We start from the raw sequence: 129,089 nt of genomic DNA on the forward strand, positions 1-129,089 counted from the left end.
GGTTTGTGAGATAAACGGGTGACATGTAAATTTGGATCAAGGGACACTGGTAAGAAGTTGCTACGTGTGGCAACGAGTCACGTGATCCGGATAAGGACTCGTGATATAATGTCAGTATCCTAGCTTCACCAATATGCTGGATGAATTAAACTTAATAATTACTTGGCTAACATAATCATTCATCGCATCGCATTAGATTAGAATGTGACGAAACAGGCGTTGAAGTCGCATGTTGAGGAAGTGTTGTCATTTGCGAAGCAGGTGGTCGGAGCCACGTGTGAGGGAATGTTGTTTGGGAAGGGCATGCATCATGTCATATCTTCATATGCACATTTAACAAGAGTATTTAAGATTTATTTGATTTCTTGTTTATCATTAACTACGCTGATTGTGTCGATAGCATGTGTAACTTAGAATTAATGGAACCACTGAGTTATCTACTCACTCCCACCTGGGACGGTGTTTTAAAATACCAATAAGTCATATTATTGATGCAGGTTTTATCGAGGCCTCCGGCGGGTAGGCTTAGATCGGTTTGCGCCACCATCATTATGTTTTGAAAGATTTGGAATAAACTGAAAACTTTATACTTTGACCATCTTGGGTATGTATATTGTGTCTTGTATAATCCTCATTAGGGCAGACACCACTTTTCAATTGTACTTTGACTATTTGCCCTATATTTATTAATTTTCTTTATCTCTGCCTCGTTTTGGTTCCGCTAAATTGAATTGTGCAACTTTGATTATTCGTGTGTGGACTTAATGTGGATTAGAATGAAGACGCATGTGCATTTTATTAAGTTAACACCTGAAAACTCAGGATCGGAGTTTATGTACTCGGGTGCCGATTTTCGAGGCGTTACACCAGTTATCCTTAAAATCGAGCACAAATGCCCAGAACATGTCTTCTAACACTTGATTCAATGTCTCTATTTGCTCATGGACTAAGGATGGAAAGTAGTACTAACCTTCAAATCTACACCCATCACTTCTTGAATTCGGATCCAGAAGATGAATGTGAACCGAGCATCTCTATCTGACACGATCTCTAATGGAATGCCATGTAATCATATTATTTCCTTGATATATATCTTGGTCAAGTCATCCACGGAATTCGACATGTGGATCAATAGGAAATGAGATGACTTTGTTAGCGTATTAACAATTACTCAAATCAACTCATATCCTTTCTTTGTCTTTGGTAGCTTGGAGATGAAATCCATCGATATGTAATCCCATTTCCACTCAGTTATGGGCATAGGTTGTAAGAGACTCGGGGGTCTACGAATCTCAGCTTTAACTTGCTGACAAGTGAGACACTGAGACACATAGTCAACAATCTAGTTCTTCATGTTATCCCTCCAATAGTTGTGCATCATATCCCGGTATATTTTGGTGCTTCCCGGATGCATCGCTAACTTAGAGTTATAAGCGACGTCGAGAACTTCATTTCTCAACTCATAGGGGTTCGGAACACACGAGCGGCCGCGAAATCGTAAGCCACCATCAGTGCCAATCCTCCACTTTGAATCCTCATCATCGCCCACTATTTCCCTCATTCTCATCAATAGCCCGTCCCTATCTTGAGCTTCAATAATCCTACCATTTGTGGCTGGCTGAAGGTGAAGATGCACTATGCTCTTAAGGCCAATCCATAGCTCAAGTGGACCACACCGGAGGAAATATTAGGAATTGGAAGTCTACAGTTGAAAACTTCCTAAGGCCATAGAAAGCTCTGATCAAGCTAAAATTTGTGTTATCCCTCAGTTTATGTCTGCGTGGCCTTATGAACAAGTTAGATGGCAAAGATACCTCGTGGTTGGCCCTAAGAAGGTTTCCATTGTAGTTCTCGTTCAATCCCCATTACTTTCCATGGTGTGGTCTAATTGAGCTTTGGATGTGCTTCATTTTTGTGCTCATAGTCTAAACTTATCTGAAAAAATTGATGGACAATATGGATCTACTATATAATTCAGGGTAGGCCCAAAGAGGTTCCATAGGCTAAAAGTTGTATTGTATAGTACGCAATCTATTTGGAGAGAGAAAATCTACATGTTTTGTGAGCTTGTTTCATTAACAATGAGTATACTGATTAGAAGTAAAGACTTAGGGATTTCTTGTGCCTTTAACACAGACGATCTCACTCAGATCAATTTTTTTCAATAGACTAAATTTGTTAAAAATAAAAATATCAAATAAATCTGATCAAAGTATTTTCAAAATTATTATAAGAATTTTTTAAAAAAGATAAAAGTCCTAAATCTTATAATAGAGAGATATAAGAATAAAAATTACCAAAAACAATATATATTTTTTAATTTTAAAAATATTGACATAAATGTTTGCTTTTTTTTTTTTTTTTTTAAAGAAATGAATTAAACCCGGAGAAATTTACCACTGTACGACCCATTTATGGCCCATTTACCCGCTTAAGCCCACTCCTTTTTACCTCACCAGAATAATCCCCAACTGTACGGGACGACTTGCCAAAGGTCGAAAATGCCCTCTGTTTTTACCTTCAAGTGGATCGGCTGGTGCTCGCTCCTCGAACTCTGAGTTGTATGGACGGTTCAAAAGAGATCAACGTTACATGGGCCCCACAGTTATGTATTTATTATATCCACAACGTTCATCCATATTTCGAGATCATTTCGGAGCATTATCCAAAAAAAAAAATCATATCCAAAGATCAACTAGACCACACCATAACATTTATTTTCCATCCAATATATTCATAAGGTCACAAAGACCTGGATGAGGAGGAAAAACAAATTTCATAATGATCCCAAACTTCTGTAACCCCTAAAAGGCTTTCAATGGTAGATGTTCAATTCCTCACTGCCTTTTACAGTGTGGTCCACTTGATAGTTAGATTTGTCTTATTTTTCATCTCAAGCCTTAATATGAGCTTGCCAAATAGATGGACGGTTTGAATATAACACAGACCTCATGATGGGACCCACAGAAGTAACGAAGATTCCACAGCCAAAAAAAAAGCCCAGACTGCCGCGGCACTACCGCAGATACAGCGGCAGTGCCGCGCCAATCTGGCAGATTTTTTTTATTTTTTTAATTATTTTTTTACAAGGAGAAATTTTTCCCCCTTACATTTTTCTCTAATACATAATTATGTAAATATGTATATATAAGTATATAAAAATATTTTTCTATCTTTTAATTCATTTCTTTATCTATTTATTTAACAAGCATATCTCCTAAACTAAAATGAGTTACTTAAAGTACCACATATGATTTTGGGGTAGGAGAAGCTAATTTAGCCAACCAACATAGTTATTTTCCAAGATTTCATTGGGTCGATGGTCGAAAATCCATTTCATTCACTTCGCGGTCAATTTCAATCAATTCGCGGTCAATTTCATTCACTTCACGGTCAATTTCAATCAGTTCGCAGTAAATTTCATTAACTTCGCGATCAATTCCATGCATTTCGTGGTGAATTCCGATGAATTCCCTTCACTTCACGGTCAATTCCTTGCATTTCGAGGTTAATTCCCTTCACTTCATGGTCAATTTCATGCATTTCACGGTCAATCCCAGCAATTCCCCATCACTTCACGGTCAATTCCGTGCATTTCACGGTCAATTCCCTTCATTTCACGGTCAATTCCATGTATTTCACGGTTAATACTGGTGATTCCACTTCACTTCACGGTCAATTCCATGCATTTCACAGTCAATTCCCTTTAGTTCACGGTCAATTCAATGCATTTCATGGTCAATTCCCTTCACTTCACGGTCAATTCCATGCATTTCATGGTCAATTCTGGCGATTCCCCTTCACTTCATGGTCAATCACCGGAATTGAAGGGAATTGACCGTGAAATGCATTGAATTGACCGTGAAGTGAAAGGGAATCGCCGAGATTGACCATGAAATGAATGGAAATGACCGTGAAGTGAAGGGAATCGACCGTGAAATGCACGGAATTGACCGTGAAGTGAAGGGAATTGACTGTGAAATGCATTGAATTGACCGTGAAGTGAAAGAGAATCGCCAAGATTGACCATGAAATGAATGGAAATGACTGTGAAGTGAAGGGGATTGACCGTGAAATGAATGGAAATGACCATGAAGTGAAGGGGATTGACCGTGAAATGAATTGAATTGACCGTGAAGTGAAGGGGAATCTCTGGAATTGACCATGAAATGCATGAAATTGACTGTGCAATGAAGGGAATTAACCGTGAAATGAATGGAAATGACCGTGAAGTGAAGGGGATTAACCGTGAAATGCATTGAATTGACCATGAAGTAAAGGGGAATCGCCAGAATTGATCGTGAAATGCATGAAAGTGACCATGAAATGAAGGGAATTAACCGTGAAATGCATGGAATTGACTGTGAAGTGAAGGGAATTGATCGTGGAATGCATTGACCGTGAAGTAAAGGAGAATCGCCAGAATTGACCGTGAAATGCATGGAATTGACCGTGAAGTGAAGGGAATTGATCGTGAAATAAAGTGAAATCACCGGTATTGACTATGAAATGTATGGAACTGACCGTGAAATGAAGGGAATTGACCGTGAATTGCACAGAATTGACCATGAAGTGAAGGGAATTGACGGTGAAATGCATTGAATTGACCGTGAAGTAAAGGGGAATCGCCAGAATGGACCGTGAAATGCATGAAATTGACCGTGAAATGATGGGGGTTAACCGTGAAATGCACGGAATTGACTGTGAAGTGAAGGGAATTGACTGTGAAATGCATTTAATTGACCATGAAGGGAAGGGGAATCGCCGGGATTGACCGTGAAATGCATGGAATTGACCGTGAAATGAAGGGAATTGACCGTGAAATGCACGGAATTGACCATGAAGTAAAGGGAATTGACCGTGAAATGCATGGAATTGACCGTGAAGAGAAGGGGAATCATCGGGATTGACCATGAAATGCATGAAATTGACCTTGAAGAGAAGGGGAATCGTTGGGATTGACCGTGAAATGCATGGAATTGGTGGTGAAATGAAGGGAATTGACCGTGAAATGCACAGAATTGACCGTGAAATTCATGGAATTGACCATGAAGAGAAGGGGAATCGTCAGGATTGATCGTGAAATGTATGGAATTGACCGTGAAATGAAGGGAATTGACCGTGAAATGAATTGAATTGACCATGAAGTGAAAGGGAATCGTCAGGATTGACCATGAAATGAATGGAAATGACCATGAAGTGAAGGGAATCGACCGTGAAATGCACGAAATTGACCATGAAGTGAAGGGAATTGACCGTCAATTCGATTCATTTGACGGTCAATTCCAGTGATTCCGCTTCACTTCACGGTCATTTCTATTCATTTCACGGTCAATTCCCTTTACTTCACGGTCATTTCCATGCATTTCACGATCAATTCCCTTCACTTTGCGGTCATTTCCATGCATTTCATGGTCAATTCCCTTCACTTCACGGTCATTTTCATGCATTTCACGGTCAATTCTGGTGATTCCACTTCACTTCACAATCATTTCCATTCATTTCACAGACAATTCCCTTCACTTCACGGTCATTTCCATGCATTTCACGATCAATTCCCTTCACTTCACGGTCAATTTCGTGCATTTCACGGTCAATTCCCTTCATTTCACGGTCAATTCTGGTGATTCTGCTTCACTTCACGGTCATTTTCATTCATTTCATGGTCAATTCCCTTCACCTCACGGTCATTTTCATGCATTTCATGGTCAATTCCAGTGATTCCACTTCACTTCACAGTCATTTTCATTCATTTCATGAACAATTCTCTTCACTTCACGGTCATTTCCATGCATTTCACGGTCAATTCCCTTCACTTCACGGTCAATTCCGTGCGTTTCACGGTCAATTCCCTTCATTTCATGGTCAATTCCATGCATTTCACGGTCAATTCCCTTCGGGCCTGTTTAGCCGAGTGGATTGGAAGGGATTGGATGGTATTGGAAGGGATCAGAAGTTAAATCGCCATAATTAACCGTGAAATGCATGGAAATGACCGTGAAGTGAAGGGAATTGACCGTGAAATGCATGGAATTGACCATGAAGTGAAGGAAATTGACCGTGAAATGTATTGAATTGACCGTGAAGTGAAGAGGAATCACTGGAATTGACCTTGAAATGCATGGAATTGACCATGAAATGAAGGGAGTTGACTGTGAAATACAGAGAATTGACCGTGAAGTGAAGTGGAATTGCCGAAATTGACCGTGAAATGCATGAAAATGACCGTGAATTGAAGGGAATTGACCATGAAATGCATGGAATTGACCGTAAAATGAAGGGAATTGACAGTGAAATACATAGAATTGACCTCGAAGTGAAGCGGAATCGCCGGAATTGACCGTGAAATGCATGGAAATGACCGTGAAGTGAAGGGAATTGACCGTGAAATGCATGGAATTGACCGTGAAGTGAAAGGAATTAACCGTGAAATACATGGAATTGACTGTGAAGTGAAGCGGAATCGCCGGGATTGACCGTGAAATGCATGGAATTGATCGGAAGTAAATGAAATGAATGAAATTGACTGCGAACCAATTGAAATTGATCGTGAAGTGAATGAAATGGATTTTTGACCATCGACATGATGGAATCTTGAAAAATAAACAGGTTGGCTGGCTAAAGTAGCTTCTCCTACCCCAAAATCATATAGGGTACATCAAGTAACTAATTTTGGTTCAAAAGATATTCTTGTTAAATGAATAAAGAAAGAAATGAAAAAAAAGAGAGAAATTTTTTTTATATGCTTATATATACATATTTATATAAATATGTATTAGAGAAAAATGTACTCAGAATAAAGTTATCCATGTAAAAAAAAAAGTGCACAGGTGGATGTGGGGCCCACCAAAATCATGAACATTGAGTGTCAGGCCCATTCAAAATTATGTGGGGCCCACGATGGGACCCACCCAATTTTTTTAAAAAAACCGGGTGGCACTACTGCACAGACGTCTAGAGGTTGGCGGCATTATCTAATTTTATTTCAACGGCTACGGTTATGGCTACGGTTGTAATCCGTAGCTATAGGTGCCCCAGCTTCCGACCACCAGCCGATCCGCTGAAGGAAAAAGTAGGGATATTTTCGACCTTTGGCAATTCGTCCGTACAGCCAGGGCTTATTCTTGTCAGGTGAAAAGGAATGGGCTTTTGCGGGTAAATGGGTCGTACGGTGGTAAATTTCTCTGAAACTCGGCTGATTGACCCTGAAGCAGCGTTACCTAAAAATCCATAGGTGGGAGGACCACGTTTGTACAGTGTATTTGCATTCGTACATGTCAGGTGCAACATTGATGAATCATAACCTTAAGCGAAAATTGCCAATCGCTCATCAAATCCTGTTAGTTCGCATCGTTTTGATGAAAAAGACTAGTAAAAGGAGAATACCTTCTATATTGTAGCCAAAGTGTAATTTGTACACGCATGTATTCATAAACTGTCTACTTACCATAGGTCAAAGTCAAATCCAACCGTTCAAATTGTGGTATTTTATTAGATCGACCATTAAAAAAATTTCGTGCAGATCTCAGGTAGACGATTAAGATGAAAAGTATGAAAATGTCCAATTTAAAAATTTTGTCCACAAATCCAATATCTTAAATTTTTTATCACTATAACTTAAGTGAGTATGTTCTATATAAATTGGTATCCACAACAAGGACGGTTTAATTCGTGTTGAATGTGTGCCACGTGTACAATTAGTTAGTGCACGAGTACGGATACCAACATTCTCCGCTTGAGTACGACGTAACTACTACATTTATAAGACGCGGACTCTCTGTGCCCCGGGCACAGCAAGTTCGTGTAGTCGAAAGCTGTGTGGGGCCCACATAAATGCCCGTGATATATCCACTCCGTTCAATAGTTTTAAAATATCACAATAAGACAGACAGAAAACTCCTGTGAGCTATACAAACATCCGTGATTGAAAGCTTTGTAGGGTACCACAGAAGTTGTGTATCAGGATGAAATTTTTTCCTACAGTTTATATGATTGTAAATAACCTAATGAACGGTTTGGACAGAATACAAACATATTGGTCTCCAGGAAAGTTTCAACGGTGGACGTTTCCGTTCCCACGTTTTCCTGTCGAGTGGTCCACGTGATTTTTGGATCTAACTTATTTTTAGTTCCTTGACTTACTGTCATATTGGAAAACTGATGGACAGAATGGATTTGTCACGTGAATCTATGTGGGCCCCACACAGCTTCCGACCACATCAACTTCCTGCACGGGGCATATGCAGTCCGCGTCTCATTTGCATTTCGTTCTTTGTGGTCCTGATTTTTTATTTTTTATCATCATTTGGGGAGTATTATGATACTCTGTCAGCGTATCACACTTGATACACAGGCGCCTATAATTTCTACGGTTGGGCATGCAATGGCTCAAACTAAATCGACTAATTTGTGGAAACCACCGTCTCTAACTCCCAATCTCGAAAATATATTTCTTGAGCAGTCCTAACCTTTGATTTTCATACGCTTATTTGTTGAAATAAGACCGTTGGATGTTTTCATTTTTAACCGTCCAGGCAAGACAGTTTAATTTGAATACTTGTATGCCACACGCAAATTTTAAATAATTTCTAGGTGACTGTGTATCAGCCGTCAAATCCCGCCCGAGTATCAATGTTTTCTCACCTCTAATTTTTAAGTTTTAAAGAGAAATACTTTAATTAATGTCTAAGGCTCCTTATTTGACCTGGTGGAGACGTACACCCCATAGGAAAATGACCCGAGTCGAAGCATGCATGGTTGCATTACTGGGACCACATGCGGTGATAGTCTATGATTTGAAGCGTCTACGTTCACAACCACATGTTATGATGGTTCCATAATTTGAATAATCCATGTTAATGGTATTAAAAAACCATGGCCTAATAATCAATAGTCAGTTGTGATCCTGACCATAGAATTTTTTATTTAAATGCAACCACTAAAAATTTCTTTTTTTATGATTTAAATTAATCTACAGATAATGATGGTCCGGATCTCTCTCTTTTATTGTGATTCAAAATCAGAATACTTTATATATAAAAAAAAAACTTTTTCAAAGACAAGAGTCCCACGTGTAATAAAGGTATTAATAGCCTATTAATCCATTGTACACATGGCATGCCGATGATGCTAAAAATAATTAAAATATCAAGTGCATCATTAAGATTACATCAATAAAATGATATGAACAATCGAAGTATTATCCACATAAGTCAATGGTTAGAATAGTTAGCGAATCACTTATTTGTGACCTTGTGGCGTGCTCTAGGCTCAAATATTCAATATGTTTTGGCCAAAGTATATATCTTAATGTGTCCTAAGGCGAGGGAATTCTACACTGGCCTCACTCTTGAAAAAAAATAAAATAATAATCCCGTTGATATTGGGAGAAGATAGTTTGTACACATCTACTAAAAATTAGTTTATTAGGATGTACCTAAATCACATAAAACTATCCAATATATTGAAAATAATTTGCACAAATAAAATTTACTCTTAAACACTGTTTTGTATATGTGATTAATGATAATTTTTTCTATGTAAACTTTACTTTTAACTGAGCAGCCTACCTAAACCTTCAAAACTTTACTTTCCATTTTTAAATTTTAGATTATTTTTGGGACGAAAATACCATTGCTATACCAAAAATCCATATTCGTGTCTTCGTATTTCTTCCCGAAATCGTCTCGTCTATTTGTATTTCTTCCTTAAATTATCTTTTTATTTTTTTTCATTAAATCTCCACTTCGTTTTCTTCATTGATTCAAACCTATTACCTTGAAGAAAGATTTGATTCGAGATTTTAAGAGGGATTTGAAGAGATAGAAGGGAAAAAATATAATTTCTTCGTCCAAAAAGCCACAAATTATAAGTATAATTGTTTCAAAGAAATTTCACATCGATGAATTTTCACATGTACTGGGTCAATATTTACCTACTCGATGAATTTTCACATGTATTCGGTCAATATTCACATGTACTTAGTTAATATTCACTAGCATTTGGCAAATTTTCATATACTCGATCAATTTTCATCAGTACTCGATCAATTTTTACTTGTACTCGGTTAATATTCACCTGTAGTCGGTTAATTTTCACCCGTACTTGGTCGATTTTCACATGTACTCTGTTAATCTTCACATATACTCAGTGAATTTTCACTTGTATTCGATAAAATTTTACCCGTACTCGGTGAATTTTCACCCGTACTCAGTTAATGTTCACTCGTACTCAGTGAATTTTTGCTTGTACTTGGTTAATTTTCACATGTACTCAGTGATTTTTTGCATGTACTCGGTCAATTTTTGCATGCATTCGGTCAAATTTCACATGTATTCGATCAAATTTTACCTGTACTCCGTGAATTTACACTTGTACTTGGTAAATTTTCACATGTAGCCAGTAAATTTTCACCTCTATTTTGTCAATTTTCACATGTACTTGGTGAATTTTCATTTGTACTTGGTGAAATTTCACATGTACTCGGTCAATTTTCCTTGGTAAATTTTCACCTGTATTTGGTCAGTTTTTGCATGTACTCGGTCAATTTTCACTTATAATCGGTGAATTTGCACATGTACTTGGTAAATTTTCACTTCTACTTGGTGAAATTTCACACGTACTTTGTCAATTCCTCTGTACCTGATCAATTTCACTGATAAAGTGATATTCAAGAGGAACTTGGTTAATTTCACTATGAAAAAACACATTTATTATTCATTCTTACCTCCCACGGCCATTGTTCTAGTGAAACATGAGTTCGAGAAGAAAAAAAAAGAGCGCCATGAAGTGAAATACGATTTCAAAATGGAAAACCCTTATGAACAAAACTTGAAAGATTTCAAATTTATTAACGCGATCAATTTGAAGCAACAAGCATAATCTTGAAAAATATTACAGATGTAAAATGACAATAATTGGAGATTTAACTCAATATTTTAGGAAAAAATGAAGAGAAAAAGATGAGTTTTTGGGTATAGCCGAGTGAAAGGAATATAATCCAAAAACTAAGGATATTTTCATTAAAAAAATTAATTCGTACAGCATAAGTCTAGAAATGAAAAGTAAATTTTTGGAAGTCTAGTTAAGCTGGTTGGTTAAGAGTGAATGTCATCGAGTAAAATTTCTCCAAATTAATGGACAATTAGTTGACGGTGGATATTTATGGTTCAAATTCAATAAACAAATGCTAAATTGATTTGATTTTGTATTATGTCTGTAAATAATACTTTTTTGTCGCAATTTGGACCGTTTAATTTATTAGATGGAATCTACCCTGGAATCAGTGAGCGCACGTGTACGAACGACCGAACTGTTGGAGTATCATCTCCCTGTTTTTGACATGCCCTGGATACAATGCAGAAATTCTCACCTGTAACTGCTTGACCTACTCGCCGTTCCTTTATAAACATTTAAGAGATCCGGACCGTTCATCAACAGGGTAATAGTATCGGTGTGTCCCACCCCAAAAATCACATGGGTTGGAAGATCGTATCCGATGGGTTTTAGCAATGAAACGTACAATATTTTTTCAACCTCTTTCCAGCCGTTCATTTGCTTAATCAAGTTACGCCAGTCTGGATTGTCTAACGGTAATGATTTCTGGGCCTGGGAAAATCTATGGTGGGACCAACATATGGCAGTTATAAGCCAGTTGTACGGTGTGGTAGTGAGTAGGTGGGAAGCGGATTGACTGGTGTACTTTACACCAGCCATATAGCTGCTGTAGTACGTGTCGTGCGAGCACTGACGTCCCTCGAACTCCAAGTTGTACGAACGGTTCAAAGGAGTTCAAAGTTACGTGGCTCCCAAAGTGATGTATTTATTATATCTACACGGTTCATCTATTTCTAGATATCATTTTAGAGCATATCCAAAAAATGAATCATATCAAAAGATCATTTGGACCACACCACAAATAGCAGTGGAGATAAAAATTTTCACCATTAAACAATTTATAGGGCCCACCATAGTGTTTATTTTACATCCAATCTATTCATAAGGTCAAAAATACCTGAATTAATAGGAGAAACAAATTTCATATTGATCCAAAACTTATGTGACCCTAAAAAGGGTTTCAATGGTAGACGTACAATCCCCGACTGGTTTTTTCAGTGTGGTCTACTTGATGGTTAGATCTGTCTTATTTTTCGTCTCAAACCTTAAGAAGACCTCGAAAAATGGATGGACGGTTTGTATATAATACATACCTCATGTTCAGACCCAAAGAATTTGCTGACTTCAATACACCAGCTATATAGCTGGTGTGAAGTAAACCAGCCAATCCGCTTCCGAGTAGGTGGAGGTGGTGTAGGTGGAATCGAAACGTGCAACAACCTTCTTCGAGCATTTATTGCGAATATCTCTTGAGGAGGAATAAATCGGAAACGGATTGGCTACTCCCCTGACACCAGCCAATGGCTGGTGGTCGGTGCTCTGTGGGGCCCTCCATGATGTATGTGCTTCATCCACTCCGTCCATCTATTTTTACATATAATTTTACGGTACAGACCAAAAATGAGATATATCCCAATCTCAATTGGACGACATGACAGGAAAAAGTATTGAATGAGTTCTGACCATTAAAAACATTTTGGGGGCCATAAAAGTTTTGGATCAAGCTGATTTTTTTTTTTTCCCTTCATCTGGGCCTGTGTAACCTAATCAACAGATTGGATGTCAAATAAACAGTACAGTAGGCCTTAATAGGATTTTAATGGTGGATATCCAATCTCTATTGTTTTCATGTGGTGTGGTTCACCTGAGACGTATATGCCTCTCATTTTGGGATAAGCCCTAAAATGATCTTTAAAATTGAATTAACAGAATGGATGAAACACATACATCATAGTGGGGTCCACAGCACACCGACCACTAGCCCCAGGGCTGGTGTCAGGGGGAGTAGCCAATCCACTCCCGAATAAATCACGTTTCGTTTAAAATGATAGAACTGTCTTTATCATAATATGATAGAACCACCTTTGATTGATCTACGTGGAACGGTATAAAGTGAATCAGAACCGTCCAATTAGTGGGCCCTTTCTTAGATGCCCCATATTGTTAAAATAAAAGAATACAAAAAATCTTATACATCCTTTGGCCCACGTTTCTCTACTGAATATCAACCGTTGATACATTTTTTTACCGTTTATTCGGAGGAATAGGAGGATACGTTTTTGAGAAAGTTTCAACAGTGGGTCATGCATGGTGGGGTCCACAAGGTGTAGGTCTTGATCCATAATCTACCTGTCACATGGATGGTGCAAGGTGTCTATATCAGATGGAGATGACTCTTTCATATCATATCCTTTTCTTCCATCCTTCAAGAATCAATCACAACCGTATACGTACCTGTGATACGGTTGTGGAAACTGGATTGCGTACTGAGTTGCTCAGTACGCTCTTATCGCACTGAGTAAACTCAGTTGGGCCCACCTTGAATGTATGTGGTCTATCGTATGAGCTTGATCCAAAACTTCCGTGGCCCCTAAGAAATTTTCAATAGTAGAAGTTGAATTCAACTGTTTCCTGTGGTGTGGTCCATTTGAATAATAAATATGCTTCATTTTTGGGCTTAAGCAATAAAATTATCTGATTAAATGGATGGACGGAACGGATAAGACACAAAGATCATGGTGGACCTCACGGGGTTTACTCAGTACGCTAAGCGTAGTGAGTTACTCACCACGCAATCCGCTTCCGTTGGGACACGGATTAGGTGCCACACCCGCCTGTCTCCGGCTCGGACCAGGCTGGGCCTATGAGGGTCCCACCGTGACCGTCTATCCTTTTGCCATATCATTTTTAGGATATATACCCAAAAATTGAGTCAGATCCAAGGTTCGAGTGAACCGCACCACAGGAAGCAGTGTTTTTTTTTTTGGGTTAGCTTGTTAGTACACACTCCATGTTAGCCACCCCCACAGGAAGCAGATGTGTTAATGACAAGAGGAAAAGTAGTGATTGAATCTCCACCATTAAAAACTTCATCTGGGCCACTGGAATGTTTATTTGCCATCCAACCTGTTGATAAGGTCACAAATATTTAGATGAAGAGACCACACAAATATCAACTTGATCCAAAACTTTTGTGGCTCATGAGAAGTTTTTAATGGTCGATTAACATTGTTTCCTATATTATGGTCCACCTGGGATTTGGATCTACTTTATTTTTTGGATCATGCCCTAAAATAAGCTTTCAATACAGATGGACGATGTAGATGTAGTCACATATGTCACATTAGACCCCAGAGTAAGGTGTCCCACTCACCTTGGTAGTCTCACTAGAGATGGGCACGAGACGACTCGATTTGACTAACTCGACTCGTCCGACTCGTTTAGATTCGGCTCAACCCCAGCCGAATGGGTGAGTCGGTCCGAACTATGTAGGCTTTGCCCAATCTGAACTCAAACCGAGTCGAGTTCAAGTTACCTAGTAACTTGACCCGACTCGACCCGAAACTCCAGTTAGACCTGACTTGATCCGAAACCTGACTCGACTCGGGTTTGGTTATATATATATATATAAAACTTAATTTCTATCATCCTTAACCTTACTCTGACCCGATCCTAAAATATCTCCCTCCTTCCCTTCCTTGTCTTCCAAGCCCGGCCTCTCTTCCTCCCTCCCTCATCCTCTTCATCTTCTAAGCCAGACAACCATCCACCACCATCACCCTCCTCCTCTCCTCCTTTCTCTCCTCTCCACGCTCTCGGTCTCTGCCTCCCTCATCTCTCAATCTGACTCGGCACCAACTCGACCCGACCCGGTACTTCTGACTGGATCGGACTTGGTTTGTATCAGTCTAGGCTAGATCAGACTTGGATTGAATCAGGCATGCTGGATACAGTATCGAGTCAGATTGATTTCAGGTCAGGCCCATTTCAAAACCAGATCGAGTCAACTCAGCCCTAACTCGGTCTGACTCGGCTCGATGCCCAGCTCTAGGTGTCACCTAATCCGCTCCCCCAATCCACATGGTGAGGGCCATCGATTACCTGTTACCGGTTCCAATCGCCATGCTTGAGCCACTTATATCGTGGAGAGCGGGATGGGCCCAACAATTTTTATGGTGGGGGAGCTATTCATCCTTTTCAATCTTATTACATCTTCAAAATCGAGTGGCGCGTATTTAAAATCAAAGGAACGGATGAGATATTCCCGGGCATCCCCCAGTCTATATTAGTGAACCCAAATTCAGTAATCCAAACCATTGAGCTGACGGGACCCACAGTAAATGGACCATGTCGCAAAATTTTCCTTGACGGGACTATTCCTTGTTTGGTTAAAGCAAAGAATGAAAGAATAGTCCCGCATTCAAGGACTAGACGGTCGTCATCTTTTAATCTATGAGATATTTTGGGCATTCCCCATCCTAATTAGTTCCACAAGACCATCGGTTTGGAGGGAGCGGATTAGCTGTTACCCGGGTAACAGCTTAGTGGGTGTTATCCTAACCGTGTGGGGCCGACCTTAGTATATTTTTTGTATATCCACGCCGTTTATCTGTTTTTCCATCTCAGTTTTGGGTGTAATACCAAACCTTAAGAAGATACAAATCTCAGGTGGACCACACCACTAGAAACAGTGATTAATGACTATTAAAAACTTTTTTTGGGCCACAAATGCAGGGACACCTATTGCAGGGTGAACCCAACACTACGTAGCTACGTGGTGTAGGGACTCCATGGGCCCCACCGTGATGCATGTGTTTTATCCACGCCATCCATGGCATGAGCCCAAAATTAAAGCATATACCAAGCTTCAGATCAGGAGAGAATTTTCTTTCATTCCTCCTTTCACACATTTGAATGTACATGTGCTGGTGGCCAGCTATCAAGTCTGCATGCTCCCACCCTACCGTGAGGCGTGTGTGTGTGTGTGGGCCTTCTCGCTCTCTAATTTGTTAGAATTGGTTACGAAAAGACAACATGCAAAAGTATCAACATTCCACGAAGATCACAATGACAACCTAAACTAACGGCCTGTTTAGGAACTAGTATTTGAGGGCATTGGAATTCCACGCATAGTTATAAGACTTACATTTGATTAACTAAATTAGCTTTTATATTCCAAATTAGTGTGTGTGTATATGTGTGTGTGTGTATATATATGATATTTGATAGAATGGTTGTAATAAGCCCATTAAAATATATACTTTGCTAAAAAAATCAGAAAATTCTAAGCTTGGGGTGGGCCACAAGTGCAAGGATAAAAAACAAATGACTCACTAGTGTTTTTAACTATATATTTAGATGTCTAATGTTTGGATAATTCAGATCATTCTATTGATATGATTTTATTGTCGTGGTCAATGAATTGTTTTAAGTATCATCAACGTGCTATGTGTCTAGTGAATCAGTAGGCTAATGATACCTTTGTTACATGTGTAACTCTCTGCTTTTAAAAAGAGAAATAGGGTACTTTGGAATACTTGGAGTGACTTAAAAACACAAGCTTTTTTTTTTTTTTTAAGTGAATTTAAAATTACCCCAATTCCATTTACTTGCAAATTTAGTGGCACCAAACAAAAAAAAAGCAGTTATTTGGATTTGAAAAACACTTATTTATCATCAAATCAAAGTGCGAAACAAGATGTAAAGAATGTTTTAGTCATTAGTTTATGTGTTTGTGGAAATTGGTTATATTTTGACATACCTACAAGCTTCAAACCGCCCATGCATTGTGTCATTGAGCCAAAATACAATGGTCCAGGTATCAACTTATAGCTTATTTCAATGGACCACCATAGTTTTTGTAGCTGTTCTTCCAACACATTCACAACATCAGTAACACTTATATGTAGAAAATGATTTTGATCTTCTTCTTTTCTTTTTTTTTCATGTCATCCAAACAAGCCAAAAGTCCTATTTGGGTGTCACTTAAAAATGAGTTCATCTTATTTTAATTATTTGTTATTATGAAATAGCAATCATAATTGTATTTTTTGTAATGGTTAAAAATAACCTTGATAACCAACAATTATAAACTTTAATACATAACTAGAATTAACTAAAATGAAATGAACTCATTTCTAAGTGGCACCCAAACAGACGCTTTGTAACGTCCATGAATTTCATGTGTTAGAAGGGTACATTAATTCTAATGTTAAGAGTATGAAAAGGGGTTAAAATGTATCTTGGTGATTAATACACAAAACAAACCATTTAGCCACACAACAATGACATTCTTGGTTGTGGGAGAGGTTGAAGGATTGATTCTTGCTGTGTTATAAATAACTTTTTGCAAAATTTTAAAATTTATTTAAATTTTAATTTTAAATTCAAAACAAAAATGAGCTCATTCCATTGGAATTTTTCCTAATATGGAGCTCTCTTCTCTTCTTAAGGAGAGATCAAGGGAATTCTCTAGCAACCTATCTAAGAGAACACTGAAGGAAGAGAAATTGTAGAGAGAAAAAGTGGGGAGGACTATGGAGAAAAGCCCTAAATTGATAGGTTCCATGACCTTTTTTTAATTAATTTATTATTATTTTTTATTTTTTACACACGCACACACACCACCACACACTCATGCCATGGTGGGATTTCACCACCTATGGGTACTCGAACCCTCAACCAGGTGTTGAAACTCGTAAGAGTCTACCACCGGAGTAAGAGTAAGGACCCGATAGGTTCCATGACTTTCTTTATTAATATTTTTTATGCATGAAGGACATTTTTGCCAGATCTATGCAATGAACGGGATGTATCGGCCACACATTCATTACATCGTTCAATCTGATGCATACGATGAAAAGACCCTATTCTTATGCAAATCTCTTTGTCGTAGAGATTGGAGTGGGGTCATCTTGATGTATTAATTCTGATCCGTACGGGTCATATGATTCCTAGGATCAAAACATGTTAGGACCCCGATTTTCAGGTCGATCTAACCATTAGATGGGCCACATCGATGAAATTAAATCATATATATATATATATATATTAATTTATACATTATATTCTATATTGGATCATCGGACGCATCAGATCTGATCTATATCATCTATATTGGTTCTGGGATTGAACCACAGAGATATTCAGAACATTAGATCGATCTGATTGTCTTATGGGCCATATTAATCAACGAAAATGTTATTATCAAAACACATCATGAGAAGAATATGGATCATGGATGGTCCAGATCTGAACGATTTATTAGCTATTCCCTAAATTAATTTCGTGAAAGCCAATTGATGGTTTGGATCTGATTTATAGGAGTGATCAACCCTTAAATCCAAAAAAATAAAGAAAACCCCAAAATCTTGAGTTGGATCATTAATATCGAGTCGAAACCAGTGAATTTCGATCAATCGATGATTTGTGTCGATTCGATCAACAAAGGAAAAAAGTGTCTAAAGACTAAAGGTTGTAATTCGGAAATTCTTCGATTTGATTGAAGGATCAATCGAGGAACAGGTCATCGATGCAAGTTAATTCGATCAACTAGCTACTGTACACTTCTGTTAATTTACAACTCAAAATCTGATCTCCTTAAATTGTTAAATTATAAGTTTCAATGTATTAAACAAGCTTAGATCATCCTAATGAGGTTGAAATGCTTAAGCCACTTTGACTTAATCAAGTGGGCCCCACATTGAGGACTAATGATCACAAACCCTGTGTTAAGGGTAAGATTTAAAGGAATCCAATTTGGATATATGTAATCCTTTATATGGACCCTAAACTGAAACTTGATCGATTAAATGTTGGCCGCCCATGTGAACTTACTTAAGCAGAAGTATGATTTGATTATACAATGTAATTAGGGGAAATCGTAAGTGGATTGAATCGGGGTAACATTTTGGAATCATCACCACCAAATTACAGGTGATTGATCCCAACATATTTTCTCTCCATTAGAATTAAGATAGATTTGATGTCATTGATATGTGTGATGTGTTATTGTTGATCTAAGTTGAATTCATGATTAATGAATGTTGATTTGAATTGTTACCATTGAGAATCTGCCTTGTATTGAGTCGTTATATCGTTGAATTCATGAAATCAGTATTGCTTATCATATGAAGAGATCTAAGTGCCAAAATTGTTTAGGTTGGTGCATTGATGATTAAGTATTCATCATTTGCATAACACATCTTATGTTGATTGCTGTAGGCCTGCTCTAAATGATATTGCAAGCACACTTGGAGTCGAGTTCTTTGGGGACCATCCCTAAATGCCTACAATATGTAGAAGCCTGCCCGAGGGGTGGATGCGGGCCTTGCCCATGCTTACCCAATATGGTAGAAGCCTACCAAGCATAAATGCGGGTTGATGGTTTTTCAACCCAAGCAAGTGGATGGTTTTCCCGCTTGATGCATCATGTGCATCATTCATGATTGCATTACACGACATCCTTGCATCCATACTCATTCAAGCATTTCTGCACTTTGTTGGTTAACCTATATTCTGTTGTGTTGTACTATTTTAATTTTCAACGTGCAGGAACCTGTAAACACCCCACCCTGAGCCGATAAGCTTATTTAGTTTGAACCAATGGATGGTTTGCTAGAACCCTAATCCTAAGCACTAACCCCAAACGTCTAAACCCTAGGAAACCTAATCCAACCCTAAACTTGACCCAATTCATCCTAGTCAATCCAGTCGACCTAGTCCTAGACCATAGGATCCTAAAACCCTAAAGCCTTGAGTAAACTTGACAAGTCAACTTGCTGAGTCGAATCATCAGGTTAGTCTATTGTGGACATTGGGATCTTGAGTCGAAATCGACTCAAGGCCCCTTTCTCCACGGGTTGCCTTTTTCGAGGGCTTTGCACTGTGATGATTATGTTTAATCAAAGTCATCACTAGCCATTTTCTTCATCTCTACAGTTGGTTAAACCTTATAGAAACATTAAGGTAGAGATTCGAAGATTTCTTGCCCTAAGATGACTATTTGATTTTACAATCAAAGATTCTAAGGGACCGCGATTATAGAAGGGGCAATGTGTTAGGCGCTGACTTTACCCATACAGATGTATGATCTCTACTTCACAAGATTTGATTGTTATTGAGGGCTATGATTCAATTCTCATGTATGAATGTATGCAATGCTTATGACAAAATATGAAATAATTGGCAGGTTTTCTATTGGGGCATGGTCTGATTAAATCGGCAAGCCTCAGAGCATACTTCCTAGCCAATTTAATGAAAAGTACGTTGAATGATGAGATGAGTGTTATGCTATGAAAATGTTATAGCTAGATGAAGCTTGACTGAAAACAGTTGGCTGGATGGATGGTAGTGTCACAAGGGTTATGGTGAGAGGGTTGGATCAAGACTTGGTGGCTCGAGCAGATTTAGACTTGGCTGAATGTAACGCCCCGAAAATCGGGGGTCGAGCAAAGCTTAATTCCCGAGTTCCAACACATCACTTATGCAATATAGATAATGATGTTTAAATGTTGTCTATATTAGTGCATTAAACATGAGTGGGATTACACTAAATAGCATATCATACTCTAGAATTAAGATAATTAAGCAAGCGAAAGATTGGGATAGATATAGAAAATATATATGTGTTTCACAACCTCTAGAGTATGAACGTGCTACCAGGCTGAATATATGTACATACTTTGCTTCAAGTTATACAAAATGACAAAATGTGAATGTTCCACTAATCCACTATCCCTATAACCCTGGTGACGCAGCTCTAAGTCTACACAGACCCGCCTGAGAGCTGAACGTAGGAGAACTCTTCCTGTTCATCAAAGAAGTATGGCTTCGTCACATAAGCCTCATCACAACCTGTATCTAAATCAGAGTCTGGTTGGTGTTTTAAAACACCGTCCCAGAGTGGGAGTGAGTGATCAACTTAGTGGTACTATAAGGCAAAGGTTAATATGTTATCAATTCAGTCAAGCAGTAATGATAAGGCAATACAACAAACATTTCCTAACTATTCTGGTTAATGTAGGAATGATATGCGTAATGATGCATGCCCTCGCTTGCACTCCTTCAGCGACATCATCTCACGATCGCGCATGAAAAACTCCCTAAACGTGCGCTTCCTCGTTAAAGCACATGCAATGCGGTGCATGAACGTGTTACCCAAGTAATTTATTAGTTTTATTCATACAAAAGGTTCAGGAAGCTAAGATACGTCTTTTTATATCATTTACCCAAACAATGATCCATTTACGGTCGTCAATCCTAGTTAATCACATACGATAGGGAAGTTATAGGGCATCACCCCTAATGAAAAACTGTGGATATATAAGTTCACGAGTTTACACTCAAGGTCATTACGGAGAGGCTCGTCACCTCAGCGTAAGCCTAATTTATACTCAAGGTCACTACGGGAGGCCCGTCACCTAAACGTAGGCCGATAGCTCGAAGACAGTGTCTCATACACCACCATATTCAGCTCATGAGTTTGGGTTGCTCACTGGTCACTACGGGGAGGCTCGTCACCCCAGCGTAGGCCAACAGCTCGACCACAGTGTCCCATACACCACCATGTCCGGCTCATGAGTTTTAGCGGATCTTAATACCATGGTTAAACGGGCTTTACATTAGTAAGTGACACCTTATATTCAAGCAGTAGCGTCCATACATGGTAAACACACGATAGGCCAATCGGGTTATTTGACAAGTGCGATTGGTACGAGAACACGTTGAATTGATCGACATGGAACGCATAAGCACTCCACATGGCCTAACCACTGTCGATAATCAGCGTACAACTCAATTTCATCGAACATATCTAATGTAGCGAACCTAGTTCAGCCACTCCATCGGGAACCGTTACCAAGTGCCTGGACTACGTATTAGTCCCAATCATACTCAAATGTAAGAGGAAATCACATATGTTAGTCATAACAGCATTTAACGAACAATTCAAGCATAATTCCCATTTGAGCATTTTATTAAACACATTGGACAAGTTATTATACATATGCATTTCATCCATAAATCACATAGCAGTAATTTACATTATATGAAAGAAACTACAAATATGGATAAGGTAGTTAAGACTCCCATCTCAATACCCTTGTTGGAAGTGATTTATCAAATAATTTCTCATTCAGACATTTTATCAAACACTTAGACTACATAATACTATATACATAAACTAAATTAGTTATAGCACGTATTATGGTAAATCCTTTCATAAAGGAGTTGTCATACACATAACAGACATGTATTCTAGATTAATAGTCATGGCAAGTATAAATCATAATTTCACTTTCATTCAAACATTTCAAGAAACACATGGCATGCATTTTATATTCACATAGTTCACACACATGCATAGTTTATCGAATACATCGTAACTAAGATCATATTGCAGCAATCAAGTCAGACATAAATCATTGCTGACATTGAAAGCCTTGAAAACCATAACCTAAACGTTTATAGTCCGTACCTTTCATTGGTTTGCTCGTTACGAACTCGGTTCGTACACTACGTCCCCGTCTACAACACAACGGCTACCTAAATCACGAAATAAGTTAGCTATTTGGTCGATTCCTCTATTTAGATTCCTAAAACGATATTAGGGTTAGAAATTTTCACCTAAATCGGAGTTGGAATGACCCATATAGCTAGATTTAGAGGCGATTTAGTGCGTGTAGTCGTAAGAGAGGAACACCGCCTTGATCTCCCAAACTCTCACTTTTCTCCTCACACTTTTCTCATCTTTTCTCTCTTCTCGCACCTAGGGTTTGAGCAAATTCGTACGAGAGAGGGGTGAGGTGGTTTAAGGGTCTTATATAGGCTTAGAAGTGATGTCAATGGTCACAGGGCCATGATATACTTAGGTTATAGCCAAAAGGCGTCTGTTTTGGGCAAACGGAGCTCATCTGGAGGTCCATTATCTGTTTATGTCATAGAGTAAGTTCCCTAATAATGGATCTAGGCCAGGTTATAATTTCAGCCTGGTCGTATTAGTGGATCGACCGTGGAGGACGTGTATCAGTTTAACGGTCGTCGTCACTCGATCAGGGCCACAAGTATATCGATATGTGCAGGAAAATTTTCCTGATCCATGAGTAAAGTTTGGTTAGAAACTGACGATTTGAAGTCTTCAATTTCGCTTGCAAGCGAACGGTCCAATTCACTTAAGTTTTGGTTCATTTTTTAAAAATATTCGCGTTTCTCATACACGTAGCTCAAGGCTCAAGTTGTGCACTTCTGGATACTATTTGGGCTCGATTCTCGCGATGCTTGTCAAGCCCAGTAAGGCAGTCATAACCTTATAGTTTCGTGGTCATCGGACTTTCGACGCGTGGTCCAGGTCCAATATGGAGTTTCAATGTGCTCCCGAGAGCAACTGGGTTTTGGGATTTCTCCTAGGTTCTAAAGTAATGTTGAGTTAGCGATTTTAATGGTTTTGGGTCTTACAGTTTGTATAGATAGTGATTCAAGATAATACACCGATTAATTTAGTTTATTACTTAATTAATTTTCATCTAATTTCTAAAGGATTCGGTCATTAAGGATTTTTGCCTAAGGTGGTATTTGGGTCTTTGTACAGATTTTTCCAAGACGTTACAATGAACTTAACTAGACCGGGGCTGGACTCTTTCCTCTAACACTTTCCCTCCTTGGTGGAAGGGGTGGAGTGGGTAGGCTAAGACTTATAAGGGTCGTTGTGCCCTCGGCGAAGCGAGCAGGATCTTCCACAGCTGTGGAGGGAAGGTCAGAGCCTTGTGTTAAGGGGCTCATAGTTTAGCAGTTGGTTTCGGTTGCTGCGGGTAAGGGAGCTCGAGACGCCCCTCCTTCTGCAATTCCTCCTTAGCCAGTGGCTTTGGAGGTAGTAGATTTGGAACCTTCCTCAGTTCAGGAGGTTCCCCCTGCCGGGGAGCTCTAACCCCCTATAGCTTAAGTTCAGGTCGAGGAGGGTGGTACCTCGGGCCAAAAAGCTGGCGAGGCTGAGGGGTCGGGTCCTCTGCCCCCAAGTTATTATATGAATAGTCTCGTCTCATGGACAACTCGACATGTCCCAGAGGGGGAGATCACGTCCCTGATCAATACTCACCCGATGACCCTTCTGGCCGGTTTGGCTGCAACTTTCTATAAGGTAAGCCTCCTACCCTTAGCTTGGTGTGTCTGTTTTCAAACCATTGTTTTCTTCTAATAGGTCATATCTCTTATTTCAGATAATTCCTGCTCTCCTGTCCGTCTGCCGATCGATCAGGCGAGTGGCTGAGGAGTGTGAACAAGTAGAGGTGTCGCTCTAGGCCAAGATCACCGAGATCGAGACCCTCAAATGGGCTCTAGAGAAATCTGGGGAGGAGCAAGCAGCTCTGAAGATTCAGTTGGATGAAGACTAACGGAAGGAAACCTTGGCATGCGGCCGAGCTAGAGGGGGTGCGGTCGCGCCTCTCCTGGTCCGAAAGAGAGCGGATTGAGGCGAAAGCCAAGGCCACAAGGTTGGAAGCTAAGCTAGCCGAGGTGAGGACCAGTTCAGCAGCCAAGTTGGCTGAGATTGAGGCTTCCATCCTGTCTATCCAGACAGTAGTGATGGAGCAATTCAATGCCTCGAAGGATCAAGCTAACGAGGTAGAGATATACTATAGCCTTAGCTATGAAAAATGCCTTAAAGACATCAATGAAAGATTCCCCAAGCTCGACCTGGGTGGCTTGGATGAAGGAGCTTTTGAAGACCCGACCCATAATGACATTGAGGCCAAGCAGCCTCCCTAAGTATACTAACCTCGCCATCCCTTTCATACTTATAAAAATTTTTACTTTTGCTTTTTGTAAATTTTTTATCTATTGATGAAAAGTCTTTTTGGCCATGACTTGTTTTGCAATATCAAAGCCCAACATCAAGCCCAATCAGAGTACAATGCAAAATCTCAATGCAACATCCTTCACAACAGAGCCTCCACACGAGTAAGGGAGGCGACTTGGTGAACGAGTAGTCCCATGGGCGGACCAGCGATAACCTGGTTACCACCAGTCATGTGACACTCCCCCTCTTTGGGCTGGCATCCCTCAAGTATGTGTAATTTTCCTTTGACAACCTCTAAGTGTGCGGCCAGTGTGTATTTACCCCAATGTCCATCTCCTTTTTTAAAATTACCATTTTACCACCTCATCCAACCCATGAGATAATGCCATATGGCAATCTAAAATCCAAATCATCCAATCATATTTTTCCCTTGGACTTTGCAAGAATTATAAGAAAATCGGGTTTGGGGGCTATTTATAACCCCTCCCATTCTCATTTCAAGCATTTAGTACATCCCTTCTCATTTAGAAGCCTCCTCATCCCTTAGGGCCTTAGCCATCTAACCATCCCTCCACAAAGGAGAGAGAGAGAGAGAGAGAGAGAGAGACAGAGAGAGAGAGAGAGAGAGAGAATCCATCCCCAGCCTAGCCCAGCCTAGCCAGGGTCTAAGTCTCCTGAGTCACCTAAGTCCTAATTCGAGCTACTCGACTTACCTTTGCGATACTACTGTCCATCCAACCATTCAAACTTCGATTAACTACATCTAATTCTGAGCATTAATGTTATGCAATACTCATTCCCTTCTCAACCCCCTGCTCCTTAAATACACCATCACTGCAATGCATTTCATCATTTTCTCGTATCTAATTGGTGGGCTTATGGTCTGCGACTTGCTGATACAATTGGAGCCTACCCACCAGAAACCCAACTAGTTAGCCATTATTTTGTCCTAAGCATCAACACAACATCGAACATCCAACACATCACATTTCCACATACATTGCACTTAATACTTAGTTTATGCGGCTTGCCGATATAATTGGACCCTACCTATTGGAAATTTAGACTGATTAGCCATCGTCACCATTACATTCATTATATCTTTTTTTTTTTTGTAAGAATTAATCCTATTCCTCAGAAATTAGTTGAATCTTGTGAAGTAGAGATCGTACGTTTGTACATGTAAAGTGGGTGTCTGACACCTTCCCTATTTGTAATTGCGGTCCCTTACTTAGAATCTCTAGAACGCAAACTCAAGAATCATCTTAGAGCGAAGGATTTTCAAATTTTCAGTTCTAAGCGTTTCTACGGGGTTTAACCGACTGTAGATTCGAAGTAATTGGTTAGTAGCAACTTTGGTTAAACGTACTACTCCTAATCATCCTCCGAAAGCCCTCGAGGGGGAGGCACCCCATGGAAAATGAGTCGACCCCACTCGGGATCCAACGTCCACAGAACCATGCTGGGTTCTCTTTGTAGGCCTAGCCAACTTATATTTGTTGATGATTAAATGTACAGATGTGATCGAGGTTGAATCGTTGACATAAGAACATGAGAATGCTGCCAAACTAGTGGATGATCCATATGAAAAATGACCATATTTAAATGAAGATAAACTTGTAGCATTAGTATAGCTAGACTGACTAGTTAGAACATGTGTTACTCAAGGCATTAGTCTCTGTTCAAAATAATTGTTTACCTAGAGTTTGGTATTGTGGATGTTCTTAGATTACTTAGTTGGATATGAACTATATGGTGGTTATGGATAATAATTATTAATAAGGTCCCAAGTGGATAGACCTAGTCGAATTAATGAATTGCATTTTATGGATGAGTTTTGTTGTTTGTGATGATTGAAGATGTATGTTTGTGAATGTTGTATATGCGTGGATAGAAGTTTTAAATGTTGTGTGTGAATGATGGATTTGAAATGAAACTTAGAGTACATATAAATCAGTGCCTATGATTAATAGTATAATTCATTGGTTTAAATACACTCAGTGTACAAGTCATGTACTGTAACTTAGGTTTGAGTGTGCACACTTACACTATATATTTGAATCTTGGGATGTAGCACTCTTAGTAAAGGCCCATTTGAATACCACCAAGTAAACTACTTTTTCTATTTACAACAGTAAGTAAGTTGTTGGAAATAATGTGCTAAAAATAATAAATAATATTTGAAATAATAAAAATATGAATAATAAAAATAAAGTAAGAAAAGATGACTTATTTATTTGAGTTGTGGTGTGAGTAAGTCGCTCGGCTTGAAACCAAATCTACCCACCTTGGACCCTATCCCAAGCGCAACAAGAATCTTAGACAGTTGGTTGTCAAGATACAACAAGATACAACGACTATTACCCAGTCTCAACGGTGCATTCATTGTACACGGGCTCGAATCAGCACGCAGAACTTAATCAAAGTGAGTTAATTCGGCAGCAAACTCAGTTGGCAAAACAATACTAAACATTAAAAAAATAAAAATAAAAAAAATAGAGAAAGAAATCATTGGTGTAAATTAATAAATTTGAAAAAAGGAGTAGGTATATATAATATATAGACTATTATTAGGTGCTTAAAATTTCAAATGAGTTAGGTCCATTGGATTTGAACTCAACTGGTGTGACCACCCAAACAAACGCATCATTGGTTTGAAAATCTTTGGTTTGAAAATTCGTGCAAAACTGACATGTGCGAATGTTTTTGTGGAGTGTAGAACAAAAAACCGTTAGTGCAAGTGTACTCTAATTCCACACATAAACCTATACTGGCCTGGTGTAAGCTCACGCACACATCACACGAATACAGCTCGGCTCTGAGCATGCATTGTAAAGAGATGGTCCAACCCAAATGACATTTCTTCCTTGGCGGCTCAAGTCTTACATAAGGCACATCTCTTATATACATGATATTTCTTTAATTTTTTAACTATGCGAAATAAGAGAACTACACTGAAAATAAAAACACTTAAAAAAAATATGGAGATTTTTTTTTGAATTTTGAAATAAAATTATTTTAAAATTCTTTTTAAAATACAACATAAGGATTTACGATGAGTAAGTTTAGTTTATAATAAATTATAAGTAGTTTTTTTTATTATTTAAAGTTACTTAATCACTTCTATTAATAAGTAGAAATCAAGATAAGCTGCTTAAAGGCATACATGGCTTATTTTAAGTAACTTACGGTCCAAATGCCCCCAGGTAATTTATTTGTCATTTTTCTTCTCTTTACCTTGCATGCGAGTTTTCTCACCACAAATCCCAATAGGTACATGTTTCACTAGATATGGACCATTGATTAACCGTCTTTGTGGAGGCCACTTATCTAATGGTTAGGATTTTGTTTGTCATGAATATCTTTGGAGAATGGTTTATCCACATGTGGCCCATTCATTTAATGGTATGGATCACCTAAAGATGGGCCCACTTGTGCAAACTAAAGGCTCAAAGATAGTGTACATACCATGGGGATGAGGACCATGTAATACGCGCGTGATAAAGGTGTTGAATTCATCATCCTGGATCAGGTATGGTGAACCTCTTCTTCATCAGATGCTTCTAGAAGATCAAGATAAGAGGAGCTAATGTGATTGGGGTCCAAAATCTAGATAAGGTGGGCCATATCTTCCACTTCATGCTTGTCTTTACATGTTGTGGTCCACGGGCAGAAGTTTGGTTTCCACGTGTTGTTTCGTGGCTATTTTGGTGGAGAAATGCTGAGTGCACCCTCTCGAGTATACTTTTAGAGCACATGTAGATATAAGGAGGACCTGTGTGAGATCTGAACCGTTCATCAAAAAATGCAGGCAGATCTAGCCATCAGGTAGTCCGCAAGTGGGCGTAGAACGTATGGAAGGAACCATACATGGCAAGAATCATCCCTATGAAACACTCAGGTGGGACTTAATGTTGTGGCCCACCTAAATTTTTCGATGGATTGAATTTCGGTGTGTCCCTACAACTTGATGGGGCCCACTTGAGGAATTGGTTGGATGAGATGTACACAACACGATAGACCCTACATTTAGAAGTTTTATGGTGGGTATCCCTCTTCCTAATGTGGCCCATTGCGCCCACCGACCTTGGGATCTAGGCCGAACATTTGGGGGGTGGATATAATGGATGGGTTTAGATGGCACCCAAACGTGACGGTGGGCCCCACACAGCTCGAGTTTATGGTAATCACCGTACTTTCCAAATCGTATACGATCGAGATTAACTGATGTGCGGCTCAGATCACGTGCACGTGTTCAAAGTTCTCACGTGCGAGGCGAGCACACGCTCATTCAGTGTTCCTCATTTTCGTGAACGTAATAACTAGGGTTCATCTAGCATACATCTCCCCATGGGGCCCATGCGCAGAGATGGTTGGAACGCAGATTGTGTCCAACCCCGGCGAACTCCAGCTAGGAACGGGCAGGAGCTTTGAGTGGCCACCGTGAAGTATGGATTTTATCCACACCGTCCATGTATTTTTCTGTATCATTTGAGGTTATAAGACCAAAATTTAGGCGGATATAAGGCTCAGATGGACCACACTATAGGAAGAAGAGATGATAATGATTCTCACCGTTGAAACTTTTCAAGGGCCTAACGTGATGTTTATATTCCATCCAAACTATTCATAAACTTAAATATACCTGGATGAAGAGAAAACACAAATATCACCTCGATCCAAAACTTCTGTGGCCCCCAATAAGTTTTCAACGGTTAGAGTTTAATCCCCATTGTGTGTCCACACGTCATTTATGTGGCTCATTTTTGGTATTATGTCCTATAATGGTACGGAAAAAAGGATGGACGGTGTGGATGAAATCCATACATCACAGTGGCCACTCAAAGCTCCTGCCCGTTCCCAGCTGGAAACGGGCGGGGGTAGGACGCAATCCGCGTCCGATGGACAGATGATCAGAGCGTTCCATATTCTGAGCGCTATGGTGGAAGGGTCATAATACTCCAAACCCTCGACGAACGGGAACTCGGATTATAAAATATTTCTAACGGTGCATATTCAACTTCACAACAGCCATCTTTCACCATGACTATTGAAACCTGGCTCATCTGAAAAAATACGGTTCCATCATCCTAACCCGTCTAAGCAACACATGGCGCATGTTTATGGAAGAACGGTGCCATTAAAATAGATCATCCAACGGTTGACATTGAATACATATGTGGGCCCAATCTACCACTTGTCTGGCAGATTCGATACTGACAACGTCAGTAGCCAAATCTCTACTGATGTGACGTGACCAAGCTCTGTGGACTCATCATGATGCATGTGTTGTATCCATGCCGTCCAACCATTTGCGGAGATTGTTTTAGGGCATGAGAAAAAGAATGAGATAGATCTCAAGTTCAAGTGGACCCACCACAGAAAACCGTGGGATCAGTCACACCCACTGTTGAAACCTTTATAGGGCCCATCATGATATATTTTTAAATCCAACCTATTCATAAGTTAACATAGAGATAGCTGAAGTGAAATATATATATATATATATAAAAGCTTCATCGGAAACTTCTGTGGCCCTTAATAAGTTTTTAACGGTGGATGTCACTTACCCACTGTTTTCTATGGTGGGGTCCACTTAAACTTTAGATCTATCTCATTATTTTTCTCATGCCATAAAACGATATCTCAAAATGGGTGGACGGTATGGATACAACACATGCATCATGGTGGGGTCGACAGAGCTTGGTGACGTCACTTCAGTAGCAATTTGGCTACTGACCTTGTCAGTATCTAATCCAAAAGGACCATTTGCCACGGACGCGGAAGCTACCGACGGGTTGCGTTGCGAGACTCGCTGCTGAAGTGACGTCACCAACTTCTGTGGGCCCCATCATGATGTATGTTTTATATCTACACCGTCCATACATTTTTAGAGATCATTTCAGTTCATGATAATAAGAATGAGGTAGATCCAAGGCTGGAGTGGACCCCACCACAGAAAACAGTGGAGAGAGTGACGGCCACTGTTGAAACCTTATGAAAGTCCAACATGATGTTTATTTGAGATCCAACCTGTTAATATGTTAAATCAGACATGAAAGAAGGTAAAACACAAATATCAGCTTGATCGAAAACTTTTGTGGCCCTTAGAACTTTTTAATGGTGCGCGTCACTCTTCGCACTGTTTTCTGTGGTGGGATCCACTGCAGACTTGTATCTGCATCATTCTTTGTATCATGCCATAGAATGATCTCTCAAAATGTATGGACGGTGTGGATACAAAACATACATCATGGTGGGGCCCACAGAAGTTGGTGACGTAACTTCGGCAGCGAGTCTCGCTACTCAACCTGTCAGTAGGCCATACCATAGAAAACACTGTCTAGCCATTGATAAATGTAAAAATAAAAAGTCTCACTAGGCTGAATCACGTATAAAATACGATATCCTTAAAGCATGATTCGCCCCCTTATCAACTGCTGATGGGTTACAGGCAAATTGCTTCCAAGATAAGACAAGCCTTATCTAGATCCAGCGTGCAACAATCACGATAGGTCCACTGTAGAACAAATTTAACGCAGTAGATTTATTCTTGTAGACTTAGATGATGGAGATGATAAGTATTCTAAAATGAAGCTATGGATTGTTCTGATTTAATGAGAGAGATGGTGTGTTGAGATGATGAAATCGGTGGAATGGTCCGGTTTATATACGCACCAGGTGTGGTATTTGTTGTGTGGTATTGATGGTTTATGTCCGAAAAACATTTCTCGCCGTTGTCCATTAATCCCAGGCGTTTCCTGGTCATTAGATCTGTAGATCGGACCGTTGGATCATCTGGCCCGTCCGTTTTTGGACCATTGTGGCTTTTAAGGTAGCCATCCGTTTAAGAAATTTGGATGTTTGGATTTAAGATCCGATCGTTCTTAGTCACCTATAAAACCCAGGCTCATTTCCAACATTTCAGATCCACACCGCCTTAAGGCTCTGACCAAACCCATCGCATCGCGATCGCACCGAGGTCGCACCATCTCGCGCCGGTTCGCGTAAGGTCGCGAGGGAGCGACCACTCTGCGACACGATGCGCACGTGCGAAGTACAAAGTGCGCCATCTAGCGCCACTACAGCCACACTGCCACACTGCCTCACTGCCCACGCCCGTGCCCCAGCCCGTGCGTGCGTGCGTGTGTTCCAGTGCTTCGCACTGGAACACGCAACCCGTGTTTCATCTCCTCCAAAAAGCTCCAAGTAAGAATACCCTTCTCAACATCTCATATAAACCACAAAACTATTCTTTGCATTTTCGATGTGGGACAAAGCACACACACCGCACTTTTTAATTAAAAAATTCAAAAAAGTATTTTGGCGGGAAAATCTTAAAATTTTGAAAATTTTAAATTTTTATTTTTTATTATTTTTAAAACCACTAATTTTCAACAATCCCCTACTGGTTTTTTAAAATAATGAAAACTCTGCCAGAATAATAACAGTTATTATGCATAAAGAAAGATATCTTGCGATTTGAATCTTTCCTTAGTGTAAGTATTTTAAAGTTATTTCGAAATTTCTAGTTGTCGCAACATTGAACCAGTTATTTCTATATGATATAACCAAAAATACCACACACATAATAGCTCCTGCGTTACGTGTTCCTTCATAATCTCGCTTAGCACTTTTAATGACCTTGTGTTTATCCTATTTCATGAACGATCACGAGATAACTCTAACTCTCATGAGAAGCGACACCACTTCTATGTTCACATAGGTAAATCCTTTCAATGTTTCCGTTAAAACACTTGTCTTGTTTGACTGAGCTTCATTAAAAGTTTAATACTTATCCTTCTTTTATAACGGCCAGCACTATCATCCTAGATGAGGTTATTTAATTTTATTTAGTACTGAAACTTTTCAGTTATTAGTGAATTGTTGTTACCCATTAAACCCAATATTTAGAGATTTTCTAATTTAAGATTGAGTTTCTTTCACTGGTGAAACTTTAAGTAAAGAGTTTCAACCCCATCCCTTTAGATGTTGTCCTTACTACCTCTCTCGTTAGAGGTTTAGTAAAAGGATCAGCCAAGTTATTACTTAACTTTACATATGAGATCGTAATGATTCCATCTTGAATCAATTGTCTCACATAGTCATGTCGCAAACTTATGTATCTGAACTTTTCATTATAGGTACCGCTATGGCCTCGCTAGAGTGGCTTCACTATCACAATGAAGTGAAACAGCCGGTATAGGCTTCGCATAAAATGAGATTTCTAAAAGAAGATCCCTTAACCACTCAGCCTCTTTGCCTGTAGCAGCTAAAGCTATGAACTCAGATTCCATAGTTGAGTGCGTTATGCAAGTTTGTTTCTTAGATCCCCAAGATACAGCTGCACCTCCTAGGGTGAATATCCACCCTGTAGTGGACTTGTTGTCCCCTGCACTCGATATCCAACTTGCATCGGTATATCCTTCCAACACTGCTGAAAATTCTGAGTAAAATAACCCTAGTTCTTTGGTTTCTTTAAGATAACCTAGAACTCTACTAATTGCTTTCCAGTGTTCAACACTTGGATTACTTGTAAACCTACTTAGTTTACTCACAGCGTATGCTATATCCGGTCTTGTGCATTGCATCGCATACATAAGACTACCTATAGCACTAGCATACTCTAGTTGTGCAACTGCTCTTCCACTGTTTTCTTTTAACTTGATACTTGGATCAAACGGGGTCTTTGCCTCTTTAATTTTCAAGTGATTAAACTTGTTTATTATTTTCTCAATATAATGAGACTGGCATAATATGAAACCCCCACTATGTTTTTTAACTTTGATACCTAATATGGTATCCACTTGTCCAAGATCCTTCATTTTAAAGCCTGAAGAGAGAAATTTTTTGGTTTCATTACACCTTCCATTTTATTACTGATTATTAACATATTATCTACATACAAGCATATGTTTACAACATAATCATTACATACTTTTTAATATATGCATTTATCAACAATATTATGTTCAAAATCATAAGACAGAACTTTAGAATCAAATTTATTATGCCACTGCTTTGGTGCTTGTTTTAATCCATACAAAGAATTAATAAGTCTACACACTTTTCTTTTATTTCCTTGTAGAACAAACCCTTCTAGTTGCTCCATGTAAACCTCCTCATTGAGATCACTATTCAGGAATGCTGTCTTCACGTCCATGTGATGGATATGAAGATGATGTATGGATGTTAGGGTGAATAAGATCATAATCGATGTTATTCGAGCTACTGGTGAATAAGTGTCAAAATAATCGATTCCTTCTTTCTGTTGAAAACCCTTAGCAACTAATCTTACCTTAAAGGTTTGAATTGTACTATTTGTGTGATATTTTTTCTTAAATACCCACTTACAACTTATTGGTTTAGAACCTGGAGGTAGATCTACCAATTCTCATGTTTAGTTAGATATTATGGAATCCATTTCATCATTCATGGCTTCTTTCCTAAAAGCGAAGTCTCTTGAAGACATAGCTTCACTAAAGGTTTTAGGTTCATCTTCTATAGTGAAAACCATAGGTATTTTCCTAATCACCTTCTCTCTATTACCCTCAACTAGATAAAGAGAGAATCGCTGAGAGTCTATTTGATCAGGATCAAGACTCTTTTCTACTCTTGCTCTTTGCCTCCTACGAGGTTCACTAGAAGTTTTCTCTTCTATTTGTGTTTCTTTTATAGTTTCATTATGAGATTGAATCTTAGCATTTTTTTCTCCGTGAATACAAAATTCTTAAAGAACTCTACATCTCTAAAATATATGATTACATTGGAGTCTAAGTCTAGAAGTCTATAGGCCTTATTATGTTGTGCATATCCTACAAGGACACACTTGATAGCTCTTGGTCCTAATTTAGTTCTTTTAGATTTTGGTGTTCTACAATATGCAAGACACCCCCACACTCTAAGATGCCCTATGTTTAGTTTTCTTCCTTTCCATATTTCCTATGAAGAGGTCTTGGTTTTCTTAGATGGAATTTAGTTTAAAACTTGACATGCAGCTAACGGTGCTTCTCCCCATAGGTTTAATGACAATTGTGCTTGTATTAGCATTGAGTTGACCATTTCTACTAATATCCCATTTTTTCTCTCTGCTACACCATTTTTGTTGTGGTGTATAAGGTGTTGTGCACTGATGTATTATGTCGTGTTCTTCACAATAGTTAGAAAATTCATTAGAGAAATATTCTCCTCCTCGGTCACTACGAAGGATTTTAATATTTTTATCTAATTGATTTTCTACTTCAACTTTATAGATCTTGAATGCATTAAATGCTTCATCTTTCAATTTTAACAGATATATATATATATATATATATATATATATATATATATATATATATATATATATATATATATATACATATCTCGAACAATCATCTATAAATGTTATAAAGTACCTTTTACCTCCACGGGTAAGAACGCCATTTAGTTCACATATGTCAGTATGCACTAGGTCTAATATTTGAGATGATCTCTCAACGCTAGGGAATGGTTTCTTGATTATTTTAGACCGTATGCATACTTCACATTTATCTTTGTCACTATCATTGTATGATATTAGGCCGTTCTTAGCCATGAGTTTTATGGTACTGTAGCCAATATGGGCTAGTCTACCATGCTATAGCGTTACAGACTCAATCATGTAAGTAGAAGAATTCTTTTCATTTAAAGAGAGTTTGGTCATTCCATTACAAGCATATCCCTTACTCACAAAGTTCTCATTCTTAAACAAAATCAACTTGCCTAATTCAAACACAACCCTAATCCCAAGTTTGCTTAAGAGATCCCCTGAGACAAGATTCCTCCTTATGTCTGGGACATGTAGTACGTTGGTCAGGATTACTTTCTTTCCAAAGGTAAAGAGTAATTTCACGGTTCCTTTTCCTACAACTTTCGACCATCCTTCATTTCCCATTTGAACCTCTTGACCATTGGTCTCATCTTCATAATTTTGAAGGCAGATTGATTGTTACAAACATAGATTGTGACACCTGTATCATACCACCAACCAGGAATTTTCTCTTGAACTAGGTTCACTTATGTGACCATAGCTACGATTTCATCGTCTACTGCATTAGCCTCTTTCTTAGGCTTTTTACGGTCCCTACAGACTCGGATGAAATGTTCAGTCTTGCTGTAGACATAGCAAGCTCCCTCAGGTTTGCCATTTTTCTTCTTTTGGGTTTTCTTGAATTTTCCATGATCTTTGTTAGGTTTAAGGGAATCAGCTTTCTTATATGTATTATTTTAGGATGGCCATTCTACTGCGTTCACCTTGGATGAGGATGCACCATTAGCATCATCCTTTTTGTCTCCATTATTGTGCCTTTTTCAATATGAAAATGCTTGGATTTGTTATAGGGTGAACTCTTCGGATTTATGCGGTAATTTCTTCCTGTAGTCTTTCCGGCTCGGAGGCAACTTTGTGATTATAGCTCCGACTGGAAGGATTCGGGAAGATCGATTTTTATGGCTTTTATTTTATTTACAATAAGTGCAGTTCTTGGATTTGGGCAAGCGGTAGATTGTCGACCATCGTGAAGTCAAAATACTTGACAATTAGAAATTTCTGTGTACCCTTCCTCTTCAGCCTTGTATTTGTATTCCAATGCGTTCCATATTTCTTTTGTCGATGTGGTCCCCATGTACAAATCATACAATCGATCGAGAGAGCATTGAGGATGTGGCCATGACAATTCATCTTCTTGTCACTTGATCCTAGCAACAATCTATTCTGGAGTGTCGTTGTTGCAGAGGCTGGAGAGTCGGGTCCAGGATATAGAAGATCTTCAGAGCGGTCGGCATAAGCTTGTCCTGCCATCTAGTGAAATTTGAACCATCGAATCGGTCCAATCGGATCAGATCCTGGTTCATCGGTTTGATTGATGCAACACTTTCGGTGTCCATAATCACGCTTTAAGATTGTTAGAAAAGTTTCTTTTGGATACACAGAAAATTTTTTGAAAAAATAAAGATTATCACTATGAATCACGTATAAAATACGCCGTCCTTAAAGCGTGATTCGCCCCTTATCAATTGCTAATGGGTTACAGCGAATTGCTTCCAAGATAAGACAAGCCTTATCTCGATCCAGTGCAGCAATCACGATAAGTCCACTATGGAACAATTTAACGCAGTAGATTTATTAGACTTAGACGATGGAGATGATAATAGTATTCTAAAATGAAGCTATGAACTGTATCCGATTTGATGGGAGAGATGGTGTATTGAGATGATGAAATCGGATTGGAATGGTCCACTTTATATAGGCCTCAAGTTTAGACCCGTTGTTGTGTGGTATTTAATGGTCCAAGAATGTTTGAAAAATGTTTTAGCCGTTGTCCATTAATCCCGGACGTTTCCGGTCTAGATCTGTAGATCTGATCGTTGGATCATCCTGGCCCGTCCGTTTTGGACCGTTGTAGCTTTTAAGGTAGCCATCCGTTTAAGAAACGGTTGGACGTTTCGGATTTAAATCCGACCGTTCGCAGCCACCTATAAAACCCAGGCTCATTTCTAACATTTCAAGATCCACACCGCCCTAAGGATCTGACCAGACCTCGCACCGTCTCGCGCCGGTTCGTGTAAGGTCACGAGGAGCGACCACTCTGCGACATGATGCGCACGTGCAAAGTGCGCCATCTAGCGCCACACTGCCTCACCCACGCCCACGCCCATGCCCATGCCCGAGCTCAGCGCGTGTGCGTGCGTGCGTGTGTTCCAATGCTACGCTTCGGAACACGCAACCCGTGTTTTATCTCTTCCAAAAAATCTCCAAGTAAGAATACCCTTCTCAACATCTCATATAAACTACAAAACTTTTCTCTGTGTTTCCAATGTGGGACAAAGCACACACACCGCACTTTTTAATTTAAAAAATTCAAAAAGATGGTGGGCCCCACAGAAGTTGGTGACGTAACTTCGGCAGCGAGTCTCGCTACTCAACCTGTCAGTATCTAATCCGCGTCCGCACGCGCTTTTCTGTTAAAAAACCAAAAAGTGCAGGGACAATATGGTAATTTCAATTCTAGATTTTGGTGGCTGCAATGTTCGTCCGGCCAGCTGGATTAATTGGTGGCATTTTGGTAAAATTCCACCATATCAGTGGCTTCTAATCCAGCGTGAAGGAATCAAGGAATCTGCGACCGTTGATTCGAGGGTCGCTCGAACGGTTGGTGGGTTTGCCTTTGACGGGTTGCCAACGGTCCGTCGCCCGTCCAACGACTAGCCCATGCCCCACTCTCAAGCAACTGACAAATCTCTGCCGTTGGTCTATGCAAGCCATACATTGACTGGAGTTTGTCTAACACAATGTTTCTTCAACGGGGTAGGTAAGACTTCCATGCCCTTGTGGACCCGAAAGGTATCTTTCCGTAGATTCCCTCCATCACGGTGGGCCCCACCATTTGGACGGTCTATTTTGACAGGGGATTTATTTATTTGATACTCCGGCAGAGCGTGACAGTTGATACGCAGGCACTTGGAAATTGTATGCTTGGCATGAAATAGCGCAGGTTAAACCGTCCAAGTTGTGGGACACGACGCATGTAATTCATCTTTCTAATTTCATATGGATCGAACAATCCTAGCCTCTGAGTCTTGGACACTTGTTTTGTAAATTTGACCGTTGAATTTCTTTCTTTTCAATAGTCTGATAGATGTCTTCCAATCGGCTAACCAGGCAATCAGATTGGTGGAAATTTTGGTTTATCCATTTAAACTGGGGGGCACAATTTGTGTGGAGTTGCACTCATGCCACGTGTGCAATTTCTTGGTGCCTGCGTATCAACCATTACACTGTCAGAGTATAAAAGTTCCTCTCGTTTATCGCTTACATGTATGCAGCGTGGATGAGTTGCAACCATTAGAACATAGAATGTTTCAATGATAGTTCACCTCATTTTTCAAATGGTTACGACTGATTTAATGTACACATGACATACGTGTCAGAGATCTGGACCATCCAAAATGTCGCCCTCATTGTGGATGGAGCATGATCTCAAGATCATGATTAGTAGAAAGATTTTAACCTTTTAATCTTGCTCATTGAATTTCGACAACTATACTGTATATTTTGGCCGTCCATTTAATAGCCCATCATACGGATTGTTTGGAGTGTTACGTCGGTCCATGCTACGGTCCGTCTTCGATTAGAACAGTCTAGATAGGCGTTTGTATATGTACGGTGGATCAGTCACCACCATTTACAAAGTGGTTATGAATCATTACGGTAATCCGTCAATGAGGGATCGAGCATTCTGCTGACGCGGATTGCGTCCTACCCCCGCCCGGATGGTAATCCGTCCGGGCAGGGCACTGTGGGGTCCATCGTAATGTAATTATTTTATCCATTCCGTTCATCGTTTTTCTAAGATCATTTTAAATTATATTATAGAAATTAGGTAGCTAAAGCTCTTAACTGAACCACAAAGCGGGGATTGAACGTCCACCATTAAAAACTTCTAGGGAGCTAGAGAAGTTTTGGATCAAGATAATATTTGTTTTTTCACTTCATCCACGTATACATAACCTTATTAATAGGTTGTATGGTAAAAAAAAAAAAAAAAATCAGGTTGGCCCTTAGAAAGACTTCAACGGTGGATTCCATTATCACTTTATCTTCCTTTGGTGTGGTCCACTAGAGCTGTTTACATGACTAAATTTTATTAAGATACCTTAAAATGATCTGAGAAAAGCGATGAATGGCTTGGATAAAACACTTACATAACGATGAGCCCCACAGAGCCCTGCCCGCCCGGATTACCGGGGGTAGGACGCAATCCGCGTCCAGCATTCTGCCTGTGGCACGTTTACAGGAGGGGAAACGAAAAGGCTAATCGCTAGAATAGGACGAAACCTACTCTCTTCGCACATGCCAATCGAACACACGTATATCAGATCTTGGCCGTTTATCAGGTGGTCACGTTGGTGATAAAGCTTTTAACCCATGATCGGGCCAGTTCATCATTAGGTGGGCCACACAGTAAGAAAAAGTTCAAAAGAATTAACGAATGGCGCACATTTGACCTACCCATATGGTCCACCTGATGGCTAGACCAGCCTTATTTTTGGGCCATCTTACGTTTACAGTGGGGCCCACCTGAAGAACAACTTGCATCCCGCCATGCTTGCCATTGTGGCGAGTAGGATTTGAGATCATACTCTCGCGAGTAGCATTTAGCAGGTCTCGTGATAGTGAGTATTCATCTACCACGCCACCACGGATGGTTAATCATGTCCCCACATTCTCCACCATCCGTTAAGAGGATCTAAACCCAGATGTAGTCTTGAACCATCCATTTATAAGCCAGTCAGGATTGATTCTAGCATTCCAAAGCGCGGTCATTGGAATGAACGGTGCTGATCTCACATATTTTCTTGGCGAATATGGTCCCCTTACTACTTTTCATTTTTACCGTCCGTTACTAATCCACACCAATCGACCCGGTGGCATCATACTTTCGGTGGAATTTTGGATTACAACCCATCTGATGTGTGCCCCATTGTTTGGGTGGTTTGGATTTGAGGTATCCGCCACGTGTACAGTAGAGAGCCTCATTTGTCGGCGCTTATTAGGTGCGGCCCCAGCCTCACCCAAGGCGGTGCAGACCTTATCGTGGGGCCCACCTTAATTTGTTTATTATATATCTACGCCGTCCATCCGTTTTAACAGATCATTTTATGCATGATCATAAAAATGAAACCGATCCAAATCTCAGGTGGACCATACCGTTGGAATCAGTGGTGATCGACCATTAAAATCTTCTTGTGGGTCAACAAAGTTTTGGATCAAGCTTATATTTGTTTAATCCCTTCATCTAGGAGTTTTTGACCTTATCAACAGGTTGGATGTAAAATAAACATTATGGAAACATTGCGGTGGGCCTTAGGAATGTTTTGATGGTGGAGAATTCAATCACCACCTTTTCCCATATTATTGTCCATCTGAGATTTGGATCTGCTTCATTTCTGGCGTCCTACCCTAAAATGTTCAGAAAAAACGTACGGACGGCATGGATGTAGAATACATACATCAAGGTGGGCCCCAGGGGTAGGGCTGCACTGTCTTTCGTAAGGCCGTGGACGCACCTAATCCTCTCCTCATCTGTATCCCTACTAGAATACATTGCAGACATATCATATATAATAATATTAATGAAAAGTTCACGTGTTGACAGTTGCCACACGTGACGAAATACACAAAAAAGCAAATGGGGGTTACTCCACTTTCAAAACAGACCAAAATCTGACTTGAAAAAGTCATTGATTATTATAATCAAAATTCCAGGGGGTTGGGAGAATGGCAGCTGTTTTACAAATAAAATATCTTAGCCATTGGATACGGAACCATTGATACCCGCGAACCCAACGCGGTTTTAACCAGGTAAGAAGCTGATTCGGGTTCAAATCTTCCTTCATCCAGTTAATGATTGGGTCCATCAACCTACACTTGGTTAAAATTTCATCATGTTGGATCAAGTTCATTATAATTGAAGAATTGAGTTTAATTAATTTTAAGAAATTTTATAAAAAATTACCTGCTTAATATAAAATATATATTTTAATACATTTTTCAAAATGGTTTTCAATAAGCTATCTAATTAAATTAAGTAATTATCAACAAAGTACCTTATATTACATTTCTTAGAGTAAATTAGGGCCTATGGAGGTATGAGCAAAGGGGTTGGGGCTCGGGTGGCCCCACTGTGATGTTTATGTGAAATCCACTTCAACTGTGTTTTGCCACATGTTAGGCATAGGCTCCAAAACCAGCGTTATCCACTTTTCAACATGTTTTCTTGGTGTTGCCTACTTGAATCATGAAGAGCCTAATTTTTGGCTCCATCCTCAAATTTTAGCATGGGATTTAATGGTTGGAGTGGGTTTTATATAATCATCACGGTGAGACTTATAAAAATCAAGAGTAGATGTCTCTCTCTTAAATATGTCCTTTGACATAGATCACTTGAATCACAAGTTAGCTTAATTTTTTGTCCCTAGCCTAATGTAGGACTATCTGTCTAATAGTGGGAGCAATGTTTGTAATATCAGTATCGTTACATGTATAATTGTAAAAGGATACAAAAACATGTATCATTATCGCCAATACACAAAATTGTATTGCTGACGGAGGGAAACATAAGGGAAACGTGGGAAAATTGATAGAATTTCTCAATGAAATTTTATAAAATGCTAAAATACATATATGTGTATATTTAAAAATTGAATAATTATAAAATAATGCACATATAATAAGTTCCTCTTTAACAAGGGCTTAAAAGCATGTAATGCTGACTCTAAGGGTACATTAAGAAAATATGAAAAAATTAATTGTATTTTTCAATGATACTTTAGAGATGCTAAAATACATATATTTGCATATTTAAGAATCAAATAATAAATAAAAATATATTTTTACATATTTAGAAATTAAATAATAAGTTTTCCTTTAATAGGAGCTTAAAAACATGTATCATTAACTTAAGGAAACATTATGGAAACTAAGGGGAAATGGTGGATAAATCCATCCATCCATTTAACCATCCATCCATGCACATACATACATACAAACACACATGCATAATTTATCCATCTAGCTATTTATGCATGCATGCATATATGCATATAATGATAAATATACACACACATGCATGATTCATCCATTCATCCATTCATACATGCATGCATACATATATATCATCCATTCAACCATCAATCCATGCATACATACATATATCCATCTATCCATCCATCAATCCATGCATATTTAAATATACATACATACATACATACAAATATGTATTCATCATACAACTATGCATATAAAAAAAAAATTTGAAATGTATTTTTTTAAAAGAAATAAAATTTTAGTAATATTGGAACATTGATAATGTTATAAAATTATTGCCAATACATTAGCCATACAAACAAAACCTAAATTTACAGATTCTAAAATATTGGCAATACTAAGCAGAATTTCCAATACAATATCACCAATACTCGGAACAATGGGTGGGAATAGATTTCAAATACACATCACTATGGACACCTTAAAAAAATCAAGGGTGGCTCTCTCACATCTTTTCTCAGATTTCAGCTGATGTATTAAGACAATTTTAGAAATGTCGAACCTTGATTTTTGGTAGAGCCCACTGTGATGTGTATGCAAGATCCTCTCTGACCATTAGATGTGTAACGCCCGTGAAAACATTGAATTTGAGAGAGAGATTTCGTATATCATATCTATATCTACTATCTTATCCCGTATCTTACCTCATATCTTATCTATATCTTATCTATATCCGTAATCCTTCTCCCTTTTTATATCTCTAACTCTCTCAAATGAGTTTTCTTCTTTTAAGGAGGCAGTCGTAAGAGAAGTTATACTCCAACTTAGATATTAACATAAAAAGGCATCTTACGTACAACTAAGAAAGGAAGAGAGAGAAAATTTTGAAAAGCTTAAATCCAATAAGTTCATTGTCATTCTTTCATTACTTTTTATGCATTTAATGTAATTTGATTGATCGATACAATTAACGGTGTGGATCAACCACACATTCATTGCATTGATTTGTGGGTAGATACAATATAAAGACGATGAAAGGCTAAGATTCCATGCAAAGTTTTTTACTTCAGATATCGAATTGTGTGCATCTGATCGAATCAGATTAGATTTGTACGGATCATACAATCCGTAAGGCCAAAATATACAAGGGTCCTAACTTCCAAATTAATCTGACCATTGCATGGGCCACACTAGTCAAATCTAGAAGTATTTATTAAAGAAAGCTTAGATTTCTACGTAAGTGTTTCTATCGCTTGGCGTAGAAGGTCGAGATGGGTCATCGATATTGTAACACTCTGAAAATCAGGGGTCGTGCATACACTCGACTCTCAAGTTCCCGAGTATCACTTATAACTGATTTTCATTAATATGTGTTTAATCAGGTTTAAATGCGCAACCTGAAATTTCCTGGAACATGAAGCACAACTACACAAGTCTACTAAAATGAAAGAGATCTAGTATATATACAGGTCCAAAAATATAAACGGGTCGCACAAGGCGTTGCCCAACAAAACTACAAAAAGAATAATATGTCCAAAAAGAATAAAGCTGAGCCCACTGCTCAGCGATTCAGATCCCGCCTATCAAGCCAATGGAGAGCCGCCCATCAGCTGGAAGTAAGACAGCTCATCCTCCTCGTCAAGGCTCGCACCGTCAGGCTCCTCGAACTTATCGCTACCTGCAACTATTGAAGAGTCTGGTTGGTGTTTTAAAACACCATCCTAGAGTGGGAGTGAGTGGTCAACTCAGTGGGTGCTATTAGTCTTAAGTTGTAACAAGCATCAGTTATAATATGAATTTAATGAAAAACAATCAATCATAAACACCTAACTAATCTTATTAATGCGCATGCATGACGGATGATATGATGCATGCCCTCGCCACAACTTTTCCTCGAGCGACTCCATTTAACGATCACGTATGACCAACACTCTCTCAGAGTGACCTCGACTGCCGAGTCGCCACCCTAACTAGTGCGATGCAATGTGGTCGTGTTAGTCGAGTTCTTAGTTAAGTCCATTCATCCAGTAAGTTGGAAAATCTGATACACCCCATGTATCAATGCCCTGAGCTGGTGGCGAGGTCAAGGCCCCCTAACGTGTGAGGCCGAGACCCTACGGTTCTTGATCCCGTCGGGTTTCTCATCCCCGACTTCAAGCACATATGGAGTGCCGAGAGAAAGGGATCGCTCGCGGTTACTACGGGGAGGCGCGGCACCCCAGCGTAGGCCGAAAGCTCAGACACAGTGTCCCATTTCACCATGCCCGGCTCACGAGACGGTGGACTAGTTTCAATTTGATTATCAATGGGCTACAACGGTTGTAGAGTGTTCCAAGTTCCATACATATGTGAGCAAACATAGTTAACAATCAAGGTTGGTTAGTAAATAGGTTAGACCACACGAGTCAGGTAAGCACGTGACAGACGACATCGGGTACAAGCGACTCATATAGTTTAACTACTATTGCCCGCACGCCCTCGCCCAAATCTATGAGTTTAGCCTCAGGATAGTCCTACCAGTGGGACCACCTTCACTTCCTCATATTCCTGACCAACCCAAAGGTTTGGATGGTGATCCATAACATGCCAACTATCAATGTATTAACTAGCATAAACAACATCATGTTCTCATTTTTCTCAACATACAATTCTAATTTTTCCTGGCAAGCAAAGCTAACAATATCACGAACAATGTGTGTGTGTGTGTGGTGTGGGTTGGTGAGGAAGTTAAGCACTTCCTACATCCCTTAGAACCAAAATGCACAAGAATCAATGAATCATACATGTTATAGGGTACATCATATGAGGAATCAAATAAGACATGGACATATATTCAACCATTGTAGCAAATCATGTGAGAGGCAAGAATAACATCATGTGAGAACTAAACAAACATACCATTTCGTGCAATTTCAAACTAAACATACAATTCCTATGTTTTTTTTAGAATTTTCAAATACATCATTCAAGCAATCAAAATCATTAGGCTCATAGTCTAGTTGGTGCTAGACCACTTAAGGATAATAGTCTGCACCTATAGTTTGTTGAGATCTTAGAAATGACCTAGAAATGCTGAACTCAGAGTCGATTTGCCGGAATCTTGAGGAAGCGCATTTGCATGTTAGAATCTCATGCAAAACCTCCCTCAACATGAGGGGTTCCAAAAAAAATGAGAGATTTATTACCCAATCGGTGGAGAGGGGTTCTCCCGGTTGTGGATGATAGATTTTCTTGAGGGAGAGGTAGGGTTTTACAAGATGTGACTCCCTTGAGCCCCACTTTGATATATGGCCCACATTCACTCTCCCTTCCTCTCTTCTTCCTTTCTTCTTTCTCCCTTTTCTCTCTCTTCTCTCTTTCCTTACCTAGGGCAAATTCGTATGGGGAGAGGGGGTGCCCAAATGAGGCCCTTTTATAGTGCCAGATTTGGTGTAAATGGCCCCAATGGCTAGGCTTTTACTATACTAGCCCTATGGGAGGGTCTTTCTAACCTCTAGGGCCCACTATGGGCCATACATGTTGATATACACCGTAAGATAGTTAGCCCTAATGATGATCTACTTATGGACATGATTGGCCCGCCATTTGGATACGCCGATCGACAAATATGATTAGAAGTCTGTTCAACGGTCACCGATGGTCGATTGGGGCCGTGACTATACGAATATGAGTAGGGAAATATCCTTATTCTACGTATGAAGTTTGGTCGCAAACCGACGGTCCGGAACTCTTAACTTCGCATAAGAGTGGATGACCCAATTCACTTAAGTTTCAGATTCTTCCTTTAGGGTATTTGCACTTCTCATGTATTTATCCTTTGGCTCAAGTTTAGCAGTTCTGGACAATACGTAGGTCCGACTCCCTCGATGGACATCAAGCCCAGTAAGATGGACATTATTCTATAGTTTTGGGACTAGTGGCCCACCAACGAGCGGTCTAGAGTTTGTTCGGAAAATCGGGACATTTCTGGAATGAATTAGGTATTGAAATTTCTCGTGGGCGATGATTAAGGTTTGAATTAACTATTTTCATAGTGAGGCCTATTTATAGCTAGTGAAAGTGGAGATTTGGTCATGTTTACTCTAAACTGTCGGTTTTAGGCTAAAAGAGTAACGGGATTGATTTGGTCTATTATTCAAGATCCGGGCCTTAACTGACTCTGCCCCGGTTAGATCTTTATTTTAGTCATGCTTGTTTTGATTAGTTAGTAAAGGGTCGGTTAGATTTAGGCCCTATATGAGTAAATCATGGGGCTAAACTTAATGTTCACATAACCGGGTGGATTCGGTGGTTTCTTACGGTTGATTAATCGGACTTGTGTGGTTCTTTACTAGTACCACCCCTGTATAAACTAACATTGAGTGTTAATTGTCATTTAAGTGATATTATAAGTTAATTTATAAAAGAAATTTTTAGGATTTTTAGGAATCCAAAACAGTGAGAATCCAGGATGTTACAGGCATATGTGTGGTTAAATTCACATAATTCATTTAATATGTAGATGCAAAATATGCTAAGACCTCAAGAATCTGAATAATCCAATCATCCGGTGGGCCACCTCGATCAATCATTTGCCATTCAATTTCAGAATCTAAATGTAAATAAGCATATAGATGATTTAGATTAGTAAATCTATGGGTTTTCTCTTATGTTTTACCAAGGAGTGGGCAATGATGGGTGTATATCTATCGATAGTTGTTTGAATAGAATTTTCAAAAATATGAATTTTGATGATTGAATTTAATGAACATATTATTTCAAATATTTGGTTATTTAGGGTTTGGCCACTTAGGATGTTAATCAAAGTCAGGCCCCACTGTGTAATATAACCAGATGAATAACAATGTAGTGAATATAATTGATAGAATTTCTTAATTTAAATCAATCTGATTATCTTGTTGATTCTTCACTGGTAGAAGCAGGTGAGTAATCCCGTTGTGTCTCATGTTCATTGAAATTAAAATAAATTGTTTATGATGGTTTGATTGATTGATGTACTGATTGGAGTGTTTTGTTACAATATTGTTAATTCAACTATTGTGATCTATGCTACGGTAAATCACATGCTAATCTGTACTAAATTACATAAATTATATGATAATTGTACGTTGAATTTACATGTGAATCTTATAATCAAGATAAATAACTATGATAGTTATGAAATGATACATTCATACATCATCCATCATACAAACATATTGCGTTGCTGATCCTAGGGGCCCTTCTTGGAAGAAATGTTGATCGTGGTAGAAAGTTACCATATGCGGGCTACACCCAAGCCTATCGAAAGGTGGAAGCCTACCCAACGGGTAGATGCGGGTTGACGATCTCCAACCCAAGTAGATAGACGATCATCCTATTTGATGCATTTATACATCATTTGCATCCATATCATTGTGTATACTCTGTTTCTACTATATCTTAATTTCAATAAGCATGAACCGTACTGTGTTTTCTCACTAAGCCTGACAAACTTACATTTTTATTGATGAAAAAACTGTACAGATGAGCAATTAGCTAATTAGTTGGCGCTGGAATAAGAAATTATGACTAAACTGGTGCATGACACACATGAGACGTGGGCTTATCTATCAAAAGAGGAACAGACCGCATTTAGATTGTTTTTAATTATTTAATTAGAATTTTATTTGTTAGGATAATATGATTCATATACAATGAATGATGATATTAGTTGTAAGATTTTAATCATTTAATTAATTTTATTTAATTGAATTGTTATAAGTGTGTAGCAAATATTCATTGGTAAGCTGTATTGACTGATGAATGATACCTAATTTATGCTGATTAAATGTTTATGGATGTTGAGAATGGATGAATGTTGATACTTAAATCATTTTTTGTGTGAATGATTGTAAATGAACATAATTAGAATGTAAAATGAATATTATTTTGGCTTTGAATAATCGTATAATGGAATGAGTTAAGTTTACAATGTACGAGTTACGACTCGAAATTTATGTTTGAGGGTGCACACTTTGTATTCGAATTTTGGGGCGTAACAAGATGTGTAATAATACTACATTAAGCCTTAAGGACAAAAATTCATGTTGGCATCTGATTCAGGTGATCCACACAAAAGGAATTAGTTGGGAAAGATGTCTACCTTTGCTTTTTATAGGGCCCACTATGATGATTATATGAAATCCACTTCAACCATTAGATATCACCCCAAAATTTAGGCTTGAGGCCTAAAAATAAGGCTTGGGAAACACTGAGGGAAATAGTTTAAAGGGTGAACGTGGCCCTATACACTATCCATTCATGTAGTCTGCTGAAATCACTGACAGGGCTGATTTTTGGTCCATGAGACTAAGACTTAGTGATACACCTAGTGGTCAAGGTGAATTTCATATAAACATCATGATGGGGTTCACCCTGGTCCTTGACACATTTCCTGGCACCACCAATCCTAACTTTCATTAATGGAAGGAACTACAATGATAATTACATAAATTAATTCGAATAATTTATTGAAAACCTTTTACGAGAAAGGTGTCTGAATGTAAATTCTATATTAAATAGGTAGCTTTTTCTTCAGTAAAATTCTCTTAATTTTAATATATATGTTACATATATATTGATTATTCTAACAACAAATGAGGTTTTCTAAGCCAGATGCATGCAAGATCACCAGCTTACACGCCATGCATGTGTCAAAGTGGCACATGTGTATGATCGAACCCTACATCTGGTGTGCCTGACCATCCTTGACCATGTACATGCTCCTACTATTTCTGAGCCCAACTCAAAACCTAGATCCAAAGACCCAATGGGTAACCTGATTAGACCCCGAACATAAAAAGACAATAATCTCGGAGAAAATTACAACTGTAGACCCCACCTTTTATCCAGCGTCTTTTACGAAGGATCCAAAACTTACCTTCCCAACTTATACCTTGCACGTACGGACAAAGCATTTGAGGACAAAAATACGCTTGCTTAGGCTACCTATGGCTACGGTTATAAACTGTAGCTATAGGTCTGTAGAAACGAAAAATCACTTTGAAAAAGCAGGGGTATTTTCATCCTCAAATACTCTATCCGTACGTGCAAGTCTAAGTTGGGAAGGTAAGCTTTGGATCCTTCATAAAAGACGCTGGATAAAAGGTGGGGCCTACATTGGTAATTTTCTCATAATCTGGCAAGACCAGAACCCAGTTAGCTCAAGCGTGGGCACCACAGGGCCAAGCCATCATACATGGACCTTAATCTGGCAAAACCGGAACTGCTGATTGTTTATCCAAAGCATGGACCATTGAGCTTGGTTGAGGACGATGGGTTTATGCAATGCCAGGCATCAAGGACATTTTTTCTTAAAAATTGGAAAGCTCTCTCTTATTCCTATGAATGCCTGGTTTTGTTGGCTTTTCACTTATCCATATTAGGTATGTATTAATACACTCAACTTTGGTATGCATCAATACACTTGAGTACACTACTTCCAATGGGCTACGAGTGCACCATCCATTTTTAAAGCATCTCAATGTGGATGCCTTGTGCACCAAAAACTCCTCAAATTGGAAGATCATATCCAGTACATCTGTGGCCCACCCAAACATTCATTGCTTGTATCATTCAAGACAATGTATCAGTCACTACTTGACTGAATCGCTTGTTTAATCCAAGAGAATATCCGTTGCTTTTTTAAATGGCTATGATAATACGAACATGATGCTGTTTGAGGCCATGTGGGTTGTGCGCGTTACAAAAAATAAATAAATTTCCAGTGTAACGCTATCATCCGGTGGTCCAACATGATCATAGGTGGACCACAGGGGCTCATCTATAAATTAGCAACATAGTCAAGATCAGTCTCTTTAAAATATAAAGCAAACCCACATTTGCGAGTTAAATCCATTAAGAATTCCTCCTGCCTTATTACAGTGAATCCCATGTGGGGCAACCCAATTGGGCCCACCATGATAAACAAAGACCGTTTAAGAGAAAGTACAATGGATTTTAGATAACCCAAAATAACCATAACTAGATAATCACAACCAATAAGGGCATGCAAAAGTAGCATCCCTTGTATGGCTACGGGTTTGAATGGCTGCGATCTCATGAATAGGTAACGCCGAGGCCACGGGCAATCCAGGCATACCCATTCTATCAGACCCGGCGATCTCGACTGTTGGGCCCACCATGCTGTATGTGAGGAATCCACCATGTCCATCTGTATTGCCAGCTCATGTTAGGATATTAGCCCAAAAATGAGGTAGATGCAAAACACAAGTGGGCCAAACAGCAGGAAAAAGTGCCCATACTGTTGAAACCATCCCAAGGTCCGCCGTGATGTTCATGCCATCCAAACCGTTTGTAAGGTCATTCCCACTGGGATGAATTGAACACAAATATTAGCCCCTCAAAACTTTACTGGCCCCATCAATGTTTCAACAGTGGGCATTCAATTCTCTCGGCATTACCTGTTTTGCGGCCCACTTTAATTTTGGATCTGCCTCATTTCTGGGATCATGTCATAACATTAGCTGGCAAAATGGATGGACCGGGTGGATTCCTCACAGGCATCACAGTGGGCCCCACCTAGCTTCCGACCACAGGAACTTCATGCGGTAATCCACATCCCATTCAATCCAAATGTAGGTTTGCACAGTAATACTGAATCACAGCACCCTTTTGGATACAGAGTGGGAAGATGAAAACTCTAGCCCCAACAGTGCTTGGTAATATACTCAACTGGACCCACCTTTCCATGATCAAGGCTGTTCAAATACAAGCCCATCATGGCTGGGAGCGATTTTGTAACCTGCCAGAAGATCTTAACCACAGCATGGAACTTCCCCATTGATGGAGGACCAACAAGAAACTGCTCATTTCTAGGCCACCAATCAGGCACTTGGATACTGCAATGGAGGAGGTTTCTATAGGAGAGGCCCATAAATGTTTGGTCCACCAGATAAACAATAAGGAAAAACTCATTCTGCACGTCCATCAGCTATCTCAACAGTTTTAGATAATTAAAAGGGGTGTCAACATCCTCACAGGTCAATCACTTCCTATTCCCATCCAAAAGCATCATTGACAGTGAGAAATCTAAATAAATACACCAAATTGGAATCCCTTTGTTTTTTGTTTTTTTTTCCTTCTCTGTTTTTTTTCTTAAACCTCTGAATCATACGCAAGTGTTTTCTTGCTTTTAAATAACAAATGATCTTTTATCCCTGTAAGCTGCAACTGGCAAAAACGAGTTATTGTCTATAAGAATCTCATCACCCCAAACTCCCGAGGCAGCCTGCTCCCTGCAATTTTCATTCAGATGTATGAGCCACGTTTGGCTGCTCTTAAATGATTACATTCTATAGATTTGCTGATCATGCGTGCCAAATGTGAGCTGCTCATCAGGCGGGCCACACCATGTCGATCACATGGCACAAAAAGTAGGCTGGCACAGTCATGAGTCATCAGGTAGCTGGTGGCCCCTCATATATGTTGAATATTGACTGTTGACCCCCTTTCTTTCAGCATCCAATTTTTATACATGGTATCCACCTGATAAGGGAATCCAGGCAAGTCATCCACACTGAGGCCCACCTGATAAGCGGCTCCAATGTCCCACATGTTGGTCCATACACCTACAGTTAGTGGAAATGACATCTTTCAGTGCTTACCTGCCAACGAACTGTGATCTGAGTGGCCAGAAGGAACTCTACAAGAAGGCTTCAATGCTAAGTTCGACAAAGGAGCATGGATCAGGAATATCAAATTTAGTCAAGACCTGAAATCCATATCAGCATAACTGTGTTAGGCTCCTACCAACTTTCTAATCTTAATAGCACAATTCTAGAGTCAGGAAAACAAGATATTGTTTAAACTCATTCAGGTCCCTTTGGACACAACTCCCAAAAGGGGCTTCCTACAAAAAGGGTTTCCTGCAACTTCTGTATCGAGAAAATCACCCAACTCACCAATAAATGATCCAATTGGTTTTCAGCAAGTGAGCTTTTTAGTGCCTATTTTGACAAGTGGAGTATTAGATGGGGTGTGTGAAAGTGCATCCAACCACAAAGATGAACTTCCATTTTTCTAAAAATGGCCTTTAGGCATGGAATGCGCCTTTTGAGGGTGCTCATGGGATGATGTTTGTCACTCGAGCATTCTACCGATTTAGTTTAAGCATGGGATTGTCACTATGTCATGGCTCAAGATCGCTATCATCTGTCATCCCACTGGGGCCCACATGCTAAGATGGTCTGATGATTTGAACTGTCCATGTTCTCTTTACCATAAGTAAGCCATGGACCAACAATCATGCTTCCACGAAGATCCTGACATTTGATTTTTGGAGTTGAATCTAAGCCATTGAAAATTTTCTTTTCGATGTTTGATATTCATCTCACAATGATGATCAGAATCATCCATCCACAGCAAGTTTCTTAAGGAGGCCTGCATAGCATAACACCCAGAAAATGGGCGGTTTCGATCATCTGACCATCTCTGCATGTGAACCCCAAACATGCTGGTCATCCTCAGTTGCAACAGAGACCAAACTAACTCAAGGTGAAATGATAGAGTACGTGGTGCAAAACAAGGTTAGCAACACCAAATCCTACAATGGCATTGTAATGGTTGGGAACTACGGTGAAAAGAAAGGGAAAGCAAACAACTACCACAAACCAAAATCATCATTTCATTCCTAGGTCATAATATTTTTACCTCATTATTTATACTTGTATAAATTACTCATATGCCAAAGGTTTGAGCTTTCAATGCAACCAATGTGTTCCTAGATTTCTTACTTCTTCTTTCTTTTTTTTTCAAAAATCCATCTGGTATATTCATGTACCAAAAATTTCCAGAAGTGGATTCGGGCAGACCCACAATCTGGGCCCGCCTATCCTAGATTTCTTACTTGCAAAGCAAGGAAGAGATGCTTCATTTCACACATTAGAGTTAACAAACAACCAAAACACTACTAATAGAGAATGAACAAGAAAAAAAAAAGAGAGAAAAAAAAGTAGGCATACAATGCAAATGGACAATTGACACTTTAAATTGGCAAAGAAAAAAATAAGAAAAAAAGAAGAAGAAAACAAGTATATAAAAGAAGCTTGAAACTCTATCATGCAAGCACCTTCCTTCCTCAACCACAACCTAAAGAGCGGATTCCATTCATATTGAAAGAAAACATCCAGAGTTTGAAAGAGGTCCTGAAAGTGCATGGAACAGCATTCTCAGAGTTCCCTGCCACTATCATTGGCCTGAGATGGAGTCTTTGAAGTGGCTAAATGAACCTTACTAGCATTAATTTTGCTTTGAGGTCCTGTTTCTTCGGAAGGAATGCTTCTGAAACTTAACTTCATAAACTCCCTAACACTATCTAGAAATTCACTGGAATGCTTTTGAGACTTAGCTTGATAAACTCCCGAACACTATCTAGAGATTACTCACTCACTACCATGGGGATAAACCAAGGAATGTACTTAATCATGGCATGATATTGTAACAAACACACCTAATTAGACTCATTTAGTCACAAACCACGGTCATTAATGTAGTCTTTTTGCACCCTCTTCCACCAGTTCAAGTAACATTTTAGAATCATGACTTAAGAATGCTTTGCAAGAGATCAGAATGATCATCTGCAGTTATCAAAACAGGCACCTGCACTCAATTGATGTCAGAATACCCAGAAACTGCCTGCAGTGTCCAAGAATGTCAGTAGTAGGAAGTCACTTATTCCAGGAGTTTTGACTACCTTTTCTCACTGGCAATTGTAAGGATTGGAACAAAGTTGCAGTATCCACCTATTCGCTAATTATGGTCACAGATTGTTGTGAAGACATTTCACCAAGTAGCATTTTTGCAGTGGGCATATGCAATCAAGACATTTTAATGGCTATGAGGTAAGTTGGTTTCTAACTAGAAGGAAACATTTGGAAGAAGTGTAAACCACTCAATGTTGTTCTCTTCAGATTCGAGGGACTGAAAATATCATCATCGAAAGGGACAACAGGCAATGATCATAAACTAAAAGACAGACTAACAATCGGTTATTCAGCATCCGGATCTTGATAATCATCACACTCGGAGAACAATTTAATCTATGAACTTAACATCTTTTTTAAAAGAATCCAATTTAGGAACATAATCTTATAATGAAACCCAATATTTCAGAAATGATATTACATAAATGAGGCAGCATGAATTATGAAAGTTCCATAATGGTTGATGTCACATTTTCACTTAGTATCGAGCTAAATGTACTATGATTACTTCTTTTTTATTTTTTAAGAACATATGAACTATGATATACAGAACAGAAGTAATCAATCATCAAAACATCGCATCTCAGCATTCCTAAATGATTCCATTACCTCTGGGTGAACAATGCCGAAGGTGCCAATCTGCTTTCCTTTGAAAATGATGCTAGCTTGTCTACCCGGAAAAAACTCAGGTTCCTTCAACAGATGTTAAGATGACCAAGTATCACATGATTAAAATGCTGAAGGTAAAACACCTGCAAAATGCTTGACTGCAAAATCCTATAAAAATATGCATCAGTGAATATAATCGCAAATGCTTACGTGTGATGGCCTTATATAATAACCCGTACTGTCTCCAACTGGAACAAAAGGTATTCCCACAACTTCCATGATTCTGTCCACCAACCCATGAATTACCTGCAAAATCAACATTCAACTGCTAAGAATGGGAAGCTTTTAGTCCAAGCTCTCTCAAAGATTTTTCCTTCTTGATGCCACAATAACAGCTTTTCCAATGTTGTAAAATGGTCAGATACAGACCAATTAATGTTTATAGACTAAGATACAAAGCCAATAATCTCCATGCTAGAGGGATGAAACATGGTCAAAGACTTACAAACACAAATCCTATTAATGACGGTCATGTGGCCATCACCATCACCATCATTGATGATGATGGCTAACAATAAAGATCATGTGATCATAATCATGAGCGGCTAACACTGAAGATAACATGCCATATTGTAGAAGAAAATGTCTAACATGATCAACCTTGTCCAATGAGTACCACAGCTTCCAGTTCTGATCGTCATGGTCACATTTTTGCACTCAAATCTCTCCAGGGGGAAAAAAAAAAAAAGGTTACAACCATCCCCAACAGACAGAAGAAGATAATACTAGTTAGAAAACACAAAAGTTCAGCTAAATGATACAAACATGGTTTCTTATCCACCTCTAATTCACACCCAACATATTATGAGTGGTGAAACACAAAAATCTTACCCAACTGGGGTGAACTGACCATTTTACTAGTCATATATATATATATATATAGAGAGAGAGAGAGAGAGAGAGAGAGAGAGAGAGAGAGAGGAATGCTCACCTGCGCACCCTTGTGCACATATCATGGGCACAAAATCTGAACGGTCCACGAGATGTGGCACCCCTTGAAACTCTATGGGTCCAATTTTCAGCCTAATCCAAAACTCTAGTGGGCCATAGCAAAGGGAAATGCAAATTCCATGGCTCACCAGAGTTTTGTATCAGGCTGAAAGTTGGGCTTGTGAGGTTTCAAGGGGTGCCACATCACGTGGACCATTCAGATTTTGTGCATAGGTTCGCGGGTGCATTAGTGCGCTAGTGAGCATCTCTCTCTCTCTCTCTCTCTCTCTCTCTCTCTCTCTCTCTCTCTCTCTCTCTCTCTCTCTCTCTCTCTCTCTCTCTCTCTCTCTCTCTCTCTCTCTCTCTCTCTCTCTCTCTCTCTCTCTCTCTCTCTCTCTCTCTCTCTATATATATATATATATATATATCTGTGTGTGTGAAGGTTTGAATTAAAATCATCAGCTCATTACGGAACAAGGTTTATTGCTTTCATTTCTATTGAAAGGACCCTACCCTACACATGGTGACTGAAAGAATTAAAAGGAACCATGATATAAAATAAAATAATGGTTCTCGTTCACTACATTATTAAATATGTGCATAGAATTGTATGCATGCACCTACAGTAACATGACGAACGTTTTTATATGATATGAAAAATTAGAACAGTTTTTAATAAAAATAAACAAGTTATAGTCATATTAAGAATATATCCCATACTTTGCAGTAATCTTGGTCCTATGGATTTTAATTTCTATTCTCTCTTTATTTTATTGTTAAAAATTTTAAATTTATTGACTAATGAGATGCTAGTCCCTTTTCTTTGGCTCTCTAAATCTGAGTCGTCCAGAATACAAGTGGTTGTGTGCACAAATAGACAACACTGGCCAACACATTGCAGTCATAATGCTTAACTGATGGGGCCATGCTCCAAGTTCTATCCATTCCACATAAGTGAATCTTCATCTACTGCGATATCCACACTTGCAAGCAAATCCTCATCTACTGCAATATCCACACTTGCAAGCTACTTATAAGCAATATACGAACCAAGAAAAGGTTAGAACTGAGAAGCTCTACTAGCTTCCACACCCAACATGGTCCACTGCAAACCCCACTGCAATACTGCCAAGAATGTAAGTAGGACAATCACTTGGGTCTAACCAGTGTTCAAGTTGTCGTTATCGCTACAAGTTTTGCTGGCCGGAGATAAAGATATAATATCGTTATCGCCGATAACCAGAAATGCAGGGAAAAATTGGGAAACAGGGAGAAAATGGTGGAATTTTTCAATGAAACTTCATGACATGCCTAAATACACATATTTACATATTTTGGAATGAAAAAATTGCAAAAAGAATGCATTAAATAAGAAGTTTCCATTTAATGGGGGCCAAAAGGCATGCGTTATCATAAGAAATCACTCAAATAGTAACTAAAATGAGTTTATATAATATAAATGCAAGCTTATAACAATTAAGACATGCAAAAGTAAATGAATTAAAAAAAAAAAATACACATTTCTGGCCACATTTCATCCCCACATAGAATGACGAGTTGGCTCGTAATCATTGTCTGGATCCCGTGGCAGTTGAGAGTAGTACTGTTGCCCTACATGTTGGGCCCACCATGAATGTGCGTGAATGTGCGTGGGTTATCCACGCCGTCCATCCGTTTTTTCAGCTCATTTTAATGGTTGTTTCGAAATTTGAAGCATGTCCAAAGCTCAAGTGGACCACACCACATGAAACAATGGTAATAATGATTTCCACAGTTGAAACCTTGGTAGGGCCTACAGTGATGTTTATTTGTCATTCAACCCGTTCATAAGATCACAAAGACATGGATGAAGGAAAAACACAAATAACAGATTGATCCAGAATTTCTTTGGCCTCATGGAATTTTAGACAGTATAATTTCAATTCACACTGTTTCCCGTGGTGAGGTCCACTTGAGATTTGGATATACTTAGTTTTTGGGCTAAAGCCCTCAAATTATCTGTGAAAATGGATGGACGGAGTGGATAAAATATGTAAATCACGGTGGACCCCACATGATTTACTCAGTACGCGACACATATGTACCCGAGTCCGTAGGGACGCGGATTTGCTATGATGGGTTAAGCAGCAAGACTTGCAACCGAAGTGACGTCGAGCGGTTATGTGGCCCCGCCATAGTTTATGTTTCGTATCCACAACGTCCAACCATTTGAAGATATCATTTTAGTGCACGAGACAAAGAATGAGTCAGATCCAAATCTCTAATGAACCACACCACATGAAAACAATAATGATTGGACATCCACCGTTAAAATCCTCCAAAGGCCCACTGTATTGTTTATTTGATATCCAATCTGTATGATTAGGTCATACGGACCTAGATGAGGGGAAAAATCAAATATTAGCCTGATCGAATACTTTTATAGGCCCTAAAAGGTTTTTAATGGTCTACGTTCATTCAACACTATTTCCTGTAATGTGGTCCACTTGAGATTGGGATATACCTCATTTTTGGTCTCATACTCTAAAATGGTCTCGAAAAATAGATGGACGGTGAGGATACAACACATACATCATGGTGGGCCCCACGAATTGTTTAACGGTGAAAATCATTATCTCCGCTGCTATTTGTGGTGTGGTCCAGATGATCTTTGGATATGATTCATTTTCTGGAAAATAATCTCTAAAAATAGATGAACGGTGTAAATATAATAAATATATCATTGTGGGGCCCATGTAACTTTAATCTCATTTGAACCATTCGTACAACTCGGAGCTCGAGGAGCGTCAGTGCTTGTCTTATTGTGTGGTACACCAGCCAATCCACTTCCCTTTTTTGATAAACCGGCAACGACAATGGCAATTTCGATGATTTTTCCGTTAAAACTCCCAAAAATCTCTCCCCAAATTCAGATTTTTTTCAAATCCCAAATTAAATCCCCGTAAGCCTAGGTAGAAATCTAGTTTCCTTTCAAAGCAATTCTATTAGAAGGAAAAAGGGGGTTTTAGGTGTTTCGTTCTTGTGAAAGATCCGGCGCTGTTGACCACGATTGGCCAACCAAATCTAGCCAAAGGCCACTCCTTGAGATAAATCTTGAATAAAAAGGTAAGAGAGCTTCTTCTTCTTCTTCTTCTTCTTTTCTATATTTTTTTTCCGAATAAGAGGGTCGTCGCCGAAAACATGGCATTTGTTTTGCCTATTTTATCGAAATCTACAGGGTAGTTGGCTGATTTGGCCAGTGATCCAAAAATCTCGCTGATAATATCGAAAATATCGACGACATCCAGAAGAGAAACGAAATATTGGGGTTTCGGTATCGTAGGTCTAGCGACACCGATAATATCGGCAATATTATCGATTTCTCGCCGATAGCTCAAACACTGGGTCTAACTAACCCATCAAAGTAAGATGACTCGTGTCCTCCTAACACATTCTGACACTTAAAGATAAGGTAACATGAAAAGCTCAAAGTTGAAAAGAATGATAAATCCAATATTACCTAAATCACAAAACTTCTACGTTTTCCATTATGAATCATGGGTCATTTGCGATCCAGATCGCTACTTTTACCCATCCGAAATGGTGGTTCTATACTCCCTAGTGTAGATTAACATGACATGTACCTTGATTCATGCAACAACAGGCACATATATGATATTACGCATGAGGGACCTATAATAGTGATATTCCATATTTCATACATTAAGAGTACAAAATCATTTTATATATTACATATTCCATCCCTCTCAAAAAACCCTTTGGTGCAATGACCCTAAGGTGAGAATAGGGGAATCATGGTTTGGAGTGAGATTCCATATTCAAGATTATGAAAATTAAAAGTGCCTATTTTCTTAGTAATGCAATGACCAGTGGACATTTCAAGTTGCCGAGATTTTTTACGCCCATCATCCTCCAAATGTCTCAAATTGTAAGGGAAGAGGGAAGCATTCACATTCCCCCAATCTAGACAACCCAAAAAACTATTTAAGCAATTAATTACAAGGAAAGCCTATTTCCAAAGGGCTAAGCATTTCCCAAAAACTCAAGCAATTGAACTTCCTAGGTCACCGTCAGAGATTAAAGGACCAGAGGAGTGTTCCTAAAAGAGATGCAACCCTCTTTAACTGCCAAGATCTCCAGAGAACTTTCATCACTAATCCCCGCTAGGCCTGATAATGTCAACTTGACCTCCCCAAAGGGGTCACAAATCACCCTGTTCCTTACCAAAGAGCCTCTGTCAACATCAAACCTTCCATTGTCGTGGAGGATGGATCCACGATATAGGCCTTTTAAGGCTCACCATACCAACTGATATAACTTCGGCCCAATGATTTCATAGGTCGACAATCCTCAGCCCTTTGAATTCTTCAGTTGGAATAGACAAAGTGACAAACTCAAACAAAGAAACTTGATGTGCTCGGCCAAGTACCGGGAACTGAGAAGACCTAACACAACCACCACAAATTCTACTATTCCTTTCCTTCCATATACCTTGCATATTTGTCATTTGTTAAGTTTTTAATACATTTAATGTTTTGTAGTTTTGAGATATTTGTTCAAGTCACTTTTTTGGAAGGATAATGAGTTTATTTTATTAAAAGGCTGCTTAGACAACAAAGAATACAAAAAAAGAAAAGAAAAGAAAAAAAAAACAGAGAGAATATCTTCGAAAAAGCGTTCCAACGTTATAGCCCAAGCAATAGATGAAACATCAAGAACATTGATATGTTAAATTCAACGTGTTCCATATCCATTACGATACACCCGTAAAGGTTGATACATGTAAGCAATGGCCATGACCGTTACGCGATCTAGGGGTGACATGGGTTAATTGGTTTTTTGGGACCGTATCGGCCGTTACGGTAGTCGTAAAGGCCGTTACAAGGCATAATGACTGTCACCCCCATAACGGTAAAAAAAATTTCACTTTTCTATTTAAATTCATTTTTCTCCTCATTGATTCACTTTTTTCATTCCAAAAATTCTTCTATATCATTTTACAACAAATCTCGACCACTCTTACTATAGTTTTTAAGATTAAAACCGTAGATTAAAGTGATTTGGGAGAAGCACCGACGGCTCTTTTTTCAAAAAATTGAAAAAGTAGTATTTGTGCCTTCTTTTTTCTTTTCCTTTTTTCCCCCCCTCTAATTTCTAGTTATAGAGCTTGATTGTGATGTGTACACATTAGAGACATAATCATGTTTAGAAATCCACTAGACAACCTACTACAACACTCTTACCAATGAGTGGACCGTTACACTACCACAAACATGTTCAAAATGAAAAATGAATACATATTTGTAATACTTACATTTTCTAGATTTTTTTTTCAGAATTTTTTCAGGAAAAGAAAGATTTCAATCGTTACAGGGGTCGTAACCATCGTTATGCCCCCATATTGGCCATTATGGCTGATACCCGTATCGATAATGGTGGTTACCGTCAATGTTTCAAATATCGGTATCGTGTTACATATCACATCGTTGGGATACAGATACGTATCGGTTATCGCATGGGATATATCCTTTGTATTGGGGAATTTATTGCACTTTTTGGGAAACATGGGGAAAATGGTTGAATTTTTTATGAAACTTCAGGGATTGTTAGAAAAGACCTTAATACACACTTTTAAATCATAACATCTCAAAAAAGAAGTGCGCATAATAGGTTTCCTTTATATAGGGTCCTAAGCTATGCGTTGTCTGACTAGACTAATGCAACTATATTCAAACTGAATGCATAACATGTAGAGTGTATGTGATGATCATTTCATCAAACACTCCTAAATACTTCGAAATTAGTGTCAATTGAGAGCTGGTTAAGGGGAATTTTTGAAAAAAAAAATTATTTTAATAATTTTTAATTAAAAATAATTTTTATTTTCAAAAAATTGACAAGAACTTAACAAAGCAGTAGATCAGCCCTCACGAAAGCTTGATTTCATGTTTGGAGTGCAACATTGCAAGCAATTGAATAGAAATTAGAAAAATATTGAATTTTTCCCAATTTTCCTCAAATTTGACCACCTACACTGAAATTTCGAAATTAGAACGTATGTGATGATCATTTCATCAAATACTCCTAAATACTTCAAAATTAGTCTCAATTGGCAACTAGTTGAAGAAAATTTTTGAAAAAACAAATGGAGAACAAGAAGAACCAATGGATATCATTGAAATCAAAGCTCCAACTCCATGATTTTTCATGCAAAACAAAAAGAATTTATAACCATTTGACACTGATTTAACATAATTTCAACAGAAAAAAAGGGATCGGAAATTGAAAATGCTCACCGGATCGAACATGTGGGATATATCGACACTACCTGTGCGTTTCGTATCGCACAAGTGGTATACAAGATATATCGTGGGATATATCGGCCAATATTGTCGATATTTAAAACATTGGTGACCGTTACAACCACCGTTACTAATAAGTATACCTTGGTTTAATCCCATATATCCATTCTATAACATCCCTCTCATATTTCCACGCTACTTCCCATGGACCCTGTTTATTAAGGAAGCATCGCCTATTATGTTCCCCCAAAATGTTCAATAGTACTGCAAGCATGATCAATCACAAGAATCTAGCCACTCCTTAGCAAGTATGACACCATGCCACATCCATAGCAATATGACCACTGATTGTGGTATCGCCCAGTTGACACCAAAGATCTTTAGAAACGTGATTCACACTTGACGCGCAAAGGAGCAATGTGTGAATAAATGATCAATCAATTCTGCCTCGCTCATGCATAGAAGACAAATATTGGGGAGAATCATGGGCCTTTTCTGAAGATTGTCTAAACGAAAGATTGTTCGAGTCACCTACTTTGAGACTACTTAGTTATGGGATATTCTATTTGTATCGGATTTCCTATTTTTACTAGGATTAGAGTCATCAAAAGTATATATATATATATATATATATATATATATATATATATAACATTCTTGTCAAATGCGATCGCATATGCCATGATAGCATATGCGATCCTGGCAAGTATGTCATGGCATACTTTTATATGCGACCAATATGTGATCGCATATGCAAGTATGAGATTGCATATTTCCTAATAGCCCGAGTGGAAGCGATTTTTATTTTTAATTTTTTCAATTTGGGAACTTTTGCCTATAAATAGACACTCATATCCCCTCCATTTTCACTATTCTTTACTCCAAAGCTCTAAATCTCTCTCTCTCTCTCTTACACGTCTTTCTCTCTTACTCTAATCTCCTTACAATTATTTCAAGTATGTTTATTTTTTGTATTTTATAAGTTGTGCTTACTTTTTGTAAATTAAGTTGTAAGTTATAACTTGTAAGTTGTTTCAAGTTATCCATTTATCAGTAAAATTTCTTTGTTCGAAATTTATAATAATTAGTTCTCTTTTAATGTAGCTTGTTGATTGTTTTCTTAAAATTTATATAATATAATATATGTAATTAAATATATAACTTAATGAAACACTCAAACTATAATGAAATAAGTAAAATAACCCAATCCAATCATGTGTACTAATTAGGCAAGTTTTTCCTTCTTCTTTTTTTTTTATAGGATTTTTTCAATTTTTTTTTTACTTTTTTCAAATTATTATTATTATTATATATATATATATATATTTATATATGCCATGGCATATGCAATTGTACGATCGCATATGCGATTTGACATCATTGATATATAGTAGTTTTAATACATGAGAAGTTGGATTATTTGAATAGAAGTCAGTTTTTTGGCAGCTGAGCGATTTTCTCCTGCATCAACCCTCTATTCTTAGAATTGTTCAACTAAGTATCACACAAAAAATTCTGAAGTAATGCCTGCCAATAAGTCTTCATGCTTCAATCAAGTAAAGCTTCTACACTAGGAGTGGAAGTTGTACCTCAAATCCAGACTTAGAATTGCAGTACAATGCTGCAAGTTGGCGACGATTTGTTGCACCAACATCTTTATTTTCATCCAACACCACTACATCACCCACTTCAAATATCTGTAGACAAGAAGTAAATGTATGAGATGCAACAAATGCACATCTACTACTTGGAATGGCAAGTATACTTATTCATCATCAGGGGAAAACAAAATAGATTACAGCATATGACAAATCAATGATGAATCAGCACAACTAAAGGAAATACACCTTTGAAGCAAACATGGCAAAGATGTCATTAGGCTAAAAATCTCATAGAAAAAATGAGTGCATAAAACATCAGGCTGTATAAATACAGACAAAGTCTGAATGAGGTTCCACCCATAGGCCAGGTTTCTCCTGTTGGGACTTGGGAATCTTCTAACAACCTTCTCTTAAACAGTATAGTTCATTTTACCCATCAAATTAAAAGATAAACATTTTAATCAAAGCATGAATACAGTACCAATAAAGTCATTAACTGCTGAAAGAAAAAGATAATTCAACGCAAGCAATAAACATGCAGGTGCAAAAATACAAGAGGTCCGGCCAAGAAAGTATTATATGTCAACTTCATTGCACATATGGCGCAAAATAATAATTTTCTATGAAGTTACTGCCCTATACAATGGCTTTCTGGGAAAGAAAAATGGGCTGCTGGTTTTTCTTGTTTCTTGGCAGATTACATTCCCAATCTTGCTCATTTTGCTTCTTCAGTATTCCTTTGTTTACAAGCATATTGTGTATTTTGCTCCATAAAACCTTGGACATCCCACTCATACACAGATAAGCACTTACACTTAGACATCTTTGGTGTTCCTTTGTTAAAGAGCATATTCCACTCTTAGGGCATGTTTGGATACAATGAATCTAAGGTGTGAATATGGAAATTGTAATGATTATGGAATGATTATTTCCATCTTTACTCTAGAAACAAGGACTCCAAAATTATGGCTCCTATTTAGATACAAGTGGAAATCTTAGTTCTAATAGATAAAGAGTTCCTCGTATTTGGAGAGAGAGAGAGAGAGAGAGAGAGAGAGAGAGAGAGAGATTTTATTTGTGTGTGCCTATGTGCATGTGTACCCTTTTGCATATCCATGACGAATACCATTCTATGCTCCTTTATTAGTTATAAAGTAAGTCTTAGCCCCTTTTGGGAACTAGCACTGGAGACAAACACCAGAGACTGTTGCCCTAAATCTCCCTCTCCTCTTCTTCCCTTTTCCCTACCTCTTCTTTCTTCTTTTCACCTTTCCTTCTCTTGTACTTGGTAGTAGAGCCTCCTCATAGTAGAAAGGAGGAGCTTTCTCCCCAGAACCACTGTTGATGTCAGCACACCCGTATAACCAATGTAGTCAAAATCATTATTGTATCGCAAATCATATCTCAATTCATATGTTTTTTTTCTGACACACACACACACACACACACACACATATATATATATCGACAAACACACTTAGTGAAATGCTCACCTAGAAACCAGTTCTCACGGGAACTCGTGAGCACTTTTTGATAAATGATGTAAGACCAAAATCTAAACAGTCCACATGATGCAACACCCCATGAAACCCCCAAGGCCCAACTTTCAGCCTAATCCAAAACTTTGGTGGGCCATGGCAAAAAGAAACAGTTACCTCCCTTGATTGCATCTCTCTTCGCTATGGCCCACCAGAGTTTTGGATCTGGCTGAAAGTTGGGCCCTAGAGGTTTCATAGGGTGCCAAAGGTGTGCACTTGTGCTCGCCTAAGAAGGTGGGTAGGTGAGCATCTTGTGCTCACCTAAGAAGGTGGGTAGGTGAGCATCACACACACACACACACACACACACACACACACACACACACTTATTTTAGATCTCGCGGGAGTGGAACTACATCAACTCTTGAATATTTGAAGCTTTGGTGGTTTTTTTTTTTTTTTTTTTAAGCAATGAACTGAAAATCCATAAAGAGGCGAACAAACAACAAGGAAAGCAAAAGAGAAACAAAAGGGGCAAAACTGCTAAGATAGCAGAAAGCACCAAACTCCTAAAAAAGAAGATCAACACTATTCAAATCCTTTACATTGACAGCCCATTCTAAAACCATCTTTTTAGCCCTAGCCCCCACTGCTTTAGCAGTAGACGATCTGTCATTGAAGCATCTTTCGTTTCTTTCTTTCCAGACCGCCCACCAAATCGCCAGAATAATCATACGCCAGATCTTCAATTTGTTTTTTCCAAGCTTGACCCCGTTCCACACCATCAACATCTCCACGGCGGACTCCGAAACACACCAGGAGAGAGAAAAGAGCTCACAGAAATGAGAGAAGATAGAAGAAATAAAGGAGCAGTGAACCAGCAAATGGTTCACTGATTCTACCTGACACATGCAACACAGGCAAATGTTGACAATCTACATGCCTCTCTTGGCCAGATTATCAATAGTTAGAATTCTATTCCGAGCCACTAACCACCCGAAACATCTGAACTTAGGAGGAGCGTGATATTTCCAAACAAAAGGAGTCTCATCACACGGAGACGTGTCCGCAGAGTAAGAGCGGCATAGAGGGACCTGACAAAGAACGCCTCGGACTTCTTAAGCAGCCACTCAATACAGTCAGGCTGCGAGGAAATGATCTTGGATCTGGAGATGTAATCGTGCAGCGCCATGTATTCCTCCACCTCACCATCATAAAGGTTTCTTATGCAAGTTATGTCCCAAACAAAGTGGGCGGAGGTGAAGTAGCCACATCTATTAATGAGGATGTCTCTGTCAGGAGAGAGCCGATAGATTTGCGGAAAAGAGAATTTGAGAGGCTTTTCCCCAAGCCATAGATCTTCCCAGAGTAGCTGAACCATTGCCCAACACATTTCTGCTGTTAGCAATGACGGGATTTTTGGCCTTAAGGATACCTTTCCAGATGTCGGAAGCCTTGTAATACGAACTATCTTTAGGCCACCAATTCCCATGAGAAGCACCGTACTTGCCTTTAACTATCAAAGTCCAGAGTGCATCCTTTTCCGACGCAAATCGCCAAGCCCATTTACCCAACAGAGCGGAATTCATTAACTTCAGAATCTTCACATTCGCACCTCCCTCGCTGAAAACTTTGCACACTTGAGTCCTTTCAAGCAGATGAAATTTACTCTGATTTTCTTTACCAAACCATAGGAACTCCCTTCAAGTTTTTTCCGTAGTCTTAAGCACCGACCCCGGACATTTGAATAACGACATGAAATAGAGGGGGAGACTGGATAGAGCTGCTTTGGTCAGCGTCAACCGACCACCCAAAGATAGATACCGGCATTTCTAGGAAGCCAGGTATTTTTGAAATTTACTGGTGACCCTATCCCACATGCTCTTCGGCGGGGATCCCACTGATAGGGGCAGACCAACAAAATAAGTTGGGAAGGACTCGATGCGACAACCGAGCATGGAAGAAAAATTCTGGAGAGACTTCTGCGGGACATTAACTCCAAGAAGCTTCGATTTGTTCAAAATTCTGGATAGATACTGCTACTCTGTCAATGAAGGAAATGCTGCTTGGAGCATCACTTGTAGATGCAATATAAACGAATGGGAAGTCGGCGAGTACTCGGAGCTGCTTCAGTTCATCCACGGTTTGAGCCCATCCCGTTCTAAAGCCGACTCCATTTTTTGGAATTTGGAAAAATCCAGCTTATTCTCAGTCCGCTCCTTGTACAATTACCTCCTTATCAGCAAGACAGAATCAGACAATCGTATCCCCCATTTTTGCTGGAAGAATCCTGTGCCCCCTAAGTTATCGGCCTTTGGGTGGCTCGTTAGCAAAAGAAAAATCCTAATTGTTGACAACCTCAGGAAAAGAGGGATGGTTATTCCAAACATATGCCTATGCTGCATGTGGGATGAGGAAACCGTAAACCACCTGCTGCTTCACTGGCCTTTCATTTCAGATATTTGGTAGGATTTCCTCTCCAGGTTCAACATTAGCTGGTGTTTTCCTAATTCGGTCGACCACCTGCTTCTCGCTTGGCACGGGGTCGCATTTGGCAAGTCCACTACTAGACTTTGGAGGATGGCTGTCCTGGCGATCTGGTGGTCCGTTTGGGAAGAAAGGAATGGAAGATGCTTTAGAGATTCTTCCAACTTTACTCGGGTGGTTTCGTCCAGGGCCAAGCGCAGTTTGATTGAATGGGCCTCCTATGATGATAAGCTTAAAGATTGTGACATGATGTTCTTGGGATTTTAGCCTTTCTCCTTTCTCTCCTTGTTTTCCTTTTCTTTTTCTTACCCTTTTTCTGTTTTGCTGCTGTCTGCTCTCTCAGCAGGCTTGTTTGTTTTTTCTCTGTTTTTTTCTTTTAGCCTTTAATGAATTTGCATTATCTTTCAAAAAAATAAAAATAAAAAATTGACTGTAGTCTTGGTCATGGCAACGTGTATAGTGATGATAAGTTGCGTTATACTCATTGTGGCTGTCCTCACCATACTAGAGCATCACGTTGGGAATTAGTCGATCCTTCTACAAAGCCTATACAGCCACTACAAAACTCTCTAAGAGGGTGAGAGCAAAGTCCGGTGGTCTGATGTCTCAAGGGGTACCATTAAGTCTCCAAGAAAATAAATTGTACACCTGCATCACTGCCTGACCATTCTTGAAGGGTCATCCTCTTCCCATCAGCCCAGCTCTCACCAGCCACAGATATTTGCATCCGCCCACTTAGTATCTACATCTTCAATGAGTCCGGCCAGGATCAATGTTTTTGGCGCCTCAAATCACATGACAAACAAAGTCTCAGTTTCATACCTATTTCCCTGGGCCAACATCGAATAATAGAGTCAAAATTACTGATGGTTCCTACACTCGTGTTGAAGGGATGGGAACCATCCATATCCTTGTCCTTTGTTCTTCATGTGTCACAATTGTCTACGAACTTACTGTCAATCAGTCATCTCACCAAGTCCATTAACTGTAGTATGTAACTTCTTCCCTTCTTTTTTGTGTTTTTTCAGGACCTAGCAACTGGACAGAGGATTGGGGGTGCCATGAATGAGACGACCTTTATCTTCTTTGACCACCGAATAATGGTAGATGAGATCAGCTTTCTAGTCTTCCAGCAGAGAAGGGTCAAGCACGGATAGGCATCATGTATTGGCATTGTCATCTTGGACATGCCAACAAGTAGTTTGAGAGTATTGCTTCCTTTTACGTTCAAGTCTAAGGGTGATAGTGTGTTATTATATGAAACTTGCCAAATTACCAACATTTTTTTAGAGATAACAAAATAATTAATCTTCTTTGACCGTCAAATAATGTTAGATGAGATCAGCTTTCTAGACTTCTAGTAGAGAAGGGTCAAGCAAGGATAGGCATCATGTATTGGCAATGTTTTAAATATCAACGATATCAGCCAATATATCCCACAATATATCTTGTATCCCACTTGTGCAATACGAAACGCACAGGCAATGTTTTAAATATCTTTATCGCGTAATGTATCACACCCTTGGGATATGGATACATATCAGTTATCACATGAGATATATCGTTTGTATCAGGTAATGTATCGTTGTTGTTGGGAAACATGGGAACAATGGAAAATTGGTCGAATTTTTCAATGAAAGTTAAGAGATTATTGAAAAAGACATCAATACACACTTAGAAATCAAAACATTACCAAAAAAAAAAGTGCACATAATATGGGTTTCCTTTGTATGGGGTCCTAAAATATGCACTTTCTAACAAAACTGATGCAAGTACATTCAAAGTTTATTCATATAATTTATAAACGTAAGAAGACATGTATAGAAACATAAGAAATGCATTCAAAAGCAAAAGAAGAATCACTAGATCGGGTTACATACATGTTTAATTTTGTGTTTGGATACAAAGATTGCAATTGATTTATGAGAAATTGAAATTTTTTTATTTTTCTCAATTTTCTGCAACTTGACCCATCTCCCCTAAATCTTGAAATTGAAGTTCCAAATCCATGATTTTTCATGGAAAATATGAAGAATTATAAATTTGCAACCATTTGACACTAGTTTAATGTGATTTACAATAAAAACATGGATCGAAAATTGAAAATGCTCACCGATCCAACTTGTTGATAAGGTCACGTAGACCTGGATGAAAGGATAAAAAAGCAAATATCAACTTGTTCAAAACATTGTGCACAGGTAGTGCCGATATATCCCACATGTTCGATCTAGTGAGCATTTTCAATTTTCGATCTCTTTTTTTTTCTTTTTTGTTGAAATTATGTTAAATTAGTGTCAAATGGTTACAAATCCATTGGTTCTTCATGTTTTGCATGAAAAATCATGGAGTTGAAGCCTTGATTTCGATATCCATTGGTTCTTCATGTTCTCCACATCTTTTATTCTTTTTTCTTTTTGAAATTTCCCTTCATAAGCTGTTAATTGAGATTAATTTTGAAGTATTTAGGAGTATTTGATGAAATGATCATCACATACACTCTCAATGTTATGCATTCAATTTGAATATGGTTGCATTAGTTCAGTTAGACAGTGCATAGCTTAGGATCCTAATTAAAGGAAACCTATTATGTGCACTTCTTGTTTGAGATGTTATGATTTAAAGGTGTGTGTTAAAATCTTTTTTAACAATCCTTGAAGTTCCATTGAAAAATTCAACCATTTTCCCAATGTTTCCCAAAAAGTGCGATAAAATTCCCGATACAAATGATATATCCCATGCGATAACCAATGTGTATATGTATCCCAAGAATGTGATACATTATGCGATGCCGATAGTTCGAACACTGGTTACAGGCAATGTTTTAAATATCGTTATCGCATAAAGCATCGCGTGGGATATATCGGTTGTATCGCGTAATGTATCGCTTTTGTTGGGAAACATGGGAACATTGGGAAATTGGTCGAAATTTTGAATGAAACTTCAGGGATTGTTGAAGAAGACATCAATACACAGAAATCAAAACATTACAAAAAAAAAAAGTACACATAATAGGGGTTTCCTTTGTATTGGATCCCAATATATGTGCTTTCCAATTGAACTGATGCAAGTATATTCAAAGTCTATTCGTATAATTTATAAATGTAAGAAGACAAGTATGGAAACACAAGCAATATATTCAAAAGTAAAAGAAGAATCACTACATCAGGTTATATACATATTTAAATTTGTGTTTGGATACAAATATTGCAATTGATTTGTGAGAAATTGACAAATTTTGATTTTTCTCGATTTACCGCAACTTGACCAATCTCCCACAAATCTCGAAATCGAAGTTCCAAATCCATGATTTTTTATGGAAAACATGAAGAATCATATATTCGTAACCATTTGACACTGGTTTAACATGCTTTACAACAAAAACATGGATCGAAAATTGAAAATGCTCACTGGATCAAATAGGTGGAATATATCAGTACTACCCGTGCGTTTCATATCGCACAGGTGGGATACTGGATATATTGGTTGATATCGTTGATATTTATAACACTGCCTGTAACAGCCATTACAACCCCCGTAACGGCCCCATAACAGCCCGTTATGGGGCCAATATAGGTTTTTCAGGGTTTTTTACAATAAAAATAAAAGAGACCCTAACGGCCGTTACGGGGCTGTAACGTCCATTACAACCTATATCGTAAAGGTAACAGTGGTGGCTGTTACAACCACCGTTACTATTACGGAATACCTTGGTATGTGAGCTTCTCTAGTTGAAGGCCTAGCTAATAGAGTTTGTCTTCTCTAGAGTTTGTCTTCTCTAATGACGCCTCATTGTGACAACTTAACACCGTTCACATCTCTTCTAATCCGGTCTGTCATGAATGTGCCAAGCATCTTGAGGTTGATTGCCACTCCAACCAATAAAAAAGTGGCCTCAAAGGAAGTTTCCATGTCATATCAGAAATCAAATGATCAGCTTGCTGATTTTTTAACTAAGGGAACCGGTTGTCATCAACTACACCACGTGCTACAAGTTGGGCATAATATTCGTGCTCCACCTTGAGGTGGAGTGTGGAGAGAGGCATTTTATTTGTGTATACATGTGTGTATGTATATCCATGAGTACTATTTTATGCTTCTTTATTAGTTATAAAGTGTTAACGCCTTTTGGGAACTAACACCTACAACTATTGCCTTAAATCTCCCTCTCCTCACCTCATCTTCTTCCCTTATCTTCTCCTCCTCCCTTTCTTTCTTCTTCTTCTTTCATCTTTTCTCCTTTCCATATTTTACTGAATCTTGTACCAGGGTGGATAAGTGTAATGATTATTTCATGAAATCTTGAGTTTTTCTGCTATCCAATCAGCCTCAACTGTCTTGTCAGAGGAAAAAAATTTCCTTTTATAAGTCATAACAAATTCCAACCTCTTCCTTTAATCCCCTACAATAAAGATCCTCCACATCTTTCTACAACCAAGCCAATCCTAACTCATAACGAATTCCAACCTCTTTGACCAAGAAATCAAATAATTAACTTCTACTTGTGCTAACTTACTAACCAGGATAACTTAGAAACCAGTTCTTACTAAATGACTAAGAAACCTACTCATTAATCCTGGAACCTTATAGAATTCAGAATTCTATAAACTTCTAGAAATTTCCACAACTCCAAACCATACCATTTGGAAATTTTCCCGACGACACATCTAGCCCAATATGGCTTTAGGTGATTGGTGCTGGTCCTTTCACCAGCCACATCACCACCCAAGGGCAAAACACACTTACCCTACTTTCAATTGCAATTCCTTTTTGCCATGGGCCCTCGTACAATTTGATGTGGAGCCCACATTTGCAGAATTACCAGAATAAACAGTGGGTCCTAAAAGTAAAAAGTAGCCTTGGTCAGCCAATTTGACAAAAACATTGGCATGATTATTACGAGTTCTCAACTCAATTCAAGCAAATAGCACAAACCAGATGGATGGCTCCATGAAATTTTGATAAAAACAATCAAGGATAACTATAAAGATAAGCAACCTCATGGATGACAACTCAATACAGACCTGGCTAAATAACGATCACTGAGCATGGGGGTGCAAATATTTAAATCTAATTTTAAAAAATGCACCATTGATGAGAAGTGTTTCAGATATTTGGAATGAAAACATAGAAACAAAGAGATCAGAAAACCATGTGAAGAACATTCTACAAGAGAATAGGACATGTATACCTTCAAAGGTTTTGGATGGTCCTTATTGTGTCCCACTGTTTTCAAAATGCCTGGCATGATACTAGATCGAACTACCTACAAAAATCCCAGGTTCTTGTCAAGATATCATACCCTATATATATATATATATATATATATATATATATATATAGATAACAAAACAGAAAAAAAAAAAAACTAGGAATGAAATAATCATGAAGCCAGAATCAAATAAATTTAAAATAGGAACATGCTATCATTAGAGTGCAATTAACCTAACTAAATTCTCTCAGGGCATGTTTGGATTGCGGTATTCAATGGTATTGTAATGCATTATAGCCATCATTACATTAATAGTATTTGTTTACACTAGTATTTCAGTGGGTTATTCAGTGATCAAATACAAATGTATTAGGATAAAAGAATTTGAATTTGTAATCATTACAAATATACAATACATTACACGAGAAATCTCATATACAAAAATGGGTTTAAGTGTATTCTCATGCGTGAAGGGCGAAAATAACTAAATACTCAATGGTGGAGAATCCATCCTGATTTTTCAACGGTTTCACAAGATGACAATAAACAAATCGCGGATTGCCTAGACCCACTAGGATGGTCATGAAAAATTTTCAAGTACTCAAGAATATAGGACATCAACTCTCCAATGACCTACCTGGGCTGTTATATCCATTGCATTTTTTCCCCCAGGGCCCAAAAGAGATTTTATAGGCAATCCCTATAATCCATTAATTCATTTAAGTTTCCAATGACAATTGATAACAAAGCACATGGAAAAGTGGGTCATTGGAGACTATTTTCTAACCATATTTCCAAAATTTTCGACAATTTCAATTTGGCAATTTCATATATTTCCATTCATGAGGTGATTGCAAACGTAGTTATGGTCATTTGGTTTAGAGCTATGAAGAATAGCAATTGTTATTAGGTCATACTTGTATATAACCAAGCAATGAGAGAAAATGGGGCACATTTGATAATGCTCAAGGTAAGAATATAGATTATTAACATTGGACAATGTCCAAGGAAAAAAGACATTATTTTAAGCAATGACTCTTCAAAGATTTAGTACACGGCCCTATAACAATCAAAACCAAGAAACCAATAGGAAAAACGACTATTATTACCCATCTTGGACAATAACTTCCTTGAAGGCTCATCTAAGAATTAGCTACAACAGAATGATGCAAGAGAACATTCTCAGTGGAAAGGTTTTCATGTAAAAACACCGAAAACAACTTCTATTCAATACTTGACCCCAAATAGCTCAAACAAGACTATGATAGTTATGGTTAACTAAATTCTATTCAATCATTAAAAACCCTAAATCCTATTCAGTATTAAAAAACTCAGATGCAATCCTAAAGAACTAAAGGTTGTAGAAATCCTAATCTAATTAGGACGGTAAACCAAGAAAGAAACTTCCTTAAAACAATTAACCAATGTCAAAATTTCCCAGTGACCTAGGAAAAAATCTCAAAAAGTACAGGAAGAGGGGAGTTAAGCTAGGTGGAAGAGAGAGTTAAGAACCCAACTGTCCTCTACATAAGTAATTTCGATGATAAAAGTGTCATCAAGCTTTCCAGTGACTTTTTCCATTGGTACCATTGAAAACGGTTTAGAGAGACAAAACTCTCTGATTGTGTCAGCAGCAATATTGAGACTGAAGGAAAATTGAATTCCATTACCAAAATAATGATCTTTATTGAAAGAATATGAGGTGTCAAAAGTGACAGAGTTCCATTACAATGAATGTGTTTTTTTGCCATGTATTAGCCAAGGATGGTGAGAGAGATCCAAGCCTCTCAAAAAAAAAAAAAAATGTTATGTGTCAAAGTAAGAGAGTTCCATTACAATTAATGTTTCTTTTCTCAATCCATTTGTGAAGGATAGTATCAGGAGAGTCATAATTTTCTTTTTGAATTCATTAGAAGTTAGCCAATAAATAGAAAGAAAGAACAGTTCCACTACTAATTTCACTCAATTATTTTGTGTATCTATAAAAGCTAAAGACAGTACCATCGCTGAAATTCTAGATATGAATTTACATTTAAAAGTAACAACCAAGATGCTACCCTATTCAAAGAAAATAACTAAGACTCAAATGTCCCTAGAGGCACAATATTTTCATGCCTCCATACCATGTACCATACACATGGCACATGTATGATCAACCTAGCCATACATCCTACAGGCTTCACCTTTTTTTCCAAATATTAAAGATGCTGGCTTCACCATTCATTGGGCAGTGACCAAAAAATTGTCTTGATCAGACTATTGTAACCATGAAATGAACTTTTCCTTGCTGATGGTAAGCCACTGCTGTTACTTTTCTTATAGTGTCCATTATATGCAACCGATTGAAGGGTTAGGATCGTCCATAGACTCCAAACAATATGAATTTTGGGCCTATGGCCCATGCACTATTGAGCCTTCCGACTAAACAGTTTTATACCATGTGTAAGGCAATGACATGGAGGCACAGTACAACCCATGCCTCCAGAGGCACTGGATTGGCATTGGCACTTGTCGAATAAATTGATCCAGCAGACAATCTTTCTCATCTTGAATCAGAACCTTTCATCAACAAAAGGTAAAGAGTGCTCATAGTGAAAAGAGGCAAGCAGGTGGAAATAAAAAAGAAATATATCAAAGTCTGAATGAGCAGCTTAAAAAATCAATGTAATTTTAAGATTAAAAAATTCACTCGGATAATAATGAAATGCAACTTAACATTGCAATACACCACTTCTATCCCTGTAATTCGTAGAAAAGAAAACAGACCTCGAAATCAGATGATCGAGGATTCCCAATAATGACTGCCGTTTTCTTGTCATCAGTCCGGTTTAACATTGAGAAATTTTCTTTGTACGAGCACAAAATCCATGTGAGCACCTCAGTAAACCCAGTCATGGCAACCTATACAAAACAATAATTGGAATTTAACATCATAGAAGGATGTAAGTAGCACAAACCCCATTAGATACAATTGCAAGAGATAACAGAAAAAGAATGAATTGTTGTTCCAGGTTAAAGAATAAGTGGTCACAATCAAGCATCAATAAATTGACACATTCTGTCGACTGAAAACCAGACAGTTCCAAATGATATACTTGAAAATGATACTACAAGTACATCTAAACAGACACCTTCAAATGTTTGAGAAACTGCAGCCTCATAAAATCAACACATTAAAACCATCTGCCAACAGGCTACATAGCATAACAGGCTGGCAACCAAATCACTATGCTGACAAGGTCTCAGACTCTCAGCGTATCAGAAGTTAGCATTACAAACAGTAGCGAAGATTCCAGTCAACAACATGTTTAATGCTTAGATGCATTGAGTAGTTAGAAGTTTAAGAGTAAGCCTCAGTAATCAACATCTTTGATGGTTAGATGCATCATGTTCAATGCTTGGATGCATTGAGTAATTAGAAGTGTATGAGAAAGCCTCAGTAATCAACATCTTTGATGGTTAGATGCATCAAGTAATTCGAGGTGCATGCAGTAAGCCTCGGTAATCAACTCCCTCCTACTTCCTACCTCCCCCTCGAAATCACACTGCTCCGAAACTTCTAATGATTACTTATGATTGCAAACTTGAGCTTCTAAAGCCTCCCCCAACACAAGCATAACATCGACAAACTGAAGGTGCAAGATGGGATTTCCTACTTTCAATCCTTTCCATAGCCCATATATTTCTGCTCCAGTGAACATCTTACTCATCCACTTGGACACAATCGAGAAAAAGGGATAGAGGGTCTCCTGCCGAAGAGCTCTTGAACACCAAAAGACTGTTTATCAAAACAAAAAATGATGACATTGAGATACATTCTTTGATCCATCTCTCTTTGAAGCCTATTCTGTGGAGGAGATAAAGAAAAAATTCCCAATCCACATCATCTCATGCCTTTTCCATATACATATTTTGAACAGAAACAAAAGAACTCTATTGGAAAAAGAGAAATATATGAAGCCTGAAACAGCACCGGGATGATGAGAGATTATCCCATGCAACAACAAAAGAATAAACCCTTAAAATTTGATTTTAGTTTACCATATCGATTACCACTGAAAGCAATACGGATTAGTCGTATCAGCCTATGTGAACTGATACATACATGTGCAGCCCATCCACAGTGGGGCAGATCAGAACAACAGAATGGATTACTTTATCCCTTCCCATGAGTTCTAGCATTTTGTAGGAGTTAGGGTCTAAACTTTCATCATCATCATCATCATCATCATCATCTAAGCCTTGTAACAGCTATTTGGGATCAGCTACATGCAAGGGCCATAACTTCAGTTAGACCATAGGTTATCAAGTATTTTCTTACTACCTCCACCCGTGTCCTTTTGGGCCTTTCCCTTTCCCTTTTAGAACCTTCAACTTGTAACAACTCAGTCCTCGTCGGCGCAATTCTTAGTTTCTATTGCACATGACCAAACCATCTAAGTCTACTTTCCCTCATCTCATTACCTATTGGTGCTGCTACTAAATTCCCTCAAATGCATTCATTTCTATATCTATTGTTGTCATGCCACTCATCCATCTCAACATCCTCATTTCAGCTATACTCATCCTATGAACATGTTGTTCCTTAACTGCCCAGCATTCTATCCCATAAACAATGGCTGGTCTTAAAGATGTCCTATAAAATTTCCCTTTTGGTTTGCGTGGTAAAACTCAAGTGGCATGTCTCCATTTCCTCCATCCTGCTTGAATTCTATGGGCAACATCCTTCTCAATCTCTCCACTCTCATGAATTATCGACCCAAGATATCGAATGTGGTCATTTTGGGAAACTTCTTGGCCAACAATCTTAACAAATTCCTCATTCCCACTTCTGTTGTTACTAAAATTGCACTCTATATACTTTGTTTTAGTCCAACTAATTTTAAATTCTTTTAAATTCTAAAGCACTCCATAAATCTAGCTTGGTATTTACGCCTTCTCTTGTCTTTCAATCAAAACTACGTCATCTACAGACAATATACACCATGGGATCTCTTCCTGCAAACGCCTCCTTAACTAATCAATTTCCAGGGTGAAAAGGCACGGGCTCAATGCCAACCTCTGGTGCCATGTTATTAAAAAAACTATTACATAACAGCCTTACATAATGATAATGGTGGGAACCGTTACACAATCTAAGGTTGCAACGCCTATTCTGGAAAAAGAATATCCCTTAACAAGCCGATACATCTTCCTTTATAAATAATTTTGACAGTTATACAAGACCTTATCAGCTATTACAGAGGTCGTAACGACCGTTACAGCCACTGTTATCATTATTGACCTTGGCTGTTGCAAGCATATGGTAATTGGGAAAACTCACTTTTCTCTCCACTAGTGGTCCTCAAATTTGTTATTGCTTCCTCATACATATCCTTTATCGTGTCAATATATCCTCTTGAAACTCTCTTCTTTCCCAACACCCACCAGATTAACTCTTTAGGGCCAACATCTTAAGCTTTCTTCTTCCTATCCTTATATTTCTCCATCATTAAGCCAAAAGTAGCTTCAGTTGCAAACCTCCTTGGCATGAAACCAAATTGATTTTCTAATACATTCATCTCATGCCTTAGTCATTGGTTAATCATTCTTTCCCAAAGTTTCATAGTATGGCTCATGAGTTTAATTCCATGATAGTTAGTGCAGCATTGTCCAAGGTACTTTTCCTCTATTTGTCTGGCATTTTCTTCGACCTTACAATACTACCAGCTCACCAGGGTCTGAACTTTCATGTTTCAATAAGGGATTGATCTAATACAGTTGCAAGTAGAGGGTATGATACCTTGCCATATGCTTGAGTAGTTTGTGGGCCCAACGTAATGTTTGTAACATCCAAACCATGCATCATGTGTGCCCCACAATGATAATGGACTGCCCTAAAAATCGGGCTGATCCAAAACTCAGGTGGGCCATACCATAGGAAACAATGTAAAAATGTTCCCAAAACTGCACACTCAAGTGGTGTGGCTCACTTCTGATTTGGATAGGCTTGATTTCTAGGGCATCTCTTCATCTTGGTGGGACCCAGCTAATACATGGGTGGAAGGCATATACAGACAACGGTAGTCCCCACAAAATATAATTTTCTATGTTGAGTGTCGTCCCCATATTGTTACTTGCGTTGTGCAGCTTCGCAAAGTTTTGGATTGGCCTGATTTGTGGATTCAATGTAAAAAAATAAAAAATAAAAATAAAAATAATCCCAAAACTGCAAACGCAAGAGGTGTGGCCCCACTTGTGTTTTGGATAGGCTTGATTTTGGGACACCTCTTCATCCTGGTGAGGTGCAGCTTATGAACAGCTTGCAAGGCATATACAAACAATAATACGCCCCATACACTATGATTTTTTCTATGTTGGGTGTCCTCCCCTGATTGTTTTCTGTGTAGTGGCCTACCCGAGTTTGCAATTGGCCTGACTTGTGGGTCCAAGGCCAAAGTTGGATTAGACAAGTCACAAAGGGGCAATGTGCTCCATATCCCCCTAACTTGGACAAGTCTATGACGATACAGGATGAGTCGTCCCCTGTATACTCATTTTGGTGCGGTTTAATAGATCCACTGGGACCAAAATTGGTACATGTTGGGTGATGCATAACAGTTTCATATGGTACTTAAAAACCATATACCATATACGGTGATAAACTCAAACAAAACAGCCTTACCAGACATCGTGATAGGAAGTGTTCCCAGTAAGAGATCCAATCTCTAGAAATATCAGAGATAATCCTCTTAATTGGGATTCGAATGCACAACTTATAATCGATAAGAAAATCTTCTACTTTAAAGATTCAATTGAGACTCTTCTATCTTTGAAGGTTTTGTTGTTCCTCTCTCCAATACCCCCCACAAAGATGCAGCTGGTAGCATTTATCAGATAAGGCTTCCCCTGGAGTTAAGCAACCCTTCGTCTCATCTGGAGAAATTTTCTGAAATATCTCTAGCTAGGGTCCACAAAACTCCAATGAGATTGAAGAAATGACTCCATACTATCTCCGCTACCTTGCAATGAAGGAAAACATGGTGCCCCATCACCCCATAATCCTTAAACATGACGCACATATTAGGAATTGCAATGTTCCTCCCCATAAGACCGTCAATCTTAACTTTTTAAGGATTTTATTGGTTGTGGCCAACCAAATCAATGCACAACAGGGGACGCGCTGGCCGATGGAATGAGGACCCACCGTGGTTAAAGATCACCTGAAAAATGATTTAGAGGTGAAGTCACCATTAGCCATCCATATCAAAGCCTTTGTATACTTGGTTGAATAGTCAAGACGAACATCTTGTAGCTTATCCAGAAGCTCGACATACGAACTTATCTCCTCCCTGTTAAGGCCTTTGCGGAGAACGACATTCCATGCCACAACACCCCCAGTGACTTCATAACACACAAATACCTTTACCTCTTTGTTGTGAAAAGAGAGAAGAGAAGAGAAGGGGGAAAGCATCCACCAATAGATGTTCATCAAGCCAAATGTCCCGCCAAAAGCTCCCATCCCCTCAGCCAGTAGAAAATGAGTCCCTTATCAAATAGATTCCCTACATTGTCAAACAGATTTTTGCTTGAATCGATTTTACTTCCATTGACAATCCTATTAGGAATACCAGTGAACCATCCCTCTTCCAATTCATCATACCTCTCTCTGAAGAGGCTAGCATTCATCATTGTACCTCCGCCATCATCTATCCAAAAGGTCAATTACTTCCCTTCAACCTCACCCCTTCCCTCTTTGATTTTAGAATGTCGTCCCACTACATGAGATGAAACTTATGTCAATAGTGAAGATGGGCATCATGTAGCTTACTAGAAGCTCGACATAAGACCTAATGATGAGGACATCACATCATGTACACCTTTGCGTACATATTAGAAGAGGAGGCGGGCCGCCCCGGTTTCTTTATGGCTAGGCGAGTATCAATTTTGAAGACCCTATGTGCATGTGCGAGCATGTGGAAGACCCCACACTAGGAAGATGCACATGAGTTGCTTTAAGGAACGATTTGGACCGTTGGATTTGAGGGACGTGATGATCGGGCTGTTGGATCACATGAATTACATGATCTGGCCATTAATCGTGAACCATTCATGTCATCATAGGACATTTATGTTTTAGGATTTAGTTTATCATTGATTTATGCTTTGGACACCTTGTGAGTGGTTTTATTTGTTTTTTCATTAGACTAGGGTATTTTGGTCAAAAGTCATTAAACATGATCTACTTTGTAATTTTGAAAAGTTCTTGAGATATATAGGGGGGAGGGGAGTGTGACCTCTCCATGGTGGATTTCTCTCTAAAAAAACAAAATGCTTTTGTTTCTTCTTTTTCATGCTATGTGAAGACTTGTTCCATGTGATTTGGAACAAAGATCAGTGTGATGCCCATCTTCGATCACAGGAGTGCGAGGCTTCCAATTATCCTTCTTTGAGTTCTTCGTGCGAGGTATTTTGTTGAAATCTCCTTAATTCTTCATCCAAAACCTATCCCAACACCTTCCTTTTTTCTTCTTCATCCTTTCCCTCAAAACACCAAGGTTACAGACCAAACCTTAGCTGATCAAACCCCACAATGTGACCGTATGGCCACACGTGTGAGCCCACGGGCTGGTCCATATGGCCATACCTCTATTCCCCCTTCTCTCTTTGAATCCTTCCTCTAAAACCCTATCTTCCATTGTCCAAAACCCCAACCTTAAAATCCCAAATCTCTCAATTTCCCCAAATTCCCAAACCCTAGATCTTCAAATCCTACAATTAACCTAAAATCCCTAATTTCCCTACATCCAAAACCCAAATTCCCACCTCCTAATACATAAATCCTTTAATCCATTTATTCAATTCCCCACTTTAACCTTAATTTCACCTTTTTCCCCAATCTTTCCGAACCCTAGCTTCACCCACACCCAAATCTAGTAAAACCTAGGTAGTATTAGACCTTCCCCTTTAAAATAGGCCTAGTCCTATGCTATTTGGATGTTTCTACATCCATTAAATCCTAGTTTCTCATGTTTAATGGTCTTGTCGGATGATGCTTGGCAACTTAGGCTTAAACTAAGCATGATTTCCTCATAGAATCTTGAAATTTATGATGATAGTAGCAAGATTTATAGTTTTCATTAATTAATTTAAATTTGTTGATTGATCTTTAACATTATTTGAGTTCATGCATTGGTCCTACAACACCTTACCTCCTCCTCGTTAAGATCTCCAAAGATAACAACATTCCATGCCACATCGCTCCCAATGAATTCATAACACTTAGATACCTTCACCTCTTTGTTGATGGAAAGGAAGAAGAGAAGAGGAGGAGAAAGAAAAATCCACCAATCGATGATCTTCATGCCAAATGTCCCACCAAAACCTCCCATCTCCTCCAATAGAAAATTTACCTCCCTTATCGAATAGATTCCCTTCCTTTCTAGGTAGATTTGAACTTGAATCATTTCAACTTCCACCTAACCTACTAATAGCTCCATCCCAGTTAATGCAGGAGTGTTTTCACACCGGGCTCGAGTGGGGTGGCCTGTGGGATGTAGGGGCACACTCAGGGTGAGCAACCCATGTGAAACGGGTGGCTCGCGTGAGGCAGGCCCCACCCGTGTGAGGTTGAACCCATGTGAAGTGGGGTCCACTTGGGGGTTCGGCCGAGGTCGTAACCCATGCACTATGGGGCCTAGGATATAAGATAAAGGGATTGATTCGCCATGCTCTATCAATTCGAGCTTTTAGAGCAAGTGGTTAATTGTCCTACATCACCAGTGCTTTCAGCTTATCATCTGGCTTACTGGTGGATCCTAGTCATTGCCTCCGCAAATAGCATGGAACTTGTAGGATTCTTCTAAGTGTTGCTCCAACTTAGAATCCCCACTTCACACCCTCGCTCACATTTCTTACCATTTACACTTGTTTCATTTTGAAAGAGATGCGTCCCTGCTCCCACACTCGAACTTTGTTGCCGCTTCGTTTTGCACTTCGTGCAACTATATGTTGGAACCTTATTCCTATTAGGAAATCCCAAGGAAACCATCCCCCTCCCCATTCAACTACTTTTTGTAGGCACCTCTACAATTGAAGCTGACATTCATTGTCATACCTCACCACCATTAACCCAGAAGAACCCATTTACTTCCCTTCACCCTCACCAACATATTCATCCTCCTTCAATTTTAGAATATCGTCCCCATGTCAGAACCTCGTTCCTATTAGGAATTCCAGGGAAACCATTCCCATTCCTATTCACCATACTTTTTTGTAGATTGCCTCTCCAAATAGGCTAACATTCATCATCATACCTCCTCCACGAAGAGCCCAATTACTTCCCTTACAACCTCGCCAACATATGCCTCCTTCCCTCTTTGATTTTAGAATCTCATCCCACGGTCATTTCTTCTTCAATCTGTGATCAACTTTGTATCTTGTTTCTAGCTGCCTCACAGTCATAGCAACGCAAACCTGTAGCCAGCAACGCAAGGAGTTTGTAGCCATAAGTCAAATTTTGAAATCCATGCATTAATATCTACAAATGCTTCATGGCGACATCGCTTTTCTTCCTTCTTATTTGACCAAGGGTCTTATTTGGGGTTACAAGGGTCCTCAAGTTATTGTTATTGGGTGACTGAGAACAAGATCCTTAGAATTGATATTTGAGCGAGAAGAGAATGATGGTAATAATGTTTGTATTATGTGTCGTAGAGGCCCTGAATGGGTTGACCATCTTTTCATCTGTTGTTATGCTGCAATGAATGTTTGGACTTTGGAGTGATTTACTTATCCTCTTTGAGATGAGCTGCCTACTTAGATCAAATGATTTGTTCTTCGCTTGGAAAGGAGGGAAGGCTAGTAAGAAGAAAAATATTCCACGGCGCTTGCCCTTGTTGGCGGTGTTGATGAGTTGTAGACTATTTGGTGAGAGTGGAATAACCATGCATTCAATAATAGATCTGTCTCCATAGAGATGCTTTTTGCAAAGGTTAAGGGCAATATAATTTATTGGGTGGAGGGTAAGATTTATTGGTTATTGGGTTTTGATGTTGTGATCTAGCAGTTGCAAGTCGGGGATGGCATTTCACCATCTCCCATCTGCTTCTTTTCTGGTATTTCATTTTGTTCAGTTTTACTAAAAGTTTTTGCTACCCTGAAGACAAACCCATGCATGCATATGCACGCACACATTCCATGCCCCTTTCATAAGCTCATCTTCCATATTTGTTACATCCAGTCTGAAACTTAGCACATTCAGATCAAAGCTTCAAGAAATAAGACAATGCATTCCCAAGCCAAAATAGAGTAGCTTCACATTCACACAATCCCATTGTATAGATTAAGAAAACAATCACTTGCAAACATATTGCGTTAGCTGTATCAAAAAATGGTCATGAAAATGGAAAGAAAATAAACACACTAGCCAGTCTACCATAATTCAGAAAGGCAACTCATATATCCATTTAAAAAGAGGAAAAAGAACTCTTCAATGGAAGAAAAAAGGAAAATGGAATCCACATAATAGAATCACAGTCGTATGTTTTATCAGTACCTCCATTCTAATGAGATCACTGATTTGGTTCAACGGTTGCTGCCTGCCCAGTGTCAAGGATGCTGGCTTTGTTTTTGGAACTCTATTGAATCCATAAGCAATGGCCACATCCTTAAGAGAAACAATCATCAAATTACTATAAAGATAAGTGAAACTGATACTTGATGCAGCAACACCATAATTGTTAACAAGATATTGTAATCAATACCTCCATCACGTCACAAGCATGAAGAACATCACTTCTTGTTGGAGGTACAGATACAATGATATTGCAATGTCCATCTCTTGATATGGACTTCTCGGCATGCAATTGCATTTTATTCAATGAACTAGTGACCTGAAAAAATGAGATAGTAAAATAAGTATGCACACCGAATTTTAACTTACTAAGGAGCATCACATTTCCTTGACGCAAACTGTTAGTCATGTAACTGCATGTAATTCACTAAACAACCAACCTGAGAAAGTAAGAGAGGTAATCTTAAGATGCAAGGCAAAGTTTGAATGTAAGATGCATTAAGTGACACAAAAGATGGAAATAAACTCAAAAAATGATATGGCAAACCATTCACTGAACACAGGTAAACAGTGTCATATCCAAAAATTATAGTAACTAAGGAGAACAAGTATTAAGATGGCAAAGGAAATACAGCAATGGGTGGCCACAATGGCTATATGTCACATACTATGGCAGACCATTCATTAATGACAGGTAATCACGCAAATGACCAATTTATAAAAACACAATCACATCAGTAATCAAGGATAACATCTATTACTCTCCATTTGAAATCACAACAACCGGTGATCACAACGATTGTTGATCACATGCCCCTTTAACCTTTCACTGGCGAGATGCAGGCAATGTTCTTGGCGAAGTTCGCGGTGTCGTAGGTGATGCGGGTTCCATGAGGGCCTTTTCTTCGCCTAGCACGGGGATAGGATTGGAAAGAAAGGGAGGCTGCTTTGGAGGTTGGTTTTATTGGCTGTATTTTGGACCTTACAAGGAGAGAAACAAGTGGTGCTTCCGGAACTGGAATAGATCGGCCTCAAAGGTCTTCGTCAGGGCTGAATCAGATGTAACTTAGTGGGCCTCAAATATAAAGCTGCTTGCTAGGTGTCCTCTTTCCAGTGCCCCTGGGACGGATTTGTAGTTTGTTCAGTCACTTTGGCCTTAACTCATTACCTTGAGAGAGAGAGAGAGAGAGAGAGAGAGAGAGAGTCATCACAGTCCCAAGAAACAACACCGTCTTATTATACTAAAAAAGACGTAAGCTCACTTGGAATATGCCAATCTCAAGCATAGCCAAGTCAACTAGAAGCCAGACAAATGATCTTGGCCTAGCAATATTCTCAAGACTGAACAAGCTTCACAATCAAGAAAGACTTGATAGACTGGAGTATTTCCCAGTAGAACTTGAAGAACGGAGATGATCTTTAGCATTATTTCACCAACGCCTTATGAGTTGTCCTCCTCCTCCTTGATGGGGACATCACATCACGCACGCCATTACACACATATCAAAGAAGGCAGCGAGTCCCAGTCTCCATGTGGCTAGGCGAGTACCCGTTTGAGTCTATAGGTGGAGCTGAAGACCCCACATAGCATGTGCGAGCATCATCGAAGACCCCACATAGCATGTGCGAGCATCATCAAAGACCCCACATTGGGAAGATGCTTGTGGGTTGCATAGAGGACGAGCTTAGATGAGTTTTGGATTTGGATGAGTTTTGACCCTTGGATACGGTTTGATCGTCATGGCCCACCTTGATCAAGGACATTGTCGGGATCCATCGAACAATTAGAATTATAGTTATTTTGGTTTATGAGCATTTAGTTTACTTTTGAGGCTTTAGTTACATGTTTATTTGGTTTTATGTTTCATAGGGAGTATTTGTAATCTGGAATTTATGATTCATTGCTTATATAATCTAGAAATCTGATTTGTTTTATCACCTTAAGACCAGTGTTTTAAATATCGATGATATTGGCCGATATATCCCACGATATATCTTATATCCCACGTGTGCGATACGAAACTCACAAGTAGTGTGATATATCTCACATGTTCGATCTGGTGAGCATTTTCGATTTTCGATCCATTTTTTCTATAAATCATGTTAAATCAATGTCAAATTGTTGCAAATCCATGGTTTTTCATGTTTTGCATGAAAAATCATGGATTGGGAGCTTCAATTTCCAAATTTGGAGGAGATGGGCCGAGTTGCGGAAAATTTATAAATAAAAAATAAAAAAGAATCAAAATTTCCCACTTCCTTGCAAATCGGTTGCAATCCTTGTATCCACAAATAAAATCAAACATGTATATAACCCGATCTAGTGATTCTTCTTTTGCTTTTGAATGTATTGTTTGTGTTTCTACACGTCTTCTTACATTTATAAACTATATGAATAGACTTTGAATATACTTGCATCAATTCAGTTAGACAATGCATGGATTAGGACCCCATGCAAAGAAAACCTATTATGTGCACTTATTTTTTGTAATGTTTTGATTTATAAATGTGTGTTGATGTCTCTTTTAACAATCACTAACGTTTCATTGAAAAATTCAACCAATTTCCCCATGTTTCCAACAACAGCGATACATTACGCGATTCAACCGATATATCCCATGCGATAACCGATACGTATCCGTATCCCAGGGGTACGATACGTAACACAATACCGATATTTCAAACACTGCTTAATACAGAAAACTTTATCCTACATCAAATTTTGGTATTAGAGCGAGGTAAACATAGGGTAGATTCATCTTAAATCTAAAATAGGATTGTTCATCATTATACATAGTGTAGATCATCATATTGTGACATTCTAAGGTCAGTTATCCCATATGTATATTGCTAAAATTTTCAGGTACTAGTTGTTTATCATGGTGTATTGCTGAAGTTTTAGTCCTAGTATTTATTTTAGCATATTGCAAACAATACTAGTGGTATTCCTTCAATTATACCATTACTGAATTTTCTCAGCACCCATTATTTCCATCCTACATTGCGAAATTTTGAGTATTAGGGCGTTTCATTGGTTACATTGTTGGATTTAGGGAAAAGTGTCTCTTTAGTCATATAGGGTCATCTTGAGTTGTCTACGATCATCTATGATCGTGTCGAGTCTTTACCTTAGGTTTTAGTGCAAGCCCATGCGATCTGGGCATTGTTTTGGTCTTCACCCTACCACCATGAGCCAAGACCAGATTCTCGAAACTCTTAATGTCACTAGCTAAGCTATATGATTATTGATCCTGCTTTGAGCCTCAAGGGCCTCCAATCGTTTAGCAAGTGGGTGGTGCAGAGGAAGTTCACGTGGGAGGTCACGTTGGTGGACATGGAAGAGGCCATGGCCAAGGTGTTGGCCATAATGGGGTGTGTGCCCAACTACCCTATGGAGGGTATCTAGACCACCATGATTCTGATGATCGAGGCCCCTAGTTTTGATGATCATCTGGACCCAAAGGCTTTCTTGGACTGGCTTGCGGACATGGGCCATTACTTGGAATGGCATGAGATGTCTGATCGCCATCGTGGGAGGTTCGCCAAGATAAAGTTGCTGGTTTAGGCTAAATTGTTTTGAACCAATCTTGAGTGCAAGTTAGAAAGATCTGGAAAAGACCCAATTGTAAATTGGGTCAAGATAAAGAAAGCACTAAAGGAAAATTATCTTCCTCTTTCGTATCACCAGAAATTAATGGATCAATGGCAATCCCTTTGCCAGGGAACAATGCCCGAGAAGGATTACATCACCAAATTTGAAGAGTACATGATGAGATGTAATGTCAATGACCCAATAGTGACTCTTTCGCGATTTAGGATGGGCCTCCGATCCAATATTCAGCGCGAGCTTCTCTCTCACGATGTTGGCACTCTTGAGCATGAGTATCGATTGGTGCAAGAACTTGAGCAGTACTTGAAACCGCCTTTTGAGAGATGGTTTGACTTTCGTAAGTCCAATGTTAAGACTACTCACCAAGGAGTAAAGTCTAACTTTGGGAGTCAACCCAAACCCTCTGCTGGCACTCAAAGTAACCAAAAAGACTTTGGGTACAGGAGTCGCCAGTACCAGTTCACGAGGCAAACCCAAGCGGTGCTATTACTGCCAAGGATATGGCCATTTCGCTTACTAATGTCCCACAAAAGAGCAAACTAAGGCCCTCATGATTGCAGAGCAGGAAGAAGATTGAGATGGCTAGGGTGACTGTGAAGAAGAAGAATAACATCATGTAATTGGTGTTAGTGATAAAGAAGAAGAGGAGACCGTATCACTTGCAGTTGTCAAGTGCGCTTTAGCTTAGGCCAAGAGAATTAATGATTGGCACAAGAATACCATTTTCTATACTTACACCAAATGTGGTGAGAAAAACTGCAAAATGATCATCGATAGTGGTAGTCGTACAAATGTGGTCTCTGCAAGCACCATTTCTCAGTTAGGCCTAAAGCCTAGTCCTCACCCTTAACTAGAGGTGGGCAAAATGGACCCGATCCGACCCGATCCGCCCCGATTCGAACAGAACCGATGGCCTGGATCGGTCAGGTTCGGGTAGTATCGATCAGATCTGAACGACAATCGGATCGGATTCGGGTACGTAGCAAATCCGACCGAACCGAACCGAAATCCGATCCGTTTGGATCCGATCCGATTCGATCCGGACCGCACCGAGTGTGGTAACTAGTAAATTACAAGTTCACCCCTCCCCATATCTCATATTAGTAGGTGGATCCTACAAATTTTTTAACGGTGAAAAAATCATTATCTCCGCTTCTATTTATGGTGTGGTCTAGATGATCTTTGGATATGATTCATTTTTTGGATCATGCTCTAAAATGATCTCTGAAAATAGATGAACGGTGTAGATATAATAAATACATCACTGTAAGGCTCATGTAACTTTGATCTCCTTTGAACCGTTCATACAACTCAGAGCTCGAGGAGCGTCAGTGCTCGTCTTCGAGTGACACGTACCCAAGAGCAGACGTATAGCTGTTGTTAGCTGGCAGCGGATTGCGTACTGAGTAACTCAGTAGGCTAAACGTACTTAGTAAACTCTGTGGGGTCCACCGTAATTTATGTATTTTATCCACTCCGTCCATCCATTTTAAAAGATAATTTTAGGGCTTGAGCCTAAAAATTAAGTATATCCAAACCTCAACTGGACCACACCATAGGAAACAGTGTGAATTGAACATATACCGTTGAAAATTTCTTGGGGGCCACTGAAGTTTTGGATCAAGCTTGTATTTGTGTTTTCCCTTCATCCATATCTGTGTGATCTTATAAACAGGCTGGATGAGAAATAAACATCACTGTGGGCCCTAGAAAGGTTTCAACGGTGGAAGTCATTATTCCAACTATTTCTAATGGTATGGTTCACTTGATCTTTGGGTATGCTTAAATTTTGGTCTCAACCCCTAAAATAAGATGAAAAAACGGATGGACGGCGTGGATAGACCAGATACATTCACTGTGGGCCCAACAGAGTTTACTCAAAATCCGATTTGGTGTTAGCTAGAGAGTGCTCGTCTCCTAGCTACACGTACGGCTAGAGCAGCTGTAGTATAGGTGTTAGCCTGTACTTGAAGCTTCTTTAGGAAGTCACAAGTATAAGCTTCTTCAAGAAACTATGTACGCAGCTGGCGTGAGCTTCACCGTTTTATCCTAATGAGTAAACTATGTGGGGCCCGTCTTGAATTTTTTGGTTTATCCACACCGTCCATCAGTTTTTCCATATTAATTTAGGGGTTGATACTAAATTTTAAGTGTATCCAATAATCAAGTAGATCACACCATAAAAAACAATGAGAATAATAATTTTCACACCGTTGAAAAAAATAACGATCCGAACCTTGTCCAATCCGATCCGACTTGATTTTCCTGACCGAGTCGGACTCGGATCGGTTCAGGCCAGCAGAAGATCGGATCGGATCGAGTAAGATGGTCCGGACTCGGTGCCGGATCGGATCGAGTTCGGGTTTGACCCTGCAAATTTCGAATCGAATCGGGTTGGGCCCAATCCGATCCGACTCGGTCCGATGCCCAGCTCTACCCTCAACCCTATAGAGTTGCATGGGTTGATGAGTCCTCTACGCCAATCTCGCAACGTTGTCCTGTTCCCGTCCAGTACGCATCTTATAAAGACTTGATTTGGTGTAATGTTTTTCCTATGGATGTAGGCCACATCATCTTGGATAGGCCTTAGCTCTTTGATCGTGATGTAACAATATTCGACCGCTCGAAGGTTTGTTCCTTCATGTATGAGGGTAAGAAGATAAAGTTAAATCCTCTTCCACCCAAGAGCACCCCAGAATTTAAGAAGACATTGGAAAGGGTGATCCCAGAGAAGTGAGGAAATCCCAACCCAAGTCTCTTCATATCATTAATGCCGAAAAGTTTGGAAAAGAGACTGAGGTAGATTCGAAGGTGTATGCCCTTGTGGTTAGGGAGATTACACCCAGGGTGAGAGTAGAGTTGCCATCTAAGGCGATTCTAGTTGTTGATGAGCGATGTCTTTCTTGATGACTTACTGGATGAGCTTCCACTCATGAGGGACATCCAGTATGCCATAGATCATGTCTCAAGGTCGAAAGACCTTCCTCGTTACCGAATGAACCCCGCGGAGCATGCGGAACTAAACAAGCAAGTTGATGAGCTTCTAAGAAAAGGGTTCATTCATGAGAGTAGAGTCCGTGCGCAGTGCTCGCCCTTCTCACGCATAAGAAAGATGACACTGAAAGATGACACTGAGCGCATGTGTGTGGACGGTAGGGCCATCAATAAAATCACAGTTAAGTACTGGTTTCCTATACCGCTTCTTGATGATATGCTCGACATGATGGCCAATGCCACAATTTTCTCGAAGATAGAACTCAAAAGCGGGTATCACCAAATATGTTTACACCTACGAGATGAATGGAAGACATCCTTCAAGATGAAGGATGGGTCGAGTGGCTAGTCATGCCCTCTAGCTTGACTAATGTCCCGAGCACATTTATGAGAGTGATGACCCAGGTGTTGAGACCCTTTATGGGTAAGTTCCTTGTTGTGTACATCGATGACATTCTTATCTATAGCCCATCAAAGGAACAACATCTCCACCATCTAAGGCAAGTTTGCGGGATCCTCAAAACTGAAAAGCTTTATGCCAACCTTAAGAAGTGCACATTCATGTCCGAAAGCGTTATTTTCTTAGGGTTTATAGTATCGTCTGAGGGCATGAGAGCAGACCCTAAGAAGGGCAGGGTCATAATAGAGTGGCTTGAACCGCACAATATTCATGAGGTGCAAAGCTTTCACGACTTAGCAACTTTTTACAAGCGGTTCATTAGAGGGTTTAGTTCCATCCTGGCTCCTATTACCGATTGCATAAAGAAACGAGAGTTCACATGAACTAAAGCCTCTAGAGCATTCAATGAGATAAAGAGCAAAACAAGTGAAGCTCCCATCATGCGCCTTCTAAACTTTTCTAAAGTCTTTGAAGTTGCATGTGATGCATCGGGTGTAGGTATGCTTAGTCAAGAAGGGCAACCCATTGCTTACTTTAATGAGAAGTTGAATGAGGCTAAGCAACAGTACTCTAACTATGACAAGGAGTTCTATGCGATAGTCCAGTCATTGAGACATTGGCGACATTATCTGCTACCATAAGAATTTGTCTTGTTTTCCGATCATGAGCATTACATTATCTTGAATCCCAGAAGAAGCTGAACTTAAGGCATGCTAAGTGGGTTGAGTTTCTTCAGGAGTACTCGTTCGTATTGAAACATAAGGCCAGGGTCGAAAATAAACATGCAGATGCCCTTAGTCATAGAGTGACGCTTCTACAGTCCATGAGCTTATAGGTTACTAGGTTTAAGCAACTTAGAAATGAATATCCTGCTTGCCTAGATTTTGGGAAGGCATATGCATCGCTCTTGGTTGAGCCGTCGAGGAATGACAGTGGATTTGTCCTGAATGATAAATTCTTATTTAAAGGTGACAAACTTTGTATTCCCCATACCTCTCTTTGGGATTTTCTTGATTGGGAGTTTCATGCCGGAGGAGTAGCAGGTAACTTTGGTCATGATAAGATCATTACCCTTGTGGAAGATAGATTCTATTGACCAAGTCTCAAGCGAGACGTTGCCAAAATTATTGGGCAATGTTGTACTAGTCAGCTAGCAAAGCAAAAGAAGTAAAACATTTGGTTATACACACCTTTGCCAGTGCCACATGCGTCATGGCAAGACATTAGCATGGACTCTGTGCTTGAGCTTCCCAAGACTATCAAGAAGCACGATTCTATCTTTGTCATAGTGGGTCGTTTTTCTAAAATGGCCCACTTTCATCCATATTTTAAGACATCGGATGCATCCAACATCGCAAAGCTATTCATTGAAGTGGTAGTCTATTTGCACGGTTTGCCCAAAACCACTATGTTTGACCGGGACATTAGGTTCATGAGTTATTTTTGGAAGACACTTTGGCACGTGATGAGAACAAGGCTCCAATTTTCATTGGCTTATCACCCTTAGACTAACAGCCAGACAAAGGTGGTTAATAGAAGCCTTGGTAATTTGTTGAGATGTCTCGTGGGTGATCACGCTAAGACGTGGGAAGCAGTATTACCTATTGCAGAGTTAGCATATAACGGTTCAGTTAATAGGTCTATAGGCATGAGTCCATTTGAAGTTGTACACGGTTATAAGCCTAGAAAACCTATCGACCTCATTCCCATGTCATTATCACGTAGGCCATCAAAGTTTGCAGTGTCCTTTGCACAACACGTGCATGCATTACATAATGAAATCAAACAAAGAATCAATACGAGCAATAAACGCTATAAACTTTTTGCTGACTCTCATCGTAGATTCAAAGAGTATCAAGTAGGCGATTGCATGATGGTTTGTATTAGGCCAAAGCGAATTCATCATGGAACCATTAAGAAACTACAGGTTCGTAGTGCGGGACCTTATAAGATACTGAAACGAATTGGTTCTAATGTGTATATTATAGATTTCTGTCTTCCATGGGGATTAGTTCTACATTCAATGCAGAAGATCTTGTGCCTTATACAGGGTCCCCAGCTACAGCTCATAGCACTTCACTTGACCATCATAATGACCCAGACCTATTCCAGGACCCATGGCCATTACCTGACTTGTGTTCCCCGCTTTGCCGCCCTTGCCATATATACTTGCTAGATGAGAGGAGATTGAGGAAATCTTGGATTAGCAAGTAGTTTCCACATACCGAGGAGGGTTTCAGAAGTTTTTAGTGAAGTGGAAGAACAGGCCGATTTCAAACAGTACGTGGATCACAGAGACAGAGTTCCAGAGCATTGATCCAGATTCACTTAAGCGGTATCGGTGCTTTATTTCGTGGGAGGCGATTTCTTCTCAACCGAGGAGAGTTGATGGGGACATCACATCACGCACGCCATTACAAACATATCAAAGGAGGTGAGCCCCAGTCTCCCTGTGGCTAGGTGAGTACCCGTTCGAATCTAGAGCTGAAGACCCCACATAGCATGTACGAGCATCATCGAAGACCCCACATTGGGAAGATGCTTGTGGATTTTGCATGGAGGACGAGCTTGGATGAGTTTTGGACGAGTTTTGACTGTTGGATACAGCTTGATCGTTGTGGCCCGCCTTGATCATGGACATCATCGGGATCTATCGGACACTTAGGATTATAGTAATTTTGGTTAATGAGCATTTAGTTTACTTTTGAGGCTTTAGTTACATGTTTATTTGGTTTTATGTTTCACATTGGGGTATTCGTAATAAGTAAGGGGTTAGACACAAACTGCTTTTGACAGAGAGGTTTATTGTAAAAATACTTTCCTGAGAAGGAGGAGATATCTAGGCTTCACACCTCGTAGTTAACTTTCCCTTCTCTCTTTCAATCCATCAACCATTTACTCTTTCTTCTTTTCCCTACAATCCAAGGAGCTAAAACCTATACCATTCTAAAATCTCAAACAAATCAGTCCATACGCAGCTGGGACTGACCGTATGCCAGCCGTACGACCGTATGGACGTGACTGTACGGCCAGCCGTACGCACTCCCTCTTCCCCACTTGTATCCCACAGTTTTCCCCTTGATTGCCTCTTATTACTACATTAAAAACTCTAGTTTCAAAACCTTAATCTAACCCTAAACCTAAACCCAAACCCAACTTTTCTCCAATTGTGAAACCCTACTCTTTCCCCAAATTTCCCAAAGCAATATGCACTCCCTCTTCCCCACTTGTATTCCATAGTTTTCCCCTTGATTCCCTCTTATTGCTACATTAAAAACTCTAGTTTCTAAACCTTAATCTAACCTTAAACCTAAACCCAACTTTTCCCCAATTGTGAAACCCTACTCTTTCCCCAATTTTCCCAAAGCCTATTTCTCTCTCTTTTGGGTAAACACTCGTTAGATTTGAGTTGTTCCCTTGAAAGTTAGTATTAGCCCCATGTTAATTTGGGGGTTTCTTAATACCATTGGAACCGATTGCTTTAGTGTGTTAATAGTTCTTATTATGAGCATGTATTAGCCTAGGATCTAATATATTGTTTACTTGTTTACTATTTTGGATTATTTTGAGATTGCTGAAATTTATGATTCATTGCTTATATAATCTGAAAATCTAAATTTTTTTTTCATCACATTATGACAAAAAAACTTCATCCTGCATCACTTCTTCTTCTTCTTCTTCCTTTTAAGAGAGAGCCATTTTCTTATGAGTAACAAGATACACAAGACTAGACTAACAAATCTCAGGCTAGGAAGTCCACTAATGAAAGCATTCCACCCCTCTCTCTTAAAGAAGATCAAAGACTAGCTTTAGCAATTTTTATTTTTTAATTTTTAGAGAGAATTGAAATTTATTAACAGGCACGTCAAAAATGCGAAAAAATACAACCCAACTCCACAACTCAAAAAAGATGAGAGATTGAAAATTAACTGCCTTATATAAGAAGCCCAACTAAAAACACTTAACTTTAATTTCCTTAATAACTTCTTCCGGCGTAGAACTCCTATTCCAGAAACAACGCCTATTATGATCCCCCCAAATGGGCCAAAAATACTGCGAAGATAAGCAATCTCCACAACTTTTCGCACCACTACTCTATGCCAAGCCCACAACCGATCCACAATAGAATTTGACATCACCCAAGCAATATGGGAAACATCCAGAAAATGGTCCCACACCTTTCGAGGGAACCCACAATAAATGAAGGGTAATCAATCGACTCCGCATCTCCCATACACATCAAACATATGTTGGGAAGGACAAGGGACCTCCTTCACAAATTATCAATGGTCAGCACTCTCTTTCTTCCCACTAGCCAATTGAAAGCCGACACTCTTGGAGGGTCTCCATAAGACCACAAATGATATGGAAAATAATGGGAGTGAGGTGGACCACATATCAACTTGTAAAAAGATCACGTGGAGGAGCGGCCGAACTATGAGCATTCCACACCATTGAAAGTCCTTTTAGCAAAGGAACCGCACTCTTCAACCAGTCCAATAAAGCAGATAACTCTAAAATATCTTCATCTGACATGTCCCTACGACGAGGAGACCAAATGAACAAGCCCCCACAAATTGAGTAAGCATGTCTGAAGCGATGCGAGCCAAACTAGGGAAATCTTCTTGAAAAGCCCGATCTCCACATCCAATGTCTATCCAAAAATGAATGTGGTTACCAACTCCCAAGGAGAAAGAAACCCCTCTACTGAAGATATAGTGAACCAAAGTAACCGCTTTTCACAAGCTACAAGCACGGTATAAAAAAGACCGAACACCCAGTGGAAAAAACAAAAAAACTTGTAATCCTACGAGTAAACCCCATACCTCCCCCTTATGAAGCCTCTTGCTCAAAGCTTCACCAACCATAGCAAAAAGATAAGGAGATAAAGGATCACCTTGGCCAATGCCCCTTGAAGACTTGAAATAACCATTTGGTGACACATTAACCAAGATGGAAAAATATGCCAATTGCATGCGATTCCGCATCCAATCCCTCCATTTCTAACCACAACCCTACCTGTCGAGCGTGTAGTCAAGAAAATCCCAATCAACATGATCGTATGCTTTTTTTATGCTAAGTTTGTAAACTATCCTGCCTTTCCTTTCCTTATACCTAGAGTCAATGCATTCATAAGCAATCAAAGCACTATATGTGTCTTCCTAATACAAAGACCCCTTGATTCTTAGATATAACTTGCGCAAGCACCCTTCAAAACCGAAGAGCCAAAACTTTAGTAACAATTTTGTGTGATCCCCCAATTAGGCTAATGGCCTTAAAACCTTATAACATTTCCGCCCCTTTGACTTTAGGAATAAGAGCAATGAAGGACACCCCTAAATCATTTGAAAGACAACCTCAGTCATGGAACTCAGAAACGTAATCCATCACATTACTCTTGATGACTTGCCAATATTTTTTATTTAAAAAAAAAAAAAAAAAAAAAATCATAGGGAAACAATTAGGAGGAGAGCCCTTCTCACCACACATAGAATCCTCAACATCTTTACAGGCCGTTTGGCAGTGAGGATTTTGGTGTATTTGAATGCATTTGAAATACAAACTGCACCTTTTTGTGTTTGGTAGCAAAATGGGGGAAAAGGATTTGGAATCCAGTGCATTCCAAATCTCCCAAAATCCATGATTTGAGATCCTGGCAAATTGTTGGGATTTGAGGGAATTTGAGGCTCTGCCTATCTTTCCCTCTGGTGGGAGAATCGCACAGAGGGACCTCTCTCCCCACTGCACTGCCTAAAATGGTGGTGACGGGGTAAGGTTAGCAGGTGGGCCCACCATGATGTTTATGTGAAATCCACTTTGGCCACCAGGTGTTTCACCTCATGTTAGGCTCAACGACAAAAAAACAACCCCATTCTTGATTTAGGTGGACCACACAATTGGAATCAGCATACAGTGAAACAGGGACCCTTCAAATTGTTTTCCCTGATATGGCCTACCTCAATCATGAAAAGGCATGATTTTTGACACCCAGGCCTAAAATTTTGTGTAGCATCTAATGATTGGAGTGGATTTCACATAATCCTCACAGTCGGCCTTGTAAAAATCAAGGGTGAACATTTCTCTCCCAACTATTTCTTTTTGTGCGGCCCACTTGAATCACAGGTTAGCCTGAATTTTTGGCCCTAGGCATAAAGTTAGATGACATGCCTAACGCGAGAGTGGATTTTGGGTATAGTACTATGGCCCAAATTCAATGTTGAACTAATTATTTTTTAGTATTTTTTTCTTATACCGTTAGTCAGTACACAATGTCACATAGAGGGGAGTGGATTAGGTGCAGCCTAGCCTCACCTAAGATGGTGGGGCCCTTATGGTGGGGCCCACATTGAGGGACAACGTGGGTATATAGCACATATATGAAGGTGGGCCTCATAAAAATCAAGGGTGGACATTTCTCTCGCAATTGTTTCCTTTAGTTGGGCTGACCTGAATCAGAACTCAACTTGAATTTTTGACTCTGGGTATAACAATGGATGACCCATTTAATGGTGGAAGTAGATTTCAGGTACACATCATTGGCCCCCAACGTGATTGCCTTTGACCTAAAACTTATTAACCTATTGAAAAATTGTTGTTTGCACGCTTGTGGCCCACCTGAGACTTGGAATTAACTCAAGTTTTACCCAAAACGCATGTCTTAGACTTATTATAATGACTATCTACAATGTTATACATATATACCGTTTTTAGATATTGTAAATTATTTAATTAATGAAATTCAACTTCTGCGAATATAATATAAGATTTCAATCATTTCAAAATACATACTACCAAACAAAAACTTTAGATTCTAGGGCATTCCAATTATAGAATGCCAAACATAATTGAGGACTCCAAATGCATTGACTTCCAGTGTATTTGGGATTTGGAATCCAATGTATTCCAAATACAAACAAACAAACGAGGCCTTAGCCTCATCCTTGGAAAAAGAACTTCAGAGACATCGCAACCTCACCCAACAATTGAGGAAAATTCAAATTTTCCAACCGCATCCCCTTTTCGCAACATTTCACCAACCCTTCCGAGTTCCTTTTTTCTTGTTTTTCTTTTTTTCTGACAAGTCTCATTTCTTATTTGTAACCAATGTTTTAAATATCGACGATATTGGTCGATATGTCCCATGATATATCTTGTATCCCACCTGTGCAATACAAAACGCATAGCTAGTGCCGATATATCCCACATGTTCGATCTAGTGAGCATTTTCAATTTTCAATCCCTTTTTTTGTTGAAATTATGTTAAATCAATGTCAAATGGCTATAAACCCATTGGTTCTTCGTGTTTTGCATGAAAAATAATGGAGTTAGATCTTTGAATTCGATATCCATGGGTTCTTCACGTTCTCCATGTTTTTTTTTTTTTTGAAATTTTCCTTCAACCAGCTAGCAATTGATATTAATTTCAAAGTATTTAGGAGTATCTGATGAAATGATCATCACATACACTCTAATTTCGAATTTGAGTGTAGGTGGTCCGATTTTGGTAAAATTCAAAATTTCCGTAATTTCTCCCAAATTGCTTGCAATGTTGCACTCCAAACATAAAATCAAGCATGTATGGGAGCTGATCTCCTGATTTGTTAAGTCCTTTGTCAATTATCGCAAAATAAAAATCATTTTTTTAATTAAAATTAATAATACATATTTTTTAAAAAAAATTCAAATTTTCCCTTCAACCAGCTATCAATTGAGACTGATTTCGAAGTATTTGGAAGTGTTTGATGAAATGATCATCACATACACTCTAAATGTTATGCAATGAATTTGAATATAGTTGCATTAGTTCATTCGGACAACGCATAGCCCAGGACCCTATACAAAGGAAACCTATTATGTGCACTTGTTTTTTAGATGTTATGATTAAAAGTGTGTATTAAGGTCTTTTTTTAACAATCCCTAAAGTTTCATTGAAAAATTCAACCATTTTTCCAATGTTTCCCAAAAAGTGTGATAAATTACCCGACACAAACGATATATCCCGTGCGATAACGGATACGTATTTGTATCCCAAGGATGTGATACCGATATTTTAAACACTATTTGTAACAAAATCGTATCAAAAAAGAAGCAAGAGAACAAAGGGGAGAGGTAGTGTGATGTAGGACAATTAACCACTTGCTTTAAAAACTCGAACTGATAAAGCATGGCGAATTAATCCCCTTATCTTATAGCCCAAGCCCCACATCCCATGGGTTAGGACCTCCATCGAACCCCTCTCGTGGGTCCCACTTCACATGGGTACCGCCTCACACGAGCCACCCGCCTCACACTGGTGGGGCCCGCATCACACGGGCCGCCCACCCCAACTGTGCCCATGCATCTCACAGACAACCCCACTCGAGCCCTGTGTGAAAATGCCCCTGCATTAATCACCCCCGGTGAGGAGTCTCGAACACAAGACCTCCCGCTCTAATACCATTTTGATGCAGGACCATTAACCACTTGCTCTAAAAGCTCAAACTTATAAAGCATGGCGAATTAATCCATTCATCTTATAGCACAAGCCCCACATCCCATGGGTTAGGACCTCAGTCGAACCCCCCTCTTGGGCCACACTTCACATGGACACTGCCTCACATGAGCCACCCCACCTCAGATGGGTGGGGCTCAGATTACACGAGCCACCCGCCTCACACAAGCTGCCCACCCCGAGTGTGCCCCTACATCTCAATTAATGTAAGGGCATTTTAGTGAGTCTCTAACAGTGAGTGACCCTCTGGTTACTCCATCTCTAGACATGGAACACTCTTGGCGCCACTGTTGCCATGTGTGATCGCATATGCGCACATCCATATACAAATCGCATATGCGATCATGGCACATATGCAATCACATATGTGGCATATGCAATCGCATACAACATATGCGATCGCATATTGGCCATGGCACATTGAATTTTTATTTTATTTTTTTGCAAAAAAAAAAAAAAACGACATTTTGAGTATAAAAAGGCTTCCAAATCTCCTCCATTTGCAATATTCTCACTCCAAAACTCTCTTACTCTATTTTTGTCTTACATTTCTTAATTACAAGTGGTCTCAATCCTCTTGTATTTCCGACTTCCAACTGATCTTAATCTCTCTCCTACATTCCCTCTCTCTTGGAAGTTGGAAGATCAAGATTCAAGCACTTTCAAGTTTCAAGGAAGATAGCTTGTTGATTTTCTACAATAATAAATAAATAGCTTGTTGATTTTGTTGTTTTTTCTTATTAACTATATTGTTAAATGTGGATGACTTGATGTTTAATTGATTTTATCTCTCTCAAATGTATTTTAAATATATAAAATTAGTTCTCTATTAACTTAGAAAAGTTCTCATTAGTTTCTTATATTTTTTTTTTTTAAAAAATGAATTTTATATATATATATATATATATATATATATATATATATATATATATGCGATCGCACATGATCGCATATGCGATTCGACAACATCGCTTGGCACCCACAAGAGAATGACAAAAAGATACATTCAAATGGCATAAAAATCATCCAGACAAATAAGACAAATGAAACTCCTAGGTTTTGAGTGCACCAAATGATTCCATTTGAACAATCACCTTCTCTAATAAATGAAACAGAAAAACAAAAACAAAAAAAGGCAACTTGAAGCTGGAGATTTTAATGAAGAGTGATGATCCCTTATCCTCATTAGCATCCTTGGCTTCCAAAATACCCAGAGAAAAATGAACATTGGCGTTATCATCTCTAAGGATGCCCCCAAGTTCCCAACATCAGCAAGGCTTGGATTACCAAACGAACTGCCATCAAAATGGAGCTTCCAAAACCTCAGGAGGTGCCAGTAACTTGGACTTTGTCATGGCCTTTCTGTGTTTGGAACTCAACAAAGCCTTCGGATTTATACGAAGCTCAATTGTAGTCATGTCAGGAAATTCCATCTGCACAAGCACCTAATAAATGAAGGAGAAAATGGACTCATGCAGATTCTAAAAGAACTTTACAGTGGAGTAAAAAAAAAAAAAAAATCCTCTGATTCCATGCCTTCCAAATACCCCATGTAATGGCAAAATGCACCATCTTCAAAACATCCTTCAGATATTTCACCAATCGATTTAGTGTTTTTTTATTGTATTTTTTTTTCTTTTTGAAGGATAATGGAATTTTATTAAAGACTCACCAGAAGAACCGGCAAGAAAAGAACACAAGGAGAAAAAGAAAAGGGAAAAGAAGAGGACAATTCATGCAACTTGGAAATTGATGAAAACACAATCAAGCATTTCTTCAGCCTCCCGACACAAGCAAACGTTCAAGGCAATATGCTGCAAATGGAGAATGCCAATTGTGAGGAATTTATTTGTTACTACCCACACAAAAGCTACCACTTTTTAGTGGGACAACATTTTCAAAGCAGAGTAATATCCCCCTTATTGATTCTCCAAAAAAGAAAGATTTATAGGATTATTGATTCTCCAAGTGCCACAAAAGAAAGATTCAAAGGAAAAACTTCCTTCCAGATTTGTCTTCCAAATCCTTCGGTCTAACTTTCATGTATCAAAGAAAACATTTTCAAGAATTTCCCTACACTCTTCAAAAAGCCCAATTTCCTATCCCAAAGATTAGATCTAACAAAGATTATCCCACACCACTTTTCCACTTAAGAACTCATGGTAATATCTAATCAAACCACCTTTCTCTTTTGATCAATGAGCAAAAAAAAATTACAAATAAGGCACCATCTTCAACAAAAAAAATAAAAATAAAAAATCATCCCAAAACCTCAACCAATTTCCTATCCCTATTTTAAAACACCTGGAAAAATAATAAGCCTCACATTGCTATATGTATAATTTCCTTCCCAATAAGCACTGCCAAATTTTTAGCTTTCCAAGACCACCATCATTATCCACCCAACACCATGCTCTACAGATTTGGTTGCAATTGCTCTGCATCACAGTGCCTTGATTTTTGAACTGAACCACAACCACCACTTGCTAAGAAATGATAGTTTCTTTCCGAGATTTGCCCGATAGCTATTTTGCATTTTCTTTTGGATTCTTTGCAGATCCTTCCAATTAATAAGGCAATGGAAAACTGTCTTCAATTACTTTTAAACCCAATTTGACTAGGGATTCTTCAAATTGAAGGTCGTGTTGTGTCACACTATGGAATTCTCTGTGAAATAAAGATCTTCCCTGTAGTTCATAATCTGACTGTTCCATAGGATATGCAGCCGAAATGAGGATATTGAGATTAATGAGTCATGAGTGGCAAGACGAGGAAGGATAGAATTAAAAATAAATGCATCTGAGGGAACTTAGGAATAAAACCAATAGGTAATAAGATGGGGAAAACTAGACTTAGATGGTTTGGTCATGTGCAACGAAGACCAAGAACCGCGCCGGTTAGGAGTGAGTTGGTACAAGTTGAAGCCTCTGGAGTCTAAAAGGGCAAGGGGAAGGCCCAAAAGCACATGGATGGAGGTAGTAAGAAAAGACTTAATGACCTATGATATAACTACCCTTGAAAGAGTGGAATGGTAGTACAGGATTCATGTAGCTGATCCCAATTAATTAGGATAAGGCTTAGATGATGGTGGTGGTCACGATGATGATGAACAAAAGAACTTCCATTATAAAACTTTTTAATAGCATTTCCCCTCCTAGTGTTCACAATTTATGAGCAAAAGACTGTTTTTGTCATCTATAAGGCGAAGCATTCAATTTAGGCGGAAAGGATTTTTTTTCCCCTCTACAAAGGATCTCGTGCACTGGCTTTTAAGATTCAATCTTAAATCTCATGGTCAGGGGTACGTGCACAACTTCCTCTATCTATTATTTGAATATCTCTCGAAATAGTCTCCTTAATTCTCATCGATCCTTCCAAAGGTTGGATCACTTGTAAGTTTTATTTGAGGAATTAAAGGTTCTAAGGAATTTTAAAACCAGCTGACCTTGAGGTGAGGGCAGTGTTTTAAATATCAACGATATCGGCCGATATATCCCACGATATATCTTGTATCCCACCTGTGCAATACGAAACTCACAAGTAGTGCGATATATCTCACATGTTCGATTTGGTGAGCATTTTCGATTTTCGATCCTTTTTTTTCTATAAATCATGTTAAATCAATGTCAAATTGTTGCAAATCCATGGTTTTTCATGTTTTGCATTAAAAATCATGGATTGGGAGCTTCAATTTCGAGATTTGGAGGAGATGGGCCGAGTTGCGGAAATTTTATTAAAAAATTTTAAAATTTAAAATTTTAAAAAAAAAAAAAAAGAGAGAGAGAGAATCAAAATTTCCCACTTTCTTGCAAATCGGTTGCAATCCTTGTGTCCAAACGTAAAATCAAACATGTATATAACCCGATCTAGTGATTCTTCTTTTGCTTTTGAATGTATTGTTTGTGTTACCACACGTCTTCTTACATTTATAAACTATATGAATAAACTTTGAATATACTTACATCAATTCAGTTAGACAATGCATGGATTAGGACTCCATGCAAAGAAAACCTATTATATGCACTTATTTTTTGTAATGTTTTGATTTATAAATGTGTTGATGTCTCTTTTAACAATCACTGAAGTTTCATTGAAAAATTCGACCAATTTCCCCATGTTTCCGACAACAGCGGTACATTACGCGATTCAACCAATATATCCCATGCAATAACCAATACGTATCCGTATCCCAAGGGTACGATACGTAACACGATACCGATATTTTGAACATTGGGTGAGGGCCCATTCAACCAACCCCACGCCAGGTCCCTAGAATCGTTTCTTCGAGGGCAGACCCAATATTTAATCCAACTTATCTCATGCTCAAATGCCCTTTGATGATTGGCTAAGGTTGAGGTTAACTGCTAATTTAACACCTTGAAGATGGGCTGCAGCATCAGCATAATAGGAATCGCAGACGTCTAGAGGACCTGAAACTTCCAGCAGGATTTCTCCCTGATAACCCCTCTCTCCAATCCCTGCTAACCCCGAGTTCCCAATAGAGCACCCATCAAGATTAAGCTTGAAGCAGTTTTCCTGGGGCTTCTGCCAAAGATCTGAGGATTCACTGGTTTCTAGCCACATCTGTTAAGTTCATCCCAGATAGATCACAGCAGCTAAATGGCAGTCCCTTCTCCATCCGGAAATTTGATATGTTTTCCCTTGACTCTTAACACTGAACCAAGAAACAACTAAAACCCTAACTCGTCAATAAGGCTTTCAAACAAATCTGATTTCTCAAGCGTCCCTCCAATAGGATGCAAAGCTTCCTCCCAGATCAAAATACAGAAGTGGCATTCATTAGCACTATCTCACCCACTAAAGGCACTTCCCTCCACAACATGCATCAATGGAGGAGGATACAACCTCGAATTGGGAGCCATGGGTATTGGGACCGATAGTGTTCAAAATCCTTTAACCATAAACTCCCATGAGAACTAGGCCAGTCCCGCCATAAGAACCAAGTGCAAAAGGCATGCTGATAAGGATCACCAGCCTGGTGCCTGCTGCAAATCCATTTAAAAATAGCATTTAAAATCCAACAAAAACAGTCCGCCTACATGGCAACACCATGATATTAGTTAGTTAACAAAGTTTATTTAAATGATTCAAAATTAGAAAGCCAATGAGAACCAAAGAACAATGGTGTAAGTCCTTCGTTGCCAATGTTCATGAAACAGTAATTTGTAGAAGGAAACCATACGGAGTGTCCAAGAGTGCTAATACCTCATTTGCCTCCAATGCCACACCAATTGAATGAGTAATGTAGGACAAAGGAACATCCATATGGAAGACTGACAAATCAGGATAGATATAACTCTTGTCATTGGCATACACCACTTCAACTGGTTCAACCTCGAATTTTCTTCTGCAGTATACTGAAAACATTGTTACCTACACACACACACAGAGACCATCCTAGTAAGAAAGGTCAATGTTTTCAGGAAATCTTAGAAAAGAATTTGCAAATGAAACAGCTTCCTTGCTTACCATGGTGTTCAAAACAATTTTAGCCTTAGTCAAATCAGTGGCTGTGCATTCAATGAACACGTTCTTTGTCTTTAGAGTGATTGCTGAATGTGCACCATTAATAATCGGGGGTAAAGACAAAACAGTTCTGCAAAAAAAAAAAAAAAAACAGAGCATTTGAAACCAACAGAAACTTCAAAAGGCCAAGAGATTGTGCTACCAGTCAGTTCACCAACTTTCCTGTTGAACTATATGCAAAATTCACTCCACGTAAAAGCAAACCATAAATGATGCAAAATCTACTTGTTTCCTGGACAACATAAAAATACAAGGAAAAGTCCAACAGGCACACTAACCAAACAAAGGCAACAAGCATCTAACCAGTTTTCATGAAGAAACTGATTTGAAACGTTACGTTTAAAAAATAAAAATAAAAAAAGAGGCAACAAACAACAGCCATAGAAGGGGCAAGTAAAGGTGCAGGGATATTAAAAAAGTGATAGGGAATAACAGTGAAGGCTTCCATACCAAAAAGGTTATTATACCTGTTGCTGTCATATATGACCGGGTATACAGGGGAATTCTCGATTATATGCAAGAATTTCTTCAGTTTCATATCTGACTGCCAAAACCATTGATGGTAAACTACACATCAGAGAAGATCAAGTTGATAATCAAGATCCAACATAGCGCAAAGATGACAAAAACACTTGAAAGAGTGAAATTTCTCATCCTTGCAACTTGATGTCAAACAGATTGCCTAACGAAATGTCATGGTATGGCATTCAGACTTACTTTGTAAAATTCCATTAGCTCGTCAGCTCTGAAACTTTTCGCCTGCAGAAAGACAAAGTTATGGCCAAGGAACAAATATATATATATATATATATATATATATATATATATATATATATATATATATATATATAAAAACAACAACAACAAATAAATGCAATGAGACAGAGAAAATAACCCTGAATAATAGAATAAGACGTGGGCATTATCATAACAACAAGGAATTGCTAAATGGTCACGATAAAGAGAGGAGAATCATAAGCAGAAACAATGATGCTCCAATAGGCTGGAAGGTATATGTTAGTCCAGGTCAAAAACAAGAAAAACTATCAGAAGGGGCAAAAGATAGTGAAAGGAGCTTGCTACGGAATGACAACCGAGATGTTGACTGTTTGTGCACCAAATAAAGATCTCAGTTTTTATCTTTCCAGAGAAAATCAGAAGGACCAGAATCCTGCACCATTTTCCACCAATTACCTATGTTGCTCAGAAATGAAGTTGAAGAAACTAATTATTTGGAACAAAGATAGGAAAAACCCAAGATAGTGGCAGAAGCTCAAGAGGGTTGAGGCAAGGGGATCCCTTATCCCCATTTCTTTTCTAGGTAGTGGCAGAAGCTTTTGGCAGAATATTGATAAAATGGCAGCAGATGGGCCTCCTCAATGGTTTCAAGGTTGATAGGAATGGAATAAAAGAAAACTCCCCATGAAGAAGAATGGTTGTCTCCAAGTAATATGGGTGCGAGGATGGGAGATGGTGGACAAGGGATGCTTCCTTGCATAGAGCGTCAAGTTTCCAGGTTTGGCCAACCTAACGTCAGATGTTGACGTTTTGGTTGCAGATTGTTGGTTGGCAAGTAGTTCTTCGGAGGTGTGGGCACCCCAATGGTGGCCTTTGGGCAGCTCACTGGGAGAAAGAGGGTCCTAACTATCGACAATCTTCGCAAGCGAGGAATGGGGATTCCGAACATGTGTGCTCTATGTACGAGTAGCGAGGAGTCAGTTGATCACTTATTCATCCATTGCCCTTTTTCTTGGAAAGTTTAGGATTCTATTCTATCTTCCTTCAGGATGCAATGGTGCATACCCGCTTGTATAGTCTATTAGAGGCGAGTCACGGGGTTAGTCTTTCAAAGCAAGTTCGAGTGGAGTGGCGGTTGGTGATCTTAGCAGCCTTTTGTTCTATTTGGGGGAGAGGAATGGGAGATGCTTTCATGATTCTAAAAAGGATGTTGATTTTGTCATTCGTAGGATGAAAGTAGTTGCAATTGAGTGAGCTTCTTGTAAAGCGTAATCGAAAGATAGTTTTTTACTTTTTGTTAGATAGGGTTGTAAGCTTTTGGGAAGAGTTTTCTGCTTTTTTGCTAGATAGGGTTGTAAGCAATGTTTTCAGTATCGATAATATCGGTCAATATATCCCCACAATATATCTTGTATCCCACCTATGCGATACAAAATGCATAGGTAGTGCCGAGATATCCCATATGTTTGATCTAGTAAGCATTTTCAATTTTCAATTATTATTTTTTTTTTGTAAATCATGTTAAATCAGTATCAATGGTTACAAATTCATGATTCTTCATGTTTTGCTTGAAAATCATGGATTTGAAGCTTCAATTTCGAGATTTGGGGAGATGGGCCGAGTTGTGAAAAAATAGGAAAATTGAAATTTCTCACAAATCACTTGCAATCTTTGTGTCCAAAGATTTTTTAGAATAAAAATTATTTTTAATTTAAAATATATGTAATCTGATCTAGTGATTCTTGGTAATTTAGAGATTTTTCAAAAGAAATATATATATATATATATATATATATATATATATATATATATATATATATATACTTGTAATTAAAAGCTCATTTAAAATGTTTAAAAAAAAAAAATGAAACTGCACTTTGATCAGCAGCCAATTGACCCCCCTTTTAGAGCATTCAGAAGTGTTTGATTACATCATTATCACATACACTCTAATTTTGAGATTTGGGGAAAGATGGCCTGTTGTGCAGAGAATTGGGGAAATTTATAATAATAATAAAAAAATCATTTTTTCTCAAATCGGAGAGGATGAGTACCAGCGTTATGTTCAAGAGTATCTTCATAGGTATCATTATGTTCTGACCTAGGCATAGTATTGTTGATTTGTGAAGCAACAGTATTATGCCAAGCCCCGTTGAGATGAAGATGATGACTTTAAGCCACCGCACAACTCTATAGGGGTCTGAGCCACAGCCATAAATATAATTCACATATATATTTCTATTTTTCTACTTCTTTTGCTTTTGAATGTATTGTTTCTGTTTCCATACATGCCTTCTTATATTTATAAATTATATGAATAGGCTTTGAATATATTTGCATCAGTTTAGTCAGACAGTGCATAGATTTTTTGTTTTTGAAGGATTGGGACCCCATACAAAGGAAAACTATTATGAACACGTATTTTTTGTGATGTTTTGATTTCTAAGTGTATTGATGTCTTTTTCATTGATCCTCAAAGTTTCATTGAAAAAATCGACCAATTTCCCAATGTTTCCCAACAACAACAATACATTACACGATAAAGCCGATATGTATATGTATCCTAAGGTTGCAATAAATTACGCAATAACAATACGGAAAACATTGGTTGTAAGCTTTTTTGCGCCATCTCGGTGCCTTCTTAATAAATCCCCTTTATCTTTCAAAAAGAAAAAGAAAAAGAAAAACCTAAGATAATTTGAGCATTCCCCAAGCTAATTAGGTCTTCCACCTCCCAAGTCCAAATTGAGAATGGACTCACACAAATCAAAGACTGGCTAAATAAATTAATTCTGGTGTAAATTCATGTTTTATTTATGAGGCTCGATATGGCAAGCCAATTCCCCCCTCCTCTCTGCATCAAAGATGATTTACAAGGTGTGTTATGAAGTGATGGTAGCATTCAATAGTGGATAAAATGAAATTCCTGAGATTTTGTGCCCCTTCTAAAGTTCTTATAGTTTAAACAAAATAAATGTAATCAGTGACCCTCTAGCCAAATTATAGTTTGTAGCATTGATCTTCAGTCGAGGGCTTCCGAATTTTGCCAACCTTAGTATTTAGTTGCTTCCAAGTTCCCCTATCAATTTGTATTTTGTTCATTGCATTTGACAAGTATAGTTTCACCAAAGAAAGATTCATTATCTTTCTCCTCAAAGAAAAAAAAAAGAAAGAAAGAAAAAAGGACAGCACGTTTCAAATAAGATTTATTATGGTTTAGACTCCAAAACTTTTCTGGAATACTTTACTCGATAAAAGAAGGGGAACAATATTGTGACATACACTAGATGCTAAAAAGAATTGTGAACCCTGATCGGCTTCATAAAGCAGAACCCTCACACAACGCAACTAGAACTGACATCATGTCAATGGGCCTTGTTGTACAAGACTAATGAGTAATGAGAGCTCATCAATTTGAGCAACCCACCCCATATTCTTAAAAAGAATAATAACAAATTGTGGAATGGGGGAAATCGGAACACAATATGTAGGGCTAGCAATGGGTCAGGGTCAGCCCAAGCACAACCCATTTACTAAACGGCCCAAGAATCCAAACTTGGGACTAACCCGTGACCAATGTTGTCAAAATCATTATTGTATCGCAAAAGGAAATAGGGGTTGAATTGAAATCGTATCATAAATTATAAGATCTTTTCTAATTTCTTTTTAAAAATTTATAATTTAAAAAAAAAATCAAAAACAATTGAAAAGATATTAGTAAATTAGAAAAGATTAAAAACTCATCAATCATCAACATCTACCAAAAAAGTAATACATATCATGATATTATCAATTGAGAACATGTATATGTTATGCATATCATGATAGTAAAGGATTCTTGTCATTTTCCTTCTTCTTCTTTTTGTTGTCTTTTCAAAAAATTTACCTTGAAAAACATACAAAAGTCCTTCAATAATTTTGTTCTTTTGTACCGTTCTTTAGTGTAGAATCCTGTTAGAAAAAATGGCATTCAATTCCATTGAGTGAATAAAAAGATCTCTCTCTCTCTCTCTCTCTCTCTCTCTCTCTCTCTCTCTCTCTCTCTCTCTCTCTCTCTCCCTCCCTCCCTCCCTCCCTCCCTCCCTCCCTCCCTCCCTCTAGGAAAAATGAAGATGTGTTTACTAGGAGAGTGCAATTTTCGTGTTTTATAAGCAAAAGAGTAAAAAGAAAGAAGAAAAGATTTAATATAACTCGTACAATAATGTATGCCTTGCTTGGCTTGCTAGGAGAAATGGGATCCTCACAACAGACAATCTCCGGAAAAGATTGATGATTCTCCCAAATGCATGCCTTCTATGCCTGAATGTTAAGTCCGCCAACCATCTCTTCATTCATTACTTGTTCTCCATAGTGCTGCAGTCTGGTATCCTCCAATCCTTAAGCACCTTCTGGGCGATGCCAAGATCAATTGATTGCCTTCTTAGATCATGTCATGCTGGGTGTGGGGGGGATGTTGTTTAGGCCAATCCAAATGGTGGTTGGCCATGCTCGCCGCATTATGGACAATTTGGTTGGAAAGAAACAATCGTTGTATCCGCAATCAGAGGGGTTCGACGAGAGGGATTCTTAATTGGGTCTTTCTGTAAATTTCTGATTGGACAGTCTGAGTTTTTGTAATCCTATGGATGTTCTTTCCGAGTGGTAGTTTGCTTTTCTTTTGTTTTTTGTTTTGTTTTTTTTTTCCTAGTTTGTTGTTTTGTTTAGTTTTCTTTGGCTTCTTGCTTTCCTTTTTCTGTTGGCCTTTAGCCCTAATAAAAGTGCATCATCTTTCCAAAAAAAAAACAATAATTCTATGATTATTTAACATTTGAGATTCGGGTGTACGATTATGATACGATACGAATCATACAATTCATATTGTGAATCGTAAGATTTTGATAACATTGCCTGCCACCAAGATGAGATGCCCAGGCCCAGCTTAATGGTATATTCCTAATCCCAGGCCTAGCCCAGCCATTCATTTGTTAAAAAAAAAAAAATGCATTGGTATGATTTGAACCCAAAAACTTATGCAAGGCTCCACATATTGCTACCACAAAAGCAACCACGGCTGATCATTGAACATTGTGTCCATCTATACATACATGCTAATGTACATACGTGTGTATGAGAAATGCTTATGTCCAACTAATTGGACGAAATGTTACTGTCCAGACAATGGATAATTTCACTTCCTTGGTTGGAAGTCTGTAGACCCTACATTGAGGGATGTGCCGGAAATAGGACCTTGACTCATATTAACCTGGCTCTTTTGGGGAAATGGCTTTGGCACTTCGGATCGGAGATTGGAAACATGTGACAGGAGTCTTTAATAGCTAAATACAGTGTTGACGAGGGGGGCTGGTTCACTAAATCCATCTCCCTTTACCAAGCATCCAGCATTTGAAGACCCATTACAGGGACTAAGGTGCCCTTTCTTGAAGGTCTCACTTTCAATCTGGGTAATTTGGATAAATGGATTTTAGATAGACCCTTTGTTGTTGTCTTCCTTGATCTAGCCAAGATTTCCTCCAACCTCTCTTCTTCTGTGAATGGTTGTTTCTCTCCTGTTGGAACAGGAGCTTGGTGCCCTCCGTGCAGAAGAGCCTTCACTGAGTCAGAATTTGAAGCCTTCCTCAATCTTCTTCTCCCCCTTCAAGGCATTCAGCCATCTCCAGATTCGGATGACAGCCTCTCCTGGTCGCTATCTCCATCTGGCATCTTTACAACCAAGTCCTACACCTCCATCACCAGCCCTTCTCCGAATCAAGCTCTGGACTTCCCTTCTGTCTTTTGGCACCATCAGCACCCCCAAAGGTGGCAGATTTTGTTTGGCTCCTGGCTAGAGGCAGAGTGCTTACCATTGACAACCTGCAAAGGCATGGGATGATCATTCCTAACATCTGCCCCCTATGTAGCAGAGATGCTGAGTCCAATCCTCACCTTTTTCCTTCACTGAAGTTACACTGCTGAAATCCGGGCCTCCATCTCCAATAACTTCTCCGTTTCTTGGGTAATGCAAGGCACTATTTGTCAATTCCTCCATGCCTGGCACACCCCAATCACCAACAAAGACTACTTCATTATGGTAATTGACGGGATTGGCCGCTCTTTAGGGAATTTGGCGTGAAAGGAACTTGCACTGCTTTCAGAATGGTTCCTCTTCCTCAGCCTCCGTTTCTCAGCACATCCTCTAGGAGGGGAAGGAATGGTCTATCTGTCTACCCCTCATAGGCTGATCCATCATCTTGCCGCCCCTAGGATAGGTTCCTGGGTTGTGAGGTTTTCAGTCTCGGAGGTCCCTTTTGTCTCAGTCTCTAATTGTATAGGTGTTTTCTAGGTTTCTCTCTTTTTCTTTGGTTTGTTTTTCTTCCGTTTTTTTTTTTCTTTTCTTTTTTTGCTCTTCTTTGGGCTCTGTCTTTGTTTATTTCCTTTGTTTTTAATATATTTCTCAATCGTCAAAAAAATAAAAGGATCAAATGTAAAATTAAATAAGAAAATTGCAAACCTAATAAAATCTCATTAGGAAACGAACTCAATGCAACAATGGACATAGTTCAAAAAGGTTTGTGATCAATAGACTTAGTTCAAAAAGGTTTATGACCAATTTACGATCTGAATGTAAAAACTTACCTGCTTCAGTGGCACAAAATTTATCTCTGAAGGTGACAAAGCCTGGAAATATATAAATGAGGTGTAAGTATTGATGTATAAAACCAGTCATCGATGCAGATTTTGACATTAAAACACACGCTAAGCTATATTAGGAATAGCAGCAATTGCGAAGTCACTGCAGCAGTTAAAGAGGTCATACACATGAAACTACCAAATAAAGACATCACTGTATTACCAAAAGAACTGAAAATTAATAAATCAGAATATGAAATACCAAAAAATGCAGAATCAGAACTTCAAATCATATCTGATTATTAGCATTACCACATTGACATGAAAACAACAGATGATCAGATTTTGAGGCATTCATAAGAAAATGAATAAAAAAAAATACGATTAATAGGTCCATTTCAGGAAGTATTTAGACCCTTCAAATTACTGTGGAGTAGGTACAACTTGCAAACTTTAATGTAAAATATAATATTTTAAAGACATGGCAGTGCACGCGCCTTTTCTTATATGTCCTTTGGTACACCTTCCTCTTCTAATAAGAAAATAACAGTGATTATCAAGTCAAGATAGGAGTTTGGAGGTCATGCGCAATAAACTACCAGATAAAAATGCAACTGTGCTAACAAAACAAAATGAAATTAGTAAAAGTAAAAAATTTTGCTGAAAAAATGCAGGCTCAAACTTGAAATCAGAACTAGCATTAACTTGTTGACTGGAAAAGAATAGAACACAAAATATTAGGGCCTGTTTGGTTAGACACCTAAGAATGAGTTATCTCATTTTTGTCAATCGTAATTATGTTACGTATTAGAGATGATATTTCTTTTCTGTAAGGATTAGAAATAATCTTGATAACCAACAATCATTATGTACAATGCATAATCATAATAAACTAAAATGAGATGTACTCACTTTTAAGCGTCTACCAAACAAGCTCTTGGACAATATTAAAAAAATAGAAAATAAGATACGATAGATCTGTTTTAGGAAGTATTCTTGACCCTTCAGGGTAATATATAATGCTGTAGTCGCATACCATTAAATATGCCTTTGTACATATCCTTTCCTAGTCCTTTCCCTTTTTGTATAGGTAAGTTGGGCTCAAAATCTAATAAGATATCTTTCAATCGACTTAAAAAGAAACTGAGCCGTGTATCACTAACAATAGTCTTTTGTATTGGCAAAACTGGCAACCAATCATCATTTTATAGATTTTTGTTGTTCTCTTATAGATGGTCCACTCAGTGCTCCTTTCTTGCTATCTCTGGACAGATTTGGGTGGCACCGATGGCCCTTTCTAATTTCTTGGAGCACAACACTTATGGCAGCTCACAACCAGAGCTTGCATTTGTAAAGGTTGTGTTCATTGGCAACCTTATGGACTTCGTTAAAAGAACAATTCAATCAGATATTTAAAGATAAACCCTAGAAACCTAATTGGTGTTAGAAGAGGACAAAAGACAGCACCATGTCTTGGAAATTGAAGACAAAACGAGTTTGGCTTAATTAATGAAATGATATTTTAAGGAATTGAAAAGTGATGGTACGGTGGTGGTGATTTGGGTAAAATTGTTGGAACTTGGGACAGGAAGCTTTGATACAGAACCACATCTGACCATTACAATAGGGCCTAAGTGGACCCCACAGCTTACACAATCAATGGGTCCGACCTTAAAACTTCAATTAGTATTTAGTACAGGTATCTGATGCTAGATTTATCATGATATGCAACCAACACGAAATGAAACAAGAAACCCAATATTTATAAGGTCTTTCATCAAACAAGGATGGAGGAAATGAAGTGATAGGTTACCTCATACGTAAAAGGACCTTGTATTGTGTCCAAATCATGAGTCCCAATAGCAACTAGAGTTCTCCTCCTAACACAAAGGAAAACAAGAATTATGACTGTAATGATTAAGCATGACATTTCCCATGACTACACGGGCCGTGGATATGTTTAAAAGACAATAGGCAATGCATGTAACTCAGCAAACTGGAAACAAAGTAATAATGACCCATTCATGCAGATAAATTAACCATCTTATAATGTTGCCTAGTATGAAAAATACTTGATAACCTATGGTTTAACTGAAGGTATGTCCTTGATAGTGTGGACTGGCAGAACAATATTCATGTAGCCGACCCTAATTAATTGAGACAAGGCTCAGATGAGATGAGCTTCTGTTGTTGCCTAATAGGTGTATTATGTGCTATAGCACGGAAGAGTTGGAACCATCTTCTGCTTCAGTGCACAACAGCTAGGGAGATATGGTATGCAGTGTTGAGCAAATTTGGGGTGAGCTGGGTATTCCTGAAGACGGTTTCCAAGATATTTGAAAGCTGGGACATAGAGGCCTCGGGTAGGATTGGTACATGGTTGTGGCAGAGAGTTCTTCGCTAAGTCATGGAACATATGGTTAGAAAGAAAAAAGCGCACATTTCACGGAAGGCAGATCCAGTAAATATTGTTCATCTTGCTCTAACTCTCTTCCTATATACTCAAGGGACTGCTATCATTGGGTCCGCCACAAAATTGCATGACCCCGCAAGTGGGACTCCATGAGCTTCACATTTTCTCTGTATTGCATCTCCATCAATTCAAAGATTCATTCTACATGCATCAAGCCACCAACCAATCTATTAAGTTCTCCCATTGAAGACATCCACAAAACTCGGGCATCTCAACCTATACACCATTGAAGTAATCACAATCCACTAATTTGCCATCCCTTACACCATGAAGAAAATGATGAATAAAAACACCCATCAGAATTGCTATTGCTGGATTCTCATGACACCGACACTTTCCCACGTGCAACTGTGTAGACGGCTCCTCTCGGTGTTGTGTAGACCACCAATTTCACCAATCCATTAAAAGAACTCCATAGTTTGCTTCTACAATTGCACGAAGTGTGAAGTGAAACGGCAACAAAATGAGGTGTGGAAGCGTCTCTTTCAAAATGTATGCAAGTATAAATAGGTAGGAAGTGGGAGCGAGAGCCCACAGTGGGGATCCAAAGCAGGAGCTACACCTAGTTAGAAGGATCCTGCAACTAAGACTACCTTCCAATCAAACTTGTTTTATGACAACTTCCTCCATAGCATTCTTCTCATTATTAGTCATCAATCACAAACAAGTGTACGGATGAACTTGCTCTATTACCAATATGGCTAGGGAGGAGGGAAGTCGAAGAAAGAAGAAGGAACTAAGAAAAGAATCACACCACACAACTCAAAGAAGTTGATATTATAGGTTACTTGTTTCTTTTGTAATACTCCAAAAACTATATCATCATTGTTGTCATCATCTTAGACTTTCTTCCAACTATTTGAGGCTAGCTTTTAAAGGGGAAGATTGGCAAAAAATTTACCATCAGTTGTCCACATTAAATCAACCCTCCTCTTTTACCAGATCTCTGGAGCTCGGTCTAAGTTTCAGAAATAAGGAACACAATGCAAGAATATTTAATTGAACCATTTCCTGCAAATGCCTTAAGAGGATCACATGCAAGCACCATATGTCATTTAGAAGACCATGCATACATTGTTGTCAAATGCGATCGCATATGCACATATTGTGGATCGAATCGCATATGGCATGATGGTATAAGTGATCCTGGCAAGTATGCCATATTGCCATGGCACACTTTTCTATGCGACCAATATGCGATCACATACCCAATAGCCAAAGTGGAAGCAATTTTTTATTTTTTATTTTTCAATTTGGAGAACTTTTGCCTATAAATAGGCACTCATATCCCCTCCATTTTCACTATTCTTTACTCCAAAGATCTAAATCTCTTACTCTCTCTCTTACTCTAATCTCTCTACAATTATTTCAAGTATGTTTATTTTTTGTATTTTATAAGTTATGCTTGCTTTTTGTAAATTAAGTTTTAAGTTATAGCTTTTAAGTTGTTTCAAGTTATTCATTTATCAGTAAAATTTCTTTGTTCGAAGTTTTTAATAATTAATTCTCTTTTAATGTAGCTTGTTGATTGTTTTGTTAAAATTTATAAATTATAATGTAAGTAATTAAATATATAACTTAATGAAACACTCAAACTATAATGAAATAAGTAAAATAACCCAATCTAATCATGTGTACTAATTAGGCAAGTTTTTCTTATTTTTTTAGAATTTTTCAAAAAAAAAAATTTATTTTTTCCTTTTTTCAATTTTTTATTAATTAAAAAAATATATATGCCATGGCATATGCAATTGTGCAATCGCATGTGCGGGTGATTTGACAATATTGCATGCATATATATATAAAGAAAGCTCTAACCTAAACTTCACCTTAGCCACATCACCATTAGTCTCAGCCCTTGCTTGTGCCAAAAATAAAAACAAAGAAGTGCCATAGATTTATTGTAGCTAGCACTGTAGGTCATACTGTAGTACATTATTGTAACAAGCATTATAGCTCATATTATAGCACACTTTTTTTTTACAGAGTAAAAAAGTACCAAAATCCCAAAAACTCTCAATAGGAATGTTTTTGGACTTGGGTATATCCAATGTTTTAAATATCGACGATATCGGCCGATATATCCCACGATATATCTTGTATCCCACCTGTGCGAAACGAAACTCACAAGTAGTGCGATATATCTCACATATTCGATCTGGTGAGCATTTTCGATCCTTTTTTTCCTATAAATCATGTTAAATCAATGTCAAATTGTTGCAAATCCATGGTTTTTCATGTTTTGCGTGAAAAATCATGGATTGGGAGCTTCAATTTCGAGATTTTGAGGAGATGGGCCGAGTTGCGGAAAATTTATTTTAAAAAAAAAAATTTAAAAAGAACCAAAATTTCCCACTTTCTTGCAAATCGGTTGCAATCCTTGTGTCCAAACGTAAAATCAAACATGTACATAACCCGATCTAGTGATTCTTCTTTTGCTTTTGAATGTATTGTTTGTGTTTCCACACGTCTTCTTACATTTATAAACTATATGAATAGACTTTGAATATACTTGCATCAATTCAGTTAGACAATGCATGTATGTACACTTATTTTTTGTAATGTTTTAATTTATAAATGTGTGTTGATGTCTCTTTTAACAATGATTGAAGTTTCATTGAAAAATTCGACCAATTTCCCCATGTTTCCAACAACAGTGATACATTACGCGATACAACCGATATATCCCATGCAATAACCGATACGTCATACGTATCCGTATCCCAAGGGTACGATATGTAACACGATACCGATATTTCGAACACTGGGTATATCATATATGTAACGCAGGCTACTAGATGGGCCATAAGACCAACATTTCCAATGGCCCTTTCCTTACGATCATATGACTTGCATTACTATCATGTCAGCAAAGACATTTTTGCCTGGCAGAAATACTAAAATTCTAGATATTATAAGATGGCTTCAATTACAGAACAAATTATAATTTACAACTTTAGATAACATATGGAGAGAGAGAGAGAGAGACAACATTTTGGTAAGGAAAAATAAATCAACCCTTTCAATACTAACTTTCAGTCAGGGTGGACAACCACCACAGAAAGTAGATAAGTTGGTAATTGTATGCACCTCTACACACATCCAAATCACATGCACCGGCATAGATCGTGTGTGGGAACATTAAAGTCGTGCACCAGGCATTCTCCACCATTTGTAAGTTGTGCTAAAAGTACGTCAGACCACCCATCAGGTATGCCACACATGTATATTGAATGTGGGCCATTCAGAACCTTTTAAACCATCCATAGTTTCAAACATCTGTGGCCCACCTTATTATTTTTACTGATAAAAACACATTTCATTCAGAAGCAAGGAGGAGAGCATTCAACAGGGGAACAAAGTCAACAGTTGAATACAGCTAAGGATTAGAGTATTATACGAAGAGAATAATTCCCAATTGTCCCCTTCTCTGACCCGCCTGATGAATCAAACCTATCTATTTCTGCATTAGGTCATCTAAGTGGTTGGTCCCACCTAATGCACAGCTTGGAATTCACACATGATGCAGACAGATTGCATGAGCGCTTATAAAAAGTCCACAAATAGACTGAAACTTTAAAGAGTATGTAGGGACAACATAAATTCCATTAAAAACTTAGAAAGCATTATAACATGGAACCAAAAAGACCATCTACATGACGTAGTATAATATGAGTTCAAGTCCTTACCGACAAATGTTCTGATGGAGCCTATCTTGAAGATCAATGAAACTATTATATCGTGCTTCATCAAATGTTATTCCTCTTAAAACAGCACAAACGATGAAGGGGCGAATGGAGGACGTCTGCAGCACCATCCCATCATCAAATATAATATGCATAAACCACAACAAAAAAAAAAAAAACAGTCGACAAAGGATTCAATAACCAGGTAATACCTCTGGCTTTACATGCATTTTAAGCATGGATTTGATCGGAATGTCAACCACTCTATACTCGGGAATCTTGTCAGATCCAATAAAAATGCGAAGGGCTTGCACGAGCCCTTCAAGACAAAGCAAATCATATCTGTCCGTGATGGCAAGAAAACAGAAGTTGAAGTCATTACTCCTTCAAGCAACAAAACTTTCTGAACAAACCTGATTGCAGGGCTCACCTGACCACCTGAATTGGTAGTCAGCCACTATCTCCATCATACACATAACTCATGCATGGCAGTCAGAAGCCATCCCATCTAGTGGGCCCCTCCAGTTTGCACATGATTAAATAAACACATGTACCAGATAATCCAAACAGTCTGATAGGTGACCTCTAACAGTTAAAAACTTCAGACTTGGGAAATCTTGGTAAGGAATCAATCATGATTGAGAAGTATTTAGAAAAATCCCAGATATCAGGAAAATTAGGAAAAGGAATTCTAAGGGAAAAAAAAAACTTTTTAAATTTTTGGATTTGTAATTTCCAAATGAAAAGGTGAATTACTCGAGACAGAGCTTTGCTTAATCCCAAACAATGTGCACCTTCTAAAAGAGCTAGCTTACGATGCATTCCCAACACCATTGACTAAATGAAGCAACTCATCCCCTGTACGCATGGGATACATGTAAGCCAATCCAGACTATCCAAATTGTGAGCGGCACTGTAGGCTGAGGCCGCTGAACCTATATCAAAAGTTATGCTGATTGGACAATCCTAAGTATCCAATTGCAGCCATCACATGTGCAATGAGAAAGAAAATATTCAGCATTCCAAATCCAATGGGTGAAATCAGATGTTTAAATCACCCAATAGCTCCAATTAGTGTGACTTCCCGGTTACATCAGGAGGTCCAGATTGACGTACATGTATGATGTATCCCGCATGTACCATGGATGATTTGCAAAAAAATTGTAAGTTGCTGGAAATACACACAGCAGACTATTCCTCCTTAAGATAATTGTAGGTTTTTGCTGCCCTGCTACAAAAAACGGTTAAGAAGCAACAGTCAACAGGCAAATTTCCATCAATCAAATGGTTAGATTCATCTGCTCTAAGAGGTTTCTTAACCTTGTGTAATCCAAACCCCATAAGATGGACAGTCCATATCAATGACTGGACAATCCACATATCTGACCACTGCTGTAATTCAAAAACCGTTAGGAATTAGTATAGTGCTCCTAGTTGCATTAGTATGGTTGGACAGTCCAATGGATCAATTTGGACCATCCATTGGGTGCAGCACGCATTTCATGGGCTACCAATGGAGTATCCAATCCATCTATAAGTGGGCCTTTTATACCCATTCTTTTTCAAGCCATGGCAACATGTTAGAATGATCTAATAGAAGTGATTCTTCGGTACCATAACAACCCACAACAAGCCCCAACAAATTAATGGGTCAGATTATTGATTAGACATACTTCTTTATATGTAATCTTGATCGTCCATTTTACAGGGCATTAATCGCATGCTTCGAATTATCTCATTGGTAGGAGTTTTAATAGCAACCTGCAAAATGAGTGCTGCATCTAATGGACAATCAAATCAAGTGATTGGACTGTTGAAGTGTCCAAAAGCAACTACGAGCACTGCAACTTACAGTAATCTGAAAGCAGTGGATCACTCATTATTTCAAAAAAGAAACTAAGTAATAACAGATTTCTTCCCGTGATCAAATTGCATTCCTTTCCAAATCCGAGCATTTGGATGTGCCCACAAATCGCAAATGGTTTGAATATTTTAGCATAATTATCTGCTGCGCACAAGAACCCTAGTATCAATTCCATGTGGAAAACAATGGAAAAAAAAAATATTTTTTTTTTTTTTTTAAAAAAGAGCATCCTGCCCAACATGGTTTTCCATCAGAAATGATAACAGTCCATTCCGCCAATTTGCAATTTGGGGCACATCCAAGCACACTACTGACCCAATTTCATTACAATCAGGAAAAGAAGAAGAAGAAGAAGAAGAAGAAACCATGGTACCTGTTCGCGGAAACCTCAATCTTGTAAATCACCTCCTCATCCCCTTCCTCTTCCTCGTTTTCCAAGTGCTTCTCTTTCCTAATAATTGCTTTCTCCGTCGTCTACATACAGATACATGTACAAAACGCACCGAAATACGTATTCATATGAATTAAAAATTAAAAGAAAATTCGAGTAGATGCGGAAAAAGGACAAGATGATTCAGAGCACTTACAACATCATCGAGCTCGATTCCGAAGTCGAAGCAGAGCTCTTCAAACTCTTCCTGAGCTGAAATGTCAGAAACCGAAGAATATCAGAAAAATACGTATACGAATACAAATGCGTACAGATATGCATAGGTGTTTGGAGTTTTGAAGGGAAGAGCAATGAAGAGATTTTGATTTTGATTTTTCCGTACTGTAGGATTTTCCAAGGGCGGCGAAAAGGCGATCCCGTCCTACGCTTACGGTGGGCATGATGGCGAGCTGCGGGTGCTAAAATGCGCTTGCGTGAGCTCTCGCCGCAGCTTTCAACGATGGGGAGCGGGGTAGAGGGTTTATGCCCGAAATGCTTACGCGACCGCAGATTCTAGCGTATTTCCTGCGAGAGCCTTTCGCAAGTTCCTTCGATGGAAACCGAAGTGGGGCCCACCGTGATTTTTGTGAGGAATCCACTCCGTTCATCCGTTTTGTGAGCTCATCTTGATATGAAAAGTTAGATTTTCGCAGGATCCAAGGCTCAAGTGGGCTGTACTAGAGGAAAATGTGGCTAGCTAGCGGATTAGCTGGTGTACCACAGCTATATAGCTGCTGTAGGTACGTGTCGTGTGAAGACGAGCATAGACGCTCCTCGAGCGCGAGTAGTACGAACGGATCAAAGGAGATCAAAGTTACATGCCCACAGTGATGTATTTATTATAATTATACTGTTTATCTATTTTTAGAGATTATTTTAGAGTATTATCTGAAAATAAACCATATCCAAAAATCATCCATAACATATCACGAATAGCAACAGAGATAATGATTATTATTTTCATTGTTGAACAATTAGTAAGCCCATCATAGCATTTATATTCCATCCCATCCACTCATAAGGTCAAAAGCACCTGAATGAAGCAGGAAAACAAATTTCTTAATGATCCGAAACTTCTATAACACTGAATAGGATTTCAATGGTAGCCCTTCAATTCCCCACTGCTTTTTTCTGTATGGTTCACTTAATTGTCATACTTATCTTATTTTTCATCTCAAGCCTTAAAGAAGAACCCGCCAAATGACTGAACGTTTCGGATATAACACGTACCTCATGTTTAAACTCACAAAACTTGCTGACATCAATACAGCAGCTTGTGTGAGGTACCGGCCAGTCCGCTTCCATGTGGTCAAGGAAATTCCTCCCGTTGAAACGGCTCACAGTGATGTTTAAATGTCATCCATACCTTTAATAACATTGCTTTTATTAAAATGAACTAGAAACAAAAATATCTTCATAAATCAAAACTTCTGCAACCTCATGATCATTTGACCTTTAATTATCAGCTCATTCAAGCTTTGGATATGATTCATTTTCGGCAACACATCATAAAATGAACTCACAAATGTGATGTACGTGAGAAATACTCTCCGTCCGTTTTGTGAGAGTTCATTTTACGATACGAGGGCAAACATGAAGGGGATCCAATGCTCAAGTGGGCTGCTAAAACAGATGCATGGCATAGGTAAGACACATACATCATAAATGGCCCACATAACTTACTTAGTGCGTAATCATGGCCCCACATAGCTTACTTAGTGCGCAATCATGGTCCTACGTTTAGGCTTTCATTTGTTAAACGTGGACCAAGATGGTAGTATCTTTTCAACCGTCTATTTGCAAGATATGGACACAAGGGTTAGAATTATTGGAAGCAGATGGTTTTGGGGGAGCCACCCCTTCACTGGGTTACATCAATCCTGGGCAGTGAATGCCCAGGATTCACCGATCCATGGGCCCAACAGACGAAGGGTTTGGAAATGGGCCACATAGGGCAGTGAATGCCTTCCTGGGCGCGACTTGGATGAGACCCCGAAACAGAGGGTTGGGACTGTGACGTGTCACTACACGATTTGTCCAGCTAGTACAAGAAAAAGGGACGCGGATTTCCAGCCAAAGCCTTTCACATGAAGTTGCTGCCCAAGGATGCGGGGTGGGGTCCACTGAGATGTTTGTGAAATATCCACTCGACAATCCGTATTTTTGAACTGAAAATAGGACATGAGATCAAATGAGGTGGATCCAGAGTTCAAGTTGTCCACACAAAAGGAAACGGTTGGGATTCGTGAGCACCGTTGAAACAATCTTATAGATATTAAAGTTTTATATTAAGCCTTTTTTTTTTGTGTGTGTTTTTTCCCGTATCAACCTTATAAAGGGTTTGGATGGCATATAAACATGGAGATGGAGCCTGAGAAGGTTTCAATGGTAGGAATTTCTTTCCCCAAGTACACCTCTAGTGCAACCCATTTGAATTTTAGATTCATTTTATCTTTTTTTGCATGTCCTGAAATAAGTTTTTAAAAAAGCGGATGAACTTGATATATTTCTCATAAACATCACAGTGGCCCCACTCGCATAGCTTTTGCAGGAAATCTGCGTACGAGAAAAAGGCACTCGATGGAAATTGATTGGCTACTCCCCTTCCACCGGCCAATGGCCGATGGTTGGTGCCATGTGGGCCCCACCATGATGTATGTGTTTCATCTATGTCATCCATATATTTTTCTAGATCATCTTAGTTTATAAGACTAAAAATGAGGTATATCTCAATCTCAAGTGGACCACATTACGGCAAACAGTGTTGATTGAACGTAGACCATTAAAAACATTTTGGCGGCCATAAAAGTTTTGGATAAGCTGATGTTTGTTTTCCCCTTCATCTGGATCTTTACGACCTATCAACAGTTTGTATGTCAAATAAACAGTACAGTGGGTGTCATGAGGATTTTAATGGTAGATATCCAATCATTATTGTTTTCATGTGGTGTGGTCCTGAGATTTTTATCCCTTTATTTTTTGAGATAAAGCTCCAAAGTGATATTTAGAAATGGATTAAAAGCTCTAAAATAATCTGCAAAAATGGATTAAAGCAATTGATGAAACGCATGCATCATGGTGGGCCTACAAAGCACCAACCATCAGCCATGGCTGGTGGCATGATGAGTGGCCAATCCGTTTCCGTGCATGAGAGAATGCAACTTGCATTAACCTCAAATGACGGATGGCTTGGCTTGGGGTCCCGGCCCCCTCTCATTGTCATTCGCACCATCTCTCTCTCTCTCTCTCTCTCTCTCCTCTCATTGTCATTCGCACCATCTCTCTCTCTCTCTCTCTCTCTCTCTCTCTCTCTCTCTCTCTCTCTCTCCATCAGTTGAAGCAACACTGAGGGTGTGTTTGTTGAATCCGAAATCCGAAGTCTGTATCTGAAACCTGAATTTAAAGTTTGAATCTAAGGTTGGAAAACTAATAATGAATCTAAAATAACTAATTTGTTAACTAACCTCTAAAATGTTTGAAATATGTTAATTTAACACATTTATCCATATGAAATAATCGTGATTGAATTCTTACCATTAAAACTTCATGATTCCATGAGAATGTTTATTTGTCATTCAACTGGTTGATATGCTAGGTGGGGCCTAGCATAATGTTAGTGAGAAATCCACCTGTCCATCCATTTTGTGAGCTCATTTTAGGACACATAACCAAATATGAGGTGGATCCAAAACTCTAGTGGGCCACATGAGAGAGAAAATTGGAGAAAGAAATGTCTACCGTTGAAACTTTCCTTGGCTCTACCTTGATGTTTATATGCCATCCAATTTGTTTATAAGTTCATAAACATTGGTATGAAGTGAAAAAATAAAATACTTGCGCTAATACAAAACTTTTGTAGCCATACTAATCACTAATATTTCCTCCCATGCGGCCCACTTGAGTTTTGGATCCACTTCAAATTTCATATGGTGGTCTAAAATGAGCTTGCAAAATGTATGAATGGGGTGAACCTTGCAAAAACATCATGGTCGACCCCACAGTCAAGGGTCTTACTAACCTCAGTGGATCTCGGGTTGCACTTAATATGCTCGCCCAGATCCAGACGTGGATTTCCTGCCAAAGACTTTAATAGGAAGTTCCCGCGTTGGAAACCTAGGTAGGGCCTTACGTGATTTTTGTTAGAAATCCACCCTCTCGATCCGTTTTATGAAATCATTTTAGCTTATGGGGCAAAAAATTAGCTGGATCCAATACTCAAATGGGTTGAAAAAGTGAGGATTGAATGTCCACAGTTGAAATATTCTTGGGGCCATAAAAGTTTTGAGTCAAGCTAATATTTGTGGTTTCAGTTCATATCTGTAGGAATGACATTATAAATGGTATTGATGGCATGTAAACATCACTGTCGACCCTAAGGAGGTTTCAACAATAGAAATTTTCTTACTTACATTTTCCTTTAATGCGGTCCGCTTGAGTCTTGTATCCTGGTCAGTTTTGGTATCAAGCCCTAAAATGAGCTCAAAAAAGGATGGATACGTTAGATTTATTATAAACATCACGGTGGGCCCCACGTAGGTTTCCAACACAAGAACTTCATATGAAATGCTGGCATTGAGAATCGGGACCCCAAATAATTGCATACCACCCCAGCAAGTGTCACATAGAGACTGACATACAGGGACTTTGTGGGCCTACCATGATATATATGTTTTATCCACACTGTTAGTTCAATTTTTTCATATCATTTTAGAAAATAATATAAAATTGAGGTAAATACAAGGCTTAAGTGGGCCACACTACAAGGAACAATGGAAATTAGGTGCATAACATTAAAACCATCCTGGGGCCACAAAAGGCTCTAATCGAGTTGATTTTTGTGTTTTCCCATCATCCAGGTCCATGTAACCTTATGAAGAGGTTAGATGGCAAATAACCTCATAGTGGACCTCACAAAGGTTTTTATTGTTGTCGTTCCGTTCCCACTACTTTATGTGATGTGGTTGACTTGAACTTTAGATGTGCATATTTTTCAGGATCATGCTTTAGAATGATATAAAAAAGTTGATGGGCAATGTGGATGTAACATATGAATCATGTGGGCCCAAAAAAGTATCACACGTTAAAAGTTGGGTTGTTTATCACATAAACAAGAAAATCCAGGCAATATTGGATTTTAAAATTTAAAAAAAAAAGTTTGCAAAGCACCAGCTGGATTCATCTCATTTTCAGCCCAACACATTGATACACCATTCTACTAGAGAGAGGAGAAGCTAATAAGTGTGTTGTTTGCCAAACATATTTATCTTCTTAGTAAGTACATTGCTAAAATTCTTCACTTAATACAGAATGTGAAAAGCAATTGTTGTTTAGCGGGGTTTGTTAACGCCAAATAAGAAAATCTCTCCATTATTTTATGCCAAAATTTTTCGAGGTCTAACTTAATAATGAATCCAGAAAGCACTCCACAAACTTAATGGTGAATCCAGAAGGTGCTCCACAAACTTAATGGATATATATATATAAAGTTTAGTAAGCAGTTGTGTGTTGATGTGTTGGACATTGTGTGGAACCCAACGTGATGTATGTCTTATATCCATGCCATCCAACCAATTTTCACCTCATTTTAGAGCATGAAACAAAAAAATAAGGCAGACATGGAGCTCAATTGATGGATTACTTCATGAAGTAGTGGGGTTAATGACACCCACCATCAAAACCCTTTTAGAGCCCATTGTAATGCTTATTTGTTATCCAACATGTTCATAAGGTCATACAAACATGGATGAAGGGAAAACACATCATCTTGATCCAAAACTTTTATGGTCCCGAGAAGTTTTCAATGGTAGGCAATCAACACACACTGTTTCCTGTGGTGTGGTCCACTAGAGCTTTGAATTGCCTCAATTTTGATATGAAAAAATGAATGGACGGTGTGGATCAAACACTTACATCATAGTGGGGCCCATAGAATGTTGCCATGTCAACAAAGTACTCCATCAGTTAGTAAGTCATATGGGGCTGCACTATCAGTGAGTGCATGTTTATAAACCATTATGCTTTTTAGAGCATCAAACTTTTCCATGTCAAACATGTGGCAAATAAGATAATCCATCAATCATACATATGTCCCACCGTATGAATGGATGGATAGGACATCAATGTACAATTCACCATCTAAATGGGGCCCACAATTTCTGAAGGGCATGGGTTCGGTGGATCCTCAACTATGGGGCCCACTACGATGTATGTATCTTACATCCACTTCATCCATCTATTTTGACAGCTCATTTTACAGCTAGGTCCCAAAAATGAAGCAAATCCAAATCTTAGGCAGACCAGACTATAGGAAACAATGGTGATTGAATACCCACCATTAAGCTTCTTGGGGCCACTAAAATATTTATTTGCCATCCAACCTATTGACAATGTCACAAGACCTAAATGAAGGGACCACACAACAAACCGATTCATTGAACTTTCTATTTGGGTACCTTACATAAGTATTTATAATTCAACTTAAAACTACCATATGTTTATTTATTTTAATGTAAGTCCTTAGTCTGCCATCAGCTAACTAGTGCATGGAGCCAATCTACAACATTTTCACAGGCCATATTCCTATAGAGACTGACCCAAAATTGAAATATTACAGTCTCCATTCCTATCCAAAATATTTTTCTAGATTGCACAATAACTGGGGATATGCCTCATACACTATGATCCTCTGATAGAAAAGCATTCATATGCATCATAAAATAGCAGATGCTCCTCCACAATACCTATATTGGTTAGGACGCGCATTGCGTCCTACCCCAGCCCGGACGGACCGTCCGGGCAGGGCTCTGTGGGGCCCAACGTGATGTAAGTGTTTTATCCACGCCGTTCATTGTTTTTCTAGGAGCATTTTAAGATATAATAAAAAAAATTGAGGCAGGTCCAGGGATTAAGTGGACCACAAGATGGGGATTGAACGTCCACCATTAAAAACTTCTTGGAAGTTGGAGAAGTTTCAGATCAAGCTGATGTTTGTTTTTTCACTTCATGCACGTCTACATGACCTTATTAATAGGTTGGATGGTAAAAAAACATCACGTTGGCCCTTAGAAATGTTTCAACGGTAGGTGTCATTATCATTGCAACTTCCTTTGGTGTGGTCCACTGGAGCCCTGAACCTGCCTCATTTTTTGCATCAATGCTTAAAATAATCTAATAAAAATGATGAACGGCGTGGATAAAATACTTACATCATGGTGGGCCCCACAGATCCCTGTCTAGATGGATTAACGTCCGGGCGGGGGTAGGACGCAACCGCATCCATCTGGTTATGTTTACTTTCGGACGCGGATTGCGTCCTACCCCCGCCCGAATGATAATCCATCCAAGCGGGGCTCTGTGGGGCCCAACGTGATGTAACTATTTTATCCACACCGTTACTCATTTTTATATGATCATTTTAAGGTATGAACCAAAAATTGAGATAGTTTTAAGGCTTAAGTGGACCACAAAGATGGGATTGAACGTCCACTATTAAAAACTTCTTAGGAGCTGGAGAAGTGTCAGATCAAGCTGAAATTTGTGTTTTCACTTCATCCAAGTCTGCATGACCTTATTAATAGATTGGGTGGTAAAAACACATCACGATGGCCCTTAGAAAGGTTTCAACGTTGGGTGTCATTATCATTGCAGCTTCCTTTGATGTGGTCCAATAGAGCTGTGTATCTACTTCAATTTTTGGCTCATACCTTAAAATGATCATATAAAAACGATTAACGGTGTGGATAAAATACTTACATCACGTTGGGCCCCACGGAGCCCTGCCCGGATGGATTCCAGTCCGGGAGGGGGTAGGATGCAATCTGCTTCCGTTTACTTTCATAGAACGAGATCATATACAGTCCGGACATGGATTTCCTATGAAAGGCTTTCGCAGGAAGTTCCTGCGCTGGGATCTCAGGTGGGGCCCATTGTTTGTGAGAAATCCTACCCATCCATCCGTTTTTTGAGTTCAATTCAGGACATGAAGCGAAAAATGAATCGTTTCCAGAGCTCAAGTGGGCCAAA

At 38.8% G+C, this 129,089-nt stretch overlaps 1 protein-coding gene and 1 long non-coding RNA gene across 2 annotated transcripts; both read right to left on the bottom strand.

The window, feature by feature from the left end:
• Positions 1–51,217: 51,217 nt before the first annotated feature.
• LOC131216990 (phenylalanine--tRNA ligase beta subunit, cytoplasmic) lies at positions 51,218–121,587 on the bottom strand. Its single transcript, XM_058211645.1, has 20 exons — positions 121,411–121,587; positions 121,225–121,280; positions 121,011–121,111; positions 118,986–119,115; positions 118,777–118,892; positions 114,428–114,494; positions 112,621–112,662; positions 105,988–106,029; positions 105,738–105,814; positions 105,214–105,340; positions 104,950–105,117; positions 84,419–84,547; positions 84,211–84,321; positions 75,441–75,575; positions 72,654–72,728; positions 63,489–63,596; positions 54,818–54,913; positions 54,608–54,691; positions 51,902–52,008; positions 51,218–51,532 (listed from the first exon to the last, which is right to left on the bottom strand). The coding sequence occupies exons 1-19, from the start codon at positions 121,466–121,468 to the stop codon at positions 51,940–51,942; spliced, it is 1,791 nt and encodes a 596-aa protein (XP_058067628.1). The 5' UTR covers positions 121,469–121,587; the 3' UTR covers positions 51,218–51,532; positions 51,902–51,939.
• Positions 111,368–112,614, bottom strand: LOC131216991 (uncharacterized). The gene is made up of 2 exons (XR_009157151.1): positions 111,931–112,614; positions 111,368–111,858 (listed from the first exon to the last, which is right to left on the bottom strand). It is a non-coding gene; the product is annotated as an uncharacterized LOC131216991 (long non-coding RNA).
• Positions 121,588–129,089: the final 7,502 nt, after the last annotated feature.

Source organism: Magnolia sinica, chromosome 10 (assembly GCF_029962835.1).
Source record: "Magnolia sinica isolate HGM2019 chromosome 10, MsV1, whole genome shotgun sequence".
In the NCBI taxonomy this organism is placed as follows: Eukaryota; Viridiplantae; Streptophyta; class Magnoliopsida; order Magnoliales; family Magnoliaceae; genus Magnolia; species Magnolia sinica.

Bases quoted from the DNA above. Each gene is read 5' to 3' on its own strand.
- LOC131216990 (XM_058211645.1), bottom strand. From the start codon at position 121,468: ATGCCCACCGTAAGCGTAGGACGGGATCGCCTTTTCGCCGCCCTTGGA. The intron at 118,893-118,985 runs GTATTACCTGGT...ATGGTGCTGCAG, and splicing joins AAATGCATGTAAAGCCAGAG to ACGTCCTCCATTCGCCCCTT. The intron at 72,729-75,440 runs GTCTGTTTTCTT...GGATTTTTGTAG, and splicing joins CTCGATCATCTGATTTCGAG to GTAGTTCGATCTAGTATCAT.